At 42.8% G+C, this 144,179-nt stretch overlaps 5 protein-coding genes across 10 annotated transcripts in view; 2 read left to right on the plus strand and 3 right to left on the minus strand.

Moving 5' to 3' along the window:
* The window catches only part of phlpp2 (PH domain and leucine rich repeat protein phosphatase 2), a 42,768-nt gene extending 42,621 nt beyond the window's left edge, over positions 1-147 (minus strand). The window contains exon 1 of the mRNA XM_042062112.1: positions 1-147. This exon is cut by the window's left edge and continues 147 nt beyond it. Coding sequence (XP_041918046.1) covers positions 1-48 — 48 coding nt within the window. The 5' untranslated portion in view covers positions 49-147.
* Positions 148-963: 816 nt separating this feature from the next.
* On the minus strand, positions 964-32,204 carry ap1g1 (adaptor related protein complex 1 subunit gamma 1). 3 transcript variants are annotated; one of them, XM_042062114.1, is made up of 24 exons: positions 32,096-32,204; positions 21,051-21,254; positions 17,409-17,533; positions 16,821-16,962; positions 16,628-16,724; positions 15,854-15,930; positions 15,416-15,424; positions 14,514-14,609; positions 12,791-12,871; positions 12,591-12,689; positions 12,438-12,493; positions 12,233-12,346; positions 11,961-12,101; positions 11,404-11,458; positions 10,994-11,116; positions 10,631-10,720; positions 10,351-10,475; positions 10,009-10,113; positions 9,592-9,733; positions 8,542-8,668; positions 8,135-8,236; positions 7,747-7,907; positions 7,364-7,462; positions 964-5,915 (listed from the first exon to the last, which is right to left on the minus strand). In XM_042062114.1, the coding sequence occupies exons 2-24, from the start codon at positions 21,249-21,251 to the stop codon at positions 5,814-5,816; spliced, it is 2,469 nt and encodes an 822-aa protein (XP_041918048.1). In that variant the 5' UTR covers positions 21,252-21,254; positions 32,096-32,204; the 3' UTR covers positions 964-5,813. The 3 variants fall into 3 exon arrangements, with proteins under 3 accessions (XP_041918048.1, XP_041918049.1, XP_041918050.1); XM_042062115.1 differs by lacking the exon at positions 32,096-32,204 and adding an exon at positions 24,525-24,546; XM_042062116.1 differs by lacking the exon at positions 15,416-15,424.
* A 7,765-nt stretch (positions 32,205-39,969) lies between these two features.
* On the plus strand, positions 39,970-90,973 carry pde3b (phosphodiesterase 3B). The gene is made up of 16 exons (XM_042062113.1): positions 39,970-41,012; positions 69,429-69,479; positions 71,942-72,190; positions 72,710-72,852; positions 73,615-73,718; positions 74,775-74,997; positions 75,220-75,314; positions 75,555-75,715; positions 81,260-81,394; positions 81,957-82,068; positions 84,561-84,674; positions 85,633-85,832; positions 86,219-86,422; positions 86,545-86,706; positions 87,136-87,376; positions 87,641-90,973. The coding sequence occupies exons 1-16, from the start codon at positions 40,122-40,124 to the stop codon at positions 87,862-87,864; spliced, it is 3,309 nt and encodes a 1,102-aa protein (XP_041918047.1). The 5' UTR covers positions 39,970-40,121; the 3' UTR covers positions 87,865-90,973.
* A 1,112-nt stretch (positions 90,974-92,085) lies between these two features.
* LOC121682102 (vitamin D 25-hydroxylase) lies at positions 92,086-96,576 on the minus strand. Of its 2 annotated transcripts, XM_042062117.1 has the most exons (5): positions 96,246-96,576; positions 95,566-95,707; positions 93,741-94,373; positions 93,223-93,552; positions 92,086-93,064 (listed from the first exon to the last, which is right to left on the minus strand). In XM_042062117.1, the coding sequence occupies exons 1-5, from the start codon at positions 96,504-96,506 to the stop codon at positions 92,883-92,885; spliced, it is 1,548 nt and encodes a 515-aa protein (XP_041918051.1). In that variant the 5' UTR covers positions 96,507-96,576; the 3' UTR covers positions 92,086-92,882. The 2 variants fall into 2 exon arrangements, with proteins under 2 accessions (XP_041918051.1, XP_041918052.1); XM_042062118.1 differs by lacking the exon at positions 96,246-96,576 and having other exon boundaries at positions 93,741-95,455; positions 95,566-95,648.
* Positions 95,945-104,386, plus strand: calca (calcitonin/calcitonin-related polypeptide, alpha). 3 transcript variants are annotated; one of them, XM_042062121.1, is made up of 4 exons: positions 95,945-95,974; positions 101,991-102,081; positions 102,610-102,738; positions 104,227-104,386. In XM_042062121.1, the coding sequence occupies exons 1-4, from the start codon at positions 95,956-95,958 to the stop codon at positions 104,384-104,386; spliced, it is 399 nt and encodes a 132-aa protein (XP_041918055.1). In that variant the 5' UTR covers positions 95,945-95,955. The 3 variants fall into 3 exon arrangements, with proteins under 3 accessions (XP_041918055.1, XP_041918053.1, XP_041918054.1); XM_042062119.1 differs by lacking the exon at positions 104,227-104,386 and adding an exon at positions 103,560-104,040; XM_042062120.1 differs by lacking the exons at positions 95,945-95,974; positions 104,227-104,386 and adding exons at positions 101,108-101,209; positions 103,560-104,040.
* The last annotated feature ends 39,793 nt before the right edge of the window (positions 104,387-144,179 follow it).

Consider the following 144,179-nt stretch of genomic DNA (forward strand, 5'->3'; position numbering starts at 1 on the left):
TATGTCGCTACTCGGAGCAGTCTCCGACGTTTTCTCCTCGTCTTTCATTCTCGTTGATATATCTTACTATAACAATCTACATATAACGTCGCAGTGCACGACTAGTAAATTCCAATACAGGAGGCGGTGGCAGAGCCCCATCCTGGTTTGGTGAGACGCCATGAGACTGATTCTCACGGCTGTCAGATAGACCCAATCAATAAACATTAGAGAGGCAGGGCTACTTATTATTCATAGGGCACTGCCCATTTCAAAGAGAGCGTCGCCGTGCTGAATTATTCATGAGAATGTTTATGCCCACTCGGTAAGTGCTTAAAGAGACACGAAATCGAAATTCTCTTCCTAAAATTCTAGTGTTTGTTCATTATAGCCATATTCAAAAAACGTACCACGTAGGCCTACCGATATAGCCTACTCAAAACAGAAGAAATTATGCATAGGCCTACCTGTTTTACATTCTACAGAATGTAATGTTTAATTTAGGTAGCTTACAATCACGTGCGTCTAATGAAATAGGCTTCAGTATTTTCAACTTCAAAAATACAGTGTGCTTACCCGGTGTCAGTCTGGCGTCTGTAGCTGAAATCTTTCTCTTCTTTCTTACTGAACCAGCATTACTATGTGGGTTAAACATTGACCAATACGTTTTTAATTTAGTATAGGCTAACTACCTAATAAAATATGTTTTCTTCATGCAACTAAACCTGTATAGTTAAGTTTAAAATGGTGCATCAAATGGTCACTTCGAAGAGAATGTTTGTCACTGTAATAAATACCAGGTATAGTCTCACACCTGTTGTGACACTATAGAGAGCAAACTGTATAGGTGGACAATATATTACATCATGTAGGCTTAGATCACATACTATTTCTTAAAGTAGGCTAAACAATTCCGATTAAGGGTCAGTGAACCTTTTTGTATAGTAGGCCTAAGTAAAAGAAGAAGAAAAAACACAAGAAAAATAGTTTTCATTTTGACTTTTTATTATTTTCTTGATCATATCTCCAACCCAAAGACAATAATACACAGCATAAGTCTAAAATATCCCATCTAGTAGTTTACAACCTCTCATTTTATTCATCTTCATCATCATAGTCATCATCATTATATTTTTTTCAGTCCGACACTCTTCTTGAAGACACAGGACTCTGATTTAGTTCAACATGTCAAGCCCATCATGTGGAAAAAAAGTTTTTCTCCCTCACAAATCAAATGTGGTAGAACAGCCAGTGTAAAATCTTTTCAGGGGTACAATGTAGAGTTTCACTTTCCAAAAGAACAACGGGTATCTTTTCTATTTTCTTCAGTTCACAAAGAGGGAGCATGAGAAAAGGGGTTTGTCCAAGAGCTCTATGCATGGAGTAACCACCTGCCAACAGACAACTACATCCATATGAACAACGTGACCCAACCCCATAGCTCATCCAGAGTAAAAAGCTGATCGCTGCATTGGACAGTAATTTGTTTTTCTTTTTTATATATATTTATATGTATATATATATTTTCTTTACAGAACATGTCCAAATGTACAAAGATGTCAGTTCCGAGCCATCAAAGGAGGTGTGGTGAATTTACTGATTATTTTGAACTTGCATTTTTTCCACAAGAAGTTTACATAAAGAGTAGAAATGACTATTTACAAACGATTCTCACATGCAGCAGAGAATCAACAAAAAATCATCGCAGCCAAAGACGCACACACATCCTGACAGGTGAGGAGGTGCTGTCAGACATGGCAACACACACTCACTCACACATACACATTCACACAAACACAACAGATACACACAATTATATGGGCTGATTAACCAAAAGAAAAAAAGCTTTATCAGCAGCACAGATTTCCAAAGGATTTCTCTTGAATATTCATTTGCAGTATCATAACTACAGTTGTATAGATATTCACCCTTCATAATTTATAATTAAAAGGCAGAGACAAAATCTGTATAAATCATTCATAAATCAGGGAAATTTAAAGCAGGGAGGTCACCAACTTTGCTGGTGGAAAAAGTAACAAATAAAGAAAAAACAGGGGACAAAAAAAAAAAAAAAAAAAAAAAAACGAGACAACTTTCCAGTATTCCCTTCCCAAAGACCATAATAATCCATGAGCGCTCCCCCTTGTGGCGCTTAGCCTGAAGTACATAACAAACAGTCTCCTCTGATGTCCTTTTCCTCCTCAAATATTAAGCAGCTCTGGACCTCAGTTGCAAAAACATCCATCATGTGGATTATTGCCACTGCGCTATATTAGAAAATAAAACAAAAAGAGGTGGCAATATCAATTTAGCCAACTACCGCTGACGTGAAAGAAAGTCATGTTGTTGGCAATTCACACTGCCTTTCGTGTTTCGCCCCAAAAGAAAAAGCTAATTTTAAAAAAGTATGCCATCACAATAATAAAACATAAGCTCATTGTATCACCCAAGAGATGTGCCGGTCAGTCAAGACATGGTGATTGTACAGTGATAATGGACTCGTTGAATGATATGATGGTCTCAAAGAGTTTGTGGACTCACATTCGGCATAACTAATGCAGCCCCACCACTCACTGCACCCTCAAGTGAGAAATAAGCCATCATCAGTCAGCAGTATAGTGACCAAGAGCCTAACCTAGTTCTGACAGACACAAAGCGGAATCTATGGTGAGCAGTCAAATTGTGATGGATAGTGGAGAATGATGGGCCTCAAGAGGGGAATCAGAGTAACCTTTCAGCCAAAAGACAGAAAGCAAACAGTGCGAGATCTGACCGCGAGAAAGCGTCTGCTCTGTCGGCAGGTAGTCTATTAATTAGCAGGTGGACTGGGCCTGTAGTCATTATCCCCAATGTGTTAGCCACAGTAAGCAACACAATGAGGCGGAGGGTGAGGGTGGGAGGAGGGCTGCCGCACCACTGGCAACGGTCCCATTCCACTTCCAGACCTTCTTTCCTAGAGGACCATGCCAATAAACTGGCCTTCAAACACACACACACACACACACAGCCGCCCCTGCCTGTGTCGCTGCACGGCATAGAACAGCAGAGTGTCCCTTTAGCCCTACATCATGCAGTGCCAACGGCCACCCAGACAGCATAAGAGAGAGAAAAAGAAAAAAAGAGTCGTATGCAATCAAGAGAGAGGAGGAGAAAGTAATAACACCGCTCATACATGTTATTTTTTTTACACATGTATACAATTTTAGTCCCGATCTAATCTTAACAGGTCTTCAAATGGGAATTTATTTGATCTGGTCTTTTGTTTGTTTTACAATTATGTACAATATACAGGCAGCAGATATTACATTTCGTTTTTCAAGACATTGAGACAGGTAAGTCTTTCAATGAGACCATGATCTGGACTTGAGATCTTAAGACAATATACACTGTGCAGTTCTGGAAGGAAGTCTTAGAAAAATGTTGGTATCTAAAAAAAGGGATGAGCAAGACAAGTTTATGCATCTTAAAAGCCCTCAATATGTACAGAAAAAAGCCGAGATAGCCAAGTCAAAACAAAACAAACGAAACTAAAAGAAAATACCCTAACTAATAGAAGGAAGTGTTTTTTTTCCATATACATTGCTCAAAAATATTTCCAAAATAAGCAAAAGAACATCTGATTTGGTCACAAATGTTAGACACTGTGGCATAGGGGAGTCAACACTCCAATTGGATGGATACACCCCGAGAAAAGCAGAAGCTGGTAGGCAGCCGAGCTAGTTAGCGGTGGAAGAGAAATGCGTGGGTGAAGTGGGTGCCCTGCTGACGTCCCAAAGGTATGCAAGTGGTTACACGTGACCGTCATGACGCCGTTGATCATTTACAACAAGAATGGTGACACATTGTGAGGTATGCAGGTTAATGTTCTCAAACAACACGGTCAACCAAGAGAAAGGGACCAGCTCCGGTCAGTGGTTTAACTACAGCCTGAGGCTTACGGACCTAGGAGTAGCTCTCTCGGCATTTGTTTATCAGCGCCGGTGAGAAAAACGAAACTGATGCGAGTGAAAGGGACCGTGACACGAAAGGTCAAACGAACCTCACCCCTGGTGGGAAGTGAACCCGCTGCGTGACATCAACAAGACTTTTGAGGGCTTCTTATCTACCAGTTATGGCGAAAGGCACATAGATTCCAAAAAAAATCAGGCATCATTTGAAACAATCTAAATAAGAGAGAACAAAAAGAAAGAACAAAAAATGAGAAAAAGAAAAAAAGTACTACAGAAAAAAGTAACAGAAAAAGTGCTGCCCATGACATAGTCAACTTCAAAATAACATGCCTACAAATCTTCAGGAAAAAAAAAAAAATGCATTCAGTGCATGTAACTACATTCACAACATATGTGTACAATGTCTAAGCCAGATTAAAACTGCAAATGTCTTCTGAGACTGGCGTGAATACCCAAAGCCATGAATCAAATTTCATGCCAAATTGTACTGATCTATTATGTACACAAACCAGTAGACATATGGGCAATCTATTCCATGTTTGCCCACAATGCATTTGGAAAACCGCTCTGACAGGCTGTGCATCATGATGCTTTATTATTATTATTATTAATAAAGTTATCACCTAAACCAAACATTTTAAATCAATCCCTATGAGACTGCATCACTTAATCTCCCCACACAGCCCTCTGTTGGAGGTAAACTAGTCACCCTGGGAAACCTCATTCCAATCCAAACAAAGGCAAACACTTGCAAAGGGGAAGAAAAAAAAAGTCCAGGTTAGGTCATCTAAAAGCTTTTCAGCGGCTCAATGGGCTGCTCACCAACCAGTGTTGGTGTGCTCTACAGAGATGCATGTGTGTGTCTTACCCCGGTAATCTCTGGCTAGCTGGAGGGGCCTTAGACCTACTGTCCTAGCTCTCGCTCAAGTCCTTCAAGTCAGCAACTGCAATTCACTCTGTAACCGGTGTTAGCCGCTGAAAAATATACAACAGGTCAAAACTAGCACTCAGAGGTGAAACAAATAGAGATTATCTGGGAGGCTAACCTTTCAAAGCCATGATTAATGCCTTAGAGTTAACAAAATAAAATAACCGTATGTCTGGATAGATGTTAGGAAAGCATTTAAATGACAATTTGCTGGATAGAGACTTTAAGAGATTAATGGAAAATTTGTTTCCCAGCCCCATTCCAAAAGTGACATTTTCCTAATTCCAAAAATGTTAAGTGTGTATATTGGACATATTCTTCTAGCCGTTGCAAATGTTTCCTTAAAACCCCCCAAAAAAGAAAAATGAAAAAAAAAAAAAAAAAGACACTCCATTGAGGGTTAGATTAAAAACACAAATAATAAGAAAAGAAAAAAACGAGAGGGGTTACACAAGCGCTCATAGAAAATTACTTCTTGTGAATGGAGAGGTGAAATCCTTGTTAGGATGACAGGAAGTGACCAAAGTGGGCAGGAAATGGAGAGTGAGTGAGTGTGAGTGTGAGTGTGTGTCTGTGTGTGCGTGTGTGCGTGTGCGTGCGTAAGACAAGGAGTAGACTTTAGTGCTGAATAAAGGTGAAAGAAGGAAAGAGGGGAGCGAGACCAAATCATAGAGACAGTAATTGGTATTCGGATATGTTTTTTTTCTCTGATATTTCAGATGATGCATCATCATTGTCACAGTCGTTGTCATGGTCTTCATACCATCGTCGTCTGGTTGGTTGGTTCTCTGTGGGTCAAGAATGTACCGCTGACTCCCATGCAACCCCTGGGGGCGGTGGTCGGTCTGCGGGCGATGTCACAAGGGGGGGCCAGAATGGGGACGGGGAGAGGGGGGGGGACTCTTTCCCATAGTTCCCATGATTGGGGTCTTTTAAGAGGGAGAGCAGGCAACATGTCACTGCCAGGACTGCGGGGGAAAGTTGTTGACCTCGGCCAAGTCTTGCACAGGGGTGCCTTTGTGGGTGTATGTCAATTTGACCCTCATTCGCAGTTGTTGCTGGGAAAGAAAGAAAAAGAAAAACACACAAAAATGACAGAATGGTGAGGAGTCAAATGATTTCTGCCTGCAAACGCCAACAGCAAAAACATATTCCAGAAAAGTTAAACATATTGTTGCAAAAACGATGACTCTGGATTATCTTATCGATACAAACTGAACACATAAATTGTCCTTTTTCCCTCCTCCACTAATACACAACACAAGTCTGAGGGCGTACTCACACTATGCCATCTGTACCGTACCCGAGATGGTTTGCCCCCAAAGTCTGGTTCGTTTGACCAGTGTGATCGCTCCGTACTGTACCCGGGCACGGTACGCCGGCTCGTTTGACCAGTGTGATCGCTGTACGCTTATCCGATGCCCGGGTCCGCTTGAGGAGGTGGACTCGGGCATGGTACAGTTGGGCTTATGATCGTGTCTATTCAAAGACTCTAGAGCACAGCAGCTCAACCGTGCCTGGGTACAGTTTGATAGTATGCAGTGTGTGTGTGGACCAAGAATGGGAGAGAACTGTACTCCGGCACAGTACAAGTGAACTGTGCCCAGTCTGAGTACACCCTTAATGGCAAAAGACTTTGTCCTGGTAATAAACTGATTAATTCTTACAAGGATGCGGTTTATATATGTTTATGGTGAGTTACTGTGTTATTATCCCAGTGGGATCAAGTATACAGATCACACTTGTAATGTCTACATAGGGTAACATATTAATGATTCAATCTGTAAAACAGAACAGATGGTGGTCCATTGCACTTCTTAAATAAATCAAACAAAACTTGAAATTACAGGAGCTTCAACCAAATTGACATTGTTTAACTTTGATGATAAGACTTATTCAGAGAACAAAGAGGGGGAATGATGCTTCAAGCAGACTTTGGACAGATATTAACTGAACAAAAGTCAAGGACATTTTTTTCAGTTAAAAACAAACAAACAAAACTTTCAGTGACTGTCGTCAGTCTAACAATTACCGAGCACGATCACGGCAATGCATTATCTGAAAGGCATATCAAATACCATTGCCATTACTAAATTCATTCACCAATTAAACATCTGAACAAGGCGAGCTACATGCTAGCACATGCATGAAACGCTAGTTCATACCACCCTAATACCAAGGTGTAGTCATTTAGCATTAGAATTCCATTGATGAAGGTCTACTGGACACTCTTAATATGTGGCGATTATGAAAATGAATCTTTTACACTTTGTCTTGACTCTATAAACACATGCAAGTAAGGCTAGGTAGGGAACTCATGAGTTGGATGTTGGTTAAAATGGTATTTCAGACATTTGACAAACTTGACAAAAAAACATTGTGGAATATGACATACTCATGCAAACCCTGTAAACATACCATCATCAACAGATTTCTTATGTTGCAGTGAAGACGCTAAACTTGCACATGAATGAAGTGGCAGACTAAAAGAGTGTGCTGGTCTTACCTTCTGTGGGTTGAGTACTCTGATGACCTGCGTGACATTTCCCTGGTTGAGCGCCGGGACTATATTACTGCTAGGGGACAGCAGCTGCAGCTGGAATGTCTGAGGGGACAGTGAGAGTGAGACTGTGAGAGTGAGACCGTAATAGAGTGAGACCGTGAGAGAGTGAGCGCCGCAAAGGGAAGGAGTGACAGAGCCATCACAACACAGAGTTTAGTGTCAAAAGAAACACAAACAGCATTTCTTTAATAACCTCAAAATGCAGAAATACTCCTTTTGCTAATACGTTGACACATAGAGGTAGGTAGATAGATAAAGATGATTTTTTCTATGTGAAATAAGTTGACATAGTGGAGTGCTCGGCGTTGTGTCCCTTTGGGCCTCACCTTTGGTACTGCAGCCTGGAAAACAAACTCAGTCATCTCCGCCTCTGTCGAGTTGGTGGCGTGGATGGTGATGACCGAGATATTGGGATTTTGGTTCGACCTCTCGAAGGTGAAGTCGATTTTCAGGCCATTTTTATTGTACGCCGTCATGGGAGGGATACCTGCGAGGCCGGGATGGGGAGTAGGGGAGAGAACATTTGAACCTCGACACAAGTGGAACACGACATGTACTCGAAACATTACGCTGCCTACACCAGTGGAAAATGAATGGGTTGGGGAGAGGGTACCACTTAGGACTGAACATGTGAGTCTACTGCACATTAACAGGAGGCTCGGAGGCCTCGTATGGATGGAGGCATGAGACGGGTGAAATGCGCGGTGCTCCTACCTGCTGCGGTGTCGTTAAACAGGGGTTGTGAGGACAGGCCGTCCAGGAGGAAGGGGGGCTGGGAGATGGGAGCAGAGGGAGCAGGGGCAGGGGTAGGACCACCTAGGGAGGGACAGAGGGGACAGGGACATGGGGAGAGGGGGAAGGAAGGGCAGAGGGATGGGGAGGAGGACAGAGATTATAAAAAAGCCATAAGAGTTGTTTTTTTTTGTTTTTTTTAAAGATGGTCAATGTATGGCTGTGGAGAGAAGGCATGGTGAATGTTGGTGACATCTAGAGGAGAGGAAGCTGGGATGTGCAAAATAGGATGCGTGGGAGAGAGTGGAGTGAGAGGACAACAGGGAAGGACATAAGTGTACAAAGTAAGTGTGTGAGGGGAGGAAAAGACAAAGAGCGAGAGGCGTTACCAGTCAGAGAGAGATCCCCAAGGAGATCCAGGAGCTCGCCTCCAGCAGAGGCAGGCTTGGTGGGTACAGAGGTCTGGATCACAGGAACCACGTCGTTGCCACCCAGCAGGTCCAACAGATCATTAGCCTGCAAGGAGAGGAGAGTCTCACACTGAGTGATGACAAGTCAGAGGCTTTCATGCACAGACAACATCTCTGCATGAAGTAACTGATGGTAAGCAGCTGTTCAGGAGTGCAGTTTCAATTCAAAGGTTCTGTAAATATAAACGATGTGTCCAGAAATTCAACACACAAGAGGTTTTTGGGTGGAAATGATTGGCATAACATCTAAAATTAGGAGCTTAAACTAAAAGAGCTTCAAAACTTAATATTTCAGCCAAGCACATTGCTGAGCACACCAACTTCTACAGGCTAATCTTTAAAATGAAAGCTCTGCAGTTCAGTTACCAGCAGGGGTCTCACTTTAATCATATTGGTAGAGGCTTTAAACAAATTCCTCTGGTTAGTATGACACTAAGCATTTTGCACAAAAAAAAAGTACTAGTAGTAGTAATAGTAGTAGTAATATTTTTTGCTTAATGCCATATCAGTATCCGTGGCTAAATGATGGACAAAAGGTATAATAAATAGTATAATAAATAGTAAATGCAATCACACAGATCAAACAAATAAGTTAAATATTTCATATAAAATATGCTTCACTAAAAAGGGTATACTACAATATTGAGATGATTTAGGTTATTCACCATTTAATAAAAAAAAAAAAAACATGCCTTAAATGTCCAGCTTATAAACTATTTGATCATATCTAGAAAGAAAACCGTAGCCTCTTATTGGCAAATAACAGAAGAAATCAAGAATCTTCGTAAACTCTTAGTAAACTCTACATATACACCTGTTGTCAACCAAGCCCATAAATAATTAAACAACCTTTTTGATGGCATCATGTGACAAAAGAACCTACGTGCACAGTAAAGGGGAAGCTCTTTGAGGTGCTTCTTCCTGATTGGTCAACTAATTGGTGTGTGGGTTGGTGCACGGCCGTCTTACCTGACTGGCGGGTTGAGGAACAGCAGGTGTGACTTTCGTGTCTAGTACAGCGGACTCCGTCTCCCCATTGGTCTGCACAATCTCTGTGGGGCCATTAGTGGAGGTCTTCTCCATAATGGGCATGCGCTCTAGTAAGGCAGGCCTTCAGTTCCAAATGGAAGGGAAACAAGAAGTTTTATTAACACACATCATTTAGAACAGACCACAACTCATAACTAACATCAATAAAATGGTTCAGAATTGCTCAAGAGACAGTGATAAAATCAGCTATAATTCACAAAGACCAGTAGATTTAAGAAGATTAACCATCATCAGTCAACAATACAAAACTATATATTCCCAAATGGAAGAGACACAGCTTGTTGGATCAGATGTCAGATGTGTAACTAGACTGGGTGAGCTTTCTGCTTAGCTTACCTCATGTGATCATATTTCTTGAAAAGTGCATTATACTCCACAGCCCTCTGCTGCAGCTCCACGTCTATACTACTCCCGTATATGGACACAACCTTCTTGATGCGGCTGCGGGTTAGAGACAAAACATACAGCTAAAATACATGTGCACACACATACACATTGAAACGTACTCATTACGTTATCTGGCAAATGCCCTCATTTAGATATATGGCAGAACATTTAGGTGCCTTTTGACTCTCTCTTGGCCTTAAGCACTTTAGAATTACCCTAGTGTTCAAGGTTAATTGACAGCCCCTCGACATCTGGCGACGGAGTAGGACCTGCAGGAGGTATAATGCTTACTTTACACTGCTGAAGCGAGTCGAGAGCTTCATGATGGCAGTCAGGGAGTAACCACGGGTAACAGGGGTGGAGAGATTGGAGACGAGGAGGCCTTCCAACACATCCAATACCTCATCTTCAGTAACCTGCGACATATCAACAGACATTAGGAGTGAGGTCTATTTTGATCATTAATGTCTCCTGCTTGCCCTTCTTTAACCAGGTGCACAGCAGAATATTTACATGTGGAAGGGACAGACCGTGGGGAAAGGCTGTTATCTAATCAAGTCACTCTTTGTACCTGGATGGGCTCCTCCTCTTCACACTGTCCTGACACCAGCAGGTCTCCGTACTCCCCTATGCACCAGGACGCCACCTGCACCAGAGGTTGCTGTGGATGACCAAGTCAATGGTAAGGATCAGAAATCTCAAAATGAGTACCTCTACAAAGCTTAGATGATCACCTGGACCACCGTGTCTGGACCATGAATATGTCCAGAAATGTATTGACATAATAATCTATATTTATGCAGGTACAAAAATGTCACATTAAGAAACGACAGATATTTGCTTTAACCAACAGCATTCTCATGGTGTGAGTATTGTGTTGTGCTTTAGTATTTTCCAGGTGATTCCTACTTTCCACAGGGAAAAAGATGTGTACCTGTGAGATGTCATCCAGCAGTGCTTTGTAGAGTCTCTGCACAGTGTAAGCATGCATCTCCACACTGTTCGTGATAAGCTGGATCAGGTTGGGGACCGAATCGTCCCGGACATAGCTCCCCGCCTGGGGAAAACAACAATAACAATATAAGGCTTTAGGCCTACGTGCCAGTTGCATTGCCCTTGACACTGGCTATATAATGCTAACATGCTGGACGCGTTCCATAAGACAGATGGGCTTCGGCCAGTAAAGGACGCTGCTGTCAGAATTTGAGGTCATCATACTCAATCTTTCAGTCGATGGATCACACTCACTATCATCATGCAACAGCCTGGCAGCCACAGCAACAACATGAACTTAGCAACACCCTCCCAAAAGCACACAACAGCCCCCAGAATTAAGGCATTTACCGTAGTCAGGACCCTCATGATCGTGTCTATGTGCCATCTCTTGGAGGGTGCGTACCTGGGGAGAAAAGAGAGGAGCCTGTGTGTTAAGAGCCAGGTGACTGGACACACAAGAGCATATCAACAAGCCGTTCTGTCTTGGGCTCTAAGGGTCAGGCTGTCAGACTGGAATGGTGTCAGCAACGCCAGGCTCTGACGATGGATCACTCATTTTATCCTCACACAGCACTTTAATAGGTCACTGATTTAGCTACTCCCTCATGCCTGTACAGCAGGGCTCCTGAAGGTGGTGTCAACACAGCACTGCACTAGTAGCACTACTTCAATCCTCTGGCTTTGGCACTGCAGTGTGCTGGGTAATGAGGCTTACTGGCTTGCAGAGGGGTTTTAAAGACTTCCTTCCAGCCTGGCAAGGCACTCTGAGGTTCATGGCTTCACAGACATGTATGCTGTGGATCTCATCTCTCTGTTCCAGTGGCAGTGTCCACAATCAGCCATCCTTCTAACAAACACGCACAGGAACGCAACTCCATGTAGAACAGACAGCTACACAGACTTACTTCTCGGCGGCTAGGAACACTCCAGATGCACAGTCGGCTTTGAACTCCGGGTCGCACGAGTCCAGGAAGTAGAGCAGCTCCTTCATCATGCCCCGTATGTTGTTGCCGTTGACCAGGGCAAAACTCAGCTCCATCGCCCGCCTTTGAGGAGGAGGAGAAGGAGGAGGAGGAGAGGAAGGGCAGGATGTTACGGTGATAATTCAAACAGCCACATCCCCAACAGACAAGTGCAGTGTCAGCTCATACAGTATATGGGTCTAAGTGCTGCTCACCGCTTGATCGAAACGTCTAAATCTTTCAAGCAATCCACAATGGTGCTCCGATGCCTCTGCACAGCGTTGTGGTCTGTCTGCACGGTCTTCAGTAGAGACGTCAGCGCAACATATCTGTGCATGGAAATGGAGGCCAGTCATGATTGCTGGATTTTGGGTCAAAGGGATATTTCTGTGCACTTTACCCAGAGGATGTGGTACGAACCTGATGTTTTTATCATTGTTGAGTAGGAAGCGTCCAAGGATGTTAATGGCCAACACCTGGCAACAAACAATGTATTATTGACTTGCAATTGGAAGACAAGAGCTAGTCTTCCAATAAGAAACCGCACACTAAAACCTTGAAAACCACACTTACCCTTAATCCACTTTCTGATTTGATGTCCATAATGGTTAGAACCGTCTCATAGAGAATTGCATTGCCTACATTTTTACTTGTTTCTGTATTGGTCGCAACCTACAAATGGAACGCAAATCATGAATTGCACAGAAATCCTGAATGAGAGAAACCAAAGGATTATGTTGCAGGCCATCAATCACATAGTCTGAAAGCCTCACCTGTGCAAGAATGTCATTCATAGCTTCACTGGAGTCATCATCCCCTTTGCCTAGAATTCTCAGTAGCCTCAATATTCGCACCTGAAATTGAAGATGGGATGTCTGTTTAGTCCACAGACAAAGCCATGCACATCACTTCCATCTGCACCTGAAATAGCCATTACCTTCTTCAGTAGTACTGCATGATTAATCTAATCACAATCACAATGTCAGCCTGTGTGATTGTATAATCGCATAAAAGGCTGGTTAGCAGCTAATCTAACAGGACAGATTCATTATGTGTGGCTGTCAGAATAAGAAGAGTATCAACAGACTCAGGTTCTGACGATGGATCACTCTTTCTTCTCATCACTCAGCTGTATTAAATTATCCTTAAGCCATCCCACAGACAGAGGTGGGCACAAATGCATCAAAAACCATTTTGTTACAAACTACAAATACAGGCTCATAAAATGTAACAAAATAAAATACAAAATACTGACGTGAAAAAAATGTTAATTAGTAATTTGAAAATACAAAAATACCCACACAATAATCATGGTATACCAACTTTTAAAAGAAACTACAAGGCATATTATTGAAAATGTATACCCAAAGAGACAAGAAATACTATTTTCCAATTGCCTAGTAGAGGGCTATTAATTCTGTACATTGGGCTCCTATGAAGTAGATCTGGTAAAAAAAAAAAAAAAAGAATCAGCGTCCCATATCAATGTAAACGATGATTGAACTGACAAGAAACAGACTTCGCAACAGTGGAATCAACTGTAACATAGCAAACTACTAGGGATGTAACGATTACCGGTATAATGGTAAACCGCGATAAAAATGTTGACGATAACAATTACCGTTTTCATTTCAAATATCATGATTATCACGGTTGATTACCGCGGTGTGGAAACCTTGTGTTTAATCCTTCCCAGCTTCATCCGAGCCAGCTTTTGACATACAGTAGGCCTGGTACAGTGAAACCAAACTGGTACCTAACTGATTCTGTTGTCTAATTGATGGTTTTAACTACGATTCGTATTAGGCTACTCCTGAATTTAAAAGGCGGAACTTTTTCACCGCAAAATGTGCACTGTATCATGTAGCCACTCTGCGTCTTTTTATGTTCGCGTCCACATTAAATCCATTCCCCTCACGTTATCAGGAGAATACAGTAGCCTAAAGTTTTATTTTGAACGCTTACTTTGTTCTCACTCATTGCATCCAAATAACAGAAATAGCAAACTCCAAGTTATGGTAGGGTAAGTTAAGCTATAAGCACATAGCCAATTAAACATGTAGAAAAATAGATGGAAAAAAATATGTCTGGCTGGTCATTTTAACATTGATACGGTGATAAGCAGCTGTTTTCCACACGCCAAAGTGGCGCAGTACCTGCCATAATTCAGCCGCCAATACAAAAATATACTCAGCATCGGCGCTTGGTGGGTGCTAATTTTGAGCCCTGTGTACAAGTGAAATGTGGCCGAAAAACTAGAACTACTTCATAGGTGTGCAAATCAATGTCTGAAAAATGATTCACATTTTAAAGAGCGCGTCACAATAGGAAATTCAACCAAGCAGTTGTATAAATAGTGAATATCAATATGGCTATTTACTAGTGCACTACATAGTGATCAAGTGAACATCCTGAGTGCAGGTGCAAAAATCAGTGCAAGTGTAATAAATGGGTTGGGTTGTTAACAGGCCCGGTGGTTCTGGCCCAGGCACTCACCTGCAAGAAGGGGTCGCTAATGCCGGACACATCGTGCTCGGGCGAATACCCGGACATGATCAGGTTCTTCAGGATTCTCACCAGCTGTGGGACCAGCTGGAAGAGAGCCAAGGAGACAAGAGAACAGCAGTGTCAGCAAGGTGGGAGAGAGGCTCCGCACATCCAGCACCACCACTCACGACACGTGTCTTACACACACACAACCATACATACACACACACACACACACACACAGACATGACCGAGGAGGAGGGAGGGGGGTTACAAACATGTCAACGCAAAGAACCAGGGGAGGGGGAAAAACGTCCAAATGTTTAGCGCTAGTAAACATTTTCTCTCATCTGCTGAGTCACAGCGATCAGGTTGATGTGATTCTTCACTTCAGTCATTTGGTTAGCAAGTCTACGCTAATAACATGATTGTACACTTTGATACGACCATTTAAGGAGTATAATAATTTCAATCCATGATTCTTTTTTGTATTGAGAACATTTGAGTACAAAGTTTCAATCAATAGTCACATTTCAGTGTACTCTACTATCAATTTGTCATGTTTGAAATATAACGTCTTTGTTTGTGAACACCGCATGTGATTTGTTATTGTTTACACCACTATATAATACTTCTAGATATGGTGACACATGAATATGGTCTACAACATCAAAGTTAGTCTAATGGTGAGAGTTGGACATTGGTGAATAATTACATTAACTAATGCACAAATGTAGACATGGCATTAAGAGAAAATAAAGGCAAAATAAACATGACCAGGACAAAATTATAAAGACATAACTTTCAAACGGATTTTGACTATGACAACGGTGACCATGTGAAGTGATTTGTTTTGGTTGTTATTGTTGTGGAGAGCATGCACCAGCTACGAAACCAGAATGTCCTCTTACCTTCTCATTCTAACACAATGCAGGAATTGTAACAAGGACAAATGACAGAAAAAATATGAGGTAGATGTTAGGGGGGGAAAACTGGAGAAGAGAAAGTCACTTTCAGAGCGCTTAAAAAATAATGTTACGGTCATGAACATGAGGGGTGGATAGGCAGAGCAGTTTAGACTGAAGTGTGGGGGGGGGGGGGGGCAGGAGATAAGAGAGAGAGGATAGAGGAAGAGGATCTAAACAGCCAACATTGTGCACCTCCAATGGAAAGCATAAAACCCTTTTAGTATACTCATATCAATCCTATTAGAACGGCTAAGTGGGGTCAATACATGTGGATTAAGCCGCTACCACTGGTGTGACACTACTGGTTAATTACAGTTCTCATCTAGTAGTGTTTTACTGCTACAATACTATAAAGGGGAGGAGATGAGAGCTGTCTCTTACCTTTCTGAAGTGTGAAAGCATATCTGGACTTCTCTCACACATTTCAGTGAGCAGAACCACAGATGTGTGGAGGACACCTGGAGAGCCACAAACACACACACATACACACACAACCTAATGAGTCATTCAAGTGCTACAGACCAATGCATACAGTATATTAAAAGTATTACAAAAGATGGAATCAGTTTCTCAGACATAGATTAAGCCTAGTCCTAGACTAAAGCTTTTTTTTTTTTTTAAACATTAAGAGATTTTCATAGACGTTTTCCTTTAGTCTAAGAGTAGTACAGGACACTAAGCATTTCAACAGCAGAATAATCTATGGGTCAGTGTTCACAAACCGTTGCTCACAATCAACCTAAAAATCTTATCTTGCCTTCTGAGAAACAGTGAAGGAAACCACTAAAGCAGGTCCAGTAGATCTGGTCATGCAGATCTTGCCCCCCAATGCAAAGAACTATGCAAACGCCAGGGCTGGGCAAGATTAAGCATTTCCTTCCTTTAATATACATGACTTGCAAAAAGCTGCATCAAGAGAGAAATGCCCTGGGCAGGAAACTCTACAGTACTGTGACATTTGAAAGGTATCAAGCAGGAACAACTAACAATAACAAAAAAACAATGAAAATGAAATAAACAAGAAGAATAACGGGTAGTGAAGGCTGGTAGCGTCCCAGAAGAGTAAATCTAGTGCAAGACTCGTTACTAAACTGAGTGGATAGCTCTGGCACAGCACTCCTGAATGGCCTTTTGAGTGAGAGCTGTGTGTCTCACCGTGGTTCTTCTCACTGAGCAGGTTTTTCGTCGCTGGGAGGAACATCTCCATCAGCTCTGGGACCTTCCTGATAACGTGGACAGCACACAGCGCCGCCTGTGGCACAGAAGAAAACACAAATTGGTAAGATGAGGTCAAAGGTCACACATCTTCACACAAGAGCAAAAAACATGGCACTTCGCTAAGGCGTACCTTTTTCCTCAGGTAGGAGTTTGATGTTTTGAGGAGCTTCTCCACCTCTCCAGCCAGATCACGACACATCTCCGACGAGCCCATGCAGCCGAGGGTGCACAAGGCCAAGCCCTGCACATACTGTGTGCTGTGGTTCAGGTCACTGGGAAACCACAAGCAAACAGACATGAGCAACCATTAAGCCAGTACAGAAAAGAGGACATTTTAAGTATATGATGTAACATAGACTGGGGTGCCGCAGACTTCAGTGGTCACAGAGGGACGGGCGGAGGAAACGGAGGACAGAAGCAAAGGCAGCTGGTCAGGCAGGTTTTTTGGGCCGAGCCCACATCACACTGCATTAGCACACGCTGGGGAATAGCGCTGAGGTTTTTTGGCAGCAGCTCTTAGCACATCACACCTCTACTCACTCACACACACTCCATCCCACACACACACGCAAATGTTCCATCCCTCATATAAACACACGCTCGCTCATTCCATCCCTGACACACACACACACACACACACAAACATACACAACACACACACACAGGCAGCTGTGCTCGACAGCAGGCCATTTAGCTAAGATGTGACGCTCGCACTCACTTCTTGATGCAGTTTGTCATTAGTAGATGGACGTCCTGCCTCTCATCCAGCAGTAACATGGCCCCCAAGTACCCTATCCGCTTGTCAGTGAACTTCTGGGATGCAATCAGCTTCAGGCACTCCAACTGCAGGAGGGAAATCACTTTGTCAGTTCATTTCAACTATAAGGAAGAGACATACGACTAGGGTTGGGCACAGAAACCCGGTTCTAATATGCCACCGGCGCCGACGCAAACGGTAGAAACGACATCGAATAACAATGTGGATTTCGGTGCCTCATTTTGATGCCACTTAATGTTTTTTAATACAAGGCATCACTGAACGTCTTGCTCTGATAGCTAACTGTATCTGGATGTGGTGCTAACATAAACACTAGATGTAGCTTAAAGCAGAGGGGTGCACCACATAGGCTAGTGGACAGTGTTTGATAACTCACGTGCTCGCATGTCAAGTAGCCTACTTTAAAGTGCCCATATTATGGACAAATGACTTTATCTGGGATATGGGGTGTTATTTTGGGTCTCTGGTGCTTCCACAAACTTGGGGGAAAAAAAACATCCATGCTGTTATGAGTGAGATACGGGTTTCTGAATGTATCCCGTCTTCAGTCTCCAGATGAGCTGTTCAAAATCGGCAGGGCAGTCCACGTCATGAATATTCCCACCCACCACCCCCTCCCATTAGTTGCAATTAGGCTCGGCAGTTTTAAGTTTGGGAACCTCTGGCCTAGCCTATGCTGGCATGCCTGACGAAGATCCAAGGGGATCGAAACGTTGCTTTTAAATTAATAAAGTTTATATTTTGGAGCAGTTGCAGTGTGCAGACCACACTTTTTCTACTGTCTGATACTATTGTCTGGCACCTGCAGAAAAACTTTACTTTGGATGTGCGCACCCACTCTTCAAAAAGTCATTGCAATAGCCTATAATAATAGGCCTACCACTTTGGTTAACATTAACATTAACCATAGTGATGTTCTTATTGAAAATTTGTTGAAAATTGTAAATTGCATTGTGGGGCTGTCAAATGATTAGTGCAATCATCATTGCAAAATCACATAAAAATCCCCCAGGCTACTTGGAACATCTCTTTAAATCGTGCTCAAATACATTTCTATGGAAAATGCTAGCATGCCGAGCTGGTTTAGCCAAGGCCTAAAGATCATGAAGGATAGTCTGTAAGACATTGAGCCATGAGATGTGCAGTTTGAAGCCCTTAAAAGACGTGCACTGTTAATTTACTCACTGTTATTTTTATTTAATTAATCTTGAGATGTTGTAAGTTTAAATTTCAGCTCAGTGAAGCACTTAAAGCACCAACACTTTTCTTGTAGAATTGTAAATCATAAGTCATAGGACAACCTATACAGGACGGTAATTAAAGAAAAAAAGTGAACCTGCTGCGGTGTTAAATGCGATGTGGTTGAAAATTTGGGTGCACCTAACGTTTGTGCTGGTGCACCTAAGAAAAAAAGTTAGGCGCACCAGTGCAAAAAGTTAGTCTAGTGCCTTGATTTAGCAGATGTTTCGGCTAAACTCCAATAATTTGACTATTTAGGCCACTTTACTACGAACTCAAACAGAACCATCAATGACGTTTGTCACACATTCTTTATTATTCCTGCATAACAAGTTGCATTTTATCACTGGCAGTCGGAGGCTTTCTGGTAGAGAATCCTCCAAACCCCATGTCATCGACACGACTACTCGTAATCCCTAGCTTCTCATGCTGCCTGTTCACGTAAACATGGAATCAGTTCCGGAGTGGGGCGTGGCTAACAACAGCTCATTTGCATTTAAGGCAACGGGCACCAGAAACAGCCTATTCTGAAAGGGACTGAAACAGGCAAGAATGGAGCTGCTGATCATGTATAATCTGAGGGTATTTTTTGCCAACAGCTTCAGGGACATGTTTTGTGCAACCCATAGGCCTATTTTGACTTGTTGAAAAATAGATAAAGTAATATCACAAGCTCTTGTGCTATTGGCTATGAGACAACATCAACGGCATACTTTACACAATAACCTTGCTAATGTGCTTACTGGTCTCTATTTGAAATGTTATCAGCAAAGTTGTAATGAAAACTTTCACGGTGTGTTCCAAACAACATAATGAGATGGCATTAATCTTTCATGTGCAAGAGGCCCATATAGCATCACAATGAATATGAAGATCATGCTAAATGTATGCTTGCAAACACATAAATATGTAGGTTACAAACATACCTTTGCATTGATATCCTTGAGCTATCAAAGATCCTACAGAGCCATCTTCTTATGTTATAGCTAATTAAGAAGCTCTGCCTATGCTAGTGCATAGTTGCTGTTAAAATGCCTACTAGCGCTGGGAATCAAAACACTTCAACACCGGCATATGTAACATGTTTAAAGCTATTGCGTGTTATGGGGGAAGACATCAAATTTCTTGAAGTATTTGGGAACACACTGAATGAACTTGTATGCAGAGTCCCTCGACGTAAGATTAGGTTACTTGCAAATGCCATTGTCCGTGACCTGGCAGTTCCATGGTAAGCCGTTTTAACATACCTTATGGCAAGCCGCCTACACTTGATAAACTTGCATATATTACAGTTGACCTGTCGCTAAGCCCCGCCCCCCATTGTTACCGTGTGAAAACTCGGACAAACAAACCAGACTTGATTAGAAATACATTGTGGACAATGGCAGCTGACAGTATATGAAAGCAGGCTTTAAGGATGTTTTGGTGGTTAAAGGATTTACTATCCTCCAGAAGCCATCAAAAGGGACTTAATTATGCTATGGAGGGGTGTATTCAAAACTTTAGAATACATACAAGGTGACAAGCAGTTGTGGCAAGTAGCCGTGCAAATCACCGCGCAAAAACCACTGACGTTAATGCTAGCTAGCTAGCTAGTGGAAGATTGATACTAAGATATGTTAGGTTACGTTAATATTTGATGTAGTAAGAATATAATACTTGGTTAATGAGCATTTTCATCTTGGGATTTAACAGGGAACCTGTGCCCACGTTGTTGGCTTAGTAGCCTACATTACGTCGAGCTGTTGCAAACGCGAGAGACGTCCTGTAGGCTACTGTTGATGAAAATATACCCCGTTTTCTAGCCTCTTGGGGTACCGGCTATCAGTATCAGTTGACCATGGTTATCCGTCGGGGTTTTTTGAGTTAATAAACTCCATAAATAACCATTAATTTGTCATTTTATGTCTCCTCCCTGTTGTTTCCTACGGAGTTGTCCGAGCTGATGTCCGAGTCCCGTTGAGGCTGGACTGTCATTGGCTCATCAGGGTGGCGCTTAGCGACAGGTCAATTGTGTGTGCATCCATGGCAAGCTGTTTTAACATTTAAATTTATTATGCGTAGAAGCAATGAGATATTAATATGAGACTGAGATATATGAGATAGTAAATTGAATAGAACAGTTAAATTTCATGTTGTATCATCATAAAAAAAAAGCAATTCATGCTTTAGACCATTTTATTGTAAAAAGTACCGGTACAAGCACCGTTTTGGCACCGGCACCGTTTTAAAAGTATCGTTTTAGCACCAGTATCGGATAAAACCCAAACAATACCCAACACACGACACTCAAGAAAGTGTGTCAGGAATGCTGGGAAGCAGGCCTGCCTATGTTGTGCTCACCTGGCCAAAGTGTGCCGGGTAACCCAACATATGCATATAGAGCAGCTTGGCCACGTTTCGGCAGCGGTAGGTGTTGTCCTCTTCCCTGAAGGATGAGCGGATGGCAGCGCACTCTTTCTGGATCATCTCTCGCTCCTCGGCCTGGGTCCGGGCCGTCCGGATGGTCCGGATCAGCTCCCGCAGTCTGATCGGAGCTGGCATCCTCTGTGGACACAACAAAACCAGGTGCACATCAGTGACTGGACTCTCCACTAAACGAGAGTACAACATTAGGGTACATTCAGACTTCTTTTTCTGACAAAATAAGTTATGCAGACCGCATTAGGATGGGAAAAAAATCTGCCAGCATTCTTGTTCCAAAAAGCAGCCGGAAGCGTTTTTTTTGCGATAGGCAAAGTGACTAATGTTACGTGTGGATACAAAATATCGCAGAAGGAAAAAATGGGGTTGGCTATTGCTTTTGGTATGTTATGGTAAAGTTGTGAAGTCATATCAAACAATTCCATATGCTCAAACACTAAAACGAGTCTCTTGACCGTTGTTCTGTCACCTTCTCCATTTTTTACTTGTGGTCATGGGAAACCACAGGTCTCGGTAATCCGCTTGTGATTGGTCAGCTGTAAAAAATATTTCTCAACTTCTGAGCTGCAGAAAAAGACGGTTGCGGTTGCGTTTTAAAAGAAGCCGACGACTTTTTTGAAAACGCAGTCTACTCAATAGGATTATAATGTAAAACGGACGTCGGCAGCTGCGAAAGAGACGCTTAGTCTGAACGTACCCTTAGGTGGGTTTACATGGACACTTTTATAGGTGATATTTCAGACTCGAAGTACTCCGGTGATAAGAAAAGAGCAACAGACTTTTACAGTAATAAAATAAATAATTAAAAACTGCGTTAAAATATTTGTCGGCGTTAATTGATTACTGAGTTAACGTGACAATAACGAGTTAACTTGCCCATATATAATTATTATACAGCTCTTCACAATGCTAGTAGAACGCTCCATTGACATAGAATATGGTCAGAAAAATGTACCTAGAAGTTTGAAAATGAGTATGGAAAAAGTATGGAATTTTAAAATGGAAAATGTGTAGGAACCCTGTAACCAGATTTAAGCACAATTTAGTACAACCTGGAAAATCATTGTGTGGTGGTCAATGTTGATATTGTGGTGGGCCGGCCACAAATAAGTCAATGTATGGGAAACACTGAACTGTATACATGGCTGTATGGTAGGGGTGTAAAGATTAACCGATACGTATCGGTATCCGTTTTTAACGTGTAAGATACGGCTACATCGATACGTGAAGCCCCGTATCGGAAAAAAACTTAAATGAACCGGCCGTTATGCCACAAGTCTGAGTGAATATGAACAAAATCATTGGCTAATAACTTATGCATCGTTTTAGCAGCAAGGGCCAAATTATTATTTAACATTAAGGAAATCCCTTCATCAAAGGTAATGCTACTCTACAGACTATCGTTGCTGTTTAGGAATGCTATAAGTGCTTAATTCCGCGCTGGATTTCGAAAAACAAAAGCTGACCGAGTGCAAGTTGTCACATGCTTAAGTTGCAATAGATGTATGGGTAATGAGGTCATTTGACAACTTTGGGCAATGAATGTAACCAAAATGCATTACCCACAATTCTATGCCACGTATAGTTTCAAAACCGGAAGTGGGATGAATGCGCTGCTTGGAACGTAAATGAGTCTGAGCGAGCAGAAAAGGTTGTGCACCGATTCATAACAAGTAAATCGATATAACGGCCGGTTCATTTAAGTTGTTTTCCGATACTTATCCAGACCTGGAAATTACTAAAATCAAATTCCATTAGGGATGCACGATATATCGGCGGCCGATATATTATTGGCCGATAAGTGAAAAAATGACAAGAATTCTGGCCGATAATTTGCGCCCTAAAGTCCTAATTTAGGCCTACGTAAGGTCCGTCTGGCTACACTGAGCTACTTGAGCGTGGTTGGCTATACTTTTTCCTCAATATAATGTCAGCGGTGTGAATGTATTTCACCACTCTAACAAAATCTGTGGATATGCGTTCATTTGGGAATCTGTGCATCTCAAAATAGTCTCGTGAATGATCCGCAATTTAACCTTACCAGAGCGGGTGTTGGCACTTTACCGCGCTGATCGGGAACACAAATAAGCAAACTCGTTAGTGGTACGAGTACGTAGGCCTAGTTCTAAGTTTTTATATTTCTTATATATAGTCTTTATAGTTCTTAGTATTATATTTGCATTACGTTAGCTTGGGTTTTGTATTACTACCTAGAAATATGCTAACCATTCCTGCTTCAGTTCCAGACAGGTCATCATAATAAGTTATTAAAACTTTCGGGGCTAACGCCTTTCAGAACTGCTGCAGCAGGTTGTGCGCAACAGAGTAGTAGTAGGTAAAATTACTGCAATAAAATTATGCTTTCCCCAAATCACTTTTCACAATTTTTTTTCAAGAGTAATATTATCGGTTATCGTATCGGTATCGGCCACAACAAACCAATAAATATCGGTTATCGTTATCGGCCCTAAAATTCCATATCGGTGCATCTCTAAATTCCATACTTTTCCAGGTTTTCCATACTGCGTAGGAACCCTGTGGTTAGCATCATAACCACACTGCTCTAATTGTTAAAAACTGTTGTATTCAATTTAATTTTGCAAACCAACCACCACAAATGGAATTCAATTCTGTGGGAAACACTGCGGTTAAGATTACTTTTGCTTGAGAAGGCACAGCAGGCAAAGCAACAACAGCTATTCTGATCAAACATTCTAGAGCGCCTGAAAGCATCTGATCAGAATAGAATGTCCCCCATGTAAACAGATGCCACATTTTTTTCAATCGGAAGTTTAATTGGAATGACAAAAAAAAAAAAAAAAAAAAAAAAAAACTGTCCATGTAAACCCACCTATTGATAGCAGGTTTTTCACATCAATTACTGTAATCTTTGGTTATGGTTGGCAGTTGCTTTGATCAACTAAATGTACCTCACAACGCCTCACGGTTGAAGGTTTGAAAGGCTGGGTGGTCCTGATTATTATTTTTTTTTACAAATGATCATCCATGATGACATGGCCATTATGCTTCTGTGACAAACAACAGGTGGAACTAAAACCCCAAAGATAACAGAACAGTTCCATTTCATATCAAACCACTGTTACCACTGTTATGGAAGTGAAAACAAATATCAGGTTATATTTCCCCTGTATTAGTAGTCTCCTTCATTTGTATAGAAACAAACAAACTGCAATAAAAATCACATGTGCCAATGGAACTGGTACTTGAGTCATAACTTCCACAACCGTGACCGTTTCATCCTTTCACAGAAAGCACCAAAGGTCACTCCTAAGTATCAGGAAGTCAACATCCATCGAGCCTTTAAGCTACCACTTCTTTGGGAGGAGAAGCAGTTGGGAGTGTCAGTGGGATTAGCAGGTAGCTCTATAATACCTCTGGACTAGCCAGGTATGTGGGACTGACGACATCCTAGCCTAGTGGTTGGACAGAAATTCCATTCCTCCCATCGAACCTTCCAGGGCGGCAGGCACTAGGGTTTCAGACCGCTGGAGCCTGATTAAAAATTAAAAAGGAACACACGCGTGCTGCTACCAATATTAAATTCGTTGCCTGTTTACACTGAGTCTGACCAGAGAGCGTGAGCAGTGAGACACCCCCCTGCTTCTACAGGCTTACTGTCAGTGTGAAGTCTGTACCATATCAATGCACACACATCTAAACACAGGATGCTACGTCTGCATAAACCTGCTACATATGCGTCCAGGCTGGCAGCAGAACGCAGAGCTAAGCTGAGCGAGGGCAGCAAAACTCTGCAGCAAAGAGGACATCCTCATCAGTGTTTTTCTCAGGTCTGACGGATGGTTTACCAATACAAATCAGGGGGTCTGGGTGGAGGAGGAGTGTTGGTGGGTCACACGTACCAGTACCTTTCTTTCCTTTGCATTGTAGCATGACAAGTGTGGTAGAGCATGCATGTAGAATGATACATAATGTGACCCCTTTTTTATGGGAATCCTAAGAGTAGAAGCCGATTTGAGGGAAGTTCCTTAGTGAAGAAGACACTTCTCAAAATTGACAGCTCAAACAAGTAGCAGCTCTACTTCCCACCAGACTGGCTACCTGTAGCCACCAATACTCCACAAACTCCAGACCAGTCCTAGCATCTCATTTAGGCTACCTGTAGTGGAGCCAATCAGACACACAAGTCACACAAACCACAACGTCCCAGCTGACTCAAGGGCTGTTATCCTCAATCCATCCATCATTCAGGAGTTGGGAGCTAATGAGCCAGAAGAGAGCAATGGGAACATGTGCAGTCAGAATGAGCCGCTAATGTCTCTTATACACTAAGGTAATTTGGCAGTGATGAGGGACACAGAGGGCAAACCAAATAGGTGGGGGAGGACTAGGAGAAAATGACAGCACCAAATGCTATGGGTGGATGACAAACAACAGAGAGGGAGCCATGTAAGAGGTGGGGAGAAAGAACAGATAAAAAGGTAAGAGGAGGACAATAAAGACCAAGGAGAAAAAGACTTTCTCGCTCTCACTAATGGCAGCGGCCATTAGCAGCGGGAATCTAAATCACATATGCTGAACTCGGGCCCATACTGCACTAGCCTGTATCATTCTGCTGTCCCCACACACACACACATGTCCGGATAAGGGTGAGTCACCAATCCAGCAGAGCAAGCTCATTGCAGGCCCCCTTCTTGGCTCTCCCCACCCAGCTTTTTTGAGAAAGTTCTCGTTGCCTGCCGCAGAGGGACATTGCAACACACGCTTGACTTTGAGCCCAGTGTCCTTCTCCCACCCTGCAGCTTCGCACTCCTGCAAATGATGGTCTGACACGGGGGGGTGGGGGGAGAGAGAGGAGGGTGCCAGCACGCCTAGGGCTGTACTCTGAGGGCAGAGCAGAGTGGCAGTGCTGGCACCAATATGGGTGCAGAGGCCGTTGTTTACTGCACTGAAGAGCCTGCTGAGAGAGGTATGTGTTAATCCTCACTACTAAACCAAATGATCCATCACACACAGACACACACACTGCACCCGTACCCATTGGCACACATGCCCTGCCAAGAAGAAAACAACCAAAAAGTTATTATCCCTCGCTCTTCCTGAGGAGGCGAGGAGAGGAGCTTTCCTGCCCTCTGTCCCATAGAAACGCTGCTCTTTTATCTGTTAGCATGCATCCCATAATGAACCTGCTGCACTGAGACACTCCAGTAATTACTTGCTGAACAAAGACACTTCCCTGTTGCCTCCCAGCAGAACCGGAGCTCTTTTTTTTTTTTTTTGACGGAAAGCAGAAAGGCATAATCCGCCTGCTTAATTGACCGTCAAGACAAAGTCAACAAAAGAAACGAGCAGCATCCTCATGACTGTTCGCTTGCAGATTTGTGAGGAGGCCAAAAATGTAGGCCAAATGCTCTACCAGCAAAACTGTAGCTAGTCCCATTTACCGGTGAATGAGCCGGAGAAGAGTACCTAATGGGCAGGACTTTGAAAGGAAAAAGAAGAGTTCAGTTCCTCTCTTGTCGGTTAGGAAAACACCCAATCTACCTCCAATTTCTGAAAGAATCTTGTAGTGTCTTCTGACTCACTATGAGGAATGTTTGTGCTAGGGTCTCCAAATCATGCATTACTGACACAGATCTACCTTAAAGCTAACCAAAACTGGAGCTCGCCAGTAACAATGTTTTGGAATAAAAGACTCAAAGAATTGAAACATCCTTGCAAGTGTCATTTCTGCAATAGACTCTCATTGTGAATGAATGGTGAATCTTCAAACTTACCAAGACAGGCCTACCCTCTCAAGGTGAAGTAGGCCAAGCAATGTCATGTTCGATCTATTCTCAAATTTCAATACAACGGCCCAACTGCAGAATTCAACCAAACTGCAGAAGTTCACAATTGCACATTTCACATTTATCTTCCAGTTTTTACTTTCCCCTGAATGTTAGAAGGCAACAAGAAATGCTCTTAACCCCAACACCACTAAAGTCAAGTCCGTAACAAACAGCAAACAACCTATCAATGCCCCAGAGCCAACCACCACACACTTAAAACAGAGACACATCAAATAGATGTGCAGCAGTGCAGGAGGAATAACTTCTGCTGACAGAGAGGAAGTAAGCCAGGGGATGTGTCAAAGGACAGGATCTGATGTATGCCCTTGGAATAAAGAGTCTGGATAATGACAATGCTGTGTCTGTATATCCAATATTCAAAAGATGTGGAGATGCAAATTTTCATCGCAGTGCGCTAAAATGGCACACAGACCCCCATTTATTCAGCGAGATGCAGAATGTGTCAAAAACTGACAAAGCCACTGCTTTAAGAGGGCAAGATGCATCTCTGCGAGTGGGGCGGCAGTTTAAGGACCCAGGTGACAGGAGCAGATCAATCACAGGGGCTACAGTGCAGGCAGGTATTTATAACTGCAGCCTCCCCACAGACAGCAACACATTACCTAGACATAGGTCACAGATAGCCAGTGAGACTCGAGTTGATATAGGATGGGGTGGACTGCATCTTACTGTCTGCACCAACATTGCAGATTCAGGATGCCCTGTAAAATCTAATGAGGGGTTATGCAGATCCATCTCCAAGCTAGAATACAATAGGCAAGAAGTGAGTATAAAAGGGCCAGAAAAGGCCCTGTTAGAAACACACAGCAAAAACACTGAATATATGGAAACTTCCTGTATGCACCCAAGTTCTCACTGTACCACCTATTCTCAGTGGCCAGTCTCCTAGCTGCAATACCACAGGGACTCTTTCCCGTCAGCAACTGTGAGATAGACTCAGAGAAAAACAAAATATAGCTTTTGGATTCATTGCAGATGTACTGTTTAAGGAGGGTATTTCTCTACCATGTTATTTAATAGCAGAAAACCAAAGGGACAAGCTTTAAAAGCAAAGAGCACACAGAGAATCGACTATGTCAATTGCTATACACATACAAATTCCAGATGCTAAGTCTGAGCTTAACAAGTTGCCGCAAAAGCAGTCCTACCAAAACCAAAAGCATCAATACTCTTAAGTTCAGCAAAGGAAATACCACTGGAGGATGAGATTGTGTGTCACAGGTGTGTTTCAGGTTGGGTATAGAAGGTAAAGAATGGGGTGGGGTGGGGCATGTGGAGGGCTCTAGGGAAGAATGCAGGGAACTGGCCCCTCAGCACAGGCTGATAATGTAAGAATCCAATGTGATCAAAGTGGAAGGGTGGAGGTCAAGGCAGCCCACATTCCACAACGCTGGTCTTCCAGGTTCACTCAAAACCAGCCTGTGCATTGCGAGACACATAATGAAGAGTCATGAAGCAAATCTTTCCTCAGGGAATAGCACTGGGGCCCAGTTCACAGGAGGCTCAACTCAACCTCCCGGTCAGGGAATTAAATGTGTTCACAATAGTGAATGAATCTGAATTACAACTCTAACGTTTAAAGAGCAGCGAAAACTGTGGCCAATGCTGAGTGAGATTTCCCCATTCCCTGGGACATCATGGACTGGACCCTTGGGCAGCACCATAACCACTTAATCTCCACATTTTAGTTTCAGGCTCCCCACTTTAGTGCCACCCCATTAGATCCACTCCAACATTAAACAGGTTCTTCTTTGACCCATGCTACACCATTCCAGCAAGTTTCATGAAAATTGCCCTGGCAGTTTTTGCATAATCCTTCTGACAAACGCCACTAAAAAACAACCTTCCTGGGCGGAGGTAATAGGTCTAATGGAACCAAATAAATGCCATTTCCAAATAAAATTGATTTCCATTTAAATCTAGATTCAACCGTTTTACTCCCTTTGCAAATAAAACATTCGGTGCATTGTGTCCAGTCTCCGCCACCTAAATAAAAGGTAAACCCACAAAATACTGACTGATTGAGGCTGCAGTTTTCCAACAACACTCCCCCAAGTACTTTGTGGGGGTGTGCTGGTGATGCAAAACAAACAAAGTTCTGGGATCCAAAACATGCTGATGTTTTTGGAGTTCAATAGTTGAGTGAGGAAGAAAGTTGGGGAGCAATGACCTCAGAGACACACTCCAACCAAGGTCAGCCATTGCCCACTGCAAAGACCTATGTTCCACCTGTAGGACAAAAAGAGCATTGTCCCTCTCTGCAGAGCTCTTCAAGACACAGGCATTTCTCAAAGGGGCCCTCTGCTAACAGCAGGGTCAGAGAAGGTGATACAGGCAGAACTCCCCCATTCAGGGCATACAGAGAACATAGCAAACCTACAGCACTACCCCCTTCAGCAAACACAGCAAGGGCATATTTCTCTGCCTTGCTACCCAAGAAGACCTGGACGTTAGCTTTAAACTTGCACTAAGAGTTAAATCGTGTAAGGGATGCACTAAACAGAGGAAATGTCCTACTGAGCTGACACATCAAGTCCAACTCCAGGCTTTCTGAAATGTTCCAGTTGGGTTTAAGAGGCCTCTTGGCAGGCATTCCCCCAGAGACTTTGAGATATGCAAACACCATGCACAGCCTAGCAACAAGGAGACAAGAGACCAAAAACAAGCCGAACACATGAACATCTCCACCTGTGCGTATTGATGAAATTACCATAGAAGTCCAGTGTCCAGCCAACAAGATAATCTCATCCCATTGGGGGTACACCCTACCACATGAACAATCCACTATGCAAGTTGACATTTTTCTGTCAGTATTTGATGGTAAGTTAGAGAAGGGCAAATATATTAATGGTGTGCTAAAATTACATTGCATTCACTTTGGCACGTTCAAACTTTTGGAAGTTTCAGCCTTGAGACAAATTTCTAGAACTACTAGGCCTATGTAAATAAATAGGAATAAATCCCTCCAATATTTCCACAAGAACATGTTTTGCAAGATTAAGGAAGGGTGCGGGATTTTTGCCATTACTGTACTTTTTATGTTTAGCCTCTTCGTTTTTAAGATTGACTACATTCCCCCTGTAGAAATGCAGATGTCAACATCGTCAAATATGTCTACCAGTGTTGGGGATTCTAACGTCACTGACTGTGTTGAGTACCATTTCCTGTTCCTGGTGTGTACAGCACATTTCCACATCAACTGCGCTTTCCCAAGCAAATACCTAACTCACAAAACAATCGAGACATGAAAGAGTGGGGTTGCTAAGATTCCGCAAATTATACAATCAATCTGTTTTAAGCAAACACACACAACAGCGACTAAGATACACACAGCCACAATCTTCCCCATCATACCTGATAGTTTACCTTAACTCCTGTTCGTAGTTATTCTGGGTTTCCATTCAACTATACTACACAGCATAACTTCAGTTTACCTCGACACCAAATAGTCATGAGGACGTCTACTTTATGACTGCCCCGAAGCTGTACTTTATTAGAAAAAGCCGTGAAAAAAACGACATGACCCGAGTTGGGCCCTGTTCCAAGCTCCTCGTCACCTCCACTAAGCTACGGGTAAGCTACGGAGTTGGCGAAATAATTCAGCTCACTGGCTATTACCAAGCAGGTCCGTTGAAAACGTAACTTAACCCTGATTCACTTTCTTCAATTTTAGTCCTGCAACTAAAACACTGCATTTACAGAGCTGTCAAGACGTTTAGTCTTCCTTAATGCTGTCTAGTAATTGAGGTTAATCTCACTGTCAATGTTACCTTAGGCAGGAGTAATTCCCCTGTTAGTTACACTGGCTAGCGAGCCAAAACGCCAACTAGGCACGACAGCCGTGTATAGCAGTGTACAGCAGAGTATCGTTGGATGATCACCTGTCGGGCCTTTCCTTATTCAAGGAGATAGATTCCACCGGCTACCCAGTGCTACGCAAACAATCAGATCATGCCAGCAAAACCAGCAGCGACCCTGGGGTAACAGCGCTGTTAAGTAAGCCAAACAAAACTATAAGTAATAGTGTTACCCGATACTGAGTAATCTTCTGAAGTGGTGACTTTCAACATTAGGCCTACCCTACATACCTAAGGCTAGCCACTTGCTCAACACTATAGCTACTGACATTAGCTAACTCATCTGACGTTGGCTAGCCCTCCAACGTTGCCCAAAAAGAAATTCCTGGCTAGCTAACTTAATAGCATGTAATCGCTTTCCCCACTGCTAATGCGAATGGTCTGGCATAACGTTAATACGAATAGCACCAAATAATATTATAATTCAAGGATACAATAATCTTCATCCAACATCGCTTTGCACAGTTAACGTTACCGACTTGAACATCTGACCAGTTCGTCACCTAGCTCGCTAGCGATTGCTACCTAGCTATTACTTGGGCTTCCTCATACATTTCTTCCGGACCATGATAACGTTAGCTAACCGAATCATCTTCATCATCATTTCAGCAGAGAACACATTGAACATAACATAACTGACATTAGCTAGCTTGTCCAACAAATACGTCTACAACGCAAGTAAAACCCCCATGTGATGATAACGTTAAGCAAAAAAGTTGCCTGTCGCTGTTATTAACATTGAATCTATACTAGCGACACAGCCATGTAGCTAACAAGCTATCTTGATGCTAACGTTACTGTGAACTAGACTGCAAGCTGACAAGGTTTCAAATCGCATTATGCTGACTTGCTCTCTGGCTATGCTAGGTTGCTAGCTAACTTTGTTGCACGACGTAGACGTTAGTTCATCGTTAAACAGACATGAGGCATTAACAATTAACACTTCAACAGCGTTTTGCTATTGACAACCTAACGTTACTTGAGGGAGTGTTGGATTAAGCGCAGCTGACACCAACAGTGGTTGGCAGAACACTTCGCTTGCTAGCTAGATAGCACAGCAAGTACTCCATTCAGATTAGACTACTCGCTAGCAAGCTAAAACTTGCTGTATGTGTCAAGACAACCCCCAGTGCACTGTGGCTAGCTTGCTACTTCCTAAGCAGGGTTAGCGAACACATCCCTCTGTATAGATCACAGAACTGTCCCATACGCATAACCCATGTACGCCCGTGCCAAGTGACATGTTACAAGTATAATTCAACCAGAAAACACTCACCAGCCGTAATGATACCAGGTAATGACTGGAATCTTTTCTATATGCGTCGGAGGGAGGAACAGACCAGACATTCAAAATGGCGGCTCTTCTGGCCTCAGCACTTCTACTGCAGGCGGAAGGTTACACTGACTAATCTAAACCAAACTTCAAGGTTTGAGGAACTGAATCCTCATTTCTAGAACAGCAACATGACTTCATAGGCTACTGGGTGTTTTCTATGAAGGTGACCATGCATGTACATGATAGTAGTATATTTTGATTCATTTATTATCACATGGTCGATACCTTTTGATGCACTATCTAAGTCATGTAACAACATTCACTGTTGTAAGAAGTTAACATAGGCAAGTGAAATGACAGCTGGGACGAGATGGGTGGGATGTCAATATTGTCGACTTCCTATGTAAAACAAATTAAACATGCATACATTAAATACATAATATTATTATTTAAAATTGCTTGGTGATGATGGTTGTTTTTTCTATGATTTACTGAAGGTAGATAACATAACTCATAACATAACATAACATGGAAAATCCTTGCTATTCAGCTACGTGTCAATGCGGCGGATGATTTGCTTCTGAAGCTGTGCTACGGTTTGCGCCTCACCTCGTGGCAGTCAGTGATGACGTTACATTGAACTTGCGCCGCACATAGAAGACGCAATCTTGCTGAAGGACTCGTAAAGGAAGTCGCATGCTGCCCTCTCCTGAAAAGTGTAGGCTAGGCCCACGTTATATTTCCCCACAGAGCTCTACATATTTACCAAGAGTAAATTCCGTAGGGTAAGGATAAAGGGACCTAAGTGGCCACTGTGTGTTTCTTAAATTTAAAACCTCTCCATTATTCATAGACCTAGGCCCATCAAGGATGATACCACTTGCCACACCCAAGTATGTAGGCTAGGCCTATAAGATCACTGTGGTGATTCAATATACTTTCATGTATAGGCCTACACACAGTGATGGGAAGTAACTGAATACATGTATTCCGGATTACATATAATTATAATTTAAATGGGTGATATGCAGAATACCAGGGCCGTAGTCACCATAGACATTCCCAATATTCAAATATGATCAAAATGTCCCCCCAATATACGGAAAAATAAAGAAAGGAAAAAAAGCGCTAGACTAGGCCTACAGGAAACCAACACGCATCTGAAATGTAATAAAACGTAAATAACACACAAATTAGTGACCTAGAGATGGTTCCAGAGTAGCCTACATCCCTGAGTGGTTTGTCCTGGTGGTTTTCCGTTTTTCGTTAGTGGCGTGCGCTGTTAAAAGCTTCCATTTACTGCACCCTACTGCAGTGAGGTATAGGGCTGTCAACAATATCGCAAAAGCTACCGGTACAATTTTCACAAAACTTGTTGGAAAGGTGTAGCACAGGTTAAGGACATCCTATACATTTTTGGAGCCGATCAGACTCAAAGGGAACTTTGAAACATTTTCCATATTGTAGCCTATTCTCGCAATGATAGCGAAAGTGAAACGTTTTATTTTAAATGATGAATTTGTGCAAGCCTGTGTCATTCATTTCTTTCACATGTCTTTCAACATAAATAATGCATTCATATGCTAATAGTAATGGCAGAAATTGCCGTTTATAGGCCTCTTAGAAATGGTTGTTGCATCTTGCATAGCCTATTATTTAGATGCGCACTCAATCGCGCATCCGTGCAGGCAAAACGTATCAAATGTGGCGACGGCACACAAGTTGGAAAAAACGTTTACAATGCACTGGCAGTGATAGCCTACAGTTAATGTGAATCGCGGACAATAACTAAAGAAAGGAATTTACACCTCCATTCACCAATTAAACGCTGTAGTAGGCCTAGTGTTTCTACATGTTGGCACAAAACGTAATTTCTGTCAGAAGCCAGTCTAGCCTAATGCGGGGGGGGGGGGGGGGGGGGGTAACGTGAGTCAGAAAGAAGAGGGGCCTGTCTTAGTAGCCTATTCCTGAATCCTGTCCCTTTCAAACTATGTTAGAATTGTGTGAGTAGCCACCAGCATAATACAATCTAAATTAAGACAAAATCTTATTAGGTTATAGGTCCACACATGTGAGTCTAAGCCTTAGTTAAAAAAAATCTTCAGGTGTAAGTAACAAGTCAAAGAACCACATTCTGTGTAATATAGAGGTTAACAAAGATACTCTAGTTTGTAATTTATTTTAAAGTATACATTTTGAAGACAAATGGAGTCATACCACAGGTTCAGGGCTGGATTACTGAAGGTGCTTAGCCTACTGGGCCCAAGAGCTCAGGGGGCCCTGAAGCCCAAGCCTCTGTGTGAAGTTGCCTCTTCTCCACCCTTCTCAAAACTCACCAGAAGTCATCATTTAAAGGGTCATTTTTTTAAAAATAAAAAATCTTCCATGGGAGAATGCCCCAGGACCTCTCTGGAGGAGTGGGGGGGTCATCTCTGCCCAGGGGTTCATAATCCATCCATGCCATGCCTATGCCTATGTCCGTCAAAAGTTTGGAATACCCTAATTGACTGACTTAACTAACAACTTGTTGTTTTTGTTGATTTTTAATAATATTTTTTGCATGGTAGGAAATGTATTGAAATTCTGTTTGGGGGTCCCTCAGACTCCACCACAGATTTGGTCCCCCCCAATGTTGACATCATGACTACGGCCTTGCAGAATACAGTTACACTGATAAATGTAAGGGATTACATTTTAAATGGTTGATAGATTGGCTGTAGGCTATATCTGTAGGCTTGTAGCCTACACACAACTACTGGTCCAAAAACATCAGTGCTTAGATCAGTAGGGTACTATGTGATAATATAGCAAGCAAACAGAATCAAACAAATCATTAATAGAAACTGGGGTCGAAAAGTGACAGCAGCTCTAGATACCAATTAGATTTAGAATAGCTACATGCAGCCTTAATGACAAAGGCCCATAACTGCAGTTTTGTAAGGGACCATATATACCAAATCAAGTAACCTATTTTACATGTGGAAATTGGAAGCAGTGTGTGGTAATAATAGCTGACATATCATAAGGTCATAGCAAATTGCTTTCCCTCAAATGGTTTACAATTTCAGTGTGCATGCGAAACAAAGCACAAAACTGATGGTGGGATGGCAATAGTGAAAAAAAAGTCAAAGCCATTCAGTGAATATCTCCTCACGTTCCACTAGCTCTTCATTCCATGAGTGCAAAGTAAAAAACAAAAAGGCTTCCGTAACAGCTCTGGCCCCATGTACTAGTGACAAAGTGGAGAAAGCCTGTCCCTCAAACATAACAAAACTCTTCCAGACACTCACTGACAGTGGTGGACATTACTTGAGTACATTTACTCAATTACTGTACTTAAGTCGCTTTTTCATGTATCTGTACTTTACTTCAGTATTTCAATTTTATTAAACTTTTTACTTTTACTCCAGTACATTTTGAGGCCAAATATCTTACTTTTTACTCCACTACATTTTGTGACAGCTGAAGTAGCCTACAGCTGAAGTTCCTTTTGGAAAAAAGACTGTCCAAATACATGTGTTACATGTATATTTTCTATTAAGCGAGCTAGGCTTTAAATAATGGTGTTGCCTAACCTATGTTATTATCCACTATTTACTGTACCTTGTTGACCCCTTTTCACAATATTGATGTTAGCATAACTAGCCTCTTGACGCCATCGAGCAAATGATAGACAATGATAGACAATCTGACACTATCAAACACAAAAGGAAACATCTTGATTTGGTCTGAAATTGTAAAGCATTCAACAAAGAAAAATGTGGTTACTTTGAAATATGTAAGATAAGATATCACATTAGCTTGTTTTTAGTTCTTTCTACATACAACAATTATTAGCTGATTTTGTCCTTGAATGGAGGAGAAAGGCTTAATGAATGCCTATGTCTGTGCCGAATCATTTCAACAATAGTAAATGCAACTGTATTAGTCATAACACATTTCAAGACTTTTACTTTCGATACTTAAGTACATTTGAAGGCAAGTACTTTTGTACTTCCACTCAAGTGGAAATGTAAAAGGAGGACTTTTACTTTTACTGGAGTAACATTTGACCATGTGTATCTCTACTTTCACTCAAGTACAGGATTTGTGTACTTCGTCCACCACTGCTCACTGACAGGATCAGAATCGCTGACTGTACCTTTAACTGCTAGGATCCCTCACACCAGGCCTGGACACAGTTCCAGTTCCAACTCCTCCCCTCTGGCAGGCGGTACAGAATCTTGAACACCAAAACCACCAACAGAAACAGTTATTACCATTGGCGTCATGAATAGTTAATAGCATTTTACATTTATCAGATACTGTTGTCCAATGTGACTTAGATATGTCAACTATATTACAAGGGGACTTTAACTTAACTAATTGTCCCCGGAGCAGTTAAGTGCCTTGCTCAAGGGCACAGCGGTGGGGAATTAAACCCACAACTTTTAGTTAGTACACCACCACCCCATAGCACCATGTCATACTTGTTCTCCAAACTGTACATCCTACTTCACACCCACAATACTATATATAAAGCACAGAAATTGTATTATGCATACATCACACTCCATTCTTATACATAATTATTGTTGTTTGCTCATCACATTTATGTATGCTTACATTGTTTGTCTTTTACAGTCTGTCTGTATATTTGTCTTGTCTGTACACAATATGTACAGCTCTGGAAAAAAATTAAGAAACCACTTTGAATATGACCGTCAACTCAATTGAATGTTGCAGCAATTACATCAGAAAAATGTACAGTGGTCTCCTAGGGCCCTATTTTGACGGTCAGAAACGCAGCGTATAGTGTATTCTTATCACGACACAAAGTTTATTCCTATCTTTCTTTTCTTCTCTTTTATTACACAATGCGCCCAGGGGTGTGGCAATTAACGATCTAAGGTGTGGTCTGGCGCATTATCTAAAAATCGCTATCTTACACCATATAAAAAGCATTACGTCACTGACCAAGAAAAACCTGGTCTATAGCGAAAGGCACATATGAAGCAGAGCTGAAGACGCACTGTCACGAGATGTAAGCAGCAACTCCTCTGCAGGATAAATGTCCTTAGGTCATTCGAACATTATCGAACATTAAGTGTTGCTTTTTTCAAGCTATGTTTTCAATGGTAACCCATTGTCAGTCGATAGTGAAAGTAATTAACTGTGTATAACTGTTTTGTCGTTGACTATGACACCAAGTTGAAGTTAGTTTCACTTTGGCTATGAGTTCAAATAATAGACAAGTGCAGATGTGTGTAGGCTATACTCTGCTAGGATTTAGTAGTGGAATACCTGTTCCATACGGTCTCGGGGGCAAGCAGATTCCTTAAAATGCGCCACTGACTATCAAAATACCAATGCACTGTTTGAAGTTGTGCTGCTTGCTGTTAAAAGGGAATGACATGTCATTGTCATTGGTTTAAAGGATGTTACGCCCAAAATACACCCATGATTAAGAAACATAAGACCAATCTTCTTGCGCCAGGCGCCTGACGTTTGATAACAAAACCACCCTCAATGTGAACTGGACAAACCCCTAAATTTGTATAAGCTATTCCCTAGTAACCTTGCATTTTAGATCGCTATATATACACACATTGTAATAGGCTATTTTGTACATTGCTGTCTGTGTAGCATGTATATTATATTTTGTACTGTACTACCAGTGTGACTCTATTGGCCAGAACCTGAAAATTCCTTGTGTTCTAACTCACTTGGCCAGTAAAAAAAACAACAACCTGATTTTCATTCTGATTCTGAATTGTCAAACTGTGCCTTAAATACTTTTTTAAAAAAATTGATTAGCCTTCTGAGGGTCTGGCATCTCTTTAAAAAATACTCAATCAACCTAGGCCTATAAGATTGTTTCATCATTTTCTGTAAGGTATAAGCAAGCTCAGAATATAACCCAAATATAATTTAGCGCAACCAAAATTGCATTGTAATGACTGGCTGAAGCAAATTATTTATCCTAGCCAGTTTGTTTGTTTGTAATTTACAGAGCTGGACTAGGTAAATATACACTGGACAGTAGAGGATGGTAAACAATTTGCTGAATTTGGAATCGCCCCAATAATTATTCAAATGCACGGCCCAGGAGGCACTCTACATTCCTTCAAATGTCATGGCTGTGTACATGGAAAATTCAATTTTAGTGTTTTACAGTATTTAAAAATCCAAACACTCAGTCTCTAAATTTAATTTGCATTGAGCTTTTAAAGCTACACAATGCAACAATTGGCATTTGGTGTAAATTTGTGTTAATTTTCAAGGGGTATCCAGTGAATTGAAAACTGACAAAAAGGGTCACATTGCACGGTAAGTTAAATAGTGCAATCGCTTGTGACCTGCCATGGGCACACAGTGGCAAATGTGCCATCAAAATGAGCCTGAAGCCGCTAAAATTTGTGTATCCTACAAGTTTCTTTACAAGGTTACGAGGAATGTGCACAAATTGTTTCTAATTTGATTTGATTTGTTTATAAAATTCTTTAAAATCATGTTGACAATACATCACTTTCATTAGATTGCCTTATTATGTTAATATTGCAGCATTTGACATTGGCAAATCCCAAAGAGATCCATGGCATAAATAATAGTGTAATTATAAATTGTGTGACATATTGACCTCTGACATCATTGGCTTACACAATAAATCTTCTATTTTTCTGACATGCTCTTTGAATGATAAGGGCTTTCACTGCAGTGATTGACCCTTAAACCATGAATGTTGTTTGGACTGCATGTTATTACAGCTTTAAAGGCCAGGTTCAGGTATCTTCCAGTTAACATAACTTTACTTTTCCTGGAAGCCAAAGGAGCATTCACATGTGACAAATATGTTCTTTTCCACAGATGCTGGACACATTAACACATTTCTAAGTAGCCTAGTCCCTCATCACAACTTAATTTTCAAGGAATTGAGACCTTAAAAGGGGTAGCGAATCCTGGGGATGTCTTCACATGCATCCCCAGGACAATCTATTTAATCGATCTATCAATTGAGTGATATCACTTGAGCTTACAGAGTTATGTCAAACTTTAGGCCTACTGTGTTAAAAATATGCTTGACAAATATATGATGATTTTGTAGGCTATCCAATTACTCCAACACACCATTGTTTTCTTGAAAAACCTGAATGTCGTGCATCTTTGTACTTTATACTCTAGGCCTACCTTGTGTCATTGTGGATAAATACAGGCATGAAGATAGAGAGAAACAGAGCAGAGAGATCATTGTTTATGTCACAAAGTGAAGACAATACCCTGAAATCCACGTAGGCTAGCTGCAATTGTTCCTAAGGGCCTAGGCTCATCAACAATAGGTTATAAAACATATAGCCTAACATATGAAACATGGAAGTTGGCCTATTAGTCTTTCTATCATTCTGTAAATTCATGGAATATGCCCTAAGGTGCATGAAAATTGCATAAGAAATTCTGGTAAGCCTAAATAGGCTAGAGAAACAAAATGAAAAACATAGTGATGTAGGCTAGTGAAGTCATGAATTGTAAAATAATCTCTTTGGAACTAAATTGGCTCCTTCCTTGGTGTCATTTAGCTCTTTAGTGGTGGGAACAGACTGCATGACATTTTTTTAACCACCTATCTAATTATGAAATCATTTAGTTTACTTATTTCTATACTTTTTTAAAAATAGTTTACAAACAAGTCTCATCAGAAAGGTTTTAATTCATCAACACGAAATATTGTCTGTTTCACGTTGTAGGCCTATGTCTATACGACGTCTAAAAAGTTTGAAGTGGTTAGAGATAAGTGAGCGCGAGCCACGCTGCAGAGCGCGTGCTTGTGCTGGAGTCTTGGTTGTTTTACCACTTGTCACCTATAGGCGACGACATAGAGCCCGCCGATGCTAAAAAACAACAACATTTCACCTTCTTTTCCTCCTAGCCAAAATGCTTGAGCACGTTTAAGTGATTATGGAGTGCGTTTGTCATGTACTGAACCGATAGTACACGGAAAAACCGGGGAGATGAAACTTTGAAGACAACCCAAAGAGCTTCTGCCGAAAATATGGCTGTACGAGAGGAAGGAGAGATTTTGCACAGTAAAATCAGGCACCACGATGGGGTTGGCAACGCAAACAGCACAGAGAGCTTCAGGAACGGCTATGTGAAGAGCTGCGTCACCCCGTTGAAACAAGACCATCAAAGGGGATTTTTATTCAACCTTTGTAGATTTTGCAATGAGGATATTTTAAACTCCAGACTATTCCGGGTGTCTGCTATCTATGCGGGTGCATTTGTAGTTTTTGCGGTGTCTTTTTTGATACCTAGGAGCTTACAAAGTGAACACGGCGTCTTGGATCTGCGGACTTTTCTGTCTCGCTTCTCGCAGTCCATCAGTCCTCTGTTTAGCATAGGTTGCGCGTACTTCTTTTTGACATTTTATCTCAGAAGGAAAAAGAGAGAAAGTAGTAGATGTTGGCTCTTGGCACTTCCAGCATCATGCTACTTTGGAGATTTCATGGTCCTGCGGTTTTTACAGTGGGGAGAGGAGCAACATCAGATGCAAATGGTGGGCAGGTTGTTATTTGTACTGGGCTGTGTGGGTTTACTGACTCTCATCCCCACTTTGAAACTCAAACATAGTATTCTGATTTTGGTGTTCGCCAGTTTGGTGTGGCTGGTCTCATTCACGAGTCTCAGCTGCCTGCCGCTGTGTCTGAGGCCAGTCTTAGCGTGCTTGGCAGGGGTTTCTGGATCTCTTCTAGCGCTCTGTTTCGACCATTACGCCCCCCCAAGGGAAGCGCCGAGTAGGATCTCCAACGCCGAGGAAAAGGTGCCTGTGATTAGACCTAGGAGGAGGTCCAGCTGTGTTTCTCTGGGAGAAACATCAACCAGCTATTATGGCAGTTGTAAGATGCCCCGCAGACCGTCACTGCCTTGCATTTCCAGGGAACAGGTAGGTATCTAGAGCCTTGTGCTTTTAAAGGGTTTAAAGGCCTATATATATATATATATATATATATATATATATATATATATATATATATATAGCGCCTATCTGTATGGATATGCGATTATAGAACCCCTTGAAATGTGGTTAGCAAAGGTTACTTGCTGTTACTGAATACTTTTTGGAGGACTAGAATGGAGTAGGCCGCTCTCAAAGGATTGGTGTTGACAAACAAAATAAGAACCGTTGTGTGTGTGTGTGTGTGTGTGTGTGCGTTAGTGCGCGCGCGCGCGTGTTAATTCAGATGAACCTCTTTGATATTGATGCTGAAATTGATGCAGTATTGTTAGTTGTGTAATTGAAAATATGTTAAATGTCCCGCCAGTAGGTTAATGCAGAAAATAATGCATGTTAAGGCCTATAAAGTCAACTAACAATTACCCAGATAGGCATACAGGTAATTTGAGAACATAGGCGTATTCAGTTTTGGTAACCTGTGTGGAGTCTTGAATCACGAGTTGTCATTGATGCTCCTCAGGTAGTTTTCTTGAAAGGGGTAACTGCACCTCTCAGTGTAATGGTGCTGATCGTCCACTTTGACTAAATAGCTGAATCTGATTAATGTCATCACAGCTGTAAATTCTAAGGTCTCTTACAATAAACAGTAAAGCTTTCTCAGGTGTTATGTTTACCGTGGTTTTGTGAACCCTCAGTAATCTTTCCACATTGGGTGAGGTAGGCCAAATGTCAACAAGGTTTTGGAGATGACCTGTATGCCCCTTTGCACTTCTATCAGTTTTTGCCCCAGTTGACCTTATTGTAAAAATTCTGGAGATGCACTATGCACAGTACATAGTCTGGTTATGCGAAAATGGAATGGCTTAAACAATGTTTTTATAGTCGAAAAGGGTTGGTAAATATATTTGGTTATTGTTGTGTAGTGTGAACTAAATTCCCAGTTATTTATTTATTTATGTTTGGATGGGTGAGGACATAGATTATCTTTTGCCGGCCTGCAGTAATGAAAATTTTAAGTATACTTTATATCTTTAACTTGAAAATGAAATGAATGTAAAATGAGTGTTAGATGTCAGTTTCTTTTGCTGTTTTTTTTATCTCTTGAAGCCACGTTCATGCCAACACATCCTTGTACAGTTGTTGGTTTATAATGTCATTGTTGACAGACAAGATAAGCTGTGCATACCTTTATTGGGCACAGTCTACATTCAAAAGCAGTGTTGTGATCATTAATTGCAGATAAAGTACGTACCTGCTTCCGAGAAAACTACGACAAAACCCCTTGTTTGAAGTTCATCAGCAGGCATATTGGTTGAAAAGCGTGACATGACGGCACTTGTTTTTGTCTGTGTTGACTTACCTGGAGGACACTATGCTACAAGCAGCAGAAACTGCCACAGTGTTAGGCTGAGGACACCCATATGAGTATCTGTGTTCTCTTCACATTGCCATTGTCGTACATTTTAGGCCCCTTGTCCGTAACTGCTTTTTCACGGACTGGTCATGATTTTAATTCTGCAAATAGCATATTTCATTCAAGATTAACAAAATACTTTATTTACAGAAATAATTTTGAGTGGTTGTGGTTCCCACACAGTGATTGATTGTCTTCTACACAGCCAGGTAAACCTGAACTATTTGTAGTAATGTAGTGAAACAAAGTTGCTCATAAGGAGACATTGGCCATCAATTTCTGTGGACTAGGTCTGCACTGCATTTGAACTCCACATGTGTTCTGTCATTGCACTTTAGGTCTGAGGTATTTCTGGCTGGATTGAAATAGCATAAATAAGTCAGACTGTATGTTTGATACCTGGTAGCCTAGGAGATTCAGCAGGAGATTTTGCATATATTTTACATGTCTAGCACACCTCATTCACTGCACATTCATTGTGAAACTAAGGTGTTGGGTCGGATATGACACAAGTGTGCATTGTTTCTCGGTTTGTGTTGCCTGTCTTTTGTAAGTTGTGATGTAGACTTAACATAGGTATAGCATAGTTCTCTGTTGTTGGCCATCTCTAGTGAAATAGGCAAGTTCAAATCATCATTCAACAACATGCAAACCAAGGTCTTGTTGAGGCCTTTTCCATAGTTTAGATGGCCATTTATATGTTTGTGTGGTTTTACAAGTCTCAGAAACCTGTCCACATATAAACCAGGATTTCTGCTGAGTGATCTCCACAACACAAATAATCAGGAGTGAACGTACTTGGCGAATAAAATCTGATTCAGATTGTGACTCCTATGAGACTATTGCACATTGACATTACAGTGGCTGTTTACAAGTCATTTTGATACATAGCTCAACAGTTGGCTGCATACTAGCAGGAACAAGACACTAGTAGCAAGTTGTCAGCTGGTAGGAAGTGTGAAAAGTCTTTTCTGTTGTGGGCCAGACAGTCATGCGTTTTTGATAGCTGAGCATCAAGCATGGCACATATGACCAATCTTTCCTGAGAATATTTGTTACTGTTGTCAAAGTGCATTAGTAATGGAGGCCAAGTTTTACATACTTTGATCGGAGGAATTCTGTGTCACACTCTCCATGTCAATTTAATCCCCTGCAACAGTGCATACCTCATACTAAGACTAATTTATGATTAATTCATTTAGATCAGTTTTACTGCAAGATTATGTTGCTTAATTGAAACCAACACTGGTAAATGAGATGCATACAACATTTTAAGAGACTGTTATCTATACTGAACATCCTACACACCAAGTGCTAAATTAAAACCGAATAACATTTATTATCCCCCTTAAAATGAGTGTGCCTTCTATTGATATTATCTTCTATTACTATCATCTTAAACCATTTATTTCAATACAAATAATTTTGGATTGTGTTGTTCAAGGCCTGAGACATAGGCCTAATTTATATCACATTCTGCCTTTTTTTATTTCATGAAATACAAATTGGCCTTTTTCATCCACCCCACAGGCTTCAGGATTGTTCAAAAATATGTTTGCTATTTTTTCTACAGACTAAAGTCTTGTTTGCCCTCCAATCTTTTTCTTTGGTATCATGAATAAAACTGCCAGGTGCTCTCTCTGACACCTGTGACTAATAACATTCTTGGTGAACGACCATCTCATGTTCATGACCAACTCATCCATGTTTAAAACCTGCTGTGGCAGGATTATGGTTCTGACAGTTGGCCCTCTATACAACAGGCACAGCGTTTGAAATGTTTATGTACCTAAACAAAAACAACGTCCAGTGACCTTGGTGTTGGCAATATTGTGATAGTGGGCTAGTATTATTAATGGTGCTCATAAAAGTCCTTTGTTTTAAATAACAACAGCAGCGAGGCTATCTTTTTTTTTCTAGTAACTTTGTAGAAAACAGGAAGATGAAGTCCATTGCAAAGGGTGGGTGGTCCAAGGAAATCTGGGATTATAAACTAATTGATATTGAGTGATGAGTGTGAGTGCTGACTGCTTGAGTGCCCCTATACCCTACCCTTAGAATGGATTCAGGCTAAATTTGAAGTGAATTTACTGAAGAAAAAGAACACTATTTGAAAACACAACCGCTTTCATCAGATGAGATATTTTGGCGGGAGGTTTAGGAGAAGGAAACCATGTTACCTGCTGTGGTGTATTCAGTGTGGTTCATGAGGCCCGCACGAGAGCTTTTAATATCAGTGATGAAGGAGCCGCAGTGTTTGAGAGAGTGACGTGAGGGAAAGCAGGCCATCGGCTGAAGCCTCTGGAAGCAGTCCACCGGCTATTTCTGTCTATTGTTTGACATGTTTGTCATGCCCGTCATGAAAAAGGACACGTTGGATGTCTGACATCCTGTGTCACCAAGTGATAAACATTGTGGCATGTCTGGAGACGTGAGGAATCGGAGGTCTTGTGAAAGCTAGGTAAGGTTAATGCGAGACACCTGAATGTCCTCAGTCATTACCATGCATCTCCTGATCAGATTGCTACAATGAGCACGTTCTTTTTGGGACTAAGGTGGTTAGCTTGCTTGCTAGCAGCTCAACCAAACAATTGGCATGGTATTGGATTCATCCAGGGTGGCATCAGTGTAGCCATTTCTCATAGTTGGCTTAGCCAGTTTGAGGATGTGAGTATAGATTGATATCAAACTCGATTTTTGGGGGGCTTGAGAATATCCAAACTCAAGATGTGTTGTTACTTTCAAGATGGAAACTTGGAATCACCACTCTCTCTCATGAATCTCTTTCATTTGAGGGATAATTGTAATATATTTTGAGGAAATAAATTTGTTTTTCTTAGAGCCCTTAATGAGATTCTGATGACTGGATAATACGTATCATGTTATCACAGTGAGTGAGGTTGAAAACAGGTAGCATAAGCAACAATGTAGATTTGAAAGAAGGATATGTTGTATGGGGATATCACTTTTACAATGTTGATATTTATTGCTCAAAGTAGAGATGTATCAATTTTCATGTGAGCGGTAGACTAGTACACATGTATTGTTGGACCATTAAAATTACATTTGCTCAACATGCAACCAACAATTGTAACCAAACCCTTGCGCATACTACTCAGTGGTAGTGTTGTCACAACCATTATTGTTTTGATACCGATACGAAGTCAAGAATCTTAATTTCGATAAATTTACAATACTTTAAAAAAAATGTTGATTTGATTTGGGGGCCCCCCCAGTCTCACAGTATAGTGTATATATATCACAGAATAGTGAAAAATAGTGCGTAAGGATATGTGGATGCAATTCATTGTTTCTATGTTTTCTATGTCATTAGATAAAATAAATGTTCTATAAATAAAAAACTAACAAGTCGAAGACAGTCTTTCTGGGATCATAGATGAGATAAGTGTCTTGCAATGCTCATTGATGATTTTGGTGAGCACTACACGATTGATAGACATGACGTGAGAGCTATAGATAGTTAGGAGGAGCAGATGTAAAAGTTTGCCATTAGGTTGCGTAACCTATTTCTGAAATGTCATTAAACCCAATAGTTGGCCTAAATTAACTAAATCCCATAGCCTTGGTAGGTTAGCAACACAAACTTGAGAGATGCAAGTGAGCAAATCAACGTAACATTAGCCCATTGTTATTGGTTGCTTTGCAGCCACAGCATCACTTAAACTAGCAGCCATGTCTCAATGTTTATGGCATGAGAGCTGCAGCTTGAAAGATGAGCATGTGTGTGCGAGAGGAGAAAAGACACGCAGGCTAGGGGAGGCACTAGAATGCCTTGCGTACACGCATCTTACTGCAAAACGACACTGTTATTCTTAAAAGTATCGATACTAATAAAATTAGGTATTGTGACATTTTTAATTTCAGGGTAGGCCTATTGCGATACTTTTGTAGTATCGATGCACCGTGCAAAACTACTCAGTGGTTTGTCATGTATTTTATATATGAAATGAGAACTGTCAATATTATTGTATAGCTTAAATGTCAGCCAAATGCCTTTAACTATAACCTACCGACCACCCTGTAATTGGTATTCAGCAAGAGCACCAAAAAGTAAACTCACTTTGCTTTGTAATACAATCTGGAAATTCTTTACTGACCCCCTACCAATAAACATTCACTATAAATTGAAGGGAGAAAGCAGCTACTTAACAGCAGCTTATTGGTTAAATGCTCACCTTGTTAAGGCAGTATGTATATCTGTACATCATGACGGTGCAGGTGAAGTGGTGTCAATGGTTTTATTGTGCATGCACCTTTGGCAGGATTTGGCCATTTTATAGGCAAGCTTGTTCAATGGAAACTGAGAGTTTTGGGAAAGACCCTATAAAGGACAAGTGTTTCTGTCTCAGGGAAGACATCTGCTTTTTGTGAAACTAGTGTGGAATCTTTCCTGGTGTTTCCTTGGCTTGGGAATAGTACTGTGTGGTGCTGCCGTTCCTAACCATGTAGCCATAACATATTAATGAAGCGTTGGCGAGACGCACAATTCATAATTCATCAAGCATGATGGGTGGGAGTTGTGTTTTTGTCTTCACAGCAGAGGTGTCAGTCAAAAAGTCATGGAACACAGGATAGCGGTCTCTCCAACAGCAAGCAATGGATTATGGGAAACTGTTCAGGAGCCAGGATAAGATCTATTGAAACTATTTCTATGTAAATTTCCTTAAATATCCTTAAATCCTTTTTATCATTGTTTTTCATATGTCTTACCATATACAACTCAAAGATTCTTAAAAGATATCTGACAACATATTTGTCACAGGTGACACAGGGGACAGGTGACACTTCTGATTGTTAGTTAGTAGACATGCTGTAGTCTAGAAGTTGTCCTTGTAATGCAGTGATGTTACATAAATACCCAAGTGGATGTTTTTGTCCAATTTGAGTTCTGTTTCTTAGTTGCTGCTTCGGCTTTCCTAGACTGTGAGGTATTATATCTATCTCTATATATTACACTGTAGTACTGGCCTGGTCCTACTGAACAAGCATATCAGCCTCTGTGTTTGAGAACTGCTGTTGATGAACAGGTGTATGATCACTTTGATTTGATCTCTCTTTTTAATTTATGCCCAGGATGATTATCTCAGTTTTTTTTTTTAACAAATCTGACCTTACCATTATTTCCATTTTCACAATTGAAAAACTGAGTTTAAACAAGTAGGCCTATTATACTTTATTATCTTACAAATTGGATATGTACTTAATGAGAAGGTGCTTTCGGGGGTATGTCTTAATTTTGCTGTGGCCCTTGCTGATCCTGACTAATTTTATTGAAAGCACCTGCTGTTTTCGCACAAACTAGAGCCTCCTAAGCCCACACTCTTTTTAAAACCAAATCTATGTTCCGTGCTGAGTCTTCACAATATTACAATATTATCTGTTTTTAAAGGTTGCTCTGTTACTCCATGAGACTTCCATGAAAGTGTGTGTGCTTTGAGCAGTATGCTTAATGGTGTTTGGACCCTGCAGTGTTGCTCTTTAATTGCCCTGTAGGTTTGGAAGACCTTAGTTGACATGAGGGGACAAAACTCTATCGCCGAGTCTGGCTGAGATACGGCTGGCTTGTGGCCTGTCTGCTAGTATCTTTGCTGATAAACTCTACCGTCAGTATGTCATTTTATGCCATTTTACTTTTGGATCGACTGATCTCTGCATACATGTGCGTGTTTAGGAATGAGAAGAATGGCGTTCTGAGTCACTGAGATGGGGTGGGATGACTGGGTGGCAGTTCACTCATGTTCACTCATGAAATTTCATCTCAACACTGTAAACTTCCCTTAAAACAGATTGTTCTGCAAATACATTCATCCTGTTATCATGCATGACCAAAAATGAAAACAACAGGACACATAGTGGTCTGCCTCTGAATTGAATAGAGGACTTCAAATACAGCTTGTTACTATACACTTGGACACAGTGGAACAGCTTAGCAAGATGCTAGCCCTTTATATACTAGATTTTAAATTACCCCGTAACCTGGCTTAGATTATGGTTGATTCTAAAAGGCATGGGGTGTATAGGTTCTTAACTAGTCTGTAATGTCTGCGATGTGTGCAGAGAGGTAGCTGTGTGTGTGTGTGTGTGTGTGTGTGTGTGTGTGTGTGTGTGTGTGTTGGTTTGGGGAGCAGAGTTTGAGGGCCGGGGAGGGCGCTGGGGTTACGGGGTAGGTGAGTGAGAGAATAAGCGCGAGGCGGCGGAGCAGCAGAGTGCAACGCTGTCTCTCGCTGCTGTCACGTTCTCCCGCTCTGAAGCCATGTGGAATGATATAACATTGACGTCACTGAGCGGTGACGTACGAGAGGGTGACTGCAGAGAGAGAGCGAGGGAGAGAGAGAGAGAGAGAAAAAAATGAGCCTAGTTTTACTTATTGCTTTGTAGAATTTAGTAACTGCCTCATACCACGATGGGGGGTTGGAAGGCTTGAAAAACCAAAGAAAGTGTCCTCAAATGAGGACACTCACATTCTTTAGTCTGCAATCATCTAATTAACAAAAAATAATGAGTTTTTTACAAACATTTTAGAGCTCATCCAAAATATGAATAAAAGAATGACCAATAATTTGGATTATTTGACTTGAGACATGGTATTGTAGAAGTAGTAGTTATATTAAAATGACACCATCATAAAATACTTCAAATTGTGTCTTTATTGTTTTTCAGATGCATGAGTGTATTAAACCAGGGATTTCTTGCGTCAGTTTTTGAAGAGGTGTGTGTGTGTGTGTGTGTGTGTGTGTGAGTTTGTGTTAGTGAATCTATTATAAAACATTTACATATTAGAGAGACAATATTGAGGAAACTTCAGGTATTTCAATTCATAATTTAAATATGTTTCCTCATTTTAGAAGTAAGGTGATCTACTGTTAAGTAAGTATGTAAAAAACAATAAGTACAATTATAATATTGAAAAGAAAAAAAAATACAGTATTTTTTGTGTGGTCATTGTAGTGCTTTTGTGTGGTGACCATAATTTACCTTAAATATAAATTCACATTGTCAGTCAATCACACAATCAGTAGTTTTTGATGGTTAAGCTCTGATTGCTGTCGGGTAAACTTGAGATGTACTGAACATATGGAGACTATTAGATGTAGGTGTAGATCACTGATGTTTTTTTTTTTTTTTTTTTTTTTGAAGGGGGTGTGTACAGTGGTAATAGGACGCACTTTGTGTATGCAAATCCACTGTTTTAACTGTAGTATGCATTGCTGCCATGTTTTACACACCTTACATTTTGTCCCCTTTGTGAAATATCATACATTCCTTGTGGGGTTTGCATTCTGTAGACATAGCCTACATTTGAAAGAAAAAAACTAGAAAATAATATCTTTGAGTAATTTCTTACATAATTTATAATAATAGCCAGTCTGAAGTTGTGCATGTTCCCATAGCTCATTATGTATAGTTTTCTTAACGCAGCATTGGATGTGGATGTAAGCATTATTTTCTTTTAATGGAAAAAAATATCACGCTTGCATATTACATTATTTTCACATTATTTTCAGTTTTAGAGTACTTGGGCCTGAGGATCTATTGTTTGTTACTACTTAATGAATGAAACTGTTTAAACGTCATGACTCTCCATCCATTTCCAAATTAAGTACTTTTTGTCCAGACACTAGACGCCTTTTTCCATTTCCTTTTTAGGTAATATGCCTTTTCGTGTCTCTGTGCCTCTTTCATGGTGTTGTTTAGCTGGGTTGGGGAAGGGAAAGGGTTAAGCCTGCTGTGCAGCTTGTCGGCCTGACTGTCTGTGTGTGTGTGTGTGTGTGTGTGCGCCTGTGTGTGTGTGTGTGTGTGTGTGTGTGTGTGAGCTGAAACAGGATGCAGTGGCTGTATTGTGAGCCTGCCACTGTGAGTGCAAACAGATGAGAAAATGCAGGAGAGCGGGTACTCCAAAACTCTGTCGCCTTGGAAACCGCTTGCGTCATGATCGCCGGCAATTAGCTTGCTCTGTGTAGTGCACAGGGTAGCTCTGCCTCGGGTAAAGCTAATGGCTGTTGTTGCTGACAGCGAAGAGGGGTACTGTATCACAACGGACAGAGCTGCCTCTCACCATTCCTTTTCACTTTTCTGTCTGTCTGCAGTCAGTACATTAAGGAGTCAATCATTCCATCCTCATACACAAATCATTTTTTATGCTGAATTTGTTTTAGTACAGTATACAAAAAAAATCAGTATTATTGTTGGGCCTGTGTGTCCTACATGTTTATGTTTGTTCTTTGCAAAGAAAAATAATTAGATATTTTTATGCTTAATGCACATGCCCCAAACTATGCATGGGTAAGATGTCCTATTTCCTTTTTATATATGACATGTCCGTTGGAGTGTTATTGTCGTCTGCCCTCGTCATATTCCGCATAGAGGGCCATTTTCTCTCCCTGATACTGGTTGCTTTCCTATGTGAGCTATGCATTTGAGAGTTACTTCTATAACTTACGCATTTCAGAGCTCTGTTGCAACCATGTGCTTGCTGAGAATTTCCTGATTGTGCTAGGGCAGGGAGAGAGAATGAGCGAGAGAATAAGGGAGAGAGAGAAAAAAAGAGAGAGTTTAATCTTCAATAAACGAGAAAGCCGTTTTGCCTCGGAACAGCTGCACATCCCCAGCCCCCTGTCTCATATTAGTGTCACAATCGCCACTCCTCTCTCATTCGTGTAAGTGGATCTGGGATTTTCTGCATGGTTTATCTCCAAAGCTTGATTGCACCATAAGGCTCCCTCCAGTTCAAACATTTAAGGTGGCCTAGTAGCTTTTAAGTCCATGAGGAGGTCATTGAACCTTGCATGTGTCCACTGCCCCACACACACACACACTTACTCATACACACAAGGGAAGGGAAAAAAGTTGTTTGTTCAGCACAGGGACTGGTTGGTTGGTTTGTGGGGAGGGTGAGTGAGGTGGTTGGGGTGGAGGTAAAGAGGGTGTGGGTGGAGGGCACATGGTGGAGTAAGTGGGGATGAGGGCTGCGTGCGACTTAGGTGGGAGGTCAGGGGTGAGTTAGCGCAGCGGGGGCTGGCCGTCTACATCCTTTATTTACACTGGCGTGTGCACGCCGCGTTAGGCTATGGGCTCGACCGACCTCGGAGCTTTAGGTGCTCATGTGTTAATTCAGCTAAGATCTGATAATCTTTGCTGTGAAAATAACTGCTGAGTGTGTGTATTCTGTTTCAAAAGCAGTTTCTTATTGTCCAACTCTTGTCAATTTGATGAGAGAGCAAGAGAGAGGGGGGAAAGAGACATTTTATTTTACTTTTTTTTAAATGCAGTGTTATTTATTTTTTTTCCGTCAGCATCCAGGAATTCCTTTTCAAAATATGTTCAGAACTTACAGAGAAAATGTTGAGACTCTTGGCTAAGCTTATACTTTCTTTGTCTTTCTTACTCTGTTTCTCTCTCTCTCTCTCTCCCTCCCTCAATTGAAAACAGTGTCAGCACTGCCGCTCTTACACCAAAAGGCCGTTGCTAGGTGACTGCTGACGTCAGTGGTGGCTACAGAGGAAGGTTTGTGTGTTTAGCAGCTGAGGGCAAATCCAGCTGAAAAGGGCAAAACTATGAAGCGCTGTTAGTCACTCGCTGCTGTGAAAACCTGGACTCCACTGTCCAAGGAGAGCTGCTCCTTGAGGTAACGGTGGAAAAAAAATTTGAGAAAAATATGTGCACTCCCTTGTTCGCCCTCTCGCTCGCCACTATTGAACAAACACAAAAGCTTTTACATTTCTCTGAACTGTTCTCCCCATCAGCCTTGCCAAATGCACTACGCACGTCGCATTCACACGCACGCACGCGCCAACACCCCCACCTCCCCCATCCCCCCCAGCCTCTCTCCCTGTCGGTCTCTCACTGCCCCCTGCCCCTTCCTGAAACCTGGGATCTGATGTCATAAGTGAGATTTTGCCCAGGGGGGCGGTTTGGAGGTTGGGAGGTTGGGGGGAGGGCAGGGGTGGAATCAATCTCTGGCGTCTGAGGAAGGCCCCCGTGCCGGCCAAAGTGCTATCCCGTCTGACTGAGGTTGCATTAGACTCCCAGCCACCGTCTGGCGGCCAGTGTAATCCACTCTGGAACCTGCCTTTCTTGCTCTCTTTCTTTTCCTCCCATTCATCCCTCTCTTTCTCACGCTCTGTGTGTGTCATTCCTCTTCCCTGTTTTTTCAGATGCCTTATACTTTTTATCTATGTTACTGGAAGTTAATATATTTTACCCTTTTGCTTAATTGATTTGTCATTTAATTTGACTTTTTTAATTTCTTGTGACTGAAAAAGTATATCCAAAATATTGTCTGAATGACAAAATTACAAATAAATTACCTGCAAATAGTTTGTCATCCTGGTTCTTCTGTGCTGTAAGTCCATAGCTAAGTGTAATTTCTTTAGCAGGATATGGTTGTTGTGGAGTGTTTATTAAATTGATTGGGCAAATATGTATGTATTACTCTCCCCATGTGTCTCTGTGGCTGACTGGCTGTGCTTGTAATGCAGGACATACCAGAGAGGGGGGGGGCAAGTGCTCTCCTGGCTAAAGAGGCCCAGCTTGTTTGATTTATTTGTGAGTCAGTTATGGTTTAGTTTAGTCTTCGGCCCTTCTGTCTGTTTACTGCGCTGGGTGTCCCCAGTCTACAGTCTGCACATCAGACACACACATACAGTACACACACACATATACACACACACACACACACAAACACACTCACAACTCTTAACACATACATGCTTTGAAAAAGAGACAGAGGCATTCGGCCTTGTTGTAAATAAGATGGCATTAAAAAAAACGTTACAGCAGCAAAGCCAACTATTTGTCTCAGTAGAGTTTGTTTGCACCATGTGTGGATCTATGCGTCATGTGACTTGTCTTGCATAGCATATCAAATGTATATGTTTTTGAGTTTCATTTGATGGTGTGCACAGGAAAGTTAAGAATGACGTGTTGTGTCATAGATAACATGTGGCCCTCTTAAGCCTCCCAGTGCCTTAATGAGGACAGAGATAGGCAGCCGCAGGAGTCACATGCTAACAGCCCCCCCCCCCCCCTGCTCCTCTACCCCTGCTCACTCACTCCCTCACTTAGGGCTCACTGTGTTCTAGATGGAAATCAGAAAGCATGGCCCACCCAAACGGTCACGTATAGAGATGCACACCAACTCCCTCCTGGGTCCAAAGACGGCTGCGCTACGCTCCCATTCCCCAGTCAGTCATTAGCAGCCTTGCCCGTTTGGTCCAAACCAAAGTTGCCCCCTGAACAGAGTTGAGTGGAACAGTGGTGATTGTTTGTGATGTTGGCAGTGGAGGTCAAGGGCACCTGTGAGAACTTATGAAAAACAGTTGGAGTGGATGAGGGTTGGTGTTTGTTTTTGGTCTTAAAACCCCATAGAAACCCCACTCTAAAACCAAGCGCTAGGTGCTGAAATGCTGTTGAGGAAGGCTGTGGATGGGTTTTGTTTTCCTTTGTTTGCAGTACCACATGGAGAATGATGACGCGTGTGTGTGTGTGTGTGTGTGTGTGTGTGTGTGTGCGCGTGTGCTTGTTTGGGGTCGGGGGAGGTACCATAGCGGCCAGACCTTGCCTGCCATTTGGCCTTGGCCCTTGTTAGCTGTATCACACTGACACATAGGGCCTTTGTCACGGTGGCTGTTTTTGGTCCCTCATGTGATTGGAACTGCATAGTCCTCCTCAAAGACTAACGGCAAAACACGCTGTCCAGCTCTACTGCGGGCGGACTGGCCAGTTTTAACCACACCAGACAGTGTAGTGTTTCCCAGGAGCTCTAGGCCATGTCAGCCCACCAGTCATGTTGCTCTCCGGCCACATGGTTAACCTACACATGTGTTGTCATGTGCTGTTCTTCTCCCCCTCCTCTAGACACAGCCTGTGTTTTAGGTTAAATAGACGAGTCTGTTTAGGTGAGGTCAAGAGCCTTAATAGGACTGCTATGGCAAACCCTAAAGCTAAGAAGAAGTACTACTTCTGTACTAACGCTGTTTTACACGTTCACCAAATGGCCTTGGTGTTAAGTTGTCATGAAACATAAATCACATTTAAGTGTCTCACCTCCATGCACTTCTGAAATGAGTATAAAACTAAAACGGGGGCTGAGCAAAATTACTACCTGTTTTTGTACACCAACTCCTCATGTCTCAAAATGAAAATAGTTTCTTTTTTCTCATTCTCTCTCAAGCAACCCACAGGCTTTTTACACAATCAGACCTGTGTCTGTGTTTTAGGTTTATCCCTGTCAGAACCCACGATAAGACTGGTGCCACTTAAAATGATTTAGTTATTACCCGCCGAGGGCTTGTCCTGATGACACGCATTATCTGTGTGCTTGCGGCTCGTCACTTGTCCCCCCAGGACACATTGCCCTCGCTTGTTTTATTTCAATTAGACGTGATTTTTGAAACTGCCCAGTGATAACGGTTGCAAAGAGCCCTTGGGACGGAGTGTGAAGTATTCCTTTACATTCTTTACACGCCTCCCCTTAGGGAGAGATGCTGGGTTAGTGCAAATTGACACCGTATGTCAACTACAGAGGATCATTTGTACTCCTCTAAATGGTTGATGGAGGGGAAAATACAAAAGATGATGGACATAGTTTGTTGTCAGCAAATGCCTTGAACACATGTTGTCACTCACTAAGGCATATAAAAGAAGAATGAATCTAGTTTGTGTTTTTGACTGGATTAGCACTTACCCTGAATTTCATGTTGTTCCTGAGTTTGAACAGTAAATGCTTTTGTTACCATAAACAGGACCAAGAACAATAGAGTGCTGATGTTTGTGTGGGGAGGGTCGCTGTAGCCCTGTAGTCAGGCTACACTTTTGCACTGAGGCTAATGGCCTTGTCTCCATGCTCGAGCGATTGATTTGATTTCGTCTCTGAGGAGACATTCAGGCAAGGCTGTGGAAGCTGCTTCTGCTTCTGCTGCTGCTGCTTTTAACTGTGCTCTCCTCGAACCCGGCCCGGCCTCACCAGCGCACTGCTGGATTTCTCCACCATCAGTAATGGAATCTCTTGTTGCCATCACATTCCTGAAATGTGACTTTGGCATCTCCACCCAAGGTATTTTCCCCTTAATCACTGCTGCGCTTGCACACACACACACACACACACACACTTGTGTGTGTTAAGTTTCTTTCTTTTTTTTCTCTCTTTCTTTTCTTCTTTCTTTCCTGCTCTTTGTGAAACTTTCCTAATCTCTGCGAACAATGACATCAGTGATTTCTAGTCAAAAGAAAATGCAGCCGTTCATGCCATGGGGCATTACAACACACGTGCCATTGTTTTCTTTTGTCAGTACTGAATTTAAAGCTTAACACGTGGCTAGACACCCTGTCACACTGGTGCTTTCTGAAATAATTAAAAAAATGTAATCTTTCTTTCTTTCTTTCTTTCTATCTTTCTTTCTTTCTTTCTTTCTTTCTTTCTTTCTTTTTGTATTGACTAATGAGGTGTATGATCTTTTATTCTGCTGACCAAAATGGCAGGACCTTGTTGCCTGTGTGGACTGCCTCAGATCCTCTGTGGTTCCTGCGAATGGTCAGAGGGATCGAGACGTGCGTGGAAAGAAGGAAATGTCAGCTTAAATGGCTGACGTGAGTGGGACCTAAATGTCACTCCTAATTGTATTTTCCTGATTACAGTTTTTGCTATCGCAATCTTCGGCAGGGATTTCCCTCTGTGGTTCAGGACCACTGAGTGCTGTGGGACTGTGTGTGGATGGGAATGCTGAAAAAGGCATTTTTGTGCAACTGGTAAAGTGTGTGTTTTGTGGGTTACTCTTTTTCCTTCTCTTCTCATGTTTCTGTCGAGCAGTCAGCGTCATTCAGGCATGCTTGGTGCATAGCCTGTATTTAATGAACATTTCCATGGCTATCTTATCATTTGTCTGCGCATGCTGGATGCATGTCATGCAGTGTGAAGCGTCCAAATGCACTCCAGTAAAAGCTCCTCCAGTGTGTTAACATGCTGTGAAGGGTGTTCAGGAGTGTGCCCATTTCTTTAGCACCAAACTGCATGTGGTGGAGCATCAAGAGATTGTGGCCATATTAGAGTGCAAATGAGTTTCTCAAATCCACTAAACAGCCACATACAAATAGTTGTGTCAAGTTGCTTTTTACCACTGCCAGCTTTGTTTAGTTCAACGCTCTTCTTTAATCTATTCCTCATTTGCTCTTTAAGAGGCCCATACAAGGCTGTCATCTTGACAGTCTTGTTTTGAACGACTACACTGGCTTAAGATGTTTTTGAATATGACTCTTTAAAGTGGCGTTGTGAAATTGCTGAATCCATTGTTATTATAAAATGTCCTTGGATCGAATGGTCATTAAATGGTGTTAAAATGGCAGATTGTGAGTAAAATCAGCATAAAATCAGGTCGCATGACAATCACATAAACCGCTTCACTGGGGCTGTAAATGGGAGAAGTTCCCCAGTAAGCTCCATGCTGTTGAGGATGTGTCTGGCCCTCCAGTTGCTGTGATTCTTGCTTCTTGATTCTCAACTCCCAGGCTTCTGTTGGTGGGTGCTGGCTGTTGCCCTCCATTCCCATTTTGCGATGGAGATGTGATTTGGACGGGTTCTGACTGTTCTCTGGCAACCCCTGGACTCCCCATCTCTCTCTGTGCAGGCCTCTCAGCAGCTCGTCCACCCTCCAGGGCCTCTGTTCTGCAATAAGGTTTTATTTCCCCTGTGCTTCCACCGTTGTTTAGAGAGATCTCCATTGTGTGCGCGTTCATGTTGTTTTAGGTTTAAGCCACTGCTGTAGCCCGGCCTCTGCCCTGGGAATTAAACAATTTGCATGTTACTTTGAGGTTATCACTGTTGCCATCAGCCAGTGGGTCTTAGACTTGGCTTGCCTTGGTATTTTGCTGTATACATGGCTGTAGCCTTCCGTGGGCTGCTGAGGGCTAGACTGTATCGCTGGCTCCCGTGTAGTCTTAAGAAGCAGGCTGCAATGAACTGAGAGTCTGAGAGTCAGGGATGGCCGAAGCAGGCCTCAGAGTGACCTTGTGCGATGCTTTGGATCTAATTTGGTGCCAGACTTCTCAGACTGTTTAATGCCACATAAAATCTCAGATTCTTATTTTTGGTATTTGGTAACACATGATATCTAACCCTATGCTTGCGTAAAACACATGACTAATTGTCAAAAGATTGTTGTATAAGTGGCGATTGCAGTTTGTAAATGGCAAATTTACAAGCCTTGACTGGATGGGAAAGGTAAATGAGTATAGATTCCATGAACACAGGTCAATCAGTAGACAGCTGCTGGGGAGGTCTGTAGCTAGAACATCAGGGCTTTTCATGACCTTGACACAATATAATGTCCTAATAGCCAAGTTGTGTCCCACAACCTTGGATTTTATGATCTCAAGGAACTCTGTCTAAGTAGGGGACTAAATTTGATATTCTTGCAGGAGCATAGTCACGCCACACAACCGCCACGGCCTCTGTTAATGGCCCACAAGCATGCGTAAGAATGAAGTACATTCCTCTCAATCCAGCAGTTCCATGGTTCCATTTTCTTCACTACTCAACAGTGGGTGGTTATTTCACATGAGGATTTGTTTTATGATGCTCGTGTCTCAAGCCTCTGCCTGTCTGAAGGCTAAACCTTGCGGAGGAGCCTTAATTGGAGTTTGTTTTCGACGTTGGGCTCCGGGTTGCCTATTCAAAGCCGACCTTAACGAAGTGCAGTTCATGCAGGGGCTTGCAAAGTGCAGCGCACAGCGGCGTTTGCAGCCAGTGACAGCTTTGATAACTGTGTAAGGGAACGTGCCTGGGGCCGGAGTCAGCCACTTGTTTGTAAATGATTTACTTGTCAACAGGCGATTTCTCAGGGGGTGCCGGCGTGATAGATGGCAGCCTTCGCTCGCTGGCACGGCGGGCACCGTTCACATGCTTGTTATTGGTCGGTGTTCCAGGGCTCCGCCGTGCGGGGCGGCTCTGTTTATGTGAACAGTATGCGCTGATTCCACGATAAAGCCAGATGTTCCCTTACAAGGCCTCCAGCTCTCGCGATCTGGCAGCCATGTCCATATCAGGTAGCCTTCCTGTTGGGTGCCACCACCCCCCCCCCCCCCTCCCTCCTCAGTGGTGGTGTTGGAGAGGAGGCCTCCCTGCAGCCGTCTCTGCTGTTTGACCTGTCTTCATGAAATCTACACTCATTTATCTTCCCCATCCAGCCAAGGCTAAGGCTACGGGAGCCAGGCTAATTTTTCATTTACAAACGGCAGTAGCCACTTATGCAACAGGCTTTTGTCAACAAGCTAGCCTGTGTGTATGGTGTAAGGATCTCATGGTTAGGGGTCATGTTTTCCAAATAACAAAAATCAACATCAAAGATTGTGTGTGGCATTTTAGCAGTGCGTAACAGAAGTTGGAGAGGAACACATGTTCGAGCCTCAGAACATCATTCACACGGTAATTGCAGCATAAACGTCAGTCTGTGGGGAAATACAATTTATTAGGTTTCCCTGAGACACCAGCAGAAAATATATAACTACTTCCTGATAAGGGGCAATAGGGCAGTCTTATACCCTAGATGTTTAGATCCTCAGAGGACAACTATGACCTTAGTTCGTCCTGATAGTAAGTTTTTCAGTGTAGAGTAGATCAAGTCAAAGTGTTGATTAACAAACACTGATTATAAGACTTTTCCAAAGTTGATAGATGATGTTGATAGAAGGAAGAAATTTGAAATGTAAAAAGGAGAACCTAGCCTGCGTCATGAAGAGATAAGCTGTTTGTCAGCAGCACATGGGCCCTTTCCACCCCACTTGAATTGCCTACGTATACATTATCTGCCTGATACATGCATCAATATTTTGTCTACGCCGTGAGGTCACTGGTCAGGGAACAAGCCCACAGAATGATTACAAATGCGAAAAGTACTGTAAAATTCTCCAGACCCATTCTTAACAAGCAGATAGGCAGATGAAAGCAAGGCCCCGGGGGCTTACTGACAAGGACGAGTCAAGGTATTTTGTGTTGTTATGGCACCTGGCTGATCCTCTGCACAGTTCCCAGATTCAGCTGAGCAGTGCAGAGGTCCAGGTCAACAAGGGATATGGATCACAGGGGGAAAATTCACCTGTGCTAAAAGCACCAGGCTTGGAACTATTTATGGGGCCATGGTTTACTAAGTACATTGCAGTAAACTCTAGATCAAACTCCTCCTTGCAAAACCCATCCCTTTTTCCATTTAAAACCATGACTTGCTAACTCTGTTTGTTACTGATTAATATTGACCTTGATGGGTAGACCCTTTTAAAGATTGTATAAAAATGTGTCTGCTTGTAGAACTGCAGAGCTTGAAATTTCAGTGTTAAGGTCTTATTAATACAGCTTGCAACTATGCAGTAACTATGCATAAGAGTGGTCAGTGGATTTAAGCATGCAAAATAATGATCACTTCAGTTCACTTAAACCGTTTCCATGTGGTCGAAACAAAGGGCCTTTTTTCCATGTGTGTGGTAGTTAGCCATAACTGCTCAAAAATCCCTTTCTCTGCCATTGTTTCAAGGCATGGGTGAGCTCTGGGTATATGCATGGTCTTTATCACCAGGCAGAAGAACCCATTTGCAGCACACTAAGTAATGAAATAAGTTAAAGCATGGAGTGAAGGCTTTTATGTGACATCGTCCAAACAAAACACAATTTTCATAGATACACAAATTTAACCACAAATGGTTTGCTTTAAACCTTGGTTTGTTATACATTCTTGAGTAGCTTTCATATGTACATGTGTTTTCTTAAATACACCCATGCATGGCAAAGTGGTTGCCACTCAAAAATACTGTAAACATTAAGTTACAGCCATTTTTCACATCTTGCCCTTGTGTTTCTTACAAACCATAATAATTACAGTAAGCTTGAGAGCTTGGAGCCAAGCTTGTAACCAAGCTAAGTAGTGTTGTGAGTTGAATTGGCCCTCTGTACCACAGTTAAAATGTTCAGCTACACTACATGCTTAACACAGGCACATTAACATTCATTCCAGTGTTGAAGCTGTTTTCAATAAGGTGATATACCTTAGTGCATGTTGAATTGGATTGGACCTCATCAAGTTCTAAACTGGTTGATGGAAAGAATGAGAGGTTGTCTCCTGTTGTGGCTTTTAGAAGTTCTTCTCTGTTAAAAAAAAGTGAGTCATCTTGTCACACCAGCGTGTCAGAGCGTCTGGTAGATTCTTTGCTCAACACAGAAGACCTGGAAAAGGAAAAAAACAAGTCTTCCAATTACTTCCTCCAATGCTCAAATACATTGTATTGCTCAATACAAAATAATAATTAAAAAGCCAACAGTTTCAGTTTTATTTGTAACCCAGTTTTTTTTTATTTGCATCTTCTCTGGCTGTGTTGCTACACTTTGTTTTTAGTTTGCAGCAGGGACTGTTTTTGAGCCTAGTGCGGCGAAGCGCTGCCGAGTGGAAATGGACCGTTTGAGTCTGAAACATGCCATTGTGGGAAAAAGTTCATCATTGACGCAATAGTGTTGACCTTCCTCTGCTTGTGGCATTTTTGTTGTTCCTGCAAACACGTGTTTGTCATTATGCAAGCGCTTCTCGGTCAGGCACACGGCCAGCTCCAGAAAACTCCAAGAATGAGCCGGAGACTGACAGGCCTGGCTGGAGATTTTCTCCTCTAAGTAAGCTCTGCATTCCTGTCTCAAAGCAGATTTTCTTTGTGGTAATTTGACGTTGTTCATTTCACACAAGAACCACAGATTACTGTTTTTGTTTTTGTCTTGTTTTTTTCTCTCTGGTCTTCTCTCTCTCCTCAAGGTCAACAGTCATTGGCCTATGCACTGCACTTAGAGGCATACACCAAAATACATGTACTTGAGGAACTTGAACAATGAGCTAGTGAATTTTTTATTTCAATGCTTTGCCCCCATGCACATCCCACACCCATTCAAAAAAGTATTTCATGTGTAACTGTGGGCATTGTAATATTGGTTTTAAAAACAATGATTGTCTTTTTAGGGTGGTGGCAGCAAACAAGTCAGCAAGTTATGTGCTATGGTGTTTATTTGCATGTGGAAAATCAGCTGATGTGTTTGTGTTAAAAACAGAGAGGTTCCTGCATCATATAAATCAAATTGAATTGATATGTAGTGGCCATGTTCACACGTTTGTTCATTCTGAAATCTAGAAAATGATGAGTTGTGTAGAATTGAGTGTACAGAACAAAATTACTGTAATTTACAGTAAACAACTATTAGCCACAGCTTATACATTGATTTTGCAAAATTTCTTCAGCTATGAGGTTAATACACGGGGGCAGTTAATATGGTATTAATATGGTTTTGTTTCTTTTAACTTGTATAAAACACTGTCCTGCGGCTTATACACAATGCGGCTAATCCCCAGGAAATGACTGACTATAGCGAGAGGATGTAATGGCAGTGAAGCGCAGATCGTGAGACTGTTGTGTATCTCCTTTTTCTTACGTGTCCTCCATCATTTGAATTAGAAGTCATTTATTAGGTAATGATTATGAATTTGTTTTGACATGGTGTGAATGATGGTGGGATTGTGTTCATCTGCATCAGTAGGTGTCATAATGAAACTCCGAGAACACTGCTGTACTGCTATATGAGTTGTTTAGTGAGGCAAAGTGAGAGCCAGGAAAACCAGTCTAGTCCCCACATGGGTGAAATAGCACAGATATTATTGACACAGTGTGCCATCAGTCCGTTTGATTTGGTGTGATGGAGTGTGAGATAAGGAGCGGGTATGGACGGTGAGAGGAGGGGAGGAGAAGTGCCACCGTCCTTTCTTTCTTTGCATGTTCCACTGCCGTCATAAACCAGCGCATGCATGTCTGTGTAGCCCGCCAGGCCAGCGGCTTTGAGAAGTCAAATAATGGCGGGCAGAGGAAAATAAAGCAGCCGCACCAGGGGAAGGGTTGAGAGCCGGGGCTTCACAACAGAACCACGGCACAACACTTTCAGCTCAGATTTACTGCTTGACTGGGCAGCCCTCCGCTTGCCGGCAGCTGCTGCACACACACACACACACACACGCACACACACACACACACTCATTCGCTCGCTCGCGTGCATCCCCTGTCCGAGCAGCAGCAGCCTGGACGGGCTCGTCTCGGCTCGGTTTGCCTTGGCTGGCCCGTCCTAGCCTGGCCTCCTGTGGTCTCAAATCCAGCTGTGTGTGTGTGTGTGTGTGTGTGTGTGTGTGTGTGTGTGTGCTGTTGGGTCTGGCCTCGGCAGAGGGAGGCCCTCGGACTGTGGCGGCGGCTCCGTCCTTGGCTCCATGAGTGGGGTCGTGACCCCGGGGGTCTGGGAGAAGCCCGTGCAGTTTTGGGAGTCTCTACGGTGTGTGTTAACGAGTGGCCAGCGCAGCGCCAGTTCTTCGAGACCTGCGTCATGCTGCATCTGTTTGGGTTGGAGGCAGGTGGCCTCGGGGAGCTTGGCTGTAAATCGCACAACCACCCCACACATGCCTGCTAACCAACAAGAGCTTTACGCTGCCTCCTCCATCACACACACACACACACACACACACACACACACACACACACACACACAGAGGAGGCACATGCACACACAAGACAAGCTCTAGTCGTGCTTGCATGGACTTGCTCACTCACTCTCATATACGCCACCATAAACTTGCAATCATAAATTCCTCCCCCCGCTTTTCCCCCTCCTTGTGTGAGTAAGCCTGCTTGGAAATGTCACACATATTTAGCCAGACACTGTGTAGCTGAGAGCAGTGGTGGTGCAGATGTAGAAGTATTCATTGAATTGCAGAGGGAAGCAGCTCCCCTCCTCTCTCTCTTTCTCTCTCGCACTCGCGCTCGCCTGCCTTCTCCCCATGACTCTGCTCTCCCCCCGCCGCCTGCCAAGACCCAGAGAAAGAGACAGAGAGACAGAGAGAGAAAGAGAGAGAGGGAGAGAGAGAGAGAGAGAGGGAGGGAGCCAGTTGAGGGAGCCAGCTGCTTGTGGAGGCCGGCAACCGGCGGTGAGACAGAGGGCAGCCATTGCCTGGCTGGGTGATCTTCCGAGCTCGGTCACACCTGTCCCAGGCGGTGGTCGCCTCTGCAGGCAGCGGCGGGAACAGACAGAAACTGTCCTCTGGGTTTAGCATTAGCACTTGGCTACGGTCTCTCTTTTTTTACGGCATTTAGGGACTTCCCTTAAATGTGTCCAGAATCAACCCCCCCTCCCGTCCTCAACCCCCTCCATTCTTCCTGGGTTCCTGACATGGCTCTACCTCAGCTGTCCCAGTGAGGAAGCCCAGCTGGCCGTCATATCAACACACTGAGCCATAGTGCAGAGCAGCAGTCCCTCCTCCTAGTATGGTGAATCATACATACTGTCACTGACCGTGCAGTAACCCCTAACTGATATCCAAACACCAACCGCGATGGCTTAACCAGATGCTGACTGCTGCTAACCGAGGGTGTGTGTCTCTCTTTCTGTGTGTGTGTGAGAGAGAGAGAGAGAGAGAGAGAGAGGAAATGTGTGTATGTAAACGTACGTGACGGTTTAGGTCACACGTTATGATGGTAAGCCTTTGCTGTGCTTCGCACGCAGTGCACGATGGATTTGATAATTTTGTCGTACATTACAGTCATCCTGATTTATGGTACAGCTTTTGTCCAGTCTGTAAAATTGAATTATATCACAAATAGAAGTGGCTTAGTTCTCCTATCCATAAAATATGCTGGTGACTGGGGATTATTAGTACACAGGATTCATTTGTCGGTTTATTGTAATTAAGGACAGTTACATTTAAAGGATTATCTCTGACTTCTACATTTAAAATTAAAATGACTAGGTCTAGAGGAGTGCTTAGAGCAGTTACAGAATACATACAGGAAAAAGGAAGTTGTAATTCTTGACAGTGGGAAATACAATCTCTACAGGGGAGACAACTTAAGGAAGGACCTTTGATATTTACTATAATTTCCATGTATGTTTTGTAATGCCTCCTAATGAGATTTATTTAAAAAATAGAGAGAAAGAGAGAGACAGAGAGCCAGCAGCCAGTTGTTTGTGCCTATATGTTGCAATATTTAATATTACATCTTAGAACATTTTATGGAATATAGCAAAACATGTAAAATGGTAAAACAATTGTCTATTTATTGGAATAATATTAAAGGCCTACCTTGTTGCCCCTGTACAATACATGTGAGTGTGTTCCTGTTGTAGTCTAGATAATATTGTGAACCACCGGACATAAGAATATTTTCTGAAATCATGATAAAGTGGCCTAAAGTTTAAAAAGCAATTTCTAAACATGCAAGCACAATTTGCACAAAAGAGGCTCTCTGTGTGGATATTAAAAATGTACATTAAGTCAGCAAGAGTGTGGTATTAGCACAGAGTTTACCTCAGGGCATTCAGGACCTAGTGGACGTGTCGTGTGCGTAACAAAACTTTATGGTGCCACAGCTACTGGAACAGCTAATTGACAAGCCCATAATAATACCAGCTCTGTTATAGCAGTTGCACAGGGCAACTGTTCACTTGGCATATTGGGCCTAGCATCACTCGGCGTGGCTTAGCCAGCAGCTATTTTCTGTTTGGCGATAGCAGTGAGTGCTGAGTGAGAGGAGCGGAGCGGAGCCCTGGCTGTTTTGGGCGATCACAGAGCCGTCCCAGAACAACACCTGCAGGGAGAAGTGACAGCTGGGTGTGAAAAGTGCTAGATGATGCTGTTGTGCCCCCCCACCCTACCCTCACTTCTGCCCCCCCCTCCACCCCCCGCCCCAGAATTTTCCATGGCCCTGCTATCTTCCCTTGATGACACCCCCCCCCCCCCCCCCCACACACACACAGACTCTGCTCCAATCAATAGCGCCCTGCTCCGCTCTGAACGCTGGGTGACTTCGGAGGGAGACTGAATGGTATGTTCTGTAACAGTGGTATGGTCCAGTGCATAGTCACACCACAGACAGTACATTGTAAGTACATTTGTCCTTCAAAGTTCCCCACTATCTGAACACTCATTTCAACTGTGCCTTTACATGATGGAGTCTTTTGTAATGGGACTTTAAGTGGTGAGGAATGGGCAGGGGCTGTGATAAATATAGTGAGAGGTGATGTTGAGCAGCAGGAAATCATAAACAGGGGATTTCATGAATGAACATCAGGGTTATTTCAGCTTTTTGAAGGTGGACATTTTTTGACTGATGGCAATTAAATGTCATTTACCACATGTAATCCAACCATTTGTTATCTGAACATGCAGATCCATATTAAAGCCTTTTCCCATTTGAAATGGGATGGGTGACTTGCTTATAAGACTGTTTTTCATGACTCCTTACTTTCTGCCATCAGTTCCCTCACTAGCTGTCTTAAATCAGCGTTCATGGCATTTCACCTCTGTAGTGCTGTTGTCATGTCACTTTTGGCCCCTCTGTTTAGTTTGCCTGTGCTCAATGGCTCTTCAAAGCCGCTCTTCAGGGACTCTCCAGTGCTCTGCAGCTCGTCTGTAGTGTAGTCACAACAAACGTCTCCGCCTTTGGAAGTGGCCTTTGAAACAACTGAAGACGTCAGTGTAAACTCTGGTGGTGGCCATCTCTTCTGCGGAAGCTCTGATGAACGTGCAAGTGTTTGTTCCTGACTTTATCAAGCCTTGCTGATTAATCATGGCCTAGTCTCCAAGAGTCTGGACCAGTTGAGCCATTGTGTCCTCTGAGAAACAGGCCGTTGAACAGGGCTATTTGCCAGCCCCAGATAGGCGACAATAAACTTTTTTTTTCTTTCATTAAGATAAGATAATGTTAGCAAATGTTTTGACAGCAGTCTGACTGGAAAATTTACACCTTAATTGTCACACGCTTTGCCAAGTGTGTGTTCACGTCCGTATTGAAGCAAATATATGAAATCTACATGATGTGTACATTGAGTGAGGTCTGCATGGGACACTCCTGTGCACTCTGTAGCAATCACGGTCCCAGAAATCAATACATTCCAGTGCATTATGAGGCTCTGGCAGCTTTTGACCAAAGCACTGTTTATTTAAAGTAGTAGTACAGTGAAATACAATACTGCCATATGTTTGGATTACCAAAAATAGGACCCTTATCTGCTTTTATGTCAGACTGTTCAACCTCTGAAACGCTCCCTTACTTCACCTGAGTAGTGAAGGCCTTATCATGCTGATATATAGCAGAATTACTGTATAATGTTGATAAGCTCATTCTCTTATGTAAGCACACTAGTAATTTACAGGAAAGTATTATAAACCATTAAAAGGAAGATATTGAGCTCCACGTCATAACTACTATCTCGTGACCTAGTATGGAAGTGAAGAGGAAATGATTTGATATTTCTACACTAGCTCTACATTTATTCTTTTAGCTTTTTTATTTTCATATGCCCTGTGTGTATGTCTGTCATTAGAGAAAGTGTGTGTGTGTGTGTGTGTGTGTGTGTGTATGTGTGTGTGTATGTGTGTGTGCTTAATGTTTTTCCCACTACTCTTGGAGTGGTGATCTTTCTTGGAAAGAGCTGGTGGAGTGGCGGTTGAGCTCATGCTGCAGTTAATGGGGGGAAATGTGTGACGCAGAGAGCGAATGAGTTGGCCTCAGGTTGGTTATGTGTTCAGTGCACGCTGAGGTCAGGTAGCACATATAGGCTGGAGTGTGGTGGTGTAGCGCAACATTACAGGAAGCCCTGAAATATTGCTCGCTGGTCGATACACATTGAGCCTCTCAAGGTTCGCAAGGCAAGATTACCCTCACTTACTGACTTACTGTCAATGAATTGTCAGAGTCCCCTTTTTCTAAAATCTAGAGCAAACTCAGTTAAGACGCAAACTGCAGTTGATATTACTATATTATAAATATATAAGCCATATGTGCTGCATATATGTGCTGCCATTGTTGTGCGTCCTGAGCGTGTTTTGCAAATAAGGTTCGTTCAGGAGGTGTGTGTGTGTGTGTGTGTGTGTGTGTGTGTGTGTGTGTGTGTGTGTGTGTGTGTGTGCGTGCCCTGAGACTTACAGGGGTGTTTGGTCATGCATAGAGAGTTCAGATTATGGATACAGTGTCGAGCACTGTTTATGTGGGCATCAGGCGCTGCCCTTATGTGCGCACACACACACACACACACACACACACACACACACACACATGGGGAGTAGTGCAGCGGTCGAGTTCCTTACACACACACACACACATGGGGAGTAGTGCAGCGGTCGAGTTCCTTACACAGCCGGCAGTGGTATGGTGCACAGCACACGTGAGTCGTCTTTGAAGCTGAGGGCAGTGCCATCCCTCGGACTGCCTCTCTCTTCTCTTCCTTTCTTCCTCTCTTCCTCTAGGCCTATTTCTCTTTGTCTCCCTTGTTCCTCCTCTCCCTCCGCCATGTCCTCCTTTTAAACAAGTTCACTTCCAGTGCATCTCTCTGGCCCCTCTCCCGCCATCGTGTTGCCATGGCTTTTGTATCATTGTTTGCTCGTTCTCTGTTGTGTTGCCATGGCAGTGCTTATTTGCCGTACTAAATGTCTTGCCGCATTTAACAGATGCTGATGACAAATAGCTCCAACGCGCTCTGATCAATGAGACGGAGACACTGGATTGAGTAAGACCTGCTAGCCTACATAATAATTCTCCTAGGTATGCTCTAAAAAAGCCATTTGGCTAATTGGAGCACAGGCCACACGTTTTCCACTGCTTCATGCATTGTGGTTGTGGAGTGTGCTCACAGCCCAGGTGCAGATGACGGGTCCCTCCCAGTGAAGAGGGGGTCTCCATGGGGAGAGGCCTGTGCTCGCCCATGCCTGTCACAAACTTCCAGCACTCCACCCTGTGGCTAAAAGGAGCAAAGCATTTACCCCTGCCGGGTTCAACATGGCAATCGGCTCGACTCTTTTATCAGTTTGAGAAGTCATTTAACTGTAAAGCAAACACCCTCCTTGTAGGTCGTGACATTTTTGTATGTTGACCTTCGAACAGCAGTAACTTTTTGTGTGTCATTTTGTGTTCAACTCGAATGAGATGTGTTTGAACTCAATTGTCATGCATACAAACACACACAGAATAATAAACACACACACTACTACGATCTTAAGCAGAGGTAAAAGAATGTGCGCGAATAAGTCTGTTTATCCAGTCAGTGTATGCATTTGATCAAAAAGCACTGTCCCATGAACTAGCGAGCGTTCAGCTATCTTTAGCCCATCGCCGTGGCGTGTGGGACTCTGGTCCTGTCGAGCGGCTTTTTCTGTCTCGAAGATAACGTGGAAATGCAGCGTACTGACGTAGTTTGGTCAAGATAAGATCTGAAAGGCCCATTGTTGACGTTTCATTGTGGTCGTGGTGGTTTGCCCCCTCTTTTTTTCTTCTCTTCTCTCCTCTCATGTTGTTTTCCTTTCTGCAAGAGGCCTGTGTTGCCACCGCGCGTCAGCTCGCTTCTTTTGCAAGTGTTGCTCGGCTGCTTCCCGTTGCGTAGTGTGTGTGTGTGTGTGTGTGTGTGTGTGTGTGTGTGTGTGTGTGTGTGTGTGTGTGTGTGTGTCTGTGTCCCTGCATCGCGTAACAACAATGACACGAATCCTCGTTTGTGTGTGTGTGTGTGTGTGTGTGTGTGTGTGTGTGTGTGTGTGTGTGTGTGTGTGTGTGTGTGTGTGTGTGTGCACGCGCGTCACTTATGTCGCTGTGCATCGTGCGCCCCACATTTAGCCATGCCCGCAGAGGAAGAGCTGCCCCCCTCCCTGTTGTCTTCAGGCTGCCATTGTGTCTGTGGGAGTCCTGGCGTCACCCGACAGATGTAACCTTCAGATTTGCTTCTGGTGTGTGTGTGTGTGTGTCTGGGAAGGGGTGTTGGGAGTCTGTGTGTTTACGTGGGTGGGTGTTAGTGAGTGTGCGTGGGAGGGATGAAAGGGGTGAATGTACTGCACAGTATGAAGTAGCTGCTGAAGTCTCACGTCTAAGACATTGAGGTTGTAGTAGGAGCTTCTCTGTTGCCCGTCTGACTGACCCTGTGCTTGTTCTTTCAGATGATCCTGTGGGACTGGGATCTGAAGCAATGGTACAAGCCTCAGTATCAGGTGGGTCCTTCTCCTCAGGTCTGCCCATTGTCTTCAGCAGTGTGTGTGTGTGTATCTTTAGTTTTCTTGTGCTAGTGGTTTTAAACTGTTGAAACATAGTTTCCCCTGTCTCTCAAGTTGGACTTTTTGTTAACGTTATACATGTAATATGTTTTCCATCTTATGTTATCTCTAATGTCTAACATTTGAGATACAAGTATGCCCTGTATGTCCCAGGCTGTGTCAGCTTTTTATAAATGCCTTGTATACAATGTGTGTGTGTGTGCGTGCGTGCGTGTTGTGTGTGTGTGTGTGTGTGTGTGTGTGTGTGTGTGTGTGTGTGTGTGTGTGTGTGTGTGTGTGTGTGTGTGTGTGTGTGTGTGTGTGTGTGTGTGTGTGTGTGTGTGTTCACAGTCCGTCACTCTCACAGGAGTCCACACCACACTGCAGTCATCAGGTGGAACAGCACACTCTGTTCCACTGAGTCACACACACACACACACACACACGTATTCACACATATTGGTCTTTCTCTTTCTTTCTCTCTGTCTCAGACACGCACACAGACACACACACAGACACACACACACACACATTGGTGTTTCTCTTTTTCTCTTACGCACACACACGCACGCACGCACGCACGCACACTCACAAGTTCTTTCAAGTTGTGGCTATACTCCTCTCAGGGCCTTTGTAATCTACTTGCTGTTGTGTCCGGTCCACACACACATACACACACACACACTCAGTCTTAGCGACAGGCCCACCCCAGCCGCGTGCCAGGGCCTGTTAGCCCTCCCATCTGCCCGCCACTAATAAATCAGCTTTGCCATGCGCAGGGGGTACAGCGGGCCACACAGTCACCGTCTCCATCAGCAAGCATTACATAAGGCCAGCCCACCCGCCTCACTGGGCACGTTGACGTCACAGCTCAGGGGAAGTGCTCGACGGGCACTCCCCCCCCCCCCCCCCCCCCCCCAGCACCCCCTCTTCTCGCACAGGACCGAGCCATACCACCACTCTCCTTTATTACTTGCCTCACCGGCTCCCAAAAATGGCTCTTCTAAATGATATGCAATCGATACAATGAGCTCAGCATGTGCGTAATAACGCGGAAAGTGGATTAGCCACAGGGCCTGGCACGCCCGCCTTACTCCACTTCCTTAATAATGCAATTAAGCACTATTCTCAAGAGTGTGGGCTTTTCGAAAGTAAAAGCCTTTTCTGACTTTTTTTGGTGCATTGAGAGACTTGCTCTAGTTTAAGAACCCTCAGCACCCCCCCCCCCCCCCCCCCCCCCAACACTCCCCCACCCAAGCCCCCCCCCCCCCCCGTCTCTCAGGCAGCTTGTGTTCCTGCAGCCCATAAAGTTTGTTTATTGTTACACAGCATGCTGGAGGCATGGTGTTTGGAAAATAAACTGGAGAGAAGTGAAAAAGGGCTTGTCAAAGCTCATAAGCAGTTTCCTGGATCTGCCACCAGGGGGCAGCAGAGTGTAGAGTCTCACTCAATAGGAACATGCAGTGTTTTGTACAGAGCAGCCAGGAGATGGGTGATGTGTTTGAAATCAGCCCACATGTTATGTATTCTATACCATAAAGAGGTGATTGTGTTTTGAGCAGTGGTTCACATCCAATCTCCAATCCAAATCTACTTTCAGACATGTTCTCAACTGGCTTATAGCCACAGCATATCTGAGGGCTGACACCGCACACACTAATCTGCATGCAGATCAGAATACGCATAGACACAATAATAAATCCCACTGCTTGTTCAGGCTAAAACATTTCTATATTTGTAAATGTCTACAGCTCTACTCTTAATGCTGGTTGGGCTCATAGACAGGACCACACATCCCACTTGGTAACACAACCTGCAACAACAGGGGGTATTTGAAGTACCTGGTTTAGTGACACACCCAGAGGATGTGGTTTCCTAATGGAAGTCATGTAGGGAAACATACTTATTTTAGGAGGTTTACAGCTTATGATGGGTTTGTCACTAAGCCATGTTCTTAACATATCACCCAGCACTTTTAGCTGGTGTGTAGAGACCTTACTGAGGTCAACACACCATTGCTCTGGTGTGTTGTAAGTAGGGATGCTCGATATTATCGGTAGGACATTGTACATGTATAATTGACATCGGCACACATGAACTATTATTCATAGCAGATATTCTTGACAGATAAATTGGCAAGACCATTATCTGCACAACCTATTCAGAGGAAACATCATACAAATCTGTTCTTTATTTGAAAATGTATAGCAAATAGCATTTTACATCTACACCATATTGCAATGATTTCTTTATCTTTCACGAGTGAATGTCTACATTTATAGAAGGTAGAATGAATGACAGTGTAATTTGTATTCCTGTATGCGTGCAACAGCTAGGCCACCATTATAAGAGTAGTAGTGTTGTTCTAGTACAGGAGAGAGGAGGTGAAGGAGATAAAGTGAGTCTCTCCTGTTCCGCAGGGGGCCGTGAGTGGAAATGGTGTGGACCTGTCGGTCATCAACGAGGCGCGCAACCTGGTGGCAGAGCTCCTGATGGACTCGTCGCTGTCGCCGCACGTGGTCTCGTCCCTGCGCAGCGTCAGCAGCCTCATGGGTACCTTCTCAGGGTCGTGCCGGCCGCGCGTCAACCCCTTCACCCCCTTCCCTGGCTTCTACTCCTGCACCGAGGTCGAGGACCCCGGCGAGCGGGGGGAGAGGAAGCCCCCAAAGGTACGCAGGCGGAGGAGACCCCTAGTGGACATCAGGCCAGGGCTGCATCAGACTTGTGAATGATATAAATGATGTTGCCCTAAAAGACATGTACCTTAATGTGATAAACTGTGCTGTTAGGAATCAAACCAATCCTGCATCAGAGTTGTGGGATATTAGAACACTGCTGCATCAGACTTGCGCATGCTTTAGATAATATTGTACTGAGAGATGTGTGGCTTGATGTGACCGTCTGTTGCTGTTAGAAATCATACAGTACCAGCGCTGCATCAGACTTACTTGGACTGGTTCTTGCTATTGTAACTGCTGGTAGAGGATAACATTAGTATGTGAAGTGTAAAAGGGCAATACTGTGTAGACTCATCTTGCTCTGTGCTCACGGCATAGTTAGCACACTGCATAGTTAGCCTTCAAACTCCCTGAACCCATAAGCCAGTGAGCAGTGTTTTGTTGCGCTGATGCATTGTGGGTGTAAGTTTCAAGGGTTATGCTGCTGCTGATTATTGTGCTTGTGATCAGGGCCTGAGCAGCAGGAACAGCCTGCCCACCCCTCAGCTCAGACGCAGCTCTACCTCCACCCTGCCACCTCAGCTGGAGACGCCCGCCTCACGCTGGGAGCGCAACAACGGCAAGAGAAGCCACCCAGACTACACCAGCAGCGGGTGAGAATAGGCATGCCTGATCGCACACACACACACACACACACAGACAGACACACACACTCTTATTCACTCTCTCACTCTCACACACACGGACATGCGCACACGCATGCACACACACACACACACACACACACACACACATTCATTCATTCACTCACTCTCACACGCACACACACATACACACATACACACTGTAACTCTCTTTCTTTCTTTCTCACACACACACAAACACAAGCATAATGTCCTGCCCCCAACCTCACCTCTCACTGACCATCATTTCACTGCTGATCAGAGGAGCTGGCAGTAAACACAGGCCTGCATTTTACAAGCCACCCTGCACCCATCTCATTTGGAGGAGACGTGTGGATGTCAACTTGTTACTCTTTCCTGGCTGTGAGCGCTGTAGTTCACTTCTGAATCCACTGGGTGGCACTGTTGAACAGAAGAGTCAACAAACCACATGCTCTTACAAATTCTGATGAAGCTTTCACTGGCGTTGTTCAGATTCAGATGACTCATGTCATCACGCAGTGGGCTGATATCTCTGGCCGTATTGATTATGAGAAGAAATGACGAGCGCCACCACCACCAGCACACCACGTGTTTCCCTCAGGAGCTCGACATCCTTTCTCCTCAATATCAGACTGCTGGAGCCAGTAAATAACGATGGAAAAATACCTCATGCCTGTTGAAAAGTGTGTGTTGACCTCTAATTGTTGACTCATGACCACTTTTTATGTCTCTTGTGTCCTCCCCTCACAGTCAAGGGTCACTCCCCAACGGGCCCAACAGTAACCTGCTGACCATCCCCAAGCAGAGGTCCTCCTCCGTAACCCTCACCTACCACACCATCCCCCGGAGAGCAGGTCAGTGGGTCGGAGGCGCCGCACAGCACAACACAGCACAACACAGCACTGACATTAGCTGCTGCTGCTGAGGAGTGCCGGCTTGTTGTTCTTCCATCCACCCCCCTGGCATGCACACACACACGCACACACACACGCACACACACACGCACACACACACGCACACGCACACACGCACACGCACACAAACAAACACTTTGGAAACTTGGGAAGATATTTATGACCCTCAGCTGTTTTCCTCCCGCACGCCTGTGTCAGGAGCATATTCCCTCCGACTCGCCCTGTCAGAAGTGCATGTTTTAGTAGCTTACCCAGAGTGCCCCTAAATATAATGCTGTTTGGTTACAGTGGAGAGGGGTAAGGATTTTCTAGGAATATTGTGGGGGCTTCTCTGAACGCCAATGTTTGATATAGTCCAGTCTAGCGTGGCATCTGATAGCCCCAGCGAAGGCAATAGTTTAGCAATGTGCAAGCAGATGACCAAGAGAGCCAGGAGGGTTAGAAAGATGAATGGGCTTTTGCTTTTGATGAACTTTACATGGCGGCTGCACTGTTGATCCCATATAGCTCCCTATCAAAACCCTTAAATGGAGCAGAAACTAACACATCCGTCCAGAGTTCTTTCTTTTCAGTTGGAGAATGGAACCGTTTTAGATAGACATGAACATCTTTTGAGTGGATAAGATTTTTTGCAGCACCTTTAGTTTATTCTGCAGAGCTTTCTTAAAGCAACACTAAGTCATTTTTTACCTTGAAAATAATGGCTTCAATCTCATTTTAATGCTGCACTAACTTATTAAACAGAGAAAGTGCAGCATTAAAATGAGATTGAAGCCATTATTTTTAATAATTTAACTTATTAAACAGAGAATGGTATCTGTGACATTGCCCAATGCTTGCCAAGGGATGCCTGGTATTGCACTTTGTAAAATTGTTGTATTGTCCAGGAACCTTTGAGTTTGGGACTCCAGATCTTTGTGTAGCAGTAGTCTATTGCTGTGTGGCTGTATGAATGTGCTGATTCCTCTGCTGTGTGCCCCCCCACCCACCCCCCAGGCACCTCTCCCAGCCTGAGTCCAGTAAGCTCCCCCAGTCACAGCCCCCCGGTGCCGGGCTCGTCGATGGTGACGCGCTCCCCTGTGGAGTTCCCCGACACGGCTGACTTCCTCACCAAGCCCAGCGTCAACCTGCACAAGCCCCTGGGCTACACCCTCAGCTCGCCCGACTTCCAGCAGCAGTACCGCACGCCCTCCGCCACCGCAGCGTCCCTCTGCACCAGGTACGGCCTGCTGTTGCCATGCCAGCACAACACCCCAACAAAGCCGCACCCGTAGCACACAGCAGCCCAGATGTTTTGCACCCTTTTACCACAATATACATTTGATTGTTTTCGCTTATCCTTTAGCAATGTATTTAGTCTCGTGGCTATGCAGGAAGCGCACGCGTGCTTCTGTTTGTCAGCTGCTCATGTATGCTTAAGTGCTGCCTGTCCTCCCCCCAGCTGTGGCCGTCAGATGCTGAAGAGCGCAGCGGCTGGCGGGGAGCCCGGGGAGAGCCAGGCGTCCTCGCCCACAGAGGCCCAACGCAGACGCTCAGGTAAGGGCACTCCATCAGTCCACCAGATAGACAGACAGATAGATAGATAGACAGAGATAGATTGACAGACAGATAGATAGACAGATAGATAGATGCTTTATTCATTTACTAGAGAAATGTAGAAACTTACACGGATTTAGGCGCTGTCATGCTCATACTCTCACACTCATCTAGACTCAGGACGTTGAACGTGTGTGTGTGTGTGTGTGTGTGTGTTCGTGGCCGTGTTCATTATCTCAGCAGGTGAGAGTATGGGTTTTGCCGGAGAGGGCCTGATCCGAGAGGAGAGTGTGGAGGCCGAGCCACAGGAGGAAAAGGGTCCAGTCGCCCAGACGAGAGATGGCCAGTCGGAAGAAGAGGAGCCCAGTCCTGCTGAGGAGGCCCAGAGCCAGGAGCCTGAGGTGCTCAACATGACCCCTTACACACCTCCTCTGCCACCATTAGTACACATTTCAACTTTCAGTCAACACAGATACATACCTTAACACAGTTGTATATTGATAACGCAGCACAGTAATTATGTAACAAAGTTGCATGCAGGGAAAACATCAGCTCAGATTACGCTAGCACACTGGTATGCAGCCCTATTCAGCAACATTAAGCAGGAGCAGTGGATTTATTGCAGTGCATGCAGTGCTCCATATAGCCGCCTCCTGCCCTACTCCTGCCCTACTCCCTAGTGCTGTTTTGGAACAAAAGGACAAATCCTTGTCTCAGACAGAACATATGGCTGATGACTAGTGTAAGTTCACCCATAAGGCACTTCCTGAACAGATACCTAGAGACTACCCCAGGGGTCTCAAACTCCCGGCCCGCGCCCGGCCCAATTCCGGCCCGCTGTCTATTTCAAAATAATAATGTAATTCGGCCCTTGAGGGTATTTTTAATTGCGACAAACAACGACACTGATTAAAATAGACGATAGATCCAAGTACGGTAACAAATCTCATTTGTACTCTCCTCCAATAGTTGCTAGACATCCAGTGCTTGATTCAAGCCCAAAATCGCTGCACACAGTTTTCAGGAAATACAGTGTATTAGCCTACACGCGAGAAACATGAAGACGTGCATTTGTTTGTAATGACGCGGAAGCGATGCAGGCCATTTGCACAAATTGAAGAAGAAATATGCCTACACCAAATGTTGAAAAAACGTTCACGTGTGATGAAGTCTTGGGTAGGCTATGCTATTCACCTATTCTGATTCTGAGGGAGAATATCTGCCTTTTGGAGATTATATAATGATCGATCGTCTATTGACAGTGATAGTCACGGTGCGTCTGTGAATGGAGGTTCGTCTTTGCGTACGACGATGTCCACTAAGCATACCATGCTTATTTCGACCCTTTGCCCAAAATAGCTCGAGGTGGCAGTGGTAGATGATAGTGTCCGTAATGGACGTGGTACAGACAGCTCTGAAGAACTACAAAGTCACCCGCGATAGGAACTGATTTGACCAGGCTACTTTGTTGTAGACCTATAATAACGGTTTGTGGAACAGGCTAGTAATAGTTTACTATTGTTACATCTTAGGCCTACTGTTTTCCTGTTAATTTGTTATTTGGGTAATATGACAAAAAGAAAGTAAACCTGCTCAAATAGTTCAACATCCAGTATTTACTGAAAGGTGCATAATTTGAGGTGCTTACCATCCAGTGGCAAATTAGATGGGCAAATGTACCCCCTTCATAAACTTTTGTTTATACTCAAAGATTTTTACATTTACAGTAGGACTTTATCTCTGACCCCTTTCAAGCCATGGCCTTTTGAAATTTTGATATGCCAGGTTTAAACTAGATGTACCGCATAGCGGCACAAAATATGACCGCTGCTCAGTCCTGTACATCCATTCCGCGAAAATAAATCAGATTAATGAATTTGTCTCCATCTTCTACTCCATCCCCCACTCTTGAAACTTTTGTGTATGCTTGTTTGGAATGTGTGTTTGCGGGCCACACACAAAGTAGCCTACTGGCGCTGCAAAGGTGAATAGATTTGTAGCATTTGCCAAAAAAATTGTAGCATTGTTATAAAACCTTTAAAATATCTAAACAATCACAAGTAGGGCAGTTCATCACAATCCATCCATTGCAACTGGACTGATGAAAGGTACACCTGTAGGCTACATTGTATTTGGGAAAAGCAGAAGGTATAATGTATTTATTTATTTATTTATTATTAAACAAAACAATCCCTGTCAGTTCCATGCAGTTTTCAACAGCTATCAAGAAGAGAGGTCATGTCATGGATTTTTGTGAATGTTTCTTCTTCTACATATGCATAAGTTCATCTAGTTCATATGATATTCAGCTTTATTGTCAATGCACAAATTAAATTCCAGTAGTCTAAAACAAAATGCCGTTTTACCCAGTGGTGCAAATAACTGACATGTCCAAAAGGGCCTTCATGAAATGCGTTGCTAGACTGTTCATACACATTTTAACGGGCCAAGTTGAAGAGCTACTGTCCGTTATTGTTTGTGCAAATAATATGCTGATTCATGTTCCCTTGCATTTTGCAACTATGAGGTCCATGGTTAGTCTGGCTTTCGCCAGACCAAGCTCAATCTTTTAAGAAATCGAAAAGGAATCGCCGGCATATCAGGCTGAGTTCACCCAGCCTAGTCCATGGTAGACGCCCGAGAAATATTGTTTAATTTTGCGATTGAGATATCCACGCACTGGCGCCCCCCCTGCGACGTGTACGCCCCCGGTTTCAGAGCTATTCTAAATGCAAAAATGCATAGAGGGAGTTAAGACAAAACCGTGACTGTTAACAAACTATAGGCTATATAAGGTAGGCCCTATGCTAGGCCTATTACACAACAAAAATTGTCACTAGGCTATTCTGGCGACCCAAATAAAATCTCCTTTGGGAACCAATGGCTTACAGTATCAAGTGGACTTAAGCTGCCACCTCTTGGCGAAAAGTTAATAGTTTTGCATATCAGTAGTAATACATTTCACGCAGCTGTGTGAATCACGGAAAGCGACACTTCTAAATGGAACCCAACCCACTGTACAAGGTCTGTGGCTAAAGCAGCCATAATGAAAGCGTTATCATTGTTTGGATACTTCACACACACATGTTTTTTAATCGCATAGACTACTACTACCAAGCTGGAATCAAAGCACATCGACTCCCCTGTCACACCCTAAACACGCACTTCGAACAAACAAAAAACTTCTCGGTCTCACGGTATAGCCATAGGCAAAACTGTATTGGACCGGTGTAACGTTGGTACTAAATCATCCATCGCAAAGAATGATTTTTGTAGCACGTGCAACAAATATGTGTAGGTACAGCCCTGCCCTGGATACATCTCTCAATGTGCGCTCTAAAACATTTGGTTTAAATGGAGATGTAGATCACGGGTGCGTTAATAAATCTACACTGCCGCGAGTTGACACAAATTATTCACTTTGACGAATTTCTGTAGTTTCAGTCCTTTACTTTACTTTGAGCCATGCTCTTCCTTACTTGAATCACCTTTGAAAATAGAGGATTGAAGTAGCCTATATGGGTGTTTGGGAATGAACGTTGACTCAGATGCTTTTTGAGACTTTGAGCTAAATGTCCCAGCCAGGTGTTTAGTAGCCTATATATTTTCCATTAGAAAACCATCACGTAGCGAACGTGTTGTGGCTAACTCACTTAACTCCTGTTAGTAGCCTAGGTTATGGTCATAAGCAAATGAGATGACAGTCGAAAGATGCAATTAGTGCTGTTATCAATTTTCTTGGTAGCCTATAATCGCATGGTTTTCTACAAATACATCAATAATCAAATTGGCCTCCATCACTCAACCAATGCTAACGGTAACATTATTTTACCTACTCTAGGCTATTGATATAATTTAAGATTAACGTAGCCTACCTGCAGTAAAAACCAAGCATGTCCGATAAACATTCTCAGATTCATTTCGGCTTCAAGAAGAAATGGGAGTTACATGTCATGCAGAAATCATCCTACCCTTATTAGACGTTCTCTGCGGTAAACTACAGTCTTATCCTTGTAGGAAGCGTATTGTCTTTCCAACCCAGATTAACTAGATTAGATTACTAGATTAACTAGATTAGATTAACTTCCAACAAAATTACGTCTCACTGCAACGATGCGCCATCTGGTGGACAAACGACTACGTGACTCCAATACTGGAAATGCAGCCAAATTATTATGATGAATATTTGGTTTTCCTTTAATCCTGCTGAATTTGTAATTATGTATCGCCCGTTGTAATTGCCAATACTGATGTGCGTGCCTGTGTGTGTGTGCGTGTGTATATGTGTGCACCACCATCTACAGGCCAATGAGTGTACAGTCACTAAATGTACACATAACTTAATTTTTTTAGACCCCCCCCCCCCCCATGGATGAAATTCTACGAAACTTGGCATACCCCCAGAGAATGTCAGGTTAATCATACACATAAAATTTGGTGCAGTTCTGAACATCTTAACTGAAGAGGGGGGCGATTAAAGCAGAATGATATTGCATTTTCATTTTTTACCGGGGGGGGGGGGGGGGTAGGTTGATGTGGGCCCTTGAGACCAACATACCATAAACATTTCTTCATCCTCGGTGCCACGGTTCAGGTAGTTATTTAGGAAAAACGGCATTTTTGGGGTTTCGGGGGGCCCAGCGCGGGGGGGGGGAGTGGCCCCCGGAGACCAAACGAAATTTTTCCGTAAAAGTCTAGTGGGGCTACATACCCACAAAATTTCATGTGCCCCGGTGGTTTGGTGTCCCGGGTATCGTTGACCAAAAATTCAGGAAGTAGATGACGGGGAAAAAAAAAAAAAACTTTGACAATCCCTATATGACTGCTTTGCTAGCGGCGGTCATAATAAGTTATGAGAGGAAAATATTTTTATTTGGTGTGAAACACACATACCTGTTTTTTTGTGTCTTTTCATAATTTGTATTTATATTTATTTTATCATTATTTTATAGCACAGGTGTCTAAAAATATATAAAAAGACTTGCACTTTTTGTTTGCAGTTTTGTATTTGAAAATACAGTATTTGAAAAAAACAAAACATTGCATTTTAGGAAATACCCATTCTTTTCACACTGACACTGACGCGGCCCTCCAATCAGATGACGTTGGCAGAAGTGGCCCCCAGCTCATTTGAGTCTGAGACCCCTGCTCTACCCACTGGGAGAGCTCCCCCGAGAACTGTTTTTGTGCAAGTACTGTATCTTGCTAAATGGCTCTCATGAGATATCATTGACATATTATTAATCTCATTGATCTCATTGATTGGCTTCCCTTGTGAATTCTTCATCTGCTATAGTGGTGTGTTTACTCGCATTTCTCCAATACTGTAGGATTCTACTCGTGAACTGAAATGCCCCGATAGTTGCTGATGCTTTGTTCGCTCCCAGTTTTATTGGATACTACAGGCCGTGTTAAAGAGAGCCGGCTGTTGAACAACACAGTGGTCTCTCTCTGGGGTCATTTCTCAGTTAGCCTAACTCTTACAGTACTCTCCATTCAATCATCTGGGTTAGTTCTTGGAACAGTTCAAATTAATTTCTCTGGAGTGTGTTCACAGCTTATTAACAGTGTGTGTGTGTGTGTGTGTGTGTGTGTGTGTGTGCGCGTGCGCGTGTGTGTGCTTTTGGAGAGCATGTTCTGAGGGAATGTACAAGGAGCTTCTTTATTCATTTTTGAAATGGGTGAAATGCTCTAGATATCCATTGTCCATACATTCAGTACTAGTTGCCAAGTTCCCATCATGATTAGAGTTGAAACAATTCATCGATTAGTCAGCTAGTTGTCAAGTGTTAAAGTAATGGTTTCTTTTCTGTACTCATCTATGACTGCAAGAGTAGTCTTTGGGGTGTTGCCAAAAGGAGTCATTTGAGGACAACATGCTTGGCTTCTGGGAAATCTGATCGCATTTTTCTGTTAAACTGACTCCTGTGTCTGCCTGGCTTCAGAGTGAACAGGACTTCAAGCTTGACCCCTTCCTGGAGGAGCATGAGGAGATCATGGAGAAGGTCAACACCTGGAACTTCCAGATCTTTGACCTGATGGACAGAACAGGAGGGAAGACAGGCAGGATCCTCAGCTACGTACGTACAGTTAGGCATGAATCACATTGACTAGTGGCAGATTTTGTATTGTTTGCTATGGTTCCGAAGCAGAACGGCTGGTTCCGCCAGGGTTTTGCTATTGAGCTTAGTTCAACACAAGGTTAATCAATGTTAGTTTGATGTATCCTACGAATACTTCAGACATTCAAAAAGGTAAAAAAATGTATAGGGGTGGGATGTTACTTTCACTTTGGTATTTCCAATGTGATCCTTACCTTATAATATGATGTTACCCTTCAAAATATAATGAAAAAGTAGTACAGTAATTACACATATACAATGATTGAACACCAGTTTTAAATTGACTTCACATCCAGGCTCAGTGGGCGGCTGATGTGAGCCGTGGGTCTGACATCTGTTGTGACTCGGGTTGTTATGGTAGCGAGGCGCTTGACCCTCGGCGAGTGTCTGCTGCTGTGCTCTGTTGAGTGGCTGCCACCGTGGGAATTGAGTGTCTGGTGGGCGTCCATCTTGTGTCTCTCCTAATGAAGGGCTTCTTGTTGTTGTTTTATTTATGTTGTTGTTGTTTTGATTTCCTCAGGTGGCCTACACTTTGTTCCAGGACGCAGGACTGTTTGAAATCTTTAAAATCCCTGTGCGGGAATTCATGACGTTCTTCTGTGCTTTGGAGAATGGCTATCGGGATATTCCCTGTGAGTGCTCATCAAGTTCTCTCACTGGAACGCATTGCAGTTCATAGAACCTTTTGTGCAGCAACGTTGTCTGTCTATGTCTCTTTGTAAATTGTTGTTGGCGTGTCACATGAAACGAAATCTTTCAGTGCAAGATGTGACCGCTTCTGTCACATACTGCCCTCAATCACTACAACAGACTATTAATAGTACAATGGACAATGTAATCCTTTGTATATAATTGAGATATGTAAGTATTTGGGATTAAAAGGATGTGCTAAATGAATACATGTAAATGTAGTACACACACAGAGCATTATTTCAATGCAGCCACCTGTATTAGTGCATTATTATGTCTTATTACACGGCTCTTCATAATGCTCCATTCACTTGAATGGGCCTTCCCAACGTTCGGCGGTCTGCTAATTCTGAATAACAGACCGTTGCTAAGTATAACAGACCGCTGTCAAGGAAAATGGGCTTTGTGCTTCTATTTCACGTCTTTCATATTACTGCGCAAGTAGTCCGGCCACTTATCACTTTAGAATACTCCGTTGCTAAGCTACACGAGTTGACCTGCAGATACTTTGTAACAGACAAACTTCCAATACATTCGGCGCAATGGATGAGTTTAATATTAGTTTTAATATTCTTGGAGATTACCCAGATTGCGATTCTTGGATGAAGGCTGAGTTGTCTTCACCAGTAAAGAAAAAGAAAAGAAAACAACACAGAGGAAGGCAAAGAAGCGAAACAACACAGACATCTGGACGACAGAGACAGAGACAGAACTGAAGAGAACCGACATGAAATCAATACCAAACGGACCACGGTATGGGCCATGTCAGTTTTCAAAGACTGTCGGTAGACTTTGCTGATTATAATGCAGAGTCTCAATCAGGTGCTACTTTCTTTTTATCCATCGGTGCAAAATGCCAACGGAAAGACCTACTCAGTTGCGAGTTACATGGCAATTAGGGCAGGGATATCTCGACATTTCACAACCCTTGATATGATGAACTGTGCCAGGTTCAAATCAAGCAACGATGTTTTCAAATCTGTAGTTAAAGATCTACGGAAAAAGGGCTAAGACATCAGCCAGCATCACCCCCCATCTCGACAAAAGACCTCCAACTGCTGCTCAGCAACCCAGATGTGCTCTCTCCCAACACAGCTCGTGGACTCGTCAGGAAGGTGTGGTTTGATGTACAGCTACATCTGGCAAGACGAGGCAGAGAGGGCAATCGGGACCTCACTCAAGACTCTTTCCTTCTAAAGGAAGTCGAGAATGGCAACGAATATATCACTCTCGCATACAACGCTGAGACAAAAAATCACAAACATGCCAAAGACCCGTGCAGAGCAAATTACCGGGGCTACGTCTTGGCGGAGCCTGACCACCCAAACTGCCCTGTGGCCAGCTTTAAAAAGTATCGCTTTCTTTGCCCCCCTGACGCCACATCACAGCTGTCCAACTCCTGTCTCAGGCTGGTCTGGAAAGTCGCGAAATAATGTCTGTGACTGGGCACAGATGTGAGGGGAGTCTGAGGAGCTACTGGGCTCCATCACTGACAGACAGAGAAAAGTGGAGCAAAGTCCTCTCCTCTCATCCCAACAATGGCAGCAAATTCGGTGAGCCATAACTACATAGCCTAACTGAGTTGACATTTTAAACATCAGGCTAACAGCTGTTGTTTTCTCAGATGTGTCAATGACAGCGCCCTGCCAAGAAACAGATGAAGAAAGAAACATCAACATCAACATCCCCAAAGAAATCCCATTCTCACTGTCCCATTTTACTATAAATGGCAATGTTCAGTTCAACTTCAATAATAAATAGGGTGTTCTTTTGAACGTTGCCATTAGGCTATTTAACGGCCTATTTAGCATCCCCCTCCCCTTCTCTTTGTGTGGAAGCGACAATCACCTTTCAATCATTAAAATTATTGTTAAATCAATATTTTGTTGCCGGTGTTGATTGCTTTAGTGGGTAGCCGTGTAATAAGCGGGATAATGTATAGAACTCCCGGTCATTGTTGGGAAATAGGTCCCTTCAGGGTGGAACAAGACCCCACCGCTGCGCGTCGGGGTCCGGTCCGCCCTGTCGGGACCTATTTCCCAACAATGACCGGCGTTCTATACATTATCCCTTAGATATATATTATATATATATATGTAATATATCCCTACATATTTATCATATCATTATTAGGGAGGAATATGGAATGACACATGCACAAACCCAGCTGATGGTGTGCGTGTCAGCATTGTGACATCGTCACAGTGTCAGCTACAAAAGAATGTAGAGCAGTCAGCTGTACAAGTTGGGAAACTGTTATTTTTGCCCAAATATGCAGCTTTTTTTTTGTTTTGTTTTTTTGTTATGTCTTACAGAGATGGTGAGCTGTCCTGCATCTGAGAGTTTGCCTACTATATGTCCTAGGTCATGTGAAATGTCAGTGAAGTTGTTGTGAGGTTGTTGACCTGTGTGGCTGCCCTCTCCCATGTGACAGATCATAACCGTGTCCACGCTACTGATGTCCTCCACGCCGTATGGTACCTCACCACCAGGCCCATCCCGGGCTTTCAGCAGATCCACAGTGAGCATGTGACAGGAAGTGACACAGGTCAGCAGACCCCCCCCCCCCACCCCCCCAAACACACACACACACACACACACACACACACTCATGCATGCGCATGCACACACACCACCACCACACCACATTTGGTATGTTAACATAAGGCTTTTGTGCTCAGAACTGCAGCCATATATTAGCACACAGACCATAGCACATGAATTGGCTCTCCTACCAGATGTTTTCCTTTATATGCACTCTCCTGCTCTGGAGCCAGTTTGAGCTAGTGAGCTAGTGATATTTCACAGCAATCCCCCTCTCCCTCCCTCCCTCCCTCTACCCGGCTTCTCTTTTCGTCTCTTGTCTGGCAGAGGAGCAGCCTTGGAGCGATAGAGAAGAGAGAAAGAGAGAAAGAGAGATAGAGAGAAGAGAGAGGGAGAGAGAAAGTAAGAGCATGTATTGTGATTGAGTGGTGATGCTGCTGCTGCTGAGGCTGCTGAGATCAGCAGGTTTATGGCTTATTTTAACTCTGCTGATGGCCCTTTTAATTTTTCAAATGGAGCCCAGTCTGAGTCACCGGCTCGGCTCAGCCGGCCTCACCAGCTCCAGGCCGCCCCTGGGCAGCACTCAGCTCGTAGTCGCTCACCACAGCAGAGGAATTGCACTCAACACTGCTGTACGCTACGCTGCATAGCCTATGCAGAACTGTAACAGATATGTATGTTTATACGCCTTTTCCTTGTGTACTATATGATATAGTTTCCATCTTGCAAATAGCATACGTCATGTAGGCTTTAGGAAACAGCTTTAGGCATTAGGCATTAGGACACCCCCACCCCCCCAGGCATTAAGGTTTTAAGTAGTTTTCTTAGAGTTGTAGACCAAAATGTTGGGTTTGCATTTTATTTTTATTTTTTTAGCACAAAACATCACCGTGTAGTTTGTTTTTGATCAAACATGTGTGGTGTGGTGTGGCGTGGCGTGGTGTCTCATTGTCCCTCCACAGACTCAGACAGTGGGATCTCTCCCGGCCGGGTGCCCTACGCCACCTCCAAAAGCTGCTCCATCTCTGACGACAGCTACGGCTGCCTGACCTGGAACGTGCCCGCCCTGGAGATCATGGCTTTGTATGTAGCTGCCGCCATGCACGACTACGACCACCCCGGGCGTACAAACGCTTTCCTCGTAGCCACTAATGCCCCTCAGGTGAGAGATCAGCCACACCAGCCACAGGTCCTACTTCAAATCTCTTAACCATCAGCCCCTTTGCTTTAGGTTCGCTCCTACCATTCCATTGCTGACTAATCACTTTGGTGAGGTGAGATAAAGTTGTATAGATGATGACTAACCAGATACTTTATGTAGAGACATTTACAGACATTTAGTGTACAGTAGGTGATGACTACCAAGGACTCGGCAGTATACTTCCAAGATGATTCTAAAGGTCCTTCTTAATATCATTGCTGGCTAATCATTAAGTAAAAACGAAAGAGAGAGTAGAGACGAGATTGTGTGGCTGATGAGTACTAAGGTTCTCTGGCAACAGGTTCTGTAGTCTCTCTTTGAGGCCGGTTCCTCTCCTCCCCGCACAGGCTGTGCTGTATAATGACCGCTCGGTCTTGGAGAACCATCACGCTGCGTCAGCGTGGAGCCTCTTCCTGTCCCGGCCGGAGTTCAACTTCCTGTCCAACCTGGACCACGTGGAATTCAAGCGCTTTCGCTTCCTCGTCATCGAGGCCATCCTTGCCACTGACCTGAAGAAGCACTTTGACTTCCTGGCCGAGTTTAACACCAAGGTCGGTAATACCATTAGTTAAAATCAGCACCAAAAAACAAAAATGCAAGGTTTTTAATGACATCACTCTCGTTGGCTGAAATGAAATTTGACTACGTTTTACCACTTCTCTGCTAAAAATAGGTGAATGATGTGAACAGTCCAGGAATTGACTGGACTAATGAGAACGACCGGCTGCTGGTGTGCCAAGTGTGCATTAAGCTGGCAGATATCAACGGGCCAGCCAAGGGCCGGGACATTCACCTCAAGTGGACAGAAGGCATAGTCAACGAGTTTTATGAGCAAGTACGGAACCTAACCCGGCTTCAAGAATGACCGTTCTCTCTCTCCCACCCATCCCCCGCCCCCACACCCACAGCCCAGTGGTGGCTGCAGAGAGACTAGTCACACTTGACTCTGATTTCCTGGCATCTGCTTCGGATTAGACACTTTGCAACATCACTTTGAGACTATGGTGTCTGTGCTGTGCCAAACCCATTTGAAATACTGTTCTCCGAAAGTGTGTTTCTTTTAAAACTTGGAAATGTTTCGGTGAAAAAGTGTGTCAGTAACAAGTACTCAGCAACCACTAAAGCACTTGCATTTCCAAGTAAAAATGTCCAAGTAAATAGTAAATAGTTTGGTCCAAGTCCATCTCATTTGTCCAGATGTGTAAATCCTTTACTTATTCATTTGCAGTTGTTTTTTAGTGACCACTTGCATGTCCATCCTCAGGGGGACGAGGAGGCCAGTCTGGGATTACCCATCAGCCCCTTCATGGACCGCTCCTCGCCCCAGCTGGCCAAGCTGCAGGAGTCCTTTATTACGCACATCGTGGGGCCACTCTGCAACTCGTACGACGCCGCCGGCCTTCTGCCAGGCTACTGGATCGACGAAGAGGGCTCAGAGGATGAGGAGGACGCAGAAGAGGAGACGGAAACAGATGAAGATGAGCTGGATGAGGAGCTTGAACCAAGTATGCATCTGCATGTCTTTGATATCTTTGATCCACATATCTTAACTGTCAGACAACATCCTGGTTATCCAAGGTGTCTAAAATGAAAACCGTCACAGTCTAGTTTGCAAGTTCATCATCATTATCAAAAGATGTTATTATAATGTATAATTGTATAAATAATGTATAAAGTATTTATAAAGGGTGTGCTAAGAGTGTGTCAGTGTTTATTGAGTTGTAGAGGCCTCTTCTGATGGTGCGTCCACTCATTCCATCCCTCCACAGAAAGGAGAAAGCGCAGGCGTCGGCTCTTCTGCAACATCATGCAGCACCTAACGGAGAACCACAAGGTGTGGAAGAAGACCATCGAGGAGGAGGACAAGGGCAAGCAGCAGCAGCAGGAGCAGGAGGAGCAGGAGCAGCAGGCAGAGAGCCCCAGCTTGCCCACCTCCCCCTCTGACGACATCCAGGTCATTCAGGAGGAGGCAGAGGAAGAGGAGCGCCAGTAGCATGAGGAAGAACACACACACGCACACACACACACACACACACACACACACCATGGGCTGGAAGCTTAGGGAGCAAAACGCTTGGCTCCCTCTTCCTCTGAATGACATGAACTGACACACAGACACACACATACAAACGCTCACACACACACACACACACACACAAACACACACAAATGACGTCCTCAAGACACAGGATAACCCCCCACTCCCCCTTTTCCGCTCGACCTCTACACGCTGAAATGGCCACTGTGCCGACACTCAGACGCTGATGCAGTTCACGTTCTATTGATAAACAAAAGGCCTTACTACTGTGAGAGGATCCTTGCTGCAATGGTGGGAACCCCACTCCTATGCACTTTCACCCCATGGAGAATTGGAAGAGAAGGACCACAGCGCCCCGTCGACTCCTGTCCCGCCCCGCCGCGGGGACGTACCCAGAGACGCAGAGACGTTGCCTCCATGGTCAAACTGGCTGTGATGCTGCCTTGAACTCCTGACTCTTAACTCTCCCGTAGGTACTTCAAAAGAAATATAGATCTATTTAAAATGAAAAAAAAAAAGATGAAAAACATTAGGAAAAAAAAAGAACACAAAAGTGATACACATGTTACCAAAGCGAACAGTTCAAACATGGAGAAAAAAAGACTTGAGGCTGAGACTATCAGGCTCCGAGTCAGGAATATTCTAGAAACAGAAATCAAATGTGCCTGTCTGAACCTTTATGGTCTTTAGTGGTCCAAGAGATGGACTGCTGTACCCTGCACTAGTTGTGTGCAGTCTCCCTCCTCATGCTGGCGACACAAAACACTGTATCAGACTCAGTCCCGGGGACACACTGACGTTTTGACTGAAAAAAAAAAAATGAACGTTAAACCTGCATCATTTTGGATGCTTTTTATTCATGTGTACCACCTGCCTTTCATTTGACTCTCTCTCTCTCTCTCTCTCTCTCTCTCTCTCTCTCTTTGTATGTTTGAAAGTTTGTGTGTGTAGGCGTGTGAGTGTGCGTGTGGATTCCCTTGTTAGGAATGCCAGCTGATCATTTCCCCTCTCTTTGCTGTGTTCCAGTCCACCTCTGTTCAAAACGTAGCTCAAAGGACACAAAAGCTGTTGTCATGAAGGGATGTTTTTTTTTCCTTTTTTAAGTTTGAATTATTGCTTTTTTCACAGTTACTCAGGATTCACACAAATATTACTAATTAATTGCAGATCTATAGTATGTTCAGAAATCACAGAAGGAAGTGATTGAAATCTTTTTTTTTTCTATTTGTACAATTTCAGTAAACAAATAGGAGGGCTGACCTTCAGAATAGTGATTGCGTGCAAAAATGCAAATCGGTTGAGGTTCTAATGAAATGCGCTATTTATGTTGTATCAAAGGCCACTGAAAAAAAATATTTGATGTAGACAAGAATTGTCTCTGAATTTGCTAGGCCATGTATACACAACAGCCAAATTGCTTGTTTATGTTGCATTAGGTTCCATTTGGCATTATAGTAACTCACTGACACACACAACACACTTGCTAGTCTGTTTTCTGTTGATTTTTACTTTTTTCAAACACTGATGTTTCACACAAAATGATATGACAGAAAAAAATGACACAGACACCAAGGCCAGTGGATGAGTTTGATGTGACCCAGGGTTTCACCTTGAAAGCTCTACACTTTTTTTATATTTTCTTATTCTTCACCATGAGGCAGGTTTAATACTGATAGTTCTATATTTTTTTGTCTGAAGCAAGAACTCTAGGCATTCCACTAGAAGCAGTGCATTGAGCAGTGGAGAGAGTGGCTGTTCTAAAAGCCAAGTTTCCTTCATTGCGGTTGAAATATTGAAAAAAAAAAGAAAAAAAATCATTTTGTTTTTCAGAAGAGGTAAGTTCTCAAGTAGGCAGTGTAAATCAAGCTAGTACATTAAAAAAAGAAATAAATGTGCACATTTTACTACCAAACAAGTGTTTAACCTCTGCACAGGAAGAGTATCTGCATATATATAAATATATATTATACATATATATTATATTTTTTAATTAATCAACTGAATGCATCTGTTTTCTACATAAGGCTGACATATATTGTACATTGAGAACCTGTAATTATCATCTGTTTCCAGAGTTTCTATCTAATACTATTTACGGATGTGGAATTGTAGGGTGTGGTGTTTTACTTTTTCTTTTGAGTACACTGTCTCTTTGTGTTCCTGATCATAACCACTCTGTGCCCCCAACACCACCACCCCCAGCCCCCCAAAAAAAATCCCTTTGATAAGTTCAGCATTGTCTGTGAGTAGCACCCCACAGGTGCCAATCTCAGACTCCTGCTGCCTGCTTGCTTGCAGGATCATGATGCACTTTGGCCCACGTCCAGGAAGTGTGTGTATGTGATGTGGGCTCTAGAGTGTGCTCTGAGCAACATGCACAGGCACAGGTACCGTCAGGAAAGGCTGAAAGGTCTCGCAACCCTAACCCTGACCGTGACCTGGTCTTGGTGAAACCAGTGCAGTGGTAGGTGTCAACCTCAGTCCTTTATCTATCTTCAACAGTGAGTGGGAGACTGGGGATGCTGCCCAGTAAAGTTGCCCCCCAGCCAATGGGGAGAAGAGAAGGGTGAAGTGAAGTGAAGTGATGACTAGGCTCTGACCTGTTCCTCTGAGCTTAGCATACTCTTACCAGTCTGTGCACTGGGGGCACTTCAGCTGGACTTTGTGTGACGCTGTTAGATTGTGTTGTCACTTGTGTTGTCTAACAGAAGCAGTGGCAGGCTCTCCGGGCCTCAAACTGCCACCCTTCCCCACGTGACCCCCCCCCCCCCTCTCCCCCAAACACACACATACACACACTCACACAAATAAAGCCCCTAGTTCATTTAGTTGTGAATGCAGATTGTTTGTTGGCTTCTCAATGTGCAGACCTGTGCACCAGTTGCAGTGTCCTCCAATGCCCTTGTCATCAAAACATTACTGAACAGCTGTCATCTTTATGTAGCATTTATACAGTAGTTATCAATGTCTGTAACCGGTCAGCTTTTTCCGACAAATGTGGGGGGGAAAAAATTGCGTTTGTTGTTATTTATAGCTGTCATAAAAACACCATCCCTAAAATGCCTCTAGACTCTCAAGTGTGTTCATTGTCTGTTGTGTTTGTTTATTTGATGGTTTTGTCAGTGTTGGTGGCTACCCATCAAGGAGGAACAGATTTTTTTAGATAGCATTACTTCTTTTTGCATGTTAGTGTTTTACTTAACACTGATGTTTACAAGTGTGGCAAAAATATGTACATAGAATTAGTAGATTTTATTAAATGAGTGCATGTTAATCATTGAGGAAATGAGTTGAAATAAGCGTATGTTAGATGCAAAACACATATCCAGCCTCTTCTGAATGGGAGTAAGTTGAATGATTAACCAACCTAAATGTACTGTATCAATGAGGCATTTGGCAATCAACTGACCTGCTTGTGTGTCTGCCAGTGCCCTGTGAGGCTGAATGATGTCTAACGGACAGATGTCTAACCTCTCTCCTTTTTCTCAGTGTTTGTGATGCAACATGTTTTCCGTATTTATCGGCATCTGTTTTGACGAAGCCCTGACCGTCTGAGCAGCTCCTATCTCTGCTCACACTCCCAGAAGAGCAGAAGGCACCCACTGGTCTCCTGGGGTTGGGCCTGCCTGTTTGAAACGGCAGCCACAGAGTGATGAGTCCCACAGTGGATGAGACAATCCCCTATGTGGGCCCAGTGGAGCTTCGATGCAGATTCTTTGACAGTTATTTGAATCATTCATCCCTCAGTAACTGAATCTGCCATCTGCTGCAGGGTACTGCTAGCTGGGGGAATGGAGGGGGATCGTTTCACACCCCTGTGCATCAAAACCTAACAAGCCAGATGGATTTGTATTTAGTGACAACTTTTTGAGTAATGACCGAGTCGGAAAAGTTGTGTTTCTTTTCCACTTTTCACTTAGTCTGCTGGCAGTGAGATGTTAAGTGAAAAACGATGATCGTTGACTAACGATTTCTGATAACCGCCCCCCTGAGATTGATGCCTGTGTGCATTTTTGGCACGCTCCGTTTTGGGGAAACACACTCAAGCTCATTTCAAGCCAGCTCACGTGGTAGAGGCCAAAACATAGGGGCATCTGAGGAGACATCTGTGATTGCCGTCTCAACTTTCAACACATGGGAAGCATTTATTAAAAACACTGCTTGCTCAGACTGCAATCACTGAGAGATATCCATTCATTTATTGTGCTGTTTTTGTCAATAAGTATACAAAAGCTGTTGCTAAAATATTTATAGAAAGTATACTATTTAAAAAAATAGCAATAATGTGCAATACATAGTTTGACAACTAATAAGCAGAAATGCTTTTTCTAAAGTAACAAATGAAAGTAACAAATGACAAGTCTGTACCATTCAAGCTATATAACAGTCAAAAGTCCATAGCACCTACGGATTTAACAATCAAGTACAAATGCAGAGAGCAAGATATCCTTTGGGGATTGCTGCTGTTGGTTCAGCTCTGATATATGGCACCAGACCAGCGGAAGGCATACAGCCTGTACAAAACTTTCTGGGAAAAGACAGCTGTCCCGGCTGTAGAAAAAAAAAGCAGAACCCTATGTTCTCATTTCGAGGAATGCTGGGAAAAAATAAGGTCTGTAAACCATAAAGGTAAACGCTTGTCAATTATTGACATCATAACTCCTCTGTCTCACATTTGTTTCGAGGCACCAAACGCTATGTATCACAGATAATGTGCAAATATTATTACAATGCGCTTGATGCAACTTACTACATTGCCCAACTGCCTGATACAAAAACCACTATCATCAAGTCAAGTACAGCTACGGCATATTTCTATGAAACAGTTCAGAGGGTAGTTTCACAGAATGCAAAATTCAATGGCAGACAGAGGAGAGGTCAACTCCCTTGCTGTGTAAAACATTAGACAGGTTGGAGTTTTCCGAGTAAGATCCCCTGAGGTGAAAGCACTAAAGTCATTTATGGCTGAAGGTTTACGGCTGTCTCCGGACCGCGCATATGGAGTAAGGGAGAGGCTGGAGAGTCATGCCCAGTTTAGGGGTGAGGCTGGGGACAAACCCCTGGGGAAACTGCAGGTGGAACCTCTGAAGCAGGGTGGTGAAGAACAGGAACATCTCCATCCTGGCAAGCTGCTCACCCAGGCACTGCCTTCGCCCTGAAGATTTAATAAATAAAGGTATCAGGTAAAGAAGGATATGTCTGCAGCATTATTTATGCAAGCTAATGGCACAAGCAGAATGGTGAAGAGCGAAAGGAGGTCATATTTCTGTTCTCAACTAGTAGGCTAATATAGTGCAGAGGATTTCAGCTTGCCTAATGAGAAGGGGAGGAAGGCCTCCCTCCTGATGAAGTTGCCATTGCTATCCAGGAACCTTTCTGGTGAGAAAATGCCTGGATCTCCCCAGTACTTCTCATCAAAGTGGACAGAGTACAGGTTTGTGATGACCATGGTGCCTTTGGGGATGGTGTACCCACTCACGAGGGCATCTTGCGAAGTGGCACGGAAGATACCCAGGGGCACAATATTGCAGAAGCGGAGGACCTCATGGAGCACGGCATCCACAAAAGGCATCCTCTGTTTGTCATCTAAGGTGGGGGTGCGTCCATTCAGCAGGACACTGTCGATGTCTTTGTGAACTCTCTCTGTGAGGACAGTAAAAAGTTTAGGGGATGGCCGCTAAAACAGATAACTGTTTGACTAGACTACTGTGTTTATGGTCTACTGGATAATGTTAGCATGGAATGCTAGAAGTGCCTTCAAAAGTTTGGAGGAACTCACTTGTGTTTCTGTTATGCAGTAACCAGTTGTATTTCCATGGACATGAACCCACCTTGAATGCTAGGGTAAAGGGCCATGTAGAGCATGGCCCAGCGGAGGGCATTGGTGGTGGTCTCAGTGCCTGCAATGATGAGCTCCCCCACCGAGTAGATCAGGTTCTCTTTGGTGTATGAGGTGCTCTTGTCGTTTGCACTCTGTTCTATCTCGTCCAGATAGGCGTCAATGTAGTGGCGTGGAGACTGGCGCACCCGGCCGTGTGCGAACCGCTCTGTGATCCCCAGGAGGAAGGTGTAGACTTCGGCAGCATTCTGGAAGAGCTTCTGGTGCTTGCCGAAGGGCAAATACTCTATCCAGGGGAAGGCGTTGTAGAGGAAGGCCCAGCCGCTGGCTGCCAGCTCCACGTTCTCGCTGAAGATCTCGATCATGTGCTGAAAGTCCCTGTCGTCGTACGTGAAGCGCTCGCCGAAGATGATGAGGTTGGTGATGTTGGAGACAGCATTCGTCACCAGATGTTTTGGGTTTAAGGGCCTACCCTTCTGCTTGTCGATGGCATCCACGAAGAACATGCACTCCTCGGAGATCTTTTTCTCAAACGTCTTCTGACCACTGCCAAAGTAGCGGAAGCTGTTGACGGCCAACTTGCGGTGCTCAATCCAACCTCGTCCATACTTGCTGTTGAGGAGACCTGAAATGAGAGTGTGCAGTAAGGAAATTTGCCTCTTTCCAGTCAGAACTTGACACTGGAAGATACACTGACAGCTATGGGCTGGATCTACAACAAAAGGCATCTGCAGTTAAGACGGCTGTACTTCAAGTTGCTGTTAAGAGAGCAGTGAAGCAAAGTCACCAGTGACTTTTCCCTCCTGTAGTCATACTATACAATGATCATATTACACATCTGTATTCAATGAACTACAATGACTGACAGTTCGTACATTTCTCAGCATTTGGTGTTCTGTGAATATGGGGAAAAATAAAGGCTTGAATAAATTTGGCAAATCCCATTAACAATGGAATAAAATATTTAGCTTGCTGTACCAGAGTTAATTGATTAGATGAAGGGTCGTGACTTCTTATTTGGGCCAGTTCAAGCCAAAAATTAAACTGAAATGAAAATATAGAGCATATATCCCCCACATAGTTCCAGTTTAGGTAAAGAAGATAGCCTTTTTGTATTTTAATATCATCAAATGATGAGCTACTAATTAGTACCTTGATATACCTACACTCTAGTAAAAAGGCCTACATTGTTGCATCGGTTCTGCCAAGTCATGTCCAGTTCAATAACTTAATAAGGAGGCTTTCCTTCTATTTCAATCAGCAAATAGCTTTGCTATTTAAAAGGCTTAGCCAGATCAGTTTTCCCTGGGACTATGTAAATGCAGTGACTGTAGGATGGGTACATTTAGTTTGCAGACATAAGTTGTTCACTTGTTCCATAAGGTTACCTATTAAATGTGCAAAGGTTAAAAAGGGAGGGGGGGGGGGGGGGGCTTAATCATCCTTAGGATTTTTGAAATTGATGGAGGAGGAGGCTTCCAAATGATACAGCTGGTTATAGACAAATAATGTCCCAATGGCTGTCATCCACTCCATGATGCTGAATATAATTCAGATTAAAGTAGCCTATACGTGAGTCATCCTGTAAATAGAAAGTCATCATCCTTCACTTTAAACGTTTTTCTACCACTGCCATTTTTGATAGGCCCCTACAGAAAAACGTTTACACCACTCCTGGAACTCTGTAATGGCATCCGATAATGGCATCTGTGGATTATTCAGAGCAGAGGATTACAATGGTTTGCTGAATAACTGTTCACTGTAGAAAAGGTTACACAGAGCATTAAGTCCTACAACAGGCTATAAGGCCTACCTACCTCCCATTTTGGTCATTTTCTGAAATAAAGGCAGAGAAGGTCGATCAGCAAACACTTCGCCCTGATGCGAGAGACATTCTTTGATGGCATCATAGCCATTCAACACTACAGTTGAGATGCCGCCAAGATCGAGGCTGAATATCTAGGAGACAGACAGAAATGCAATAAATTACTTTAATGTATTTTTCCTACAACTACATTTTGGTCAGTAGACAAGCCAAAGAAGCGCTACAACGTTCCAGGATAACTATGCATTTCTCCGAAGTCTCAGTAACCCTGCCTGTTAGACTACCACGCTGACTCAGCTGTTTCGGTCTCTTGCAAAGCGCTGCAAGCTGCCAAAATGTTGTTTCACTCTTTTGTTCTCATAGGAGCCGTCTGCATGATGCTATGGAACAAGTCGATTCAGGTATAACCTTTCACACAATTTAAAATGACATAGGTTATTCGACTGTCTTGGAGCTAGTGCTAGTCTTGCGGCAAGTTTGGCAATGCAAAGCGCACACAAATTGATTAAACGAGCGCTATGAACTGTCATGAATATTTAACAGCAGTCTGTTTACAGCTACTCGTTATATACACAGTTGACAATAAATTGCCATAGCATTCAGTGACTTGCAATTAAACGGTAAAAGAGTTCTTGTTTTGAAGCATGTTTTAAGAGTCCGTCATTAGCCTACCTGTCCGTAGATTTCACTTTGTTTCTTCATAAAAACGTGCGGTTCCGATGCAAGAGATAAAATGTTTCCTATCATGGGGAAAGGTGTCGGTCCAGGAGGGAATCCTCGGGGTCTCCGCTGCTTGAGGAGTTGCCTGACCACCAACAGCAGTAATAGAGTCACCACTAAACTGCATAAGCCCAAAACCGATTGACCGCAGGAAACGGTTAACAGAGATGGTAATCTAAAGATTGATATCATTATGAAATAACACTTTTGCATTCAGAGGACACTAACTTCTTTCCCCCACACCAAGACTAGTATATCACCTTGCACATGTTCCTATCCCCCGCCTCTACAGAGCTAAGATTGGCCAGGCAATGAGCCGGGAGCATTATTGATCAGCTTTGATTTTCCTTCCTTTCTTTTATCGAGTGCGCCTCCACTGTCTGAGGTATATGAACTGTCCTCGAGTTAACGTTATTGACAGAAGTTATTATAGATTTATACAAATGACCTGTTTAGATTCTGTAATAGCCATGCAGCACTTCCATTTTTATACTTCTTCTGTAGTTGGATTAATATTAACAAAACAACTTACAAAAGTTAACCAACTTTGTAAAAGTGTAGCCTATAGTTAGTGCCATAACAGCTCTAATACGTCAGTCACTGTTCTGCTGTTCCTTGTTGGTGCCCCAATCCCCCAATCCCAATCCTCCCCCACCTTTCTTATGCAGCCCTTGCCACTTATAAATGCACAAATAGGCTGACACCAGACATAATTTCACTGCATTTCTTACATCCAGTAACTATATGCATGTGACAATAAACTTCCTTGTATCCTTGTATCCTTGTACCTAGTAATGTTTCTATACAACACATGTAATCATTCACTTAATGTTTATATTGATCAATTAAGAGATTTTTGGCTACACAGGTAATGTTATTTAAATTGCTGCATGTTAAGAACTACTGCACACCAGGGCTGTTACGTTACCCCAGCTGAGCCCAGAGAGCAGATAGGTCAGGGCTGGTCAAACAGCCACATTTTTTCTTGCCCTGTGGTGTCTGCGTGTCTGAACTTTGACCGAGTGAAAGGCAAAACCCTTTTCAGGTCGCATCCCTACCCCCACGTCTCGACTATTTTTCAACCAGACACAAAAGTCCTTCTGAAAAGAAGCTTTTTTCATTGCAGATGGCTTTACCCAAAGTGACTTGCGAAATGTTTCTCCTCCTTCTTTGAGCCAGTGGGTATTAGAATGTGTACATTTGTCATAGTTTATATATGCTTTTCTTAACCCAAAGCAAAATGTGTTGGAAGCTTTGCTGCATGGTGTAAGCACCTTGTTTGAAACCCACTGGCTTAATATGAAGGCACTCATTAAGACATTGCATTTGTTAATCTACTCATTTGCAACCCCCACATGAGTACTATAGGGCACTATAGTGGGCAGTTTCCCATACATGAATTAAGCCTAGCCCAAGACGTAAAGGTTTTTCTCAAAGATGATTTCCACTGAAGTTCTCGTTAAGTCTTGGGCTGTAGGGTAAGATGCTGGATGACACTTTTGTTCAAAGCAATTTACATTATATTTGTACCAAAGACCAAACAAAACACACCAGAGAACTGGTCTTAGAGGTTAATATAATTCAGCCCTGTACATTTGAACCATAGCTATGCATAGGCTTGGGAATCGGTTCCAGGTATCGGTTAGGAACCGGTTCCAAACATTCCGATCCATCGGAATCGTAGACATCCACACATTAACGATTACACTAACGATTCCAATACAAAGCTTTGTCTTAGAAATGTTTACTTTTTTTAGAAATTTTAAAGCATTTAACTTCTTTATTGATATTGCACATTTGGTATTCATTCTCTAAAACCACTTTAAATTAGACATTCAAAGCCAACAACTCTCAAAACCATCCTATAAGTGTTCAGCAAATGGTACAGGAATCGATATGGGAATCGATAAGGAATTGCATCGATAAGCAGACTCGACAATGGCATCGATATCGATCATTTCTTAACGATGCCCATCCCTAGCTACGCACAAGCCACAATATCTACACCACTACCCTTATTATGTTTGCCCAGCCTCCTGGAGTTTGTGTAAGCCATGGGCAAGAATTGTTGGCTTGAAAGAGAAGTGTCCCCATGATACTAATTGTCAGTCGCCACATGTTAGTTACAGCGTAATAAAGAGACACGCAGTCGTCTAATCAACTGATGTGCAGCGACCGGGCTTGTGACCCCTGTTAGGGACTCCTTCATGGCTGCCAGCGACACACTGCTGCAGCAAAATGGGTTTGTGTCTGACGTCCTGTCTGTTGGATGCGTGCACAGATGTAAACAAAACAAACGACTCGTTAGCAGGGGAATTTTCTTGTCAGCTTGAAGACCCTTCTTTGGTGTGCCTCAGCAATGTCTGTCTCTGGCGGTCAATCGGTGGCAACTCCTGGTTTCTCTCTCTGTCTTTCTCTTGCTCTCTCTCCGGATCGAGCGTTCCCCAGTGTCTCGGGTCTCATTAGCGGTGGCGACGGCGCTCCAGTATGATATAGAGCTACTTTGTCCCACACGGCTCTGTAAACAGGCCTCAACGGGGCTCTTCTCAAAGATTACCGTTTGTCACCAGCACTTAATGAGGATGCCTGCTGCTGAACCAACCAAAGTGGCTCCCTCCCTATCTGGCCCTCCAAATACGCACCAGCTTATTATGTTCCATAGGGGCAAGAGTCATGTGGTAATACATATATGGTTATGAAATAAGAATTCCTGAAAAACCCTGTGCAGGACTTAATGTCTTCTTACCACATGGATGACTAATTCGAAGAAAGATTGTGTAAAAAAGGCCAATGCTTCCGGCAGTGGGGCCAAGTGATTTTTTAAATAGGATTATGCTTGAGAAATTGGTGGACATGGTTAAAAGTATATAGATGTATGTGGTGCCACTTGATTTAAATTTTTTACTACATCAAGTTTAATGTCCTTTATAAAATAATTAAGGAAATTGTGCGGTGGTGAGGGATCATCTGAAGGGGCCGTGATGAAGAATTGAGGGGGTGGCCTTAGTTTGCTCTTGCAGTAGAAGTCTGATTAATGAAGCATAGCCACTAATTCAGTTTCATTTCCTTAATGTCTGTTGAGTCTGTCTGCAAACTTTGCTCTGTCCATCTGAAGTGTGCCCCGGCCCCTAATGTGGGCCATAGATTAGAGCTAAGTAACGTTTGCTTGCACAGCCCTGACAAAGGTCCACTAATGCTCTGTCCTTTTCAGCTTCCAGGTGGTTAAACAGTCTGTTTGGCAGACAAATGACCTGAAGTACCAATGGCAGAGCACACAGTGACTAAGGCTTTTCAAGATGTTTGCAAAAATAAGTAATTTACACTAGATCATTTCCTAAAGTATGCACTGCATTGCTTCTTTTGTCAAATGAAACAAGTAGCAGTGGAACACTAACTTAGATAGATACTCTACTTCTGCCCAAAATGTTTTTGGGAAATGTTTGTGGCTGATGTCATGTTCGGTTGATTTATATTGCATATTGAATGAAGCCCCTGTTAGCTGTGTCTCTTTCCTGTGTCTGTTTCCAATCTGGTCCAAAAAATGATTATCTGTTTCTTGGAATAACTCACAGTTGGATGAAAATGCAAGAAGATGTTGGATCATGATTGGCTTTGAAAAGGTTACAGTATTGATTGAAAACTTTCCCCCCCTTAAAGTTAATAAAAACTTGAAGCAGAAATTGCTCATCAGTGAAACAATTCTCTGATCTATGGGTGAGGGGCCCTATTTTTTCCCTTTTCGGATCTCCTGGCCGGAAGTGGTGATTCATTACGGGCGCAGGAGGCATTCGTGTACACGACTGCAGTTTTCATGCAGCATTCAGCTGCGGGGGGGACCCCAACGCTCTCCAATTCCCCTGATTTACTGAGGCCGTCAACGGCCCCGCGCTCAGTTCAATAGCCTTAAAAGGCTCATCCGCACTAATGGGGCTCCGTAGTGACGCAAAAGAGGAGTCTTACTCCAAATGCTTTATGGGGCCTTGCCCAATAATGAAAAGTAAGGGGAATCAAATGATGCCTCATGACAAACAGTTTTGTAATTGGGTTTGAAAATCCAAACACATTAATGGCAGTTGCTGCTTTGATTTCCACAAAGGGTCACTTCAGCGCGGAAACACAAGTCAGTGAGGGAGGCATGGGAGTCCTCCGATTGATTGATCTGGTGATAACACGAATGGGGCGCTTTTTCCGTAGCAGTTAGGTACACTGGCTGACATTTGTAAATATTATATTTACTTGCAGCTCAGGGACCAACATCAGTAAACATCCTCAACAATATTCTGAGTAGAAAGTCTCCAGAGTAAAACCCAGCTATAGACAGGAGACCAGTTTTGCACATATCTTTTCAAATAAAGAATCTTTTAAGGGAAAGTATTATGTGGATAACTCATGTGGATAACTCACTAATCTTACTCGTTTTTATTGTCATGTGCCTCTGCACAGTTTATTGCATTACAAAAACAAGTGCAATGTAAGAGATTCTCAAATCACATAAAACTATTAATATGTTTACATAAGAATATTTATGTCGTATTTGTTTACTATCAAAAATAAATAAAGAAATAAACAATTGAATGTGGGTAAAAGCCTCAATCACTGAGCTTAATGAAATACGTTGCAGAGTAGATGACTGGGAATTTTTGTGAATGGAGCACTTCGACACAGGTATGACGTCATTGGATTACCACATTTTTTATTGACCCATGGATTCAGCCATTGGATGACGGAGGGAGCGGAGCTTCATGATTGGCTCAGTTTTGACAATTAAACACCTACACAGTCAATAGACAAAGCAGTCAGTGAATATATAGAGCCTCTGTAGTAGCCAGATGGAACAGACTTACAAGTTGGTCAGCAAACCAAACTAACTCAACTTATTCCATTTCTTTCTTTTGCAAAGAGCTCTAACACTCAAGGTAAGACAGGACCCTTTCCGTCCCTCTCGTTCTCTCTGTTGGGACACTGCAGACTTGCAATGGGAATGCGTTTTTGCAGTTTAGACTTCTTAGATCTTTCATAAACCCATGTTGTTTAACTGTTTAGCCAGGCAACTGTAACGAGCATAGAAGAAAAGGTTAGCTGTGAGGATGGCTTGAAATGTTGTATGCGTTGTTTTGTGGTGTGTTATGGTCTGGTCGTGGTGTGGGGGTTAAGAGCAGAAGACTGTGTCGTCCAGTGCCAGAGGAGACGGCCAGGGACTGCAGCTCATTACACTAATGCACCAGGTCCCGCAGGAGCCTCCGTCAGCAGCTCCTAATCTTCATAAAATCACTCCTGGGATGGCATGAGCGGCTAGTCAGGGTGCGCAGGCAAGGGAGCTGCACTGAGGAGGTGGACACTGGGCAGGGCTGGGCAGCTCAACTGATCAACAGCTCTCCTGCCTGCCAGGTCTACCTCCACAGCCACCACTGAGCTGGGGGGTATAACGGGGAGTTTACTGCATGCGGTTAAGGCAGATAGTCTAACATGGTCAGTCTACAGGTGTGGCTACAATATCCATAGTCTAGTAGATAGTGTGACCGGGAATAGAAAAGAGAGGTGGACCTTTTGAAGTGAATATTCCTGGAGGATTGAGGCTTGCTTTTCGTAAATTTTTTGTCAATTGAATTGAACTTTTAAATGTTTCTGTATTTTATTTTTCAAAAACTCTGCGTGGATATAAAGCCGTTGAGTCTAATAGTTGTGTGTTTGATGCAGGGACCATGGTTATGTTGAAGATCTCAGCTTTCCTTCTTGCCTATGCCCTGATCATTTGCCAGATGTACTGCTCTCAAGCCGCTCCTGCAAGGTGAGCCATTCATTATGTATCAGTGGGAATTATTTGATTTTTATTTTAATTTGAATTCCATAGATGGGTCTCTTTTTCTAGTAATTTATGTTGGTTACAGTACATTGGTTTTTGGTTTGGACGTAGTGTCTTTAAATGTATTTGAATATATTTTATTAAATTTACTCCTTTCATCATCTTCTATAATCTATCTGGATACAGGGCAGATTGCATTACACATTGCGATGTTATGAAATATCAATAATTTCAATGAAGGAATTAAAAGATGTATTAGATGAACCCTTGCCAAGAGCTCGGTTACAACAGTATTGATTTTGTCATAAATTTAAACTTGGCTCGCAGTCAACTCTTAACTGAGGCACTTTAAGGGGATTGTTTTAATAGTGGGCTTCTGTACACTCAGGCAGATGATAGAAGCTTTTAACATAAGCACTGCCGTCACGATCCTCCTGACAAATTTCATATCATGTGCAATTAAAATAATGTAATAATATAGTGGAGATAATCTAATTAAGGCTTTGTTTGCAGGACTGACTTTGACTCAAATCGAGTGGCGCTCACTGACTATGAAACCCGGAGGTTACTGAATGCCATTGTCAAAGAATTTGTTCAGATGACTGCGGAGGACCTGGAACAGCAAGCAAACGACGAAAATAGGTAATTTTTTTGTTCATAGTAATCTGAAAGAGTATCTAGGGAAATTAAATTCGAAATCTTATTCACTGTGTACATTTGTAAGAGGTTTTTCTGCAGTCTATTCCAACGAAAGTGTTGCTGCCACTTACATAAAATGACAGCTCCAGTGATCATTTAAAGTCCAGAGGTATGTTTGCAAAATCAGAGAGGATCATTGGCAAAAAAATCCTTATTGATGTCAAAATGTTCTCTGTCAATGCCCAAGTATTGCATGGAACTCCTTTTGAATTTCTTGAATGTTGATTTTCTTTGAAAGAAAATGTGTTAAAGGACTTGTTTGCTTGCGGTCCGCATGAGGCAGAGAATGAGTATGGAGGGTTGTATGCATGAGGTGGTGCTCAGACGAGCAGTCTACACGCTAGAAAACACTCCTCACTGTAAGACAGCCATTGAAACCTAGATGAAATTTCACTGATTGTCAAAAGCATGATTGGTGTTTGCTTGAAATTTACAATGAAATATATTTTAGTCCATATTTACAACAAATAACCGCATGAACTGCAGGGTTCTAACCTGATAGATTGTCAAAAGCATGACTGATGCTTGCTTAAACATTGCAATGTAACATATTTTACTCCATATACAACAAATAACTGCATGGACTGTGAGCTTCCATCCTGATGGTTCATTTTACCATAGCATTATGGTGTGTTGTGCATTTTTGACATTGCATGAAGGTGAAGACTGTGTATTAACAACATCAAACTGGTATGTGTAGTGTAAATGCATGAGTCTGCATGAGTTACTATGAGTCTGCCTCTGCATGTTGTCTCTCCTAACAGTGCTGAAAGACCCTTGACCAAGCGCTGCTCCAACCTCAGCACCTGCGCATTGGGCAAGCTCTCTCAGGAGCTGCACAAGCTGCAGAGCTACCCTCGCACCAATGTTGGGGCAGGGACACCTGGAAAAAGGCGCAGTCTGTCAGAGTCTGAGATCTTTGCAAGCTATGGGGAGCAGTTTAACCGCAACTGAGATGTCCAGCTTCCACCCTACTGTAGTTTGTCCCTGGGGCACAAAATAGCAATGCATGTGGATTCTGTTTTCCTGATCGACTTGCCTGACAGAGTAACACAATAATGAAAGACAATCAAAATTTATATAATGAATATTATTTTTGGATCTTTAATTCAGTTATGGCAAATATTTCCCCTTTGCTTTAGTATCACTGGTAGCATAAGGACAACGACAGTTTCACAACAGAGACAGATTTCTTTTTGTGTGCATATAACACTTTTCTGATTTAATAAACATATTTTACCAATACATGGTTTGTCCATGAATTTAAGACACTAAGATACTCAAACCCACACACACGTGCAAACACATGAATATGAACAGGTAAGATGTAAAAGAAAACAACAACCACATCTAACAATATTGTCTACAATTTATATGTTCAAATTTTGGGTCATAGTGATGACATACTCAGTGCAGTCTTTCCTCCTTCAGCATTACGACACAGAAGCGGGCATGCAACACAGCCACCTGTGTCACCCATCGCTTGGCAGACTTCCTCAGCCGATCAGGTGGCATGGGCAACACTAACTTCGTCCCCACCAACGTGGGCGCTCAGGCATTCGGACGGAGAAAGAGGGACAGCCAGCAGTGAATGTATAGACGTACAGGCCTTGAGGCACTGGTGAGAAAGAGCATATCTGTCCTCCCCATCTCTCTCACTAAGTAATACAGACTACATGCTGGAAATAAAATGAGGGAACTAAAGTTTAACCATAGAGGAAAGAACACCTCTGTGAGTAGTAAAACATCCTTGAGCAGCTTATCATCCCTGTGTTGCCTTCATTTTGTTTTGTTGCAGGTAATGACTGTGAGAAGATCAAACACAAGACTCTTGAGAATGAAGACGCGTCACCCTCACCAGAATGGCCTCCAAAACAACAGCACTGATCTCTTGCATCCAATCCATGTTGAACGAACAAACAAACAAACATACAAACAAACAAACAAACTATTTTTTTGCTTTAAAGAGAAGAAGAAACACACACACTTATGAAAACATGAATGATCAATTATTATATTGTTATATTACATTAACAGATAATCAGAAAGTCCCATTCATTTGACTAGACAAGAGGGAAAGGGCGAGGGAGGTCTGTCTCTCTTCCAGCCTAGAGCACATATTTGGTGTGTCAACTGTAACCCATGCTGCTGTGCCCGTTCTCACAGCATTCTGCACATTTCTTTCAGGGACACCATTCATTCCACCCGCAGAGGCTGGTCTTGGCTGTGTCTTGTGCCTTGATGTAAACCACTTTACATACAAAACAAAAACTCATTACTGTACAATATGTTTAAAAAGACGAAGAAGCTTTGAGCTATCAAGAGAAATTCATATTGTAACAATTGTGAATTGAAGCAAAATTAAAATGTATTTTAGATACATAAGGGTTGTTTTTTCTTCTGCTGATTTGGTGACTCACCCAAACATTATTTGTGATGGTCTCCCCCTACTTCATGTAAATATGATAAACCATGTTGGAGCAAGATAATCTAATACAAATATAATAACATAAAGTACATTCATTATTTTGGCACCAGTATTGTCCTATTATTACAGTACACATAGTAAAATGATTATATGACTGCATAATGTCACTTGTGAAAAATATATCACAAAGAAATCTATTAAGCAGTACAACAACAAAAACTGTAGCTCAAATTGTTTTTTCCATTTAAATATCTTTTTTTGCTGAACAACGCATAAGAGAGTCATTCTAAGGTAGGAGACTGCTGGATTAATGAATGCCACATAATTTAATTTAAGCATTTGTTTAAACAAACATTCATTTTAAGTCTAAATGTATCTGATCTCTCTATTAGAATGTGATTCTGTGATGTCATACATGTCGACTGTAGGCCTAATTGGCCATTGGCATTCTTAACGATGGCTTGTTATAAAAACAACTGACCCTTGTGCATTGTCTGGTTATAAAGCAAATGATCCAATAGATTTTTATGTCAGAATGGCTTTTCGATTGAAGACTGTGTACATCAGTGATTCTAGAGGCTGGAGCTCTACTGTGTGCATTAACTCTTCCCATTTATTTGGTGAATAATGTTATGTCTACCTTTATTGACTATAACTTAATGTCAGTCTGATATAGACTGTGTCAATAACGGTGACATTAATGTACTATAATGTACTATTCAGACAAAGGCTTAAAATGACTACAACATTAGGTAGACTATTTTGGGAAAATAACTGTCAATGATAGCCATTTAAAAAAAGGAATAATGCATTTCCTTTTGTTCAACATTTGTTGCATACTGAACACAGGATTGAATGGGTTATGTTTTTATTGTAGTAACCTTTTCAGAGGATTTTTTGTGAACTATTGCCTTTCGAAACAAACCAACATGTCTAACTGATTTTGCAGCTTATCATGACGATATACCACTGTCACACAACAATATTACCACTGTTTCTGCGCTTGATCTATTCCATAACCTCTGAATTACACAACAGATGCTTGTCATATGCCTTAGTACTCTGTTAATGGCATCTTACCACATTGTGCTTGAGTGCATTCTTAACACGGTATACTGACACTCTAATTATCTCTTCTGGAGTTCTGGAGAGTATTGACTTGCAATACCATTGATATCACATTTATCACACCGTCACAGCACACCAATCAGCTCACCACTTTCTCAGTGGTACTGTTCCATTGAATGATTTTTGTCCTTGTCCCAAGTGCCTTGTCCATTGCCTACTGAAGGTAGAAGATGTTTCTTTCTCTTAAGACTCTGTTCTCTGGGCATTGATTCACGGCTTTCGAAGCAAGAGATAACTGGTCTGTCCCAAGAGCTGGGTGAGATGTATAGGAACAGCCTGATTTGTTTACATTGAATAATGCAAAGCAGCATGACCGCGCAACAGAGGTAACATGGACAGAGAAGGTCAGCTGGCCATCAATCATGAGTTTTGTGCAACCTTGGTAGGAGCAACAGTTCAGGGGCCCTAATTGAAATGGCGGGCAAAGTAAACAAGCAAAGTTCTTGTGCATGAACTATAGCTGTCGTGTGGTATGTGGGAGCATTGAGCAGACTCATCCATGTTTGCAGCTTGCTACATTGCCATGCTGTTAAATTTGCAAATTGATTTTTTGTCTAGTTATTAAATTAGTCTTGGTTAGACTTAAGGGGCCCCATCATGACGCATGGTCACTGGTGAATAGTTTAAACAAATTTCGGGGTTTGTCCAGTCCATATTGGGTATGGTTTAGTTATGAAATTGGTAACACACAATGGTAAATAGATAAATAGATAAATAAAACTAAAACAATATGTACATATATATAGCCTATAATTACATTCCACAATTAATTTAAAAGCCATTAATAGCATGTTATTTTAACTTGGCTTTAAAAGCACCAATAGTTGGTGTAGATCTGATGTGAAAAGGGAGGTTGTTCCATAACTTGGGCCCAGTTACTGAAAAAGCATGGTCACCTTTATTTTTTAGAATTAAATATTTATTAGAATATGTTTTTTAATATTATTTAATAGAATTAATATTTTTTAGAATTATCATAAATTCATGCATGAATTAATTCATGATGTATGCATTACTTCATTCCTTTACATCTTATGAATCATCAGGAATTTACATGAGTTCATAGTCTCTCATTCTTGACCTCATGCCTGAACAACACATCAACTAAGACATTAGGTACGATGGGTACATCATTATGATTTATGATTTCATAAGCATGATCATCACGATTACATGAATTTTAGGTTCATTGCTCATGAGCTCATAATGTCTGTGGCCCCCCCAACTAAAGTGTTGAATAATGACATGTGTTTAGAGAACTGCAAAGTTGTGTTCAAATCAGAATTTTAGCAGTGATGACCACATTTTTGGCAGAAAGAGAAATAATCATGATCATGCTTAATACAACTTATGTAAATTCCTGATGATTCATGAGATGTTAAGAAATTAAGTAATACATAAATCATGAATTAATTAATGCATGAATTAATGATTCATGTACCCTTACCGTAAAGTGTTACCGTGAAATGTTATGAAACGTCCGGCGCATTGCGCAAGAAGGTGGGCCTTAAGTTTCTTAATCAGTCATGGGTGTGTTTTGGGTGTAACATCATTTAATCCAATGAGAATGACATATGTCATTCCCTTTAAAGGAAAATTCTGGTTTTTAGCACTTTAAGGCCCTTTTCTGGTTTGTTTTGGATGAACTAGAGTGGTGGACACCGAAAGTTTGACGATTGGTCCTGTCTCGACTTTTCTGACTCGTTTTGAATCGCCTTTGACTGCTCAGGGTGGCTGCCAACAGGCATACTGTAGTAGGCTACTCAAACATGTCCTAAAACAACCCTTAACGTTTGTTTTCAAAACTGATCTAAGCCAGTTTATATGCAGTAGGACATATACCACAAGCCAGTGAAGCATTAATCACAGGTGTGACTGTTGGCGTAATGGCAGGAGATAAGGCTTGGCGTTTAGACACCTCACTCTTAGTGACAGCTGTGCTCTTGACCAAACATCTTTATGTCACAGTTTTCCCCTTACTTTATAGAAATATAACAGGTATAATAGATGATGGACTCAGGTAGATATACTTTGTGTTTCAAGGTGTCCATGCAGAGAAGCTAATGCAGAACTGTTGATGTTCTGATTGCAAGTAATTCTAAAATAGATAGTTCCTATCTTTGATTATGATTTGCTAAACCAAGTTTGTGTAAAACACTCTTAACCTGCATGCAAACTTAACCTGTGACTCCTCTTCCCGTCGTGCCTAACAACGCCCCTTAACTGTTCTAATATCATAGTAACCTACAGCCTCTTGGGACTTATTGCTTAATTGCACTTCAAAGTTTATCTCTTTTTTATTCTAGCAGGGTTGGAAGTAGCATGCAACAGAGTTACATAATTGAATTACTAAACAAATGTTATTGCAATTAGAAAGTGAATTAGTAAGAAAGTGTAATAACTAAAAGTGAAAATGTAATTGAATTACAGTTACTTAAGAAAAGCTTAAGAAGTTCCAGACGTTTTCATCAGTTGGGATCTTTTGCAAGCAATCATTTTTGAGGAAAAATGTATTTTTGTTTGATTCCACAAAAGGCACAGAAAGAAGATGAGTCCACAATTTCTGTTTGACTTCTTACTGAGATTTCACAGTGTAATCATTTTTGAGCAGTTTCAAGTAAAAGAAGTCCACGATATTCAATAATTACTCAATACTGTGCCAAGTACTGTCCCATTAATCCTGGTCATAAAAGACACAACAACATAAGAATCTACTAATTGGACAAATTTACAGTAAATGCCATTTATGCCCTCTCTCTCATAGCCGCATGTCATTATCTAAATGGATTACAGAAAGCCAAAACCAGTTCCCCAGCCCAATCTTGTACCAGAATTAAACAAAAAATGGAAAGCATCAATAAAGAATGCCGAATAAAGCTGCAGGCACTTAAAACCACTGAGCTGAATCATTCATGCCCTTTCTTCCAAATGTATGTGGTCACTCGATGGCCTCTTGCCAGAAAGTGAGCAAATACAATTGGAGGGGGGTTATACATGTTCTTCTAGTTATGATTATGAAACAAAAGTTGGTGGCTTCCAGTGGGTGAGACACACTATATGTTAGGCTACTATTAAGGCTTCTATAGGAATGCAACAAAGGAACTTACTGCATTGCTGTATGGATTCATGTAATATCAACAGTGACTGCAGCAACAACAAAAAATGCTTAAAGGCCAATGGAAATGAAAAACAATATTTACATGTGTGTTTCTCAGATTGTTCCCCAGACTACACTGTTAACATGTCAACATGATGGACCAGGTATGTTGGTTCAGTGTCTTTATATTCATATATTTTATTGTGGGGGGAGTTAACATTATCACCTAAATCTAAAACGGATACTCTACAGACTAAATTAGACTTTGCTACACATGTACAGGAGATAACAATGTACAGATTTGTTTTTTATTGATCTAAATGTATTCGTAAAATAAAACTGAAGTGGTCCACTGGACATAACCTATTTACACGTCATCCATATTTAATGCATCTGACCTATGCATTAATGGACCGAAGAGAATAATTACTGGTTGGGAAAATGTTGTGATTAAAGCTCTATAGTAATCATTGCAATGAGAGTGGAAGGCATGGAGATGTCATGGATGATGGAGAGGGCTAACTTTAAAGTCAATTACAGTGCTGTATTCTAAAGCCAGGGCTAACTGCATTGTGATACTTAGATCGGGTGCTGAGGCCGGACTGATGACTGGATATGGAGCTACCTCATACTTCTCACTGACAAGAAGTCTTACCGCTGCTTTTTCAGAAGAGTCCTCAGTTGCGGTCCTTAACGAGTGGCCACTGTTTTTTTGTAAATTGATTGCTTTTAGTCAGTGATGTCTTCCAGTGATGACTCTCTTCCTCCTGTTCCTTATTTTTAGGTCATTATCTACAACAGAAAATGACCACACCTCCTGCATGACATCTATACTTTCAAATCTTACAGAAGTATTGGTAGTGGCTATACGGTAATGGATATTTCTAGTCCTACAGTTACATGTGTGAATGAACATACACCTCATCTGCATGTCGTTAGTCTTTCGAACATGCAGATCAGAGCAGTGGGGCAAAACGTGGCTCTCGTTAAAGAGGAGTGATTCACAATTTGCTCAAGACGTGTAGACATTTGCTATTGAAACATCAATAAAGCATGAAATGGATGGAAATGGACTATCTGTCTGTGGTCTCTCTGTGTCTGGGGTCAACCATTTAGCACACTAACCCAATCCACATTCAAATCTAATCCAAAATTTGAATATTAATGATCCGTTTTAGCCATGTCAAATTTATATTTCATAGCAGTTAAACCATGCTTTGTATTCAGGGTCATCAGTGGTTGTAATTCCACCTAGGATAGGATGTGGGTGCCTGACAAATTCTAATGGAGCATTTTAAAAGTCTCTAAATAGCCTAAATGAATAGCGTGGTATAGCGTCACTATCATTCTGACAATGCCAACATGCTATTAAAAACTGCATAGCACAAGGTAACCGAAGCTGTACCAGTAAAGATGCCAAAAGCACATCTAGACATTTATGACTCCACTAAAATTTGTGTGGAAAATTAAAATATTTATGGCTTTATGCTACATTGGTAAATTATATTTTACTAGAACACTCAGGACAATCTATTCTAAATTTGTAATTTTGATGAGACAATAAGTTAATGAATGTGTATTCAACATCATCACAGGCATCAGATCCACTGTCCACAATATTTTCAAGTTCTCTTGAGACAAAAATTAAAATATGTTCCACATATCACCTTGAGAATTTATGTAAAATATAAACAGTGACAATTTTTGCTTTAAAAATTCTCTTGTATTGACTGAACTTCAATATATGTCAAATTAATTATACATGACCATGAGATCAGTCTACACATCAGAACGGTTCAAAGCACAATGGATGGGTAGTTAAAGTAAATATTCATTCAGCCATTCTTCACATTTCTGTAATATTAAGCACTGATCAATAAAAAGTAGTATTGTAAATGTGTTTCTTTTGTGGGTAAATACTCCTAATGCAAGTAAAGATGTATACTGTGACATTTTGAAATCTAAAATGTAGGTGTGCTAAATTAACTCACAATAGAGAGTGAATTTCACTATAAGCTGATAGTCTCACCACAGATGGTGGTTCTAAAGATTTAAGATCATTTATTTGCAGAAAGTTTTTTTTTATTTTGACAACAGTTTGTCTAAGCCATCATATTAAGTGAGCCTGTGCAGTGGGCAGCAGCATAAGAGACATTTTCCTCTGAGGCTTCTCTACCTGGCCTTTTAGCTCAAACTCAAAACTCCAGTAGGTCAAAAGAATGGACACCAGGTGGGCGGAGAAAAGGGGAGAGAAATAAGTAAAGAGATATTAGTTTAAAATCCCTGGCAAGTGATGGCTTGTGATGGCTAGAAGGGGTGCTAAGTTAGCTGGTATGTGTCTGTGATATGAAACCAATGATCACAAAACAAAGTCCTTTAGCAGATAAAATCACAGTGCAAGTGTATGTACCCTTATTTTGCCGTAAGCTCTGCAGCTTAGTCAGTTTAAAATATTGTCTAGGCTGGGAGCCAAGAGCATAGGAGGTGTGTCATGATTCAAATGATAGAAACAATGCAAACCATGCAGGTCTTTTCTTTGAGTTGCCTCCATTTGAGATGCAGTGTGCCACCCAGGATATTAGTATAAGAAAACAATGTCCATCACAGGGCTATAGGGATGGATGTTTTGACAACATCCTCAAACTTACTCCAGGAGCTAGAGACTTTCAATGATGTATGGCTTTTGCTTCCCTTTTTGTTACAAATTGTGCAGTAAAATGTAAAACTTATGAGTCAAGAGCTCAGGTCTCAGTTTTCACAAAACTTTCCACCAACATGGAACTGTAACTCAGCTGAGCTCAATTTGGCCCAAAAAGAAGTCTCAAATCTAAAATGATTTTAGGATGTGTAGACCCTTTCAAGAGTAGCCTAGTTGGAATCCACTTTATAAATTCTGGTTTATAGGAGCACAGCACAGAAAAATGATGCCAGCATTATCATAATGTCACCTAAAGGGTCCATAGTAGCCTACTGTAGGCCATTAGGCTAGTAGTAAGTGGATCTATGTCAAACGACTAAACAGGGTATATAAATATTCTCATAAAGCCGCTAATTTTTACAGTAGGCCTAGTTCTGTAGGATCTGTGACAAATGTACAGGCTTACCCCTTAGATAACACACATCCACAACAAAGAACAATCAACCAATTTCCAGCCAAAGTGGCTGCTCCAAGTCCTCACAATTAAATGATTCTGTACAAGCAGGAGCTCCCATGGGCCAATATCAGATCACCCCTTGGCCCATAGCTTGATAAGAGCCTTCTGCATTCTAACTGAGCCTCTGTATGAATCTCAAGGATCAATACTGACCACTTCCATTAGCGAGGGAAAGCCCACCTATCAGATATGGCTGTTCAGTGGGAGACTAGAGGGAGAGTCACATTTCAGATTGTACTCTGTTCCATGTCTAGAGAAAGAAAGCACCATGCTGGGGCAATGAGATCAATACAAAAATACAGCAAGGGTATATCTCAGACTATAGTGGAGAAATCCACCAGTGGTAGGGAATATTACTCATCATAATGTACTTATAACAGCTCTGTTTGTCCACTTCTCAAAATCGCCATTCCCAATAATCACATGGGTCTTCTGGGACTGCTTTAACAAAGTAACATGTACTTAACTTGTACTTCCAATAAATCACTCTAAAAACTACTGGGTTGGAAACGACCCAAATTGGGTTGTTTCTAACCCAAGTGCTGAGTCACTATGGGACAGCGAACATGTTTGGTTAGAATGACCCAGCAAGATGGGTTGGTAATTCAACCCAACTTGTGGGTAGCTTAATCAACCCAGATATTGGGTTATTCTGACAGGGATGTTGGGTTACAGTGACCCAGAAAATGGGCATGCCCTTTTGACCCAATAATGGTTTACATTAACCTCTTTAGTTGGGTTCATTTGACCCATCACTTTTGTTGAATTATGTTATGCTCTATTTTTAGCTTGTGGGTTATACACATACAATCCAATTAAAGAAGCAAACAAGCTCTCTCTCCCAGTCGCTTTCTTATTGAATCCAAACACGCAAAAACTAAACTTTTTCAGCCTCCAAAGTGGCCATGACAAATACCATGAAGGGAGTTGGGGCTTTTGTACCCAATTCATAGATGGCACATTTGGAGCAACTCTCAAATAGAGGAACATGGGTGGGGGAAATTAACATCAAAAACCAAAAGCATGGAGGAGACTACTCTTCCAGGGCTTTTCCAACCCATAGACTGTATCGCCCCACAATGCTGTGCGGTTGAAATGCAATTCAAACATAGACTGTAAAAAATATCAAATTGCTGTCAGAGGGTTAAAGTGGAGCAAACAGTCAACAACTTGTTGATAGTGTCTTTTTATCAGCAAAATTCACCAAATAAAGCTAGACAAAGCCAAAACTATTTCTTTGCAACTAGACAAAGTTGCACACACATGCTCATTCCTTAGAATGGTATTTAACTCTCAAAGAATTTGTTCAGTTCACAATTTTCAGTAGGCCTATACAAAAGAAAGGTGACTTAATGTGCATGACATTTGTATTTTTCTCTGTCTTGAGATGATGACCTTAAAATGTTCAGTGAGTTAACCCATTACTTAGGCTACTGGTAGTTAAGTGACCCAGACAGTGGGTAGAATACCATGTATCTGTTGGAGATTGAGTTCCAAACCACTAACCCTGTGGCTGGGTTATGGAAAATAACCCAGCATGGGCTAAAATAACCCAATAAATGGTCAAACTGCCACAACCCAGTAATTGGGTGCAGAAATAACCCAGCATTTTTTACAATTACTTTTTGAATTAAATAATTGACAAATACATTTAGATCTATGTGTAACCTGCGTTGTGTTGAACCTGCGCGATTCAGCCCTGCACATGCCCGGACTCGAACCCACGAAACAGCAGCACCTCGGATCGGCAGGCGAGCGCGCTAACAATTGAGCCAATAGCCCAGGCTACTGGCTTGCATGCCAGCAGCACTCTTGAGGCGTCGGGGAGTGAGGTTTACCAACGTTCCACAAGCACAGCTAAGCTAGCTGGCATCCGTTACATATGCCTAAATGACTTGTCATTAAACCAACCAACAATATAAAATATAAAGAAGAGCTCTTTTATTTCATTGAGTTAAATCGAAACAATGTAGGCAATATTACCCCGGCTTATTTAGGAGCCTGCCTTTATAAATAGATTCCCGGCCTGTAAGTTTGAGGATTTACGGTATGCATGTGTGTTTTAGACACAGTGCAAGCCCTAATCTCTGACTCAAAGTGCGCAGAACTTGTGCATTTCCAAAACAATATTTAACACATTTTCCCGGGGGTGATACCCCCGAACCCCCTCTACCTTTTGGGCTTAATTATGATAAGTTGATTTTGATAAGTCACACCTGACTTAAGTTACAGGACCAGCCACACTATGAAAAAAAGTGCGCTTGCCTCCTATGAATTTATTAAAAAAGTAATTCATGCATAATTAGCTTCACACTGCTGTGGTTTAGTGGTTCACCAAAGCTTCATTAGCCCATCACTACTTAACAGTGAACCATCAAATACCCCCCAGATTTCAGTGCCCATCAGTCCCATCATTTAGCAATATAATCAAACAGTCCAAACGTAAATTAAATCGCAAACCAAACCGAACATCTTCTGCTTTTGATAGCCTACCGGTATGAAGCTCCAAACGAAACACATGTCTCACAATAAAAGAAAAGGCAATAAAACGCACGAAGAAATAAAGGCCTGCCTCGAATACAAGCCTGCCCCAAATAAATGCATGTGCTTTGCACAGCCTAAATAAAATACCCCAGCCATAATTTGAGGATTTACGAGTCTTAAAAAAAACTCAGCATAGGTTGTTTTGAGAATGATGACTTTCTCTTCAGCATTGTCCTAACCCAGTGTTTCCGCTAGATTTTTTTTTAACAGTGGCGGCAGCCCCCCCCCCCCCCCTCCCAAAAAAGGTTAGTATACAAACTGGTCGGGTGTCACTCGCGGATTGTTTTTTTAATTATAGTTGCTAATCACACCATTTAGCCTAATGTGACATGAGGGACATGATTCTAGCCTAGAAATCTAGACACACCCTAGCGGCGGCAAATTAATTTGCTCAGCCTGTACGTCTAGTATCAAACCATAGGGATTTCTATTGGCTGACGCCGTGGACCTCATCCAATCACAGCGCTCTATTTTGTTAGAGAGTCTTATGGCGGGCTTAACAGGATAACGACAGTCCTGCGACGGTGAACAACAAGGAAGGTGGCTATGGCGAACGAAGAGCGGTTATTTGAATCGGCGTTGGCGTCAACTTTGGAGAAGTTGGACTTGTGCTTTTCTTTGAAAGTTGAGCAACACAATGCACTTAAGTCATTCCTTTCGAAGAAGGATGTATTTGCCGTTTTGCCGACCGGATATGGATATGGTCGCAGCGCTGGCCTATTGCATGCCTAGGCAGTTTGAAAGACAATTCTCTGCCCGCCCCTTGGATTAAGCGAGGTGAATGGTTCGATGCCAGACTATACATTTCAATGATATAGGATGGCCCGCCAGGCTAACATGATTCAGGAACTAAGACAGGCCCATCTTCTGTCTGACTCACGTCAGGTTAACCCATGCATTAAACATTGTCACTTGAACGCTTGAACATAAACGTTGCCAATGGAGAAACGCTTAGCTTACTTTGTTTATGACAGAAATTAAGAGTGTGTCCATGAGAGGACCAGGCGGCGGTGATACATGCTACGTCACCGATTTTGATGAAACTTGGCCAGTTTAAAGGGTCCACCTAAAAACTCAAAAATCCAAAATAGTACAAAATTTTGAACAAACGTTAGGCCCCCGTCCTTGTTTTAGACGAAAAAACACAGCAAAGTAGGCTAACAATCCATGCCATCAAAGGTGCATCCAAGGTTAGTTTAAAACTGGAGTTACAAGGCGTAAGGTGTGACGGGTGTCAGTCCAGGACTGCACATGTCCACTAGGTCACATGCTTTTTGGCGAATACCCCAAAAATAGCAATATTCAGACCTGAATATCTCCAATGAGCAACCTCCTTTTTTCAAAATTCTTTCTGCACATGAGAGGGCCATCTGTGGACTTCATAAATCAAAAGAAAAAAGCTCGGACTTTTTATTATTTTTTTCGTGGTAACCGCCTAAATAGTGTGATCCAGCCAGTGATTTCAAATACATATCTACTTCAAAGATTGGTTGAAAAATAATGCTTAGGTCATTTATGGTGGACAAATGGAGATATATTATCATCAATCATGTCTGCTGATCAAATCCAAGCTACATTTAATGTCCTGAGTGTAATATTTTCCTTAAGGTAGCTCAAAATGACATCATCGGGTGACATACACCAATATACCCGTAGGTCTAATTTTTGCAAATGTGATATCTCCAATATATCTCAGGGCTAGAAACAGTCACATGGACTCAAATAATAACTTGTAAGATTTTGATAGTCAAAGGTCAAAGGTCAAGGTCACTGTGACCTTATGTACATCCCATTGTGGTGAATAAACCTCTAAAAATCCCTGACATAATTTCAAATGTGATTTGAACACATTTGAAAACATTTACACTGGCCCTTTCTGAAACCAATCCCTACCCACTCCCCTCAGTTACGGTGTCCCACTCAGGTGGGAATCACCCTTACAGATAAATCAAGTTCCCCATGTAAATGGGAAAATGTTGGAGTTCTTTTATCACTTTTGGGTGCTATAGGCTAGTTGGAGCTGCTCACCCTAATGAACTATGCTAAGCTATGCTAACAGTGGGTGCTTCAGACTGAGGTACTGCACGCACAGAGACGAGAAGGGTGTGTATTATCTTATCACTCTGGCAGAGACAGTAAGATAATTTCCCAAAATGTTGGCGTGTTCCTTTAACACTTGGTTAGGAGTGCAAGTGGCTAGGGAGAGAGTGTAGCTCGCTGTGGAAAGGGCTTTTCACTCACAGATAACAAATTAATTTGTATTTGATGGTCAAAGGTCATAGTTCAAGGTCATTGTGACTTTTTTTTCTTTCAAATTCGGCACACACAGTCACTTATACTCAAAGATGAACTGATTTGATTTGAGTGGTCAATGTTACTGTGACCTCTCAAAAAAAACAGCATGGGTCTACTGTATTTTTACACCTTGAACACAATATCCTGGAAACACCTTGAGGGAGTTATTTCAAATTTAGCACAACTCAGGCCCTATACACACATAACAAGATATTTTATGTTTGGGTCTTTCGTCCACACGTAAACAGTGTTTTAGCCCACAAAGATATTTTTTAAAAACCTTCTAAAGAGAATGCTGGTTTACTTGGATCTGTGGACATCCAAAATGGAGATTTTTTACAAACAAGTATATACAGCGGGGGAAATAAATATTGAACACGTCAACATTTTTTTCAGTAAGTATACTTCCAGTGAGGCTATTTGCATGACATTTTTACCAGACATTAGTATTAACTTAGGTAATCCACACATATAAAAAATCCAAACATTAATGTTCATAAGTAGAGTTATGAGTAAAAAAGTGGAATGCCACAGGAAAAAAGTATTGAACACGCCTACTGAAATTTCATAAATACTTTGTGGAAATCCCTTTATTTGTAATGAGAGCTTCAAGGCATTTCCTCTATGACGAAACTAATCAGTCGCAGTATTCAGGTGTGATTTTGGCCCATTCTTTTAAACAGATACTTTTAATATTGAAGATTCCAGGGGTCCCTCTTGTAAATCCTGATCTTTAGGTAACTTCCAAAACTGTTCAATTGGATTTAAGTCAGGGCCTGAATTTCCTTTCTCTGAAACCAATTGAGAGTTTCCTTTGCTGAATGCTTTGGATCATTGTCCTGCTGGAAGGTCTAGCCACGTCTCATCCTCATTGTACTGGTGGATGGCAAGATTCTCCCAGAAAAAATGGCTCCATTCATCATTTCTTCAACTGTATGAAGTCTGCCAGTACCATGAGATGAAAAACAGCCCCACACCGTGATGCCTCCACCTCCAAACTTCACTGTTGGTATGGTATTTTTAGGGTGATGCACAGTGCCATTTTTCCTCCAAATATGGTGTGTAGTATGACATCCAAAGAGTTAAATTTTGCTCTCACCTGACCAGAATACATTCTCTTAGTATTTCATAGACTTGTCCAAATGTTGTGTAGCAAACTTTCAATGAGCTTCGACATGTTTTTCTTCAGTATTAGAGTCATGTGGGGTGAGCGTGCATAGAGGCCATGGCGGTGGAGTGCATTACCTATGATTTTCTCTGTAACAATTGAACCTGCTGCCTCCAAGTCTTTCTGGAGTGGTCCTTGGCTCTTAGGCTACACTTCTGACTATCCTTCTGACTTCCTGGTCAGAAATCTTGTGAGGAGTAAAGGTGTTTGAGTCGTGACTCACTCGGATCTTTCACCCGTGTCTTTAAATTAACCCATGAGTCGCGAGTCTCTAGTATCATTAACTCGGATCAGATGAGTCCTACTACAATTCAATCTAAAACGATATAAAAGCGCCACACACAAACCTCTTGCAACATTAGCTATCCTCCTAGCCCTAGCCATCGTAGCTGCCAAAAACTCAGATTGGAGAGGCTGAGTAGCAATCCGGGTTAGTCGGATCAGCCGGCCGGTTAGGCTACGTTGAGTACGAGTCAGTCGAATCAGCCGGCTACGTTGTCATGAGTGGATCTGCAAGAGCAAGTAGCTCCTCCTCGAGATGAAAAGCAATTCCACAACAAAAGCCATTCTTTCACTTCTGAAATAACATTCAATGTTCTGCATGTAGCCTAGACATAATTAGATTTGGTGTATAGATGTAGCATATTAAAATGCAAATAGGTTGTGCAGACAGTCCGAACTGCACGCTCATGCTTGAGTATCTACCCGGGTCAGTCGAATAAGCCGGGCGGGCCGGTTACGTTGTTATGAGTGCGAGTCAGCCGAATCCGCCGGCTACATTGTCATGAGTGGATCTTTAGTAGGCCTGTCAAACTCGATTCCTTTTAAGGATCCAGGTTATTCTGAGTCACTCACTAAACTGATCCGGGTTGAACGAGTCACTTGAGTCAGTATTGCTAAATCGCAAAGAAATTCAATCCTACGTTCAAGCAGTGCAGTGGGGTGCTTCATTTCATTAAGTGCCTTCTCATGTTGGATGTGGATCCTCCATGATTTGAAACCAGGTTTTTGCAGTACTTGCATTTAGCCTTTAGAGTTTTGCTCTCCTGGTCAAAGTGTATCCACACATTGTTCATCTTTTTGGTGCTCATGTTCAGAAACTTTGATCTTATTGACAGAGAGGGTAGCCTATATTATAATAATTCATTATTTGTTGTTGTTTTGTTAACAATAGAAAAGTTTGCCTAGGTCTAATGCTACTCTGCTACAATGTTTATTACCACTACTATATACTAATAGTAGGCTACTAGGAATCTATTCTAATAAGTATTATAGGCTGCTAATACTAGGCAACTAATATTACTATTAATCATAGCTATACTGTTAGGTAGCCTAATACAATATAATATAATATAATATAATATAATATAATATAATATAAAATAGCCTAATATAATAGCATCAAAACCTCCACCCACTCACGGGAAAGAAAGCCGTTTGAGCCAGACTGTTTATTTATTGTCTTAACCTAGCCTAAGCAATTGACTTTCAATGTAGACATAGAAACAGGAACGTAGAAATGCCCGGTAAATAAATTATTATTATTGTTATTATTATTATTATTACTACTACTACTACTACTACTACTACTATTCTCATTAGGCCTATTATTATTATCACCTTGACACGAGTAGAAACTAGGCTACTCGCTCGTCTACAGATCCACTCATGACAATGTAGCCGGCTGATTCGACTGACTCGCACTCATAACAACATAAAGTAACCGGTCCGCCCGGCAGATCCAAATGACCCAGGTAGGCTAGCCTAGGCTACTCAAGCAACTCCATACAGAGCTTGCAATGTTTCGGACTGTCTTCGCGACCTAATTGCATTTTAAAGTAGGCTATGCGTGCAGAATATATGTTATTTCAGAAGTGAAAGCATGGCTTTTGTTGTGGATTTTCTTTTAACCTTGACGAGGAGTTACTCGCTCCTCTAAAGATCCACTCATGACAACGTAGCCGGCTGATTCGGCTGACTCGCACTCATAACAACGTAACCGGCCCACCCGGCTAATTCGACTGACCCGGGTAGATACTTAAGCATGAGCGTGCAGTTCGGACTGTCTGCACGACCTAATTGCATTTTAATATGCTACATCTATACACCAAATCTAATTATGTCTAGGCTACATGCAGAACATTGAATGTTATTTCAGAAGTGAAAGAATGGCTTTTGTTGTGGAATTGCTTTTCACCTCGAGGAGCTACTTGCTCTTGCAGATCCACTCATGACAACGTAGCCGGCTGATTCGACTGACTCGTACTCAACGTAGCCTAACCGGCCTGCTGATCCGACTAACCCGGATTGCTACTCAGCCTCTCCAATCTGAGTCCCATGGTCTGTGAGTCTGCAATGTTTCCGGCTCTGCGGGAAGTTAACCAGTTATCTCGGACTGCCTGCTCACTCAGTCGCTTGAGTTGATTTGTGGAGTTGTGGTTGCCTACGAAATTGTTACATTTTTGGCAGCTACGATGGCTAGGGCTAGGAGGATAGCTAATGTTGCAAGAGGTTTGTGTGTGGCGCTTTTATATCGTTTTAGATTGAATTGTAGTAGGACTCAACTGATCCGAGTTAATGATACTAGAGACTCGCGACTCATGGGTTAATTTAAAGACACGGGTGAAAGATCCGAGTGAGTCACGACTCAAACACCTTTAATCTTTAGAGCAGCGAGTAACTCCTCGTTAAGGTGAAAAACAAATCCACAACAAAAGCCATGCTTTCACTTCTAAAATAACATATGTTCTGCACGCATAGCCTACTTTAAAATGCAATTAGGTCGCGAAGACAGTCCGAAACATTGCAAGCTCTGTATGGAGAGTAGGCTAGCCTACCTGGGTCAGTCGGATCAGCCAGGCGGGCCGGTTACGTTGTTGTTATGAGTGCGAGTCAGCTGGCTACGTTGTCATGAGTGGATCTTTAGAGGAGCGAGTAACTCCTCGTCAAGGTTAAAAGAAAATCCACAACAAAAGCCATGCTTTCACTTCTGAAATAACATATATTCTGCACGCATAGCCTACTTTAAAATGCAATTAGGTCGCGAAGACAGTCCGAAACATTGCAAGCTCTGTATGGAGTTGCTTGAGTAGCCTAGGCTAGCCTACCTGGGTCATTTGGATCAGCCGGGCGGACCGGTTACGTTATGTTGTTATGAGTGCGAGTCAGTCGAATCAGCCGGCTACATTGTCATGAGTGGATCTGTAGACGAGCGAGTAGCCTAGTTTCTACTCGTGTCAAGGTGATAATAATAATAGGCCTAATGAGAATAGTAGTAGTAGTAGTAGTAGTAGTAGTAATAATAATAATAATAACAATAATAATAATTTATTTACCGGGCATTTCTACGTTCCTGTTTCTCTGTCTACATTGAAAGTCAATTGCTTAGGCTAGGTTAAGACAATAAATAAACAGTCTGGCTCAAACGGCTTTCTTTCCCGTGAGTGGGTGGAGGTTTTGATGCTATTATATTAGGCTATTTTATATTATATTATATTATATTATATTATATTATATTATATTGTATTAGACTACCTAACAGTATAGCTATGATTAATGGTAATATTAGTTGCCTAGTATTAGCAGCATATAATACTTATTAGAATAGATTCCTAGTAGCCTACTATTAGTATATAGTAGTGGTAATAAACATTGTAGCAGAGTAGCATTAGACCTAGGCAAACTTTTCTATTGTTAACAAAACAACAACAAATAATGAATTATTATAATATAGGCTACCCTCTCTGTCAATAAGATCAAAGTTTCTGAACATGAGCACCAAAAAGATGAACAATGTGTGGATGCACTTTGACCAGGAGAGCAAAACTCTAAAGGCTAAATGCAAGTACTGCAAAAATCTGGTTTCAAATCATGGAGGATCCACATCCAACATGAGAAGGCACTTAACGAAATGAAGCACCCCACTGCACTGCTTGAACGTAGGATTGAATTTCTTTGCGATTTAGCAATACTGACTCAAGTGACTCAAGTGACTCGTTCAACCCGGATCAGTTTAGTGAGTGACTCAGAATAACCTGGATCCTTAAAAGGAATCGAGTTTGACAGGCCTAGTGAGGAGATCCTGTGCATGGCCGATTGATGATGCAGTGATGTTCCTTCCACTTGCAGATAATGGCTCCAATACTGCTTACTGGATTATTCTGAAGTTATGAAATGCATCTGTAACCAGTTCCATTGATATGTTTTGCAACAATAATGTTGCAAAGGTCTTGGAAGAGCTCTTTGCTTTTACCCATCATGACATGTTTCTTGTGTGACAACTTGACAACGAAAAACCTTTTTATAGCTTATCAATATGTACTAACCCAGCTTACATTAATTTGCACAGATAGGAGGGATAATTACTCTCTAACTATGTATAGATTGCAGCTCGTTCCTTGCCATTCCTTGCCTTTGTGTACTGTTTTTTCTTAGTGTGTTCAATACTTTTTCCCTGTGCCATTCCACTTTTTTACTCATAACTCTACTTAGGGACCTTAATGTTTGGATTTTTTAATATGTGTGGATTACCTAAGTTAATACTAATGTCTGTAGAAAATGCGAATAGCCTCTCTGGAAGTATACTTACTGAAAAAAATGTTGATGTGTTCAATACTTATTTTCTCCGCTGTAAGTATATACTGTATACTCTTTTGATCCCATGAGGGAAATTTGGTCTCTGCATTTAACCCAATCTGCTAATTAGTGATTAGTGACACACACAGCACACAGTGAACACACAGTGAGGTGAAGCACACACTAATCCTGACGCAGTGAGCTGCCTGCCACAGTGGCGCTCGGGGAGCAGTGAGGGGTTAGATGCCTTGCTCAAGGGCACTTCAGCCGTGCCTACTAGGGGTGGGCATATCGATCCAAATATCGATAGTATCGATACCAACATTGGTATTGGTATCGGATCGATACCAGCGTGATGGGATCGATACTGTAATTTCTGTTCACTTCTAATCTAATCTAATTCTAATCTCTCAATTTGTTCAAAATGCATTGTTCCTGTTTCACCAAGGGCTAGCCTACAGTCATGCAAACACCATTTCTTTCACATATTGCATGCCCGCTTTGCAATGTTTCGTTGCTGAAATATTTGTAAATTATTAACAGTGGAAATCCTAAAATCATTAGTGGTCATGGAAATGTATTTAGCATGTTTTATTCACGTCATAAATCATGACACACTGTTCTCCCCTACATAAAAGTATATAAACGGCTTTAGTTACAAATATCAATATTGGTATCGGTATCGGCAATACTGGCCCTATATTTAATTGGTATCGGATCGAAACCAAATTTTACAGTATCACACACCACTAGTGCCTACTGGTCGCGGTTCGAACCGGCAACCCTTCGGTTACAAGGTCGAAGCACTAACCAGTAGGCCACGGCTTCCCCCGTGGACAAGGACATGATGGTTACTTTTGGTATTGAGTGTTCGTATATATAGCAAGTCAGTCAGTGCTCTCCTAGGCTTTATTTGTTTTGTAGCCTACTGTACCTCGATGTCCATCCATCGTAAAAACGTGTCTGTAGACCCTGCTTATTAGTACAAGTTGTTTTAAAGCAGAGACTCTGACATGGTATAACCACCTACAGTAGCTTAATGTTAGGGTCTCACAAGGAAACATGTCTGAAACATTGAAAACATGATAATGTACATTACTTGTGAATGTGTTTCCATTGCATGCCATATGACCAGTGGTTAAAGTGGGATTTGGCAGGTGGGGGAACCCTAAAATCCAGTGTCGGTGCAACAGGGAAAAATGACTCACCGTTGGACAACATATTGAGTATCGTGGTGTAGCAATACTTTTTGGACAAGAATTGATAGCTTCTTGGTCACCTCTGTACACGCGTAAATTAACTCCCCATTTATTTTAACAATATTATCGCGCTGTATCGTTGGTATGAAAGAATATATTTATTATTGAATTATCCGAGGTGGCGGAACTGTGTTCCTCCCACTTTAACTCCTGTCTGCTGCGTTGGGCTAATGGAACAGTGCTAATGGAGTAATGCCAAGCTAGATTCAAATTTTTTCCATGTTAAAACATATGAAATATAACAAGGTTATTATCATGTCATAATAACAATATTAACAATACTCTGTCTTTCCAGGATATCATGTTCAAGTTGTAAAAATATTTTTTAGTGAATAGTGAAATTGTTTTTTTTTTTTTGTGAGGTCACAGTAATATTCACCTTTCACCACCCAAATATAATCAGCCACAAAACTTCTGTTAGACTTTTTTTGAGGACGGTAACTGAAAGGAGCTGTAACAAATATCGGAGGCTGCTGAAAAGGCAAGCCAATGGCTATGGCACTCACATGCTATTTGGGGTCATGTTGTAATCTGAATTGACTGAGACGCTGCTGCTGTGTTTCTGGAGTGGTAGTTGTTGGGCTTGCGTGTCGGCTGTGTATGTTGTTGATTAGGTCATAAGTGTCCATAGTAATGAAGAGTAATGACTGGAGAATTTATGATATTGCTTGGTATGTTAGTATGTTACTGATCGGATCATAAATGGCCATAGCAACAAACAGGAATGACTGAAGAATTTGTGACATTGGTTGGTAGTTGGTATCTAAATATTTGTTGGTATTTGTTGGTGTTTGCATCAAAGGCTTGCGGTTTGACTGGGTATGTTAATGATCAGATAATAAACCACCACATCAATGAAGAGGATTGACTGAAGAATGTGTAGGTATTTTTGGGTGCCCACATCAAGGGCTTACAGTTGGTCTGTTTATGTTGCTGATTGGATCAGAAACTGTGGGAGCAAAGAAGAGGAATGACCAAAGGCTTTGGTGTTACTTCTTGGTGCCCTCATCAAGGGTTGGTGTTTTGTTTGTTGTATAGTTGCTGATGGGATCATAAATGGCCACAGCAAAAACGATGATTAACTGAAGAATTTGTTGGTATTGGCCATAGCAAAGAAGACAAATTACCAAAAAATGTGTCGGTATTGGTTGGTAGACAACCTATCATGAGTGTGGAGGGAGCTGGGTCTGAGATGCCAGATACCACTGTTGAGCCTTCCGGAAGTCACCGATGAATGATGAAGACAAAAGTGCAAGTGAATATTTGTACCACATTTGAAAGAAAAATCCCTATAGGCATTTATGATATATAATTTTCTTAAGAATGCAAGGACCTTGACCACCAGATTCAAATATTAGTTATCTGTGAGTCAAAGTGAATATTTGTATCACATATGAAATTGTGTCAGGGATTTTTTGAGATTTATCCACCACAAAGGGATATATATAAGGTCACAGTGACCTTGACCTTTGACCTTTGGCTACCAAAATGTTATAACTTATTATTTGAATCCAAGTGACTGTTTCTAGCCCTGAGATATGTTGGAGATATCACATTTGCGAATATTTGACCTACGGGTATACTGGTGTATGTCACCCAATGATGTCATTTTGAGCTACCTTAACCAACCAATTTCAACCAATCATTGAAATAGATATGTATTTGAAATCACTGGCTAGATCACACTATTTAGGCGGTTACAGTGACAAAAATAATAAAAAGGCTGAGCATTTTTCTTTTGATTTATAAAGTCCACAGATGGCCCTTTCATGTGAAGAAATAATTTTGAAAAAAGGAGGTTGCTCATTGGAGATATTCAGGTCTGAATATTGCTTTTTTGGGGGTATTCACCAAAAGGCATGTGACATAGTGGATATGTGCAGTCCTGGACTGACACCAGTCACACCTTGTAACTCCAGTTTTAAACTAACCTTGGATGCACCTTTGATGGCATGGATTGTTACTTTGCTGTGTTTAAATCTGACAGCAGGAGGGATGTCAACAATTTATGCAATTTTGAGCCTTTTTTTGTTTTTTGGCCTAAAACAAGGACGGGGCCTAACTCCCCGTGGGTTGTTTCAAATTTTGTACTATTTTGGCTTTTTGAGTTTTTAGGTGAACCCTTCAAACTGTCCAAGTTTTATCAAAATCGGTGACGTAGCATGTATCACCCCCGCCTGGTCCTCTCATGGACACACTCTTAAGTTTTGTGCCAACACGTTGTAAAAACACAACCCACAACACCGCCTTTATTTGGTGCAAATCTCCTTTACTATAGTCCGCGATTCACATTAGGCCTACTAGGCCATCACCGCGAGTGCATACAAGATGTTTTGAAATTTACCCTCGTTACTACCAGCAGTCGTTGCTTTTTTATTGCGTCGATTCCCAATGTTGTGCGCATCTAATGTAACAGCGGTGTCTTCGCGGAAACGTCCTCTCTCCAGTTTCATTTTTGCTGTTGTTGCGAGTGAGCTTAGGCCTATAGACTACGATATGGCAAATACTTTATACGATCAGCTTCAGAAATTAATGGGTTTTCTTTGGCCTGTGCTACACCTTTCCACCAAGTTCTGCGAAAATTGTAGTTTTTGCGATGTTGACAAACATGCGTAGCACATGGAAGCTCTTGATAGCGCATGCCACTAACATCTATAAAAACAATATATTTATGGAATAAAACTAGACAGGTACCTCGGATTAGCATTGCTGTTTATTCATAAACTGAAATTTTCAGCAGCCAGCGGAGGGCATTTAGCCTACTAGGCCTATGCTTCCGGACAATATTTTGCGTCTCCCCTAATTCTGAAGCAGTGGCACCTAAATGAAGAGGAAACACTGAGCATTACATTAATACACAGGATTAGATGTTAAAATCACTTGTGCCAAAATCCAAGGTAAAAACACATTCAGAAGCCCCTGCTCAAGTTTAACTTTAAAAAGCACACTACCCACAAAACCGCCAACAAATGGTCACAAACACAATACAAATGGCCCATCCAACAGCAGTATATAGTATGCGGCATGTCATTGGGGTTATCCACTGGGCACCCTCATTCACCGATGTTTCGTTAAGTTAGGCCCACGACACCTCATGAAGGCTTAACAGTGAAACCAGCGTCCTGGAGACACTCCCCTCCATGCTGCCACCATATTACCACATTGAAATATTCAATACCCAAAATACTCTTAACCAGCCCAGGCATGGTCAAGGTTGGCTAGGTTGGTCCGTCCCGTTGATGTGGACTGAAACATAGCCATAAAAGCCCATCACAAACACAAAACAAACTAGCCAGTTAGCTTAGCCAGTTAGCTTAGGCCCCATCACAAACACAAAACAAATTAGCCAGTTTATGCCCCATGCTGCCACCATATTACCACAACAAACATCCAAATACCCTTAACCAACCTAGACATGGTCTAAGTTGGCTAGGTTGGTCCGTCCCGTTGATGCGGACTGAACCATAAACCATAAAAAACCTTAGCCAAGTACCATCAACCTAGGCACAGTCCATCACAAACACAAAACAAATGAGCCAGTTAGCTTACCTTAGCTTGCGCCCCAGGAAGGGTAACTTCTTACCCACAACCATTCGCTTGCCCATTCTGCTGCTAAAGACATGTTACTAACCACCTGCCTTAGACTTCTACCACAAATGCCCAATTCAGACAGCAAGCCAATAGCAGATCTGGCCACAAACCCACACATTAACTTTCTTTTTGGCCACAAAAAGAAAGTCAATGCTTTAAATAGGCTACATCAATACAATATATAATATGTGAACTGAAACTGGACAGGCCATAATAACCTCTTACTAGTTTAGGCTACTTATTGTTAAATTGCAATGTGAGCGGCAGCCAGCAGGGGGGGATATGTCGCAGGATTATTTAAAAAGCAAATGTGCGTCTGCCCTGATTCTGATACCGTGACGGTATTAATTAAACCGTGGGGGGGGACATTTTAGCATTCCGACAGGCTTTTGTCGGGACACGGGACACACAACTCAAAATGTTATTTTAAAAGCGCATCATTTTTCTCTCTCGCTCTCTTGGAGGTAGCCTGCCGAGCATTTGCTCTGCTGTCGGCTTGTCCCTCCACATAGGCCAAAATGGTTGATTGCATTGCATTTTCCACATTTTTAGCTAACTTTTCATGAACCACATCAGCATTTTTGTTCTGTGAATCTTTTGTAAATTGCTTTACAATTACCGTCGGGCCTTTGGCCGCCTTCCTTATCGCCCAGTATCGCCCTCAGCTTGCCGCCATTCACTCCTTCATCTTCATTAAGATTCCCGGTAGAATTCTCAGTCTTTTTGGCCTCTATGTGTCCAGTTACATAGTCTGACTGTTCTTGGTCTTAGATTTTGTGAAATAAATTTCTAAGTAAATGGGACTTATAGTCCGGTGCGACTTATATATGATTTTTTCCTCTTCATGAGGCTTTTTTGACCGATGTGACTTAAACTCTGGAAAATACGGTATATCTCCAAAGTTTAACACTTTGTAAGACACTAAATACTGCTAAATAGGAATATATAGCATATTTAAAGATGGAATCACTTTTTCACAACATATAAAGCAAATCCTCTCACGACATCTGCACTTATCTATCAAATTGTATCATAGCACACAGAGAATGTTCTGAGGACAACCGGAGAATGTCACAATAGCACACAGCTGGGTTGATAGGAAATGACATCTTCATGCATAAATGATTGCATTGCAACACAGGATGACATAACAAAAGAAAAATCTACATTCAGTCTACTAGTTATTCAATTCCATTCATTGAAGGGCACATACTATAAATGTTCAGTAGAACCCACACATATTTCTATAAAATGTTTCTTTAAAAAGCCAGTCTTAAAACCTGCCCTACCAGCCCAGACACATATATTATTTAATTCTGGGAAGACATCATGTGATTTTTATGCGACATTGCTGTTGATGTTTCCCAAGGGGATGTTGCCAGAGATTCCCAGAGATGATTCTTCCGTTTGTCCAGCCATGAATTTCTGGCTCCGCGAACTGAACTAACTTGGTCCTGGTTTGTGTCACATAGCTGAGAACTCTGTGATAGATTGAGGAATGTGATAGATTCCCAATCTACAGTGTAGGTACTGATGGGTTTCCTCATGTTGTGGTTAACCACGTTGCTTAGAGCTCTTACATTGGATTATACCAAGCCAGTGCATTATCTGATGTTGTGTGTACATCTGAACCTGAAGTGTTGGGATCTGCAAATGAGTTACCTTAGTTTTTTCAGCTGAAAATCAGCAATTGTTTTTTTCACAAAATGGACGATGTATTAAATAGTCACATTGTCTCAATATGCAGATTGAAGTTGCCGAGTTCACCGTAAAAAGGCACCAAATATCAAACCTGATATGGCACCACATGACGGTTGAGCCCATAAGCTTGTGTGATTGACTTCAGGAGAATTCTTGTAAGTTCTTATTCTTCAAGTCAAACTGACAGATCAAAGTGAGTTTGTGGTCTCAGATGACTCAGTGAAATTGCCACACCGCTGTTCTGACATATTTGTGGGAGTAGAGACAGGTTTAAAAAAAGGTCCCTACGTCTCTTTTACTCTAAGTGAGTCTTACAATGACTGGGTGACAGACAAAACGCTGGCGTTTCCGTGACGCTGCTGTTCTAAGAGAGACACCAGGAACACGCAAGCTTGATGCTGTTTCTTAAAAAGATGGCCCCATTCAATGCATCAGCAGCACTTTATGTATCAAATGAAATTGGCTGGAGCCTCTCTAATGAAGCAGAGCAAAAGGTAAAGGAAGCACACATATATATTATATTTGACCAAATGTTAAATTGGATTCCTGCATCACTGTATTTATTCATATCATTCCCTATTAATTTCTGAGGTATAACGATTTTACGAGTAGGAAGCATTTACATGCTTAAGGTATTAACAGCACAAAAAAGCAGTAGAAAAATCATACAAGCACATTACTGCACATCTTGCACACTGTACAAATCTGTGAAGAAACATATCTTGAATTTGCCTTATCTATTTCAGTTGACTATAATCAAATATGATTCACAATACAAGACACTTTGTACAACATTGCCATCATGTGGTGTAGGACAGGCAAAACAGCCCCCCCCCCCCCCGTAATTTTGCAGTCAGATACCGTGTGGTCTCACTGAGAGCAATTCTATTGCTCTCCACACTGTATCGTCATGCCAGGTCATCATAGACCTATTTGTTATAATAATAGTTATCACTATTACTCAGGCAGTGTTCAGATAAGACATTTGAGTGTGTGTGTGTGTGTGTGCGTGTGCGTATGGCTATATTATCCTTCATCATTTTTGTCATCAAACTGTCCTTTCCATCCGCCACTTATACAAACAACCCAATCCTCTCAAATCATACATAATAAAACATAATATAAAAGCACTGCAATCCAATACATATCTTCAAACATCAGCACATCTGCAAGCCAACACAGTACATACAACTGGGAAATCTTTTTGTTATCATAAACTCTGTTTGCCCATGTTTCATGCTAATCTTTGGCTTGTGGTTGGACCACAAATTCCTTTAATCATTGATATTGATATTTTACATGTATATAATTTACATGTTGGTTCCTGAAATCACATGGTCTTAGTAGGACACTAAGGGCATAGATGTGAGCCTGTCCAGCTCTGAGAGTTAGAGTTGCATGCATTCAGAGAATGTTAATGCCTTTTTCATCATCACAAACTGGGATATTATTTTGCTGCTTTTGTCCAATCAGACATACTGTATGTGTATTAGGGTGCATCAAATTTGATGGGAAATTTTGATTTCAAAATATCAATTTGGCTGGCATTGCATTTTGTTCCAATTAACATAAAAATGACTTTTGCACAGTTTTGAGTAATTCCATTGAGATTTAGGGGTGTCACCTAACACATGAACTTTGGCGAAATTTCGAAAAATGTGCAATTTTTAGTCTAATTGCCAAAAGTTGACCAGGAAATGTTGAGTACAGTGAACTTTTCTACAGTAACATGTTCTATAGGGTTATCAAAGTAAAAGTTGTTGTTGTTGTTCTCAGAATTTAACTTTCAAGATTCTCCATTCACTGTCCTATAGACAAAATTAATGGAGGTCAATGGGACATGTTCACGTGGCCTTACCCTGAATTTTGTGCAGCAGTGATGTCGGACACACATATAAAATTTAATTGACTTTATTGTTAAACACAAAGGGCAATACTGACAAACTTAAAAGAACAAACCTTCTCTAGTGGCTAACTCACTGACTAACAGGGCCTAATGGTAAGAGCTGACACTAACTAAACTCCGAACTTAACTGCTCAGTCTGTGCCAGAGTCTCTGCTCCACTGAGCAACATCACCAGGGAGAAAGAGAGAGGGAATGGAACCTGAACTCTGAACCTAGCCAGTGTGTCTCCCCCCAGATATGTCTCCCCCACCCGCCACCCAAGAGTAACCGTCCTATTCAGGGATTAGCTTGGGTTTGCAGCGGCAAAGGTTTGGCTGTTGGTTGCGGTCATGTTCAACTCACACACACACACACACATACACATACACACACACACACACACACACACACACACACACACAGACACACACACACAAAGACAGACACACACACACGCACGCACGCACACACACACACACACACACAGACATACACACACAGAGAGACATACACACAAAGACACAGACACACATACAAACACACACACACACACACAGACACACACACACACACACACACACACAGACACACACACACACACACACACACACACATACAGACACAGACAGACACACACACAGAGAGAGACATACACACAAAGACACAGACACACACACAAACACACACACAGACACACACAGACATACACACACACACACACACACACACACACACACACACACACACACAGAGACACACACACACACAGAGACACACACACACACACACAAAGACACACACACACACACACACACACACACACATGTTCTCCACAGCCAAAGAGATACATAGAGAGAGAGAGAGAGAATAAGGGATACAAAGGAGAGAAGAAAGACGCACCCAGAGAAAGCGGATGGAAAAAGGAGAGACGGGGCCAGATGTATGTGTTTGTGCCTACGTCAGGCATATTTCATTCGCAAAGTGCACGTAAAAGCATGGAGAGGTATGTACAAACAGGCCGCACTGAGAAAAAAGCGTAGACAAAGTTTGATTCTTTTTAATGTCACAATTGGTTAACTATTCAACTGCGCTTGTGGTTCAGCTGTGGGCATGCAATTAGCTTTGCAGAGGGGGCGGGAAACGACTACAGATATGATAGTAATATGTAATAACACATCCAACACAGATATGATAGTAATATGTAATAACACATCCAACACAGATATGATAGTAATATGTAATAACACATCCAACACAGATCAAGATCTCCTCAAACAGAAAGATCACCTCAGTTTTCTTGAGCTGTAGTATTGTTTACCTCAGATCTCCATGGCGACCATTGAGCACTGTTAACCACTTTATCCAACAAAAACAGATGTGCGGTGGCACCCCTAAATCATAATGTACTGGAAAAATATTTTGCATGTGTTGTTTCTACATATATTGGAACACTTTTAGCACCCAGCCATATCAAAATTCAAGAATTGTGTTTTTTGATGCACCCTAATGTGTATATGACAATTTCACTTCCCTATCCCATCCATAGTATTCTGTTTATATTTATAAAATGTACATACTGTAATTATACTTATACATAGCCATATTTTATGTTTTTTATACTGTTCATACTGAATATACACTTATTTTTACCATTCTTATAATGTTACTGTTAATATACTGCATATATCTATATTATTTTTACTACTCTAATAAGGTTACTGCACACACACACACATTATATATATATTGGTATAAATTGGTGTGTCAGACACCAAACAGGACGAGGACCACAATTGCGTCACGTTCAAAAGTTTATTTAAGGGTTGGGGGTTTCAGGGGTTCCGGGGGGGGTACAGGAGTTCCTAGAGTCTGCGTGTGTGTGTTCCCCCAGTAGCCGAACAGCGAAGGCAGGAGCTGGATGATCCGGGAAGTCCTGGGGGAAACACACACACAACAGCAATTGAAACGAAGCAGCAGTACAGTCAAGGACTAGGCGGTATTCGTAGAAGAGGGACGGAAGGCAGGTCAAGATTACCGGGGCTGGAGAACACAGAAGTAGTCGAGCGGGTCCGGGATCACAGGCAAAGAGTCAGAGGCGTTTTCAATAAACAGGCAGGTAACTGGTGCTGGTTGCAGACGATCTGACAAGTGTGGACTGAAAAGCAAGGCTTTATATAGAGGGCATGATGAGTGGTGAATGCAGTGCAGCTGGTAGGTAACGAGGGTGAGGCAGAGCAGAGCAGGAACAGGTGGAGGTCATCAGACTTCAATCAGCATGTGTACCAGGCAGAGAGAGAGCTCATGACAGAACCCCCCCCCTAAGGGACGGCCCCAGAAGTCCCCAAGAGTGACACCACGTCGGGAGGGCGGAGGGGAGCCGGTGGAGGGCTAGAATTCCTCCGAGCGGTCCGAGTGAACATCCTCATCCTCGGAGGGAGCTGGAGGGTCGTGGACAGAAGACGGGACAGGTACCGAGACAGGGTCAGGGTCAGGCACATGACAGGAAGCCGGGCGGGCAGGACGGTTAGGGACCCCTCTGGGGCGGCCCCTACGGATTGCAGGTTGATCAGGATGCAGACGGTGGAAGTCGGCGATGAGTGTCCGGTCCACAATCCGACTGGCTGGCACCCAGGTTCTCTCCTCAGGTCCATAGCCCTCCCAGTCGACGAGATACTGGAGGCCCCTACCTCGCCGTCTGGACCGAAGCAGGCGTCGAACGGTGTACACCAGCCCACCGTCAACGAGGCGAGGAGGAGGAGGAGGAAGCGGCACGGGGACCAGCGGGCTTTCATGCGTCGGCTTGACTTTCGAAACATGGAAAGTAGGGTGCACCCTCATGGAGGTTGGCAACTGGAGCCGGACTGCGGTTGGGCTGATGACCCTCTGGATAGGGAACGGGCCGAGGAATCGAGGTGCCAGTTTACGCGATTCCACCCGCAGTGGGAGATCCTTGGCTGACAGCCACACCTTCTGGCCAACACGGTAGGCGGGTGCCGGCGATCTTCGGCGGTTAGCCCCAGTGGCATAGCTGACAGCTGACTTGAGTAGCGTGGCACGAGCTTGTGACCAGGTACGACGGCAACGGCGGGCATAGGCGAGGGCAGACGGGCAGGACACATCTCCTTCCTGGCTGGGGAACAGGGGGGGCTGGTAGCCATACACACACTGGAAAGGTGACATACCAGTGGCAGAGCAGGTGAGGGAGTTGTGAGCATACTCTATCCACATCAGTTGTTGTGCCCAAGCCTGGGGTTTGCGAGAAACCATGCACCGCAGCGCCTTCTCCAGCTCCTGGTTTGCCCGCTCGGATTGACCATTGGACTGGGGGTGGAACCCAGAGGTGAGACTCACTGTGGCCCCTAGAAGACGGCAGAACTCCTTCCAGAATGTAGAGGTAAATTGCGGGCCTCGGTCAGAGACAACATCCCTGGGCAGCCCGTGTAGACGGAAGACATGATCAAGAACAGCCTGGGCAGTCTCTCTGGCAGATGGCAGTTTAGGGAGGGGAATGAAGTGTGCCATCTTGCTAAACCGGTCAACCACAGTGAGAATGACAGTCATCCCACCTGATGGTGGGAGGCCAGTTACAAAGTCCAAGGAGACGTGGGACCAGGGTCGTGTGGGCACAGGCAAGGGCTGGAGTAAACCAGCGGGGGGCCGAGTGGAGGACTTGTTCTGATTGCAGGTGGGGCAGGCACGGACGAATTCTCGGACATCCCTTCTCAAAGACGACCACCAAAAGCGCTGGGCAAGGAGATGGCAGGTGCGGGCGGAGCCCGGGTGGCAGGCAAGGCGGGAGTTGTGTCCCCACTGTATGACCCGGGACCTCAAATTATCTGGGACGAAGAGACGACCGTCTGGGCATGCACTGGGACTGGGATGGTCACGGAGGGCCTCTTGAATTTCCTCCTCGATATCCCAGGTCAGGGCAGCTACGACGCAGGGATCGGGCAGAATTGATGCAGGTTCCTGGGAAGGGGCGTCCTCCTTATGAAACTGACGGGAGAGAGCGTCCGGCTTGGTGTTCCGAGAACCTGGGCGGTATGACAGGGTGAAGTTGAATCTGGTGAAAAACAAGGCCCAGCGGGACTGTCTGGGGTTAAGACGTTTGGCATTGCGGATGTATTCGAGGTTTTTGTGATCGGTCCAGACCAGGAACGGAACTGTGGACCCCTCCAGCCAGTGACGCCACTCCTCCAGGGCAAGCTTGACAGCCAACAGCTCACGGTTTCCAACATCATAATTGCGCTCTGCAGGTGAAAGCCGGCGAGAGAAAAATGCACAGGGGTGCAACTTGTTGTCCTCCTCTGCCCGTTGAGAGAGTATGGCCCCGACTCCCACGTCTGAGGCATCCACCTCGACAACGAACTGCCGGTCTGAATCCGGCATCTGGAGGATGGGGGCAGTGGTGAACCGGGCCTTGAGGGTATGAAAGGCTGTGTTGGCCTCTGGGGTCCAGGAAAAGGGGTGTTTGATGCTGGTCAGAGCTGTGAGGGGAGCGGCGACGGAGCTGTAGTTCCGGATGAATTTCCGGTAGAAATTGGCAAAACCGAGGAATTGCTGCAGCTTCTTCCTATTCCCCGGAACTGGCCAGGAGGTAACTGCCGAGACCTTTGCGGGGTCCATCTGGATATTGCCTTCAGCAACGATGTATCCCAGGAATGACACAGTCTGAGCATGGAACTCGCATTTCTCCGCCTTGACATAGAGAGAGTTCTCCAGGAGCCGTCGAAGAACCAGCTGGACATGACGGGTGTGTTCGGACAGAGTTCTGGAGAAAATTAAGATGTCGTCCAGGTACACGAAGACGAATTTATTCAGCATGTCCCGCAGCACATCATTCACCAGCGCCTGGAATACCGCTGGGGCGTTGGTGAGGCCAAATGGCATTACCAGGTACTCATAATGGCCGGTGTGGGTGTTGAATGCTGTCTTCCACTCGTCACCCTCCCTTACTCGCACTAGGTGGTAAGCATTTCTAAGGTCCAGTTTGGTGAAAATAGTGGATCCCTGGAGCAATTCAAAAGCAGAGGTGAGTAAAGGCAGAGGGTACCGGTTCTTCACTGTGACATCATTCAGACCTCGATAATCAATGCAGGGGCGAAGAGAACCATCTTTCTTTCCCACAAAGAAGAACCCGGCACCAGCAGGAGAGGAAGACGGGCGGATGAGTCCAGCTGCCAGGGAGTCCCTGATGTAATCCTCCATAGTTTTTCTTTCAGGAGGGGATAGTGAGTAGAGGTGACCTTTGGGTGGAGCAGTCCCAGGGAGGAGATCAATGGCACAGTCGTACGGACGGTGTGGGGGCAGAGATGTGGCTTTGGTCTTGTTGAACACCTCTCGGAGGCCATGGTAACATTCAGGGACATTAGAAATGTCGTGGGCAATGCTGGGGGGTACTGAGCCGGGGGGCAGCGAGGCAGCACGCAAACAGGTCAGGTGGCAGGCATTTCCCCACTCTTTCACAGTTCCGGAGGCCCAATCGAGGTGAGGATTGTGGAGACGGAGCCAAGGGTAGCCCAGGATTAGGGGTTGGCCTGGAGAGCTGAGCAGGTGGAAGCGGATGGTCTCTCGGTGGTTTCCTGACACCATCATTGAGATGGGGGCTGTGATGCTGGTAACTGTGCCAATTGCGTGACCGTCCAGGGCCCGGGCTGGAACAGGAGTGGACAAGCGATGGCTTTCCAAGCCCAGCTGACGAGCAAGTCCTGTGTCAATAATGTTTGCTTCTGCGCCAGAGTCCACCAGGGCTGCCAGGGTGTGGGTGGAATCAGACAGGTGAAGACAGACTTGGATGAGGGGTTTACGGCTGATGGAGGGCTGAATGTTCATTGAGCTCATCCGGATTCCTCCTACATCTGGTGAGCTCCGGCTTTTGCTGGACAGGTGGCGACTCGATGACCATCACCACCACAGTACAGGCACAAGTTGGAGGTGATGCGTCGCTGGCGCTCTGCAGGGGTTAGGGAGGTGCGGCCGATCTCCATCGGTTCAGACTGGTCCGGCTGGCTAGATGGTGTGGCAGGTGCGGACAGAAGGGCAGTTGGGACACTCCGTGTGCTGGTGGATGGACTCTGGCGCCCTCTCTCATGACGGCGGGCCTGGATCCTGCGGTCGATGCGGACAGCCAGAGCAATGGCTTCATCAAGAGTGGGGGGTTGATCATGGGAAACCAGCTCGTCCTTTATGTAGTCCGCCAGGCTGTGGAGGAAAGCATCCACCAATGCTTCCATGTTCCAGGAGCTCCGACTTGCCACGGTTCGAAAGTCGATGGAGTAATCCGCAACAGTCCTTCTGCCTTGGCGAATACTCATCAGGATCCGAGATGCCTCGGCTATTGTGGATTCCAAATCGAATACCTTGAGCATCTCCTCTGCGAATAGGTTGAAGGTTGCACATGCTGGGGTCTGGCGCTCGAACTCCGCCGTTCCCCAGAGTCGAGCTCGGCCCGTCAGGTGAGTGATCACGTAACCGACCCTCGCCCCTTCAGTGGCAAAAGTCCTGGGTTGCAGGGTAAACTGGACACGGCAGCTCGTCAGGAACGCCCGTACCTGGGTTGGGTCGCCGCTGAACCGCTCTGGATTGCCGATCCTGGGTTCTGGGGCTCCGGCAGCCACGGTAGCAGTGGACTGGGCAGGAGACTCGGGTGCTGGGCCGGTGAGCAGGCTGGCTGGGGCTGGGCCGGTGGGAGCAGGCAGAGGAGAAAGGTTGGTGAGGAGTTGAATGATCATTGCAAGTTGTTGCTGTTGCTGCTGGAACTGCTGACGCTGGCTCAAGCCGGCTTGAAGTAGGGAGGCAATGTCAGCAGTGTTGCGGTTTACCTCTCTCTCTGTCTCTTCCAGGCGTTGCATGGCGGTGGGTGGTTCTGGTTCGTCGGTTTCCATGCTGGTTCGACCGTGCGCTGGGTCCATGTTTGGTCAGATCGTACTGTCAGACACCAAACAGGACGAGGACCACAATTGCGTCACGTTCAAAAGTTTATTTAAGGGTTGGGGGTTTCAGGGGTTCCGGGGGGGGTACAGGAGTTCCTAGAGTCTGCGTGTGTGTGTTCCCCCAGTAGCCGAACAGCGAAGGCAGGAGCTGGATGATCCGGGAAGTCCTGGGGGAAACACACACACAACAGCAATTGAAACGAAGCAGCAGTACAGTCAAGGACTAGGCGGTATTCGTAGAAGAGGGACGGAAGGCAGGTCAAGATTACCGGGGCTGGAGAACACAGAAGTAGTCGAGCGGGTCCGGGATCACAGGCAAAGAGTCAGAGGCGTTTTCAATAAACAGGCAGGTAACTGGTGCTGGTTGCAGACGATCTGACAAGTGTGGACTGAAAAGCAAGGCTTTATATAGAGGGCATGATGAGTGGTGAATGCAGTGCAGCTGGTAGGTAACGAGGGTGAGGCAGAGCAGAGCAGGAACAGGTGGAGGTCATCAGACTTCAATCAGCATGTGTACCAGGCAGAGAGAGAGCTCATGACATGGTGCATTAGAAGTGAATATTAATATGAATACAATAATGTGCTGGTCTCACAACTTGGTACAGCCAAAGTGCTGTCATTACCAAATTAGATTTTTTTTTATATATAATTGGCTATCATAAGCCACCTGTTCAACTGTGGAATACCAATGGGCATTGGGCTCTCACTATCTGTGCCATTAACAACCTGCATTTGATGGCAAGAAAGTCTGCCACTTAAACACACCACAGTTTTACAGTAGATTATTATTCTCGGCTCTAACCATGAACAGTCGACTACAAGAGCACATTCCATTCTACTCAGTCTCCCTGCTTTACTCAAGCGGAGGGAACGTAGTCAATTATAGAACACATTCATATTATATTCATAATGCGCTATGGTGTACACTCTCACAGAGGTCTACTGGGTTTAATTTAACATAATTCCATCGCCTAATTTCTTTTCCTCCATGCCAGTAGTAATGAAACTTTTGTATTTGATCTAGATTTCCTCCAGCTGAAGTTTGCCAAAGACTTTCAAGATTTTCAGATGAGTTGAACGCATGGCATTAAATTTAAAGGTAACATAACCCATGGCCCTTTAATTGTGCTGAAATAAAAAGATAATTTGATTCAAAGCAAGTAAAAATACAGAGGTGGTGGATGCACTGTGCATGGATTGTATAGGATTACTCGATGAAATAATGATGAGATTTCTTTGTCTCATGAAAAGAAACTTTATTAATTCAAATGGACAGGCCTATTTGGACCTGTCTTCCTTTCAGACTGAATTCTATCATATAAATTCCCTTGTCTCTGAAGAGGATAGAATAATACATTTGGCATTTTTCTAAACCTGTAAGTGGAGATGTTATTGAAAATACTCCAATATCTAACGTAACTAGATGCATTTCAGGCATCTCAGTTGATTCCAAACTAAAGTTGTTGACCTGTTTGTTTGTTAATTCGTACAAATACCAGAGCAAATTAGTATAATACTTTATATTCCTTGGCTCCTCTATACACAAGATTGCAGTGGCTTTTTTTTTTTAGAGACTGCACATGCGATTCTATCTGTGGTCACAAGATGGTAGCAAAGAATTATGGGACTGTGCAGTTTGATTTTTAGAACCGACCAAGGAACAAACATATGGTTTGGAAAATATTTGCCACTGTTTATGATCTGTAATAATTCATGGAGTACTGGATTAATTTCTCTCTGCATTTGTAGGAAATAGTTGATGCCTTGTAGAGGCTTTTAGCTAATTGTGTTTCAAACTGTCATTCAGAATTTCTCCTGAGTGGCTTGGGTGAAGAAGATTTGGGACATTTTGTTGTATAATGAATGGGATTCGATGTAAAAAAAATGCTCAGGATTTGTGTGCACATTTCTCAAGTACAGACTGCTCCTTAAAATTTGTAATATTGTTTATTGTGCCAAAAGAGTAATTTAATAACACTCATTCTAACCAGCTCCACCAGTGCAATTAGTTCTGACATGTCTAACTTTCTCTTAGGCTATTGTTGATGTCACTTATCAAATGATCGAAATATCGAAATAATTACCCATTATCATATATTTCAGTAATTTATTTCTCACAATTTACAGACACATTCAGTTACATATTGGTGATATGCTGAAAATAATAATAATAATCTCTGAAATAAGAAATCTATAGAATCTATAAAAACAATATTCCATGAATTTCTCTTGACTCTTGTTTATGAATTAGATTAGGTTGGATTGGAAATGGATTAATTGCAAACCTACAGAAATATTTATATTTCATGAATGTCTACAACTGTGTTTACTTGGCAACTGGAAACAGTTGATGCTTTGTGCAGTAAGGAGTTCTACAGTATGAAACATCTGAAATGCCGCGAGGAGTGAGCGTGTCAGTGTGCATCTGTGTGCACAGCGGTGTGTGTGTGTGGTTAAGACAGCAACTCCCTCCACCACCTTGGAAGAGAGATGCAGCCATGTCTATCAAACCCACGCAAGCAATCAACATAAGAGGCCGTTTATCATAGGGGCTGGATATTCTTAGAGCAACATTAAACAGACTGCTGAAGGCCGGTGTTGTGAGCATCCCCAATGCTACTGCCCTCTGAAGACTCCTTCCAATGCACGACGGCTGGAACGCATTCCACACTCTGTAGTGCAAAGCAGCACTACTTAACTATGTATATACGTCCCAACTGTGCTATGCTTTATCCTGCTGCTCTGCCTTAACTGTAATTGATGGGAGGTGGCTCAAACAGGGTGCTTGATAAGGGTCATATTGATGTTTTCAAGCTTAACCGTCAGTGATCTCATTAGGGCTTGAGCTCGGCATGAAAGGCTTGTAATGCTTTGACTGTCCTGTTGTGGGAAAAAAGGCACAGACATGATCAGTAACCACAGCTGCCGGGACTAAGAAACAGTCCCACTAGTGTGGTCCAGCTATTATATTAGTTTCCTAATATGTGCTCAGATGGGCTAAGTATTTCAGTGACTCTAATGCAATGTACATGGCGTTACTGAGTTAAAGAAGAGTTTGTTTATTTGCTGGCATGCAACCGCTGGTATGAACATCTGTCAGTTACACTATGTTCACCCTCAATTCTTGACTTGATTCTTCTCTGTCCCTGAAGAAGAAGAGTTGCACAGAGCGAACACAGCAAACAGTGCTAGGGGACATGGCTCCCTCCGTACACTGACTGAAGTCACCATTAGAGCTGGCTGGGTGTATGCTACCTACCCTGAACTGTATTCTGCGCACACCAAAGAGCTTGGATGATCACACGGGCGGCCGTATTGTCTCCCAGCCACACTTTTAACATCAAACCCCCCATCACGCCTCTCCTCCCTCCCTAGTGTCTCTGTAGGAACAGAGGAGGCTCCGTGTGCGGACTCTCCTGGTCTCGGCTCCTCTTTGACACAGCTAACTATCACCGGGAGGCTCACCGGCTCCTACATCTCAGTGCCACGGCTCCATGCGGCCACACCAGGGCCCTGAAGGTGAAAGCGAGCACAAAATCCATACTCATGTGTTGTGCTGTGGTACCTTTCCACACAAGCTGTCACTGTGGCAACACAGAGGTGCATTTGTGCGGCGCCTCACAAAGCTGCGCTTGTGAGAAAGTCTGTTGGTCCAAGGAAAGGCTATAGGTTATGTTTGCAACAGGCAGCCATCCATGTTCTCAGTTTTATACATTTTTATAAGACCTGGGGAAATGGAATTTAACCAGATGGAAGCTTGATGTCTTGGGCGTGTGAGCTTGCATGGATATGAATTGTTGAAAGATTATCCACCATCTGAGAAAGAGAGAATCTCTGTATCTCCAACTGGTCCAAGACTGTCAGTTTTGTTATGACAGGTATTTTGATGAATGTCCACCGTTGTGAGGCCGCCTCAGATATTTATGCTCAACACTGGTGAGATCAAACAGCAACAAGGATTTACTTTGCTGCATATGAATCTCTTGATTATCCGGGTGATTTATGTTCTTTACTCTCTCTCAAACCCATCCTGTCAGTTGCTCCAGCTGAAGAGTTTGTCTAACACTGAAAACATTGAATCTGATATGGAAAGAATTGCCTTACAGAGAAGTGCAATTACACATAGAAAGAGAAAAAAATACTCTATGTTTGTAAGTGAAAGCACTCCCACACAGGAAATACATCTAGAGATTGATATACAGAAAAAATGACTAAATTTGGCTCACATTCAACAGAGGATGAATATGAGATGACATGTAGCATCTCATCCGGTCAGATAAGGTGCTGTTTTTTTCCCTGGGTGAGCTCAGGTTACCTCAGGTATGCTGTTTGAGAGTTTAGCTTTTTTTAGGTTCAGGACAGCTCAAAGGAACAATGCCCCCTGTTTTAGTTTATTATGAACAAAGCCTTTGTTTGAGGCGCGCACAGGGCGAGGTCCAAAGGTTCACGGGAGGCTTTGAACTGGCAGGTCAAAGACATCACAGAACTGTGGGCTGCTTCACATTCAGTTCGCTCCCTCACATGGGATGGCCAGCACATTTGTCCTTTTGATTGTCATCCATTTTTTCTAAAGGGCTGGACGGGACTATAGGTCACTTTGATTCTTTTATGTGGAGACACCAGCCATGACTTTTATACTAGCTTTCTTCTTTTGCCCTTCTGGGCAGTGCTCGCTCAGTCACAGGGTATGGCTAAGGGGATGCCCACTTGTTAGCACAGACATCCTGGCAGAAACAATTGAAATTCTACCAGCGCAAGGTTCAAAGCTGAGTGAGAAAACAAGCAAGACAACAAACAAATCTTTTGGTTCAGAGAGTTTTGGGGCCAGGTCCCTGCCCATATCAACAGCAAAAAAAAGAAGCAGGAATGTGGAGGCAGATGTCATAAAATATGCACAGCAAACACACAACCACACTGAAAAGAAAGAAAGAAGAAAAAAATACTCTACAGGTTCTTTTGATGTTAAGTCCTTTGGTTGTGCATGTCTTCATTCAAGTAGCCTGTAGATGTTCTAACCTTCTCTAAAACTCTCTCCAGCATTGCTTGCTCTCTTTCTACATCAGAGTGGCGCAGTGCCGCAGCCCGGCTCAGGATTTTTATTTCATGAGCGCCTCGCCTTGCCTCTCCGCGGTTCACCACCCTGGCACGCCGGAGTGACCTGCTGTCCTCCACCTTGATGATGGGATGACTCCACCGTCTCTGCCCCTCCATTATCTGGACCATCGGAGTTGGAGCCACGGACCAAAAGCCTTCACCGTGGCTCCAGCAAACGACCATTAGCCTTTACTGTATCCCATTAGCCAGGTGGGCTGGTGACGTTTATTTTTTGTTTCCCTGTGTACCAGCCTAAGAGGTGAGATGGCCCACTCATGTATAACAAAATAACTGGGTTTAATCCATAATGAAGACCACAGCAGTCCAGGAGCAGTTGATAATTAATCTTTTGGTGAGACATTTGTGGTTGTGGTGGGAACTCGGCAGCGCGGTCATGCCCACTGGAGCCGAGGGTAAACAAGGCTCCAGAGTTTCCTGGCCAGGCCATGACACTGCAACCTCCAGAGGGAAAGTAAAGATTTGAGTAAAGCAAAGAAAGTTCAGAAGATTGTCCTGAGTGGTTATTCAGTGC

The sequence above is a fragment of the Alosa sapidissima genome, chromosome 14 (genome assembly GCF_018492685.1).
Source record: "Alosa sapidissima isolate fAloSap1 chromosome 14, fAloSap1.pri, whole genome shotgun sequence".
In the NCBI taxonomy this organism is placed as follows: domain Eukaryota; kingdom Metazoa; phylum Chordata; class Actinopteri; order Clupeiformes; family Clupeidae; genus Alosa; species Alosa sapidissima.

Excerpts from the sequence above, each read along its gene's own strand:
- ap1g1 (XM_042062114.1), bottom strand. The coding sequence starts at position 21,251 with ATGCCAGCTCCGATCAGACTGCGGGAGCTGATCCGGACCATCCGGACG. Across the intron at positions 16,725-16,820 it reads ACTCCTACCTGAGGAAAAAG|GCGGCGCTGTGTGCTGTCCA; the intron begins GTACGCCTTAGC and ends TCTGTGCCACAG. Across the intron at positions 8,237-8,541 it reads TGGGGATCTCTCTCTGACTG|GTGGTCCTACCCCTGCCCCT; the intron begins GTAACGCCTCTC and ends GTCCCTCCCTAG.
- pde3b (XM_042062113.1), top strand. The coding sequence starts at position 40,122 with ATGGCTGTACGAGAGGAAGGAGAGATTTTGCACAGTAAAATCAGGCAC. Across the intron at positions 84,675-85,632 it reads TGTGACAGGAAGTGACACAG|ACTCAGACAGTGGGATCTCT; the intron begins GTCAGCAGACCC and ends GTCCCTCCACAG. Across the intron at positions 86,423-86,544 it reads TGGCCGAGTTTAACACCAAG|GTGAATGATGTGAACAGTCC; the intron begins GTCGGTAATACC and ends TGCTAAAAATAG.
- calca (XM_042062119.1), top strand. Across the intron at positions 102,082-102,609 it reads TCTCAAGCCGCTCCTGCAAG|GACTGACTTTGACTCAAATC; the intron begins GTGAGCCATTCA and ends CTTTGTTTGCAG. Across the intron at positions 102,739-103,559 it reads CAAGCAAACGACGAAAATAG|TGCTGAAAGACCCTTGACCA; the intron begins GTAATTTTTTTG and ends CTCTCCTAACAG.
- LOC121682102 (XM_042062117.1), bottom strand. The coding sequence starts at position 96,506 with ATGCAAAAGTGTTATTTCATAATGATATCAATCTTTAGATTACCATCT. Across the intron at positions 95,708-96,245 it reads AAAGTGAAATCTACGGACAG|ATATTCAGCCTCGATCTTGG; the intron begins GTAGGCTAATGA and ends TCTGTCTCCTAG. Across the intron at positions 93,553-93,740 it reads CCTTTACCCTAGCATTCAAG|AGAGAGTTCACAAAGACATC; the intron begins GTGGGTTCATGT and ends CTGTCCTCACAG.